The sequence below is a fragment of the Pteropus medius genome, unplaced genomic scaffold (assembly GCF_902729225.1).
Source record: "Pteropus medius unplaced genomic scaffold, Ma_sr-lr_union100, whole genome shotgun sequence".
In the NCBI taxonomy this organism is placed as follows: Eukaryota; Metazoa; Chordata; class Mammalia; order Chiroptera; family Pteropodidae; genus Pteropus; species Pteropus medius.
In genome coordinates this window covers 19,549,761-19,692,559 of record NW_024344378.1, presented here as the reverse complement: position 1 = coordinate 19,692,559, position 142,799 = coordinate 19,549,761, and the positions used below count along the sequence as shown (strand labels likewise).

At 45.6% G+C, this 142,799-nt stretch overlaps 4 protein-coding genes, 1 long non-coding RNA gene and 2 pseudogenes across 17 annotated transcripts in view; 5 read left to right on the top strand and 2 right to left on the bottom strand.

The window, feature by feature from the left end:
* Positions 1–681, top strand: part of BTRC (beta-transducin repeat containing E3 ubiquitin protein ligase) — a 147,840-nt gene extending 147,159 nt beyond the window's left edge. For all 5 annotated transcript variants that reach the window (XM_039871439.1, XM_039871436.1, XM_039871435.1 and 2 more), the window contains one exon: positions 344–681. The gene's annotated coding sequence lies outside the window, so the exon portion shown is untranslated. The remainder of the gene's footprint in view (positions 1–343) is intronic.
* A 24,526-nt stretch (positions 682–25,207) lies between these two features.
* Positions 25,208–33,458, bottom strand: POLL (DNA polymerase lambda). Of its 6 annotated transcripts, none has more exons than XM_039871429.1 (9): positions 33,335–33,458; positions 32,342–32,486; positions 31,324–31,618; positions 30,970–31,132; positions 30,290–30,607; positions 29,358–29,531; positions 28,662–28,790; positions 26,530–26,698; positions 25,208–26,098 (listed from the first exon to the last, which is right to left on the bottom strand). In XM_039871429.1, exons 2-9 carry the CDS (start codon positions 32,454–32,456, stop codon positions 25,734–25,736), a joined length of 1,728 nt encoding a protein of 575 aa, XP_039727363.1. In that variant the 5' UTR covers positions 32,457–32,486; positions 33,335–33,458; the 3' UTR covers positions 25,208–25,733. The 6 variants fall into 6 exon arrangements, with proteins under 6 accessions (XP_039727363.1, XP_039727358.1, XP_039727359.1 ...); XM_039871424.1 differs by having other exon boundaries at positions 32,342–32,506; positions 33,335–33,457; XM_039871425.1 differs by lacking the exon at positions 33,335–33,458 and adding an exon at positions 32,576–33,324.
* Positions 33,424–53,504, top strand: DPCD (deleted in primary ciliary dyskinesia homolog (mouse)). Of its 2 annotated transcripts, XM_039871433.1 has the most exons (6): positions 33,424–33,543; positions 37,326–37,406; positions 45,809–45,933; positions 46,290–46,423; positions 52,664–52,766; positions 53,186–53,504. In XM_039871433.1, exons 1-6 carry the CDS (start codon positions 33,480–33,482, stop codon positions 53,288–53,290), a joined length of 612 nt encoding a protein of 203 aa, XP_039727367.1. In that variant the 5' UTR covers positions 33,424–33,479; the 3' UTR covers positions 53,291–53,504. The 2 variants fall into 2 exon arrangements, with proteins under 2 accessions (XP_039727367.1, XP_039727368.1); XM_039871434.1 differs by lacking the exon at positions 37,326–37,406 and having other exon boundaries at positions 33,432–33,543.
* Positions 53,505–54,434: 930 nt separating this feature from the next.
* FBXW4 (F-box and WD repeat domain containing 4) lies at positions 54,435–130,816 on the bottom strand. 3 transcript variants are annotated; one of them, XM_039871430.1, is made up of 9 exons: positions 129,876–130,802; positions 116,866–116,961; positions 114,333–114,518; positions 113,748–113,880; positions 108,683–108,777; positions 66,213–66,278; positions 56,058–56,198; positions 55,400–55,541; positions 54,435–55,200 (listed from the first exon to the last, which is right to left on the bottom strand). In XM_039871430.1, exons 1-9 carry the CDS (start codon positions 130,565–130,567, stop codon positions 55,081–55,083), a joined length of 1,671 nt encoding a protein of 556 aa, XP_039727364.1. In that variant the 5' UTR covers positions 130,568–130,802; the 3' UTR covers positions 54,435–55,080. The 3 variants fall into 3 exon arrangements, with proteins under 3 accessions (XP_039727364.1, XP_039727365.1, XP_039727366.1); XM_039871432.1 differs by lacking the exon at positions 129,876–130,802 and adding an exon at positions 121,082–121,643 and having other exon boundaries at positions 54,436–55,200; XM_039871431.1 differs by lacking the exons at positions 108,683–108,777; positions 113,748–113,880 and having other exon boundaries at positions 129,876–130,816.
* Positions 57,589–65,727, top strand: LOC120609175 (uncharacterized). Its single transcript, XR_005654690.1, has 2 exons — positions 57,589–60,186; positions 63,452–65,727. It is a non-coding gene; the product is annotated as an uncharacterized LOC120609175 (long non-coding RNA).
* LOC120610047 (uncharacterized) lies at positions 110,720–110,837 on the top strand (annotated as a pseudogene).
* A 6,864-nt stretch (positions 130,817–137,680) lies between the features above and the next one.
* Positions 137,681–137,799, top strand: LOC120610050 (uncharacterized; annotated as a pseudogene).
* Positions 137,800–142,799: the final 5,000 nt, after the last annotated feature.

The following is a 142,799-nucleotide window of genomic DNA, read 5'->3' as shown; positions in this document are numbered from 1 at the left end:
CCACTCAGGGCCAGAACCTCAGAGCTCTTCTAGCCTGCTATACCTTTATAGGGAGCAGGTGAAAGCTTGATGCTACACTCATCATAATCACTCTTAATCTCAAGACATCGGAGTCACTCTGTGAGCACTGTGGTTCTAGCATGTCAGTGAGCCCTGTGAAGTCCCCAAACAGGCCATGTAGCCTTTGACCAAAACTCTTGCTTGGCATAGGCAGAGAGCAGGCATTAATAAGCACCTCTGAGCCGTTCTCCCAGTTGACAGCTAAGTTAATATTTTTTCCTCATAGAGCAAGTGAGAAGTACAGGGAAAGGGACTAATGACTATTTGCTCTGTTTTCACACAGGACTCATTAAAGTTGCGGTATTTAATGTATCTGCCAATACCAGGATGAGCAACAACAGTAACAATCAAAATACTACCCACTTTCCCCGGACTAGCCGAGGAGCAGGGCTTTGAGACTCCTGCTGGGACACAGTTGGTCTGCAGTCGACCCAGGAGGGTCTGCTCAGTACAGCTGACTGCTTCCGTGCTGCTATCAGAAGATGTCTTTTATCTTTCGTGAATGATTGGAACTTTTAAACCTCACCTCACTTCCCCTCCTCTTTCCCCTCTGCACCTGTTTTTTCCTCATTTGGTTCCAGACAAAGATGACTTATAAATATATTTAGTGTTTTGCCAGAATCTCTCTTGCTTTGCCGTTAAGCAGAAGAACTAGTTTCCCTATATAGCCTGCTGGGAGAGACCCACTGCTAGGGGACAGGGGGAAACCACCTCAAGCCAGACAGCAGCCAGTGTCTCCCTCTGAACTACAGGAATGCCCAGCGCCTGGCAAGATCAAGCAGCCCCACTATGCTTAGGAGGAGACAGCTGTCTGTGTAGCCTTTGGGGTAAGAAAGAGAGACAGTAAGAATGCGCACACTGGAAGATCTGGGCCTCTTTCCTTTCATCTCTTTCTCTGTGTCTCCCTCTTTCCCCCTCCCCTCACTCCCCTTCAACCTGTTTCTGTGCTCCACCTGAGAAAGAGTATGAAGAAAGTGGCCTTGGTTAGCATGAGGCAAATCAGCCAGAAAATGCAACTCTTGGAAGAATTAAATGCTGTTCAGTCAAAATTTCAAATGCAGGCTTTTGCTGCAAGAGATCCTACGTGACAGCAGTGGGTTCTCAGACATGGGACTCTCATTGTATTTGAAAGTCTTCTCTTATTCTTCAGCACCCTGCACTCTCACCCCCAATTTCCAAAAAGAAAAAACGGGAGAGAGCAGAAATTTCCCGGGCTTTATCAATGGCCACATCTTTTCTGGACTCAGCAGTCTCCTCAATTCCATGTAGAGTGTGGAAAGGAGTTGCTGATTGCATTTCCTCTCATTAACAATTAGATGTGTAATAAAAAGCATTGTACTTCATCTTAAATCACTGGTAAGGCTCAGCCTACAGAAAGGTTCGAAATGGCCAGAGCTAGTCGCTCGATGCGTTCTTCACAATGGTTCACATCTCTGATTTCCTCATCAGGGCCTGTGAGCACCCAGGCACCTGTATCTTTGCCAAGACCACGATCAGAGTAGCTTAAGAGGTGGTCATGAATGAGAGTTGATTTATTTTTCATTTAGGCCAGTAAATAACATTTTTTCAAAAATCAAGCTAATCATCTCAACCTTGACCTGCAGAGCCTTCCTTCTGCTTTTTCCAAAGTTGATATTTACAAAGGGCAAAGCTGCCAGAGAGAGCAGATCAGGGTGAAGTTTGGCACACAGGGTTTATTACGGGGGCAGAAACTGCCTTCTCTTTCCTATTCTCCCTCCTCCCGGTCTTATTTTACTCTCCACTCTCCCCAACCAATAAAATTTCTCTGGCAGTTGGTGAACAACATAAACAAATGGACCTCAGCAAGGGCCTGGCTGACCCAGCCACTTGAAAGGCAGCTAGCTGTATGGGCTCTCAGTATAGGGCACAGGTGCTTCCCCAACCTGGGAGCATAGGGAATACTATCAGCCTGAGCCCAACTTGTTTGCTAGGGTGGGAGTGGACCTCCACCATCCATTTCCGGTGTCATTAAAGGCCCAAGGCCACAGTACAGTCTCAAGTTTCCCTTGGAAGCAGAGCTGTCAGGCCCATTGTTTCCATTCCTAATCAAAGCAGTTGAGTAAAAGAAAGCCCCTTTTTAACCAGCTGCTGTAGAAACATCAGAATGGGAGCCTGTTGCAGGTGACCTCAAAGCCAGGCCACCTTTAGTTCAGCAGCCAAGGAGAGGGAGAGTAGGCCATCTTCACGCTTCCCTCTGATTTGTAAGGTTTCCTCTTCCCAAAATGTGCCCAGACTGGATGTTGTTATTACATATTAGGAGGTAGTTTATGCATATGCATTTTTCCTTTCCTGCTTTATGAGTGCTTTTAAGCTTTTAGTTCCAGGTTACAGTCAGAAAATAATTTCCAGTGTAATGGTATGTCATTGCCTAGGAAGTATTTTCTGAGTATAATTCTCTTCCTAACTAGCCAAATGCTACAGAGAAATATTTTCTATCTAGTCACTATCAGGGTTCCTTGTCTATTGTGTTGACTATTAATGGCTTTTTGATTGGTTAAGGATTTTGTCAGGTGAGGCAGAGGGCTGTCATCCCTGAAAAACACACAGGTCAGGCATTAAAGAGGCATGGGTTTTAAGCTGTTTTAAAATATTGCCCAATAGCCATAACTTTACCAGCCTTTCTGTTATATGCTGCTGTTCAAAAGTGGGAGCGGTTGAATATTCATCGGTGCCCGGGGTTTTGCTCTCCCATCTAGGTTCAGTTGAAAGCAGATTATTTAGAATACTAAATAGACCGTTCTGAAGCCTTTCCAATACATCATAAATGAGATCGAGGTGGCCCTCCGTGCAGTCTGGAGCCATTAGCTCCATCGAGGATATTCCCCAAGTTGTCCTCTGCTGCCGATGAAAATGAGAATGAAGTTAAGTGGTCTGAAAAACTTGAGTCAGTCACATCTCTCAGCTCTGGGGGTCATTTACCAGTTCATTGTAGAAGAAATAATCAGGTAAGTAGAAGTTCATTTCCAAAGAAGGTAAACCCCACTTACCATCTCTGCATGATTTCAGTAGGAATTGATTTTCACTAATCCCCAACTGGGCTAGAATAAATGTAAAGTTTGACCTTTTTAAAAAGAGAAACAAAGAAAGCGCATTTAAAGGAATAGTAGAAAAGGAGCTGAAGGTGTCTCTGGGCCCTGAAATGAAATGGCTCCATTGTAAATTACTGTCTTCGCACTAAAATTCCGATGTGGGCCTAAAAGAAATGTTCCTTCAGGATGGGAGGCAGCCCCTTCAAAGGTGGGTGAGGAGCGTGTGCATGCACTGCACCTGGGAGCTCCGGGGGCACACGTGAGCTCTCCATTCACACTGGGGCCGCTGGGACAAAACCAGCATGTCTTGCTGCAAGTGTGTATTTCCACTGCTCTGAACATCCTTTTACTTTCTCATGAGCAGCTTGATAGTAGACATGAATTGTGAATGGCAGGCTTTTTACACTTGTCCCTTGGCAAAATTCTTTCTGGTGACTCTTCACCAGAAACTTCGGAGATGGGGACTGTTTGGAACTCTACTGACAAATAATAAAGTCTGGCCCTCATAACTTGTTTCTGAACTGGAAAAGACCCTGAGACCCCTAAATCATTCTGTTTTCTGCTTGAGTAAGAAAAATCCTTTTTTATTTATTTTTCTTTTGTAAAATCAAAATCTGAAGGGAAGAAAATCCTTCGCCGTTTCTTGGTGCCCACTGGTCTAAACAGCTGGAGTTAGTCTCCTTGCTTAGCACTTGATTATGTGTGGAAATAAAGGGCTCGGGGTGAAGGGAGTGGGAATGTTGGAAATAAGTGGGGCAGTTTTTTTCTTTACAGAATTAGACTAGATACCTTGGTATTGTTGACCGTGGTGTCCTCTGTTTACCTTAGATGGTAATACCTTCCTGCCTGAAGTGGGAACTGTCCAACCCAGAATAGTGCGCGCCTGGGGGCTAGGCTGCAGGCTTGATTTTGGCGAATCCTACTTCCAAGTGGGAAAAGGGAGGCTTAGGTAACCCCCACCTGTGACCATCATGCTCTTTGGTGATCAAGTTTACCATATGACTTTAATCCACATTTCTGATCTCCTTCCCCATTTAGATGAGTTCAACAGACTTTCCAAGAACTAAAGAACATGAAAAGACGCCCCGCTTCTCTTTGCTTGCCTTCCTCTCTTTCATGCTAGAATAACTCACTTCTAACATGGGCACCCACAGCCTGCAGGCTGAGTTTCTCTTTCTGGGCTCTATCCACCCATCTCAGAGTCCCTTAGGTTCTCCTCAGTCTGACCATAATCAGTGCCAGAAATTATGGAAAGACAGCCATCCCTTAGGAGAATGAGGCTGAGTTTTGCTTCTTGTTATTTTCACCTGTAGTTCATTTGTGACTTCATAATTCTTAGAACTAAGGAGAGAAACCAAAAGAGCATGATTATGGCTGCTCGATTTCAGGTGGAACTTAATGCATTGACATTCTGAAACCTCATCTGTTGGAAGCTGAGTATGATCGAAAATTTCCTAGAGGCAGATGACATCTAAACTATGTGCTCTTCAGTCCACCCACCTGGCTCTCTCAGCTGCTTATTGACTGCGTATGTGTTGAAGGATGACTGTAGTAAGTAGCATTACAAAGGGTCACCTCCCCTCTATTTCTTTCCCTTCCTGGACACGGAAGGACAGACCAATGAGGAGGATTAGACCCCTGGTACCAAGGAAACGTAGACCTTCCCAAATTAGCTATCACTTCAGCCTAACCCAGACTGCTCTGAGAGATATTCACTGGACTCCAAATAGGGGGCAGGCCTGGCAACAAATGTGAGCTGCCTTGAGAGCTTTCTGTTGGTTCAGCCCTTTGTTCTCTAGACTTCAGTATTGACTGCTTTGACTTTTGTGATTATGTTTTGGTGATGTGTAGTCAATGTACCAATATGTTCACAACCTAGGATCATGGTAATATAGTGTGTTCTGGTTTTTTTAACTGTTCAGAAAAAAGTAACTTAAATTACAAATATAAGATTAAAGTGAATTTTCTAAGTGTCTTGTCTCTTTGCCCCAACATCAAAAGGACAGTGAGTTTTTTGGTATACAAATTGAGTGCACAGATACCTTTTAAGATAACCTGATATGAGAAAACATTGTGAGAAGTCAGGGCCAAATGATGTGAATACATATGGAGCCCCTGGCATACAGTTAATTTTCCATGTGGAACCAAATTGAATCCAAAGCGATGTCTGATTTGAGAACTAGTCAACATAGCCTCAGCCTACCACAACCCCACTTGAGCCCAGAACTTAAATTCTCTTCTGCCTCCTAAAAGCATGAGAAGACTTAGGTTCTTCCCCTGCATCCTATTTGGTCACTTTCTAGACAGGTGAGCTCACATTTGGGAGCAATTTCCAGAGAGACTCCAACAAGCTATAAAAATAGAGAACATTGACCATCTGGGGGAAACCTACCCCCTTTCCCTCTTTAAACCAATCCTAGGGAGATGGGTACAGGTTGCAGGCAGGGCAGGCCTCCCTGCTCATCGCCCTCTTCTCTCCTCCTAGAGTCACAAGAAGAACCTTTGCCAAAATTAACCCACCCTTGTTTTATATCTGTAGGCCCCGTTTGCCTCCCTGGCTGTATCGGCTTGTGGTCTCAGTGTTTGTCATACCTAGACTGACACTGTGGTCGTGAGAGCATTCTCAAACTGTAAGGAGGCGGGGCCCCACTGCAGAACTATCCCTCCTGGAGGAGCTGGAGGCATAACCGAGCATCAGGTGCACCCAGTGTTTTGCAGATGGGGAACCTGAGCAAGAAAAGGGGTTCCTCACACTTCCACACTAGAGTCTTCTCTCTAACAAGGACAGGGAGAGAGGAGTCAGCAGAGACCACTCAGGACCCCTGGCATCTAATCAGTTGTCACCAGCTGGGCTCCTGAGCCCAGCACTGAGCAGAGGCTGGGCTGTGGGGTTTCTGGTCTCACCTTCAAACTCAATGTCAGATGGTTTCCCCAAGAAGACCGGGGTGTAGGCACACACACCCTTGGAAGACTTAGCTCTGAAGTCACTTTCCCAAAGCCAGTCTGGGCCTGGAATCTCTTTCCCCTTGAAACCTATAGCTGCGCCACCATCAGCCACAACTAAGGGGAGGAGACCTCTCCTTTCTGATTGGCTCTTGCCAATTAAGAGCATTTTATTAGGCTGCTAATTAAAGGCACTTCGTTAGCAGCAGGAGAGGCCGGGTGGGTGCCTGGCGAGATGGAGCTGAAGCCAGGAGAAATCGTTTTCTTCCCCCCATGGAAGCAGAGCTTCTCAGGGAACCCTCTCAGCCCCCTAGCCTCTCCTGCTGAGCCTACCACACCCCTTGCTTTCAATTAGCAGCTCTGAGGGGAGCGAGGTCATTACCAAGCTCAGGTGGAGCGCCCTCCCCGCTCCAGGCCACATAAGCCCTCAGGGGCTGTCCAGTCCCCACGCACCTTGTTTGGAGTCTGGGCTACTCAAGGGGTTGTGTTTGTTCTCCCCAGTGAGGAATGGCCTATGGATCCCATCACTGAAGCGACTGCTAGTAGTCACCTAGTGAACAGGATGACCAGTCAGTCACATGGTGTGAACCTCCAAGCCCCCTTCCTCACCAGAGGCTCATGATGTTATTAGAAAATGTGACCTCCCTACTGATCCCTTTGCAAGAGCTGAGCCCTCAGTAGACCCTGCAGACCCTGAGTGGGTCCAGGAGGGGGAGGGGTTGATGGTTTTACAGTCCCAGCCTCGGCAGACTCTTGAGACTCCTGTTGGATCTCAAGCTCATCACATATTTGAGCATGCCCTCTGCATGGTCTAAATGAGCACCAAGCAAGTCTCCCTTCCTCCAGCAAAAGAGGAGAGCCTGGCCATGACTTAGCGAGAGCGGGCTGGCATACAGGGTCATAGATAATCCCTCTCCAGAACCCTCCCTGTCCCATCTCGCTGCCCTCCTCACCCCCTCACTTAACTGCAGAATTAACACCAGCCCAGGCTGGGAGGGCAGATTTATGGCTGGGCCTACCTCTCTCCATTTAACCTGAGGCCGGCCCGGGCTCCAGACACTAAATTAGATTTTTGACAATTAGAGAGACTAATGGGCACATAGCCATCCCCAGAGCCAGATATCCAGCAAGGCCGTCCTTTAATATCCACCGCTGGCCAGCCAGCCCCTCCCAACCCCTTCCTCCCTCCCCGGGCGGGCATTTCTCTCCCATAGCCTGAGTCTCTCTGCCTGGCTCTGCAAGTACTTCTGAGGCTTCTTGGTTTCCCTCCCCCTTGATTACTTACCCTCTTTCCCACCCCTTGCCCAAGGCTAGCTTGGCTCTCGGGCTCTGCCCTTCCTTGCCTTCCTTTCTTGTCCTTCAGCCTCCTTGGCTTGCGGTCACTTCTTTCTCCATCACCACCTTCCCCAGGACCCATCCTTCTGTAACTTTTCTATCTGCCCTTAGCAGACTGCAAGCCCCTTGAGGGCAGGGAGTTGTGCCCTATCCCATCCTACATGCTCAGTAACCAATGGGTGCAAAATAAATGTCCTGAGCCCACCTCCCTCTGAGCTGCGGGATCTCTAAGGCCCGCCCACCCTGCCCTCCTGGCCCCGAGGTCCAGCCCTAGCTCTGGCCCGGCTCTGCTTCCAGGATGGGCTGGGTTTCCTTCCCTGCAGCCCCTCAGCTCTGGCCTGTCTTGGGCTGGGCTGGTAATGAGATTGCAGTAAGTGGCATTGGGGGTTGGCGGGGAGCTGCTCACATTCACTCAGGCAGACTCATAGCTCTGTCAGGCTGATTGGTCCTGAGTGGAGGCACAAACGGCCCCCCATGGACATGCTGAGATTGGTTATAAAATTACAAGCATTTGTTCTGCTGTCAGTGGCCTTCCCTCCCTTCCCTCTGCCTGCCTGTGCTCCCCACCACCCCCCACCCAGCCCTCTCTCCCTTGGGGTCAGCCCACACACCCTGAAGGACCCTGACCAGGGGCCACTATGGCCGATGAGACCAAGAGGCTAAGGCCACAAGCTCCCCATCCCAGCAGGCCTTCATGCGTTGGCCCTGGGATGGTCATATCTCAGTCTGGCCTCAGGGTGACCTGACCCTGTGCCCGGGGCTTCCTATCCCCTGAGGATAAGTGGGAGTGGTGGCCCAGGGCAAATAGGCCTTGGAATCCAGAGGACCAGACCGCAATTAGAGGAAGCTATCCCAACCCAGGCCTCCCTGGAGCAACCAGTGCCCACAATTTTAAGGGGGTCCAAGGCAGGGATAGGGGGATGGAGGGGGATAGGGGGACTAGGGGCCTTCCATACTGAAAGAGGGAGCAACAGCAGCCAGGGCAGTAGGAGAAGCCCACCTCTAGTCCCTTAATATGGCCAGTCCCCTGTACTGTACCCTAACCCTAGGTAAGGACAAAACAGCCCTCAGGAGAGCGCCCCTCACCTAGTCCCTGAAGCCTGGACCAAACCTAAAAGCCAATATGGCCCACCAACCCCTTGCTATGGCTACCCTCTGTCTGAGTCCCCTCAGCCCGGCCCCTGCACTCACCCTCTAGGGCCAAGGGTCAATGGCCATAGTCCTTCTGGCCTTTGGAGGGGCCCAATTACCCCCAAGCAGGGGTGCCTTGAAAAACTTTTGCTATCACAGAGATACCCATTCCTTCCTGGCCCTGCCCCGCTGCCTGACAGACAGACCAGCCAAGGCCCTCTTACTCTGGCCTCTTGGCCTCCTTCCCTCCCTCATTTCTCCAACAAGCCCCAGCCCCTGGCCCTTGCCTGGACCCTCAGCTCCAGCCTCAGTCCCCACCTGTCTGCCACCATCCTATTGGGAGGCACCAGGACACCCTGTAACCAGCTTGATGGGGGCACATGCTGAGGGGAGGGTTCTCCAGCTTGGAGTGGGGAGCTTTAGGGGACAGAGTCTCCTGGCTGCTGATTACAAGGTGCCTTCCTGCCATCCATCATTCTTTCTCAACCCAGAATGTATTTACTGTAATTACATCTTTAATTAGGGTGGTGACGGCTCATTGTTCACCAACAATGATGAATCAGATCCTCCTGCTTACCATTCTCCCTCTGTCCAGCACCCTCCAGGTCAGCTCTCCCCCAACTCTGGGCTCTGGGGTTGGGAAGGACACGCAAGAACCTAGTCTCTTCCCACTGAATGCTGGGCACTGAGGCCTGGAGCAGCCATGAGCTCTACCTCACGGGTGATTATGTCTTTTCAGACCCCTGGTTGGACCCTGATACCCACACCCAAGACTCCATGCAAAAAGGCCATAGGTCTCCTAGTGGCCACCAGATGTCTCCTTGGTCCAAGCTGGCCAGGTTTGGGGTGTAGGGGATACTCATGTTGCCCCATTCACACACGCCACCATCACTATCCCCAGGCTGAGCCCTGGGCCACGCATTCCTCATCTGAGGAGCTGACACACTCAGAAAAACCACACAACTCTAAGCTGTGGGGTGCATGGGTGGGTAGCCCTATCTCCGAGCTCCCTTATGCATTAATCGGGGTCTCTGACCAAGGCCTCCATTCCTATGCACTTCTGCCCACCCAGGCTACAGGCCCAGGCCCAAGTCTGCACATGGTAGGTGTTCAATGACTCAGTGAATGGACAGTCCGTCGGAGAGGGGAGATCTGCTGCAGGACAGCAGGGCACAGAGCTCCTCATTGGGGGCCATGGGCTGGTTGAAGCCCATGCTGAGGAGAGGGGCCAGAATGGGCAGTAAAGGCCCAGGACCCGTGAGGAGGCCCTGTGGGGTAACAATCCTAATCTGGGTTAAAATTCTGGCACCTGTTTGATGTATGACATTGGGTGAGTTCCGTAACCTAAGTCTCAGTTTCCTCATCTATAAAATGGAGATGAACGTGCCCTCCCTACCTGCAGATGGCTGCAGATTCACCGAGACACCACACGGAATGTGAAGAGGCCAGGCTAAGGTGGTAGCAGCTGCAGGCTGAGCCGCTATGGGGAATCATCTCTCTACTGTGCCTGGCTAACGGCACCAGGAGCTGAGAGGTAGCCTCTTGGTTTGAAGAAGGCCTTGCTCACTCCAGGCACCACCGAGCACAATGGTAGGGTTGGCAGGGCTTTGACAGGGCTGGTGTAAGGTCAGGTGCACAATAGCTGCATAGGACAAGCTTGCTGATAGGAATTGGCTGACCTCCTTTCAGAGTTGCAGGGACTCTTCCTCAGTGTGGTCAGGATCTAGTCAGAGGAGGGCCCCGGTGAGGGAAGCCACCATGCCCTGGCCTGACAAAGAGGGAAGGACTGAGAGGGAGAGCCTGGAAGCCCAGCAGGGGAGCTTAGCCTGTCCCTTATCTTTAAGGAGGCCGGGCTTCAGAAAACGTGGAAGAGGGTAGGGGAGACAAATGGGATGTATCCTCTGCCCTTTTTACCTTCCAGCTCTAAAATTCCATGACTCCCCTCCCTCCGTAGGGCCCTGCCATCTCCCATAGGGCCTCTCCACTCCCGGAGGCGGCCCCCTCTGCATTCCCTCTTCCCCAGTGACCCTCTCCGCCCTGCAGGGAAGCCCTCCCCAGGGTGACTCCAAGGCCCAGGCTAGAAGGATGAGCTGTACCTAGCGGTAAGTATGCGCAACATTACGTATGTATATTGGAGAGTAAATAACCCCAAAAAGCGCCTTGTAAATAGACTCCGAGTTTATCCTTTATTAATGAGGCACCGAGTGCCCCGCTGTTTTAGAGCAGCGAGACTTTCATAATATCAAAACCTAAATTACACTTGCGTCTCTCATCCCAGGGACGAGCATCTTTCGGCTCTGTTTCAGAGTGAGTAAGCAGGGATCCCTCCTTGCCTGCCTGGGACTTGTTGGCACCTTTCTTTTGGCTGGAGGGAGAGTAGGACGATGTACGTGCATGTGTACATGCACACCTATGTCCCAGCACATACCCGAGTCCCCAAGGAGCTCAGAGTCTAAGGCCTCAGGGTCCAGTGGGTGAGGGCCCCCTGGGATGCCAGCCTTCGTTCCATGCGAGGCGTTTACAGGATCAAGGGCTCATCCAGGCTCTGGGGTATGGAGGTGCGGGATGGGGTAGTGGACACTTAAAAGCTCCGTGACCAAGTTACTCCTCGTCTCTCAGCTTCAGTTTTCTCATGTGTAAAAGGGGGATAAACATCTTCCTCATAACATGATCATGAGGACAGTTAGTGGGTCAGAAGTGGGAACTGGTGCTGAATAAGTACTTGCTAAATGTGAGCCGTGATGGTGACAATGTAGATGACAACTAGCTCCCCTCTTTGGAATGGGACACCAGTGCCTTCTCTTCAATTCCTAGAACGGACTGCTCGTGGGCCACAGAGCTCCAGCCCCATCCTGACACTGAGGTCCTGCGTCAAGAGGGGGATACCAGGGCCTGTCTCATCCCCACCACAATCCAGATCTGACCTTCTAGTGCCCCTCTCGCCCCTGTTCAGCTGGGGCAAGGAGCCTGGACCCTCTTGGCCCCCTTGATTCCCCAGGTCCAAGACCCCTCTTGGGTCCCTTGGGGATTGTACCCACCCTACCCTAGGCCTGGGCCAAGCCAGGCTAGGTGGGCAGGTGGGCATGCGGGTGCCGTGTGGGCAGGATTTACAGCCCGGTCAGCCAGGCTCCTGGTGCTCCAGTGGGCGTCATGTCGAATCTGTCCCATTATATGGACAGTTGAGTTTAATAGTCATTGTGTGCTCACTTGGAGCCCAGCAAACCACGGGGCGACACCCCCTCCACTGGAGCCGCCCGCTCCCCAGCCACATGGCCCATTCGTACAGTAAATTAAAAATATGAATCACTTCTCCCCACTGCCTCCCCAAACGCTCATCTTGTCAGCCTCTATGTTGCCTTCATTTGTATTACCTTAATTTAATGTTAATTATGGTCTTCATTTACAAGGAACAAGCAAGCCCTGCTCTGCCAGGGGACCTTCCCCCCACCACTCCCCCTCAGCCCAGGAGGGAGAGGCTGGGGGAGAAGGGGAATTCGGGGGGCTAAAAAGGAGTGAAGAAGAGAGTTAAAGGGAGGGCAGGAGGTGAGATCAGTTGCTGGTGGCCACTTAGGGAGGGACTAGGACGACCCCCCCCACACACACCCCATCTTCAATCATTTATTCATTGAACAGTTGTTTATTGAGCACCTAATATGTGTCAGACAACCAGGGACCAGAGAGATGGGGGGAGAGGTCTCCTTCCCTACTAAGAGCTAAAGGAGTCCCCTCTGCCATCCTGAAGAGAATGCCCTGGAGAGAGCACCAGGAGAACATATCAACCGTGCCCCAACCGGGCTGGTACCTGACCCAGCCCAGAGGGCACAGGACATGGGCAAGAGATCTTCTCTCCCTTCCAAGCTCCCCTCTTCCCTACTGATGCCATCCCTACCCCAAACTGCCTTGCACCCTCTCCCGGCAGGAAGTGCTTTCTTGAGTCTTTCCTGATCCCTCTTGCTACAGATCAGCCTAAACTCAGAGCCTGAGTGCGGCCAGGAGTGGAAGGGTGACTCCTAGGCTACGCTGTCTCTGGAGGGTTGTGAGGAGGGCTTTGTGGGAACCACCACCCATCATCTCACCATCCACCACCCCATAACTCCATCATCCAGCCTGCCAACTTGCCTGAAGTCCTTATGTCTGAGAGGCCTGGGAAACCTGAGTGTGAGCTTTTGGCTACCCCTGTGCTGCCACACTCTGCCTGCCAATGGGACACAGTCACACATGAGCTCCTGTAGGGCCTGTGGGCAGCTCGAATGTTGGCGGCTGATGTCACACGTGTGCACATTGAGAGCTGGCAGAGGGCCACCTGCACTCAGGCTTCCCTTAGCATGAACACGAGCCCCTCCTCCCAGCACACATGTCTCCTCAACTGGGGAAGAGAATCTCCAGCTGGGAATATCTGCTTGACAGATGAGGCTGTTCTGAGTATGTTTCTGTATGTGTGTCTGTCTCCAGGGAGCCTCGATCCACACACAGGGAAATGTGTCCCCCCAGGTTCCATGTACCTGTGTATATGTGCATGAACGTATGTCTAGCAGGCCCATGTGCATGTGTGCGCGCCTGTGCTCATGCACGCGACGCCCCCGCCCCCCACCTCTGCCTGTCAGCTGCGCTGATGACATTGGTGCAGAGGAAAGTGATGACAAATGCCCGTTATCAGCGAACGAGGCCGATGACAAATGGGCGGGCGCCCGAGCAGCCCCATTACGCTGTAATAACAGAAGATGGATGGCCTGGCGCCTACCCCTGCGCTGGTAACGGGAGCCGATCAGGCTCTGCCCACCCGAGAGGGAGCCGAGCTTCCCGCCTGGCCAACCAAGGCGGGGCTGAGATGCCCAGGCCTGAGAGCTGAGAGCCCAAGCAGCCACCCACGGTGAAGAAACAAAGCAGCACACTCAGCAGGAGCAGGGGGCGCACTGGGCATCCGCTTGCCTGCAGCCAGGACACACAGCTGTGCACACACATGGCCTGTACACGTACCAGCCGCCTGTGTCCTTGCACAGTGCACCTGCAGCTCCTGTGCAGGCGCAACCCCCACCTCACAGAACCACAAACACATGCTTTTGTGCCATGCATGGGCATACATCTGCCACCAGATCTGGGCACACACCCACCAACAGAAATCCGTGTACACAGAGTCATGCACACCCCTGCACCTGCGATTCGCACGCGTGCCTCCTTATGTCTGGGCATATGCATGGATAATACATAGACACACAGCAGAAATGCTTGTGTGTGGACACAAGCCCTTACAGCTGTGTGCACACAATTCAGGGCCTCCAGACACCCACACACAGAAGATTCCCACAGCTGCATCGACAAATATTAACTGAGCCCCTACCACACACAAGTCAACTAGGTACCGTGGAGTTACAATGATGAATATGACACCATCCCTGTTGTCTAGAATTTTAAGTCTACTAGAGGAACCAGACAAATGGCTGTGAGTGAAGGCAAAAGATGATTTGTGCTTTGACTCAAGTACAGAATTTGCAATGTGAGATTTCCAACTGGAAAATCAGAAGTCTTCCTAGAGGAGGTGGCTAAAGGAAGAGTACAATTTTAAAAAGAATTAAATTCTTGGGGGAAATATGGTATGGAAATGGAAAAGTGTAGGGAGTGTTCTGGGCCAAGCTGTCTAAGAAGCCAGGAGTCCAGGAAAATGGCATTGTGTGAGCATGGTGGGAATGAGGCTTCTCAGACAGACTGGGGCATGATACTGGAGCCAGGAAGAGGCTGGAGACTATGAAACCAGTGAGGAGGCAGGTCCACACGAGAGAGCACGAAGCCTGAGCTAGCACTAGACATAGAAAAGGACAGGACCAGGAGATCAATGAGTGGGAGAGTAAGCCCATGGGAGGTGCCAAGCAGGGCTGACATCATAGGCATGTGACCTGTGCAGTCCCACGGGGCCCTGCATTTAGAAGGGCCCTGTGCTGAGTTTAATGCCGTCTTGGAATTTTTTATAAATTTATAATAATGAGACCGTATTTTCATTTGGTACTGGGCCCCCAAAAATTACGTAGCCAGCTCTGGAGCCAGGGATCTCTCAGGTTTCCAGGTTGATCTAGTAAGACAGTAGAAAGAACAGGTACTGGGGGGGAGTTTGGTTGGGGCCAGGTGTGTGTGGGAGTCTGGATGTGGAGTGAGGAGTCGAGGTGACGAGTGAGAATTCAGTGTCTCCATCCACAGAGTGGGAACTAGGGACTGACATATGCTTCTGCCACGCTTGTTTCTACTCCACAGTGAATCCACATGCCACAGGTTGCATCGTAGAACATACGTGATTTATATACTCCCCTTGCTGGAATACAAACTCCCCAGTGTTGCTCCTATATCCTCAGGGCATGGCACATGCTTGCCACCCAATACCTGTTTCTTGAAGGAATAAGTGATAAATGAATGAATGAGCACACAGGAGTCCACGTATGTACACACTGGGCATCCAGTTCCCCACCACGAGGGGTACATGCAGGCCTGACTATGTTCTTCAGACCCATTGCCACTGCCAGGTACTGCCTCCAGGGTTGTTCTGCCGTCCAGTGTCCACTTTGGAGTCCGAACGCCCTTGCCTCAGTGACTCTCTCACTGAGGGTCTTCTTTGCAGACCAAGCCAGGCAGGAGTTAAGGATGAGCTGGCAGAGGGAGGAGACCAGGATCCTGAGACGATGGGACAGGAGAGGCTATGATTTGGAGCCAGAGGATCTGAACTCAAGTCTCAGCTCCTCCCTCTGCGGACTGCTCCTCTCTGAGCTTCAACTTCTTTATCCACAAAATGGGAGTAAAAGGTAGAAATGCATTTACATGGGCACCTTGATTCTAACAGAGATGATTAGAGAGATATTTCATCAAGTCAGGTATTGAGAGAGCTGCTTGCTTCTCCTCAACTCTGGGTTCCCTAGGCAGATGACAATAGACTAGGGACCCATAGGACAACCCTGGTGACCTCAAACAGAAGAAGGGGAGCTGGCAGACCTGGAATAAAGAGGCTTTGGTCCACTCTCAATAGAGCCAGATGATCTAGTACTTGAGACTCAGGCCCCTGCCTCCCACAACCCACCTGCCAGTAGGGACACAGGGCAGATACGATGTGCCCCATGACTAAAGTAAACACTCTGACTGCAGATAGTTTGGGTCAGGGGGTGGCAGAGGACACCTCCAGAGACGTGGGCGGGCGGAAGGAGGCTGGCAAAGCGTGATGGAGGGGAATAGAGGACACCGTAATATCCTCCTGTTCTTCTCCCGGAGTGCCCTGCCTTCTGCCTGAGAGAGACTCCACCTGCTAACTTTGGTTTCTCAGCATGTGACTTTCTTCTGCTCCTGTCTACAGAATGGGGTGGAGGAGCATTCCCAGGAGCGCCCACCTGTCTCCCTCACCTTCACCTGACTCATTTTGGATCTCTCCAGTATGTTCTGGTCCTTGTCTCCTCCCCCACTATTTCGGCTGTGTTAACCATCACCTCCCAGACCCGCCAAAAGCCCCAGCAAGGGGACTGCAGTGAGAGGCATTGGGACTAAAGAGAATATGCTGGGAGGAAAGGGACAGCCGGCTAATGGGACTCCTCCCTCTTCCCTCTCCAGTTCACTTTTTCTGTAGCGTTATTGACCCGTCATTAGTTATCTGTCCAAGGTCGCTGGGCCTGGCCCTGCCATAAATCATGGCGGCTGGATGGTTCCCAGGATACAGCTGAGAGCTGGGTCCCCAGCACAGCCCAGAGGAGGGCCAATGGCCCCTCTTCGTGCCCACCCACTCCAACCTCCCCAGCTTCCTCCTCCACTCTCCCCTGCTATTTGCTTCTCCATGCCGCCTCTCCCTCCGTCACTCACTCTTTTCTCCTCTCCCCAACTTTTTCTATCCACCCCCACAAACTCTGCGTACAAGGTTAGTGAGGGAAAGGGGTGTGGGGGCCCTGCGTAGGTACTAGTTCCCTGTCATTGGGTCATTTCACCCCACTTGGCCTCCCAGTTTAGAACTTAAAAGAACAAGGACAGAACTCACCCGGGGGAAACTGAGGCACAGACCTGCGGCAAGTCTGGTAAAGGGGTCCCACTCGATTCAGCGTCAACAACACCAGTCCAGGCTCCGCAGACCCTGCTCCCCTGCCGGGTGATGGGAGAGAATACTCACCCACGGAGGGGCGCGCTGGGCCACGTAGTCACCGGCCGCCTCCTTCAGAGGAGCAAGCTCAGTCAGGACCCTTCCAGCCCCACTCCCCACACCCCCCTGCTTGGAGAGAAGTCTTCAGGGAAGTTCCTCGCCGGCACCTTCCACCTCCTCTACACCCCGCCCATTCCCGGCCCTCGCAAGCTGCCGAGCCTCTTCTCCGGTCCTCGCGCGCCCTCTGCTGGTGTCTCTCGGGAAGCGCACCCGTCGTCCTTAATACCCGCCCCATCCTCTAGCGCGACACACCCCAAGTCTATGCTTGCTTAGGGAGGCCCATAAACCTTGGTTCTCAGAAGCTCTGAGGTGGGGGCTGCAGTCTTTGGCTCCTGAGGTGGGAAGCTGGGGCTGCCCAGAGCTCCAGGGCTGTTCTCTGGCAGGGAGAGGAAGGTCTTGGCCTCTGAGTCCGCCCTCCTGGGGCCAGATCCTGAGGGTCCTGGGTTTTCTCCCTATAATGCACCTTGGGAGGAAGAGCGGGTGATTCCTCTCCAATGAAGTGTCTGGTGTCTGGCGTTGCAGGTAGGTAGGGTGGCCTGACCGGAGGCCCTTGTCAAACTGGTCCTAAAATGCTCCCATACAGTGGTGAGTTCAAGGTCATAGTAATGAGAGATGATTCCTTGGGGGAAGCCTGGGGCTGGGGGGAGAGAATGTCTCAGGTCAGGCTAGGACTAATCATGTGGGAACAAGCCAGGCATGGTGGGGGAGGCATGTACAGGGACATGTGTGAGAGAATGAAGGGAAAATCAGCTTCGTGCAGGAACACACATGTGGGAGTCATGGGGGGCATGTAAGGAGATATATGTGAGCTATAGAGCCAAGACCCCTGCCTTCAGTAGGGCTAGAGCTTAGGAATCTGTGCCCTGCTCCCCCGCCACCACTAATTCCCTAACAGAGGTAGGAGCTCAGGGGGTCCCATCACCGGGCAAGTGGGCATTTGCTGATTCAAAAACCATGGGCTTTCAGAGCCATGGACTGCTTCCTTCAACATCAGCCTTAGGAGCCCACCACAGACTGAAAAGCTCGGGGCTCCTTGCTTTAGGTACACGGGAGGAGGGAGAGAGGTTGGGAGAGAAAACCCAGTTAGATGTGGGTTGGAGTCATTCCCACAGGGGATCCAGGGAAACCAACTGGGCTTCCTGGGTTACAGAGATCTAAGTTGAAATTCAGCTCTGTTCCTCTTGTGCTGTGATTTCACATAAGTGAATGAACCTCTCTGAACCTCATTTTTCTCACTTGCAAAATGGAGATAATACAACTACCCATAGGGCTATCACATGATAGGGGCTGTTACAACTCCCCATTGGGAAGGTTATATGATTTAAACCACGTGCAGGACTGGGTTAAGGCTCAGGAGTCAATCAATAAACGCTGCTGATACCTTGCTGAAATAAACCAAAAATCTGGCGCAGCTAACCCGGGTCTCCTCACTGGAGACTCCTTCTGTAACTTGCAAAACATCAAATTTTGGGGAGGTTGGTCTCCTCCAACTTCCAAAGAAGTTAGTGCCTTCCAATGGGAATCAAAACATGTTTTGGCAGTACCCATCCGGTCCCCGTAAATAATTTTTTTCCCCAAAAACTCTGGTTTGGGACAGGGAGAGGAACTCTGGTTTGAAAGGGTACCAAATTATTAGCTGGCCTAGAGTGCCCACATCCTAGAAGGCTCTCCCCAACCCAATTCCATAAAAATTCCTCCCATAAAGGACCCCTTCCTGTGAGAGGTAAACTCACTGTTCCTCATGACCAAGGGTTCCAGACTCCACCTGGCAGGAGTCACAAATGTAAACGCTTACAAGGATCTCAGGGAAAACTACGGAGTGGTGAGGACTTTGGCAAGTGGGGAGCAGCTCCAGGCAATTGTGGCCATGTGGGAATACGGAGGGAGGGAAGTAGCATTGGGATAGAGCCCCAGACCTCTCCTAACTTCATCTCCCCCCATCATAGAAGCCTCCTAAAACACCTTTCCCCTAATTCCTGTGTATTTTTATTGCTGCATAACAAATTGTCGCAAATTTAACCACTTAAAACAGACCTATGTACTATATCACAGTTCTGTAGGCCAGAAGTCCAGGCCGTCTCAACTGGATTCTCTGCTTAAGGTCCCACAGGCTGAAATCAAGGTGTTGGCTGGACTGAGCTGGGGAAGATCAGCTTCCATGTTCATTCTCACTGTTGGCAGAATACAACTCCTTGTGGTTGTAGGACTCAGGTCCCCATTTGCTGGCTGTCAGCTGCGGGCTATTCTCAGTTCCTTGAGGACTCTCCCCGGTCCTTGCACACAGCCCCCTCCATCAGCAAAGCTAGCAAAAAGGGTAGAATCTTCCTCGTGTTTCCAATCTCATTGACTACCCCTTCCGCTAGTAGCAAAAAAAAAAAAAATTCTGCTTTTAAATGGCTCATCTGATTAGACTAGTCTCACCCAGAAAATTCCCCTTTTGCCATGTGAGGTAACAACCAGAGGAATAGTGCCTCATCATAACCGAAGATTCTACCCATACTCAAAAGGAAAGGTGTTCTACAAGGGCAAGGGTCACTGGGGGTCTTTCTTAGAAACCTGCCCTCTACACCTAGCCTCCAAGATGGGGAGGAAGTATTCCTCATTCCTAGTCTCAGCCCCCCTGACTTCTGTGAGGCCTTGGGCCAATCACCTCAGTTTCCTCATTTGTAAAATAGGACAAGGGGCTGGATGAAATCTAAATCTCTTCCAAGTCTTACATAATGATTGTGGTGCAAAAATACAGAGAATTTTGATCCTTTGGACTGCGGAGGCCCCACTCCCCAGACAAGAGCATGACTGCATTACCCTCCCAGCAACATCTTCCTGCGGGCCTTCAACATTGCCTTACCAGGGAAGAGCTAGTTGTAGCTGAGACATTCAAACAGCATAGCCAAGGTACCCTGGATAAGGGGCCCAGCCACTCAGCTGGGCTGGACTATGGGGAAGCAGAGAGGCTGCTTCTGTTGGTCAGAGCCTATGGGCACTTGTGAGGCCCCACAGATAAGGATGGGTCGCCCCAGAGTCTGCACAGGACAAGTCCACAGCTAGTTGAGGGAGTGGGGCAAAGACCAAGTCAGGCAGGTAACCAATCCCCTCTCCTCTTACCACTCAAGTCGAGCTGGCCTTCAAAAGCTGTCTCCCAGATCCATTCTGTCTGCCCCCAGTCTTGGCCTCTGGGTCACCAAAAGGGCTCTTTCAGGCTCTTCCTGCCCCTCATTCAGCCCTCCCTGGGTGGGAGTAGTTGATTCCATCTTCCTGGACCCTCTGGGCTGACACAGGGAGGGGTGGGGGGCCTCAAGAGCCTCTCACTTGGGAGCCCCCACTTCCACCCCGCAGGGTAACAGCCACCTCTTCTCCCAGGCTTCTCCCAGCCCCCCCCAGGTTCCACTTTCTGTTCCGCCTGCAAGCTCCCCTTCAGCGTGCCCAGTCCCAGGCCCTCATCACGGCCTGGCAGAGGGGCTGGAAAAAGACCCTCCCCAACTCCGTCCAAGCACAGGAGCTGGGTAAGAGGCGGGAAAATGAATATTAATTTATCATGATTAGGCAAATCCGGCAGGGAGAGCCGATTCTGGAGGAGGCTAAAAAGATGAATTTCAGCAATAAAATTAAATAAGGACGGACGGGCAGCCCCTCCTCCCTCCTGCTTTGCTGATCTCTCTCTTTCTTACAATTTATGAGGCCAATTATGAAGATGAGGTTGGAAGTTCCTGGAACTTCACTAAATGCAAACGGCGGTCCCTGCTGTTCCCATCAAATTAATTAACCGCGTGCTATTGATGGCCGCTCAAGGCTGACGCAGGCAGCCCGCCCTGCGGCCGCCTCCATGGACACAAGGACCCAGAGTCCAGAGCCCAGCCAGGGCTCCACCACCTTCTGCAGGCCCTGCCCAGCATCACGGAGGACTCCAGGGACCCTCCTTTCAGCCCCCAGACCCTGCCCGAACCCTTGACAACACAGAGGAATGCACACAGATATCTAGGTAGATGGGTACACTGATACATACATAGCCAGTTGCCCACACACGTGCCCAGATACAAAATCACGAATGTGCAGCAGACACACATAGGGCCTGGGAATGCACATTAGGCACACAGGCCAATGAGAAGACAACCACAGTGACAGCCCAGCTGAGGGAACCGGAGCTCACTGGGTGAGGGTACTGGGGCTGAGGCTTCTCTCTCTGGGAGGAATTCTATGTCTGGGGCCCTGGGCCTGCTCCATCAGGGCTAGGCCCGAGTCCAGAGGAGTGAAGGGCCAGGTAGGGGTTCCACTGCTACTCAAGCAGCAAGCACTGTTCCCCTTGCCTGGTGCCTGTACAGTGAGTGGTCCCTCGGTATCCAAGGGTGTTTGGTTCCAGGATACTAAAATCCAAAGATGCTCGTCTCACATAAAATGGTGTAATATTTGCACATAACCTATACACATCCTCCTTATACTTTAAATCAGGGGTCCCCAACCCCGGGGCCACAGCCTCGTACTGGTCAGCGGCCTGTAAGGAAATGGGCCGCACAGCAGGCAGTGAATGGCGGATGAACGAGTGAAGCTTCATCTTTATTTGCAGCCGCTCCCCATCACTGCCTCAGCTCCACCTCAGATCATCAGGCATTAGATTGTAATTGGGGCGCCATTCCCTGGTGCCAAAAAGGTTGGGGACCCCTGCTTTAAATCTTCTCTAGATTCCCTTATAATACCTAATACAATGAAATGCTTCGTAAATAGTTGTTATACTGAATTGTTTAGGGAATAACGACAAGAGAAAAAGTCTGTACATGTTGAGTAGAGATGCAACCATCATAGGACTAACTACCTAGTACATGTCAGCAACAATGTAACTTTTTTCCCAAATATGTTCCATCCGCAGTTGGTTGAATCTGCAGATGTGAAACCTGCAGATATGGAGGACCCACTGTACTGTCCCCCATGGCATCCTCAGAGCCCTCCCCACAGTCCCACCATCCTGGGTCCTCTACCTTCAGAGCCTTCCTTGGGAATGTTCCCTCTAGGTCTTTTCTGGGGCTCAGCTTCTGTACTGACCTCCAGTGTGGGGGACCAAGGCTTGTAGAGCCCCAGGTTCAGATTATGGGGATGAGGCCTGGCCCAGTCTCAGGTTAGTTTTGGGGCCTCAGCCCTGAGGGTCCCCCTGTTTCAGTGCTCAGAAGCAGGATTGCCCGGGAGCTCAGGGGTTCTGGAAAATGAGACAGCTGGTGCCCTGACTGAGGGGCAGAGTAGACATAGGGCTAAAGGTATTGGGTCTAAGCCCATCCTGGGCCTGGGACAGCTCCTGGGTGTCTGCAGAGTCTGTGTAGCAGCAGATACCCCAACAGCTGTAGCTTCTATGTGGGGCTGATCTCTGAGATGGTGGGGAGAGCTTGGAAAGGGGCTCTCCTGTTGAGGGAGTGAAGAGTGGGAGTAAGGCCAATGTCTTCTCAAGTTGTAGTCCCTAGTCCTGGGAAGAGGTATCCCATTCCATTTAAAGAGAAAGGAATTCCATAACTCTCTTGGAAAAGCAGGACAAGGGGCTTGGGTTTTCTATTAGCCTTTGGATCCTGGAGGGTGGGACACAGTTGAGCTTGCTGACCTTGCCATGCCCACTCTAGGCTTGGGAGGCCCCTGTCCCTGTCCCTACACTTGCTCCCGCATGAGCAGCCAGAACCCAGGAGTAAGCTTTGGCCTTATTTCCCTTTCTGTGCAAGCCTTGGGCCAAGGTCAGTGTTATCACCCCAGGCTCTGGGAAAAGATGAGGCTCCCAGTTTGGCAGTGTTGGGGCAGAGTGGCCCAGAGAAAACTATCTTGGGCACAAAGTGAGAGGGAAAGTGACATTAAGGGAGGCTCGGACTGAGCATACGGCAGCCACTCGGAGAGGTCCAGGGCTCAGGGCTTTGCCTACCACCTGACACACCCCTACTCTAGACATATGAGCCTCCCTCCCCTTCTCTACACCCCACTGCACTTTGGGGGACCTCTTCCACTTCACAGCAGGGCCTGCTCACTTTGTACAGGAGAGTCCAAGACACACCTGGTCTACTGGTTCTCTATTGTTACGATAACAAATTGCCACCCACTTAGTGACTTAAAACAACACTAAGTTATTCTCGCCTAGTTCTGTTGTTCTGAAGCCTGACACTGGTTTCTGTGGAATAAAATCGAGATGTTGGCAGGTCTGTGTTCTGTTATGAAGGCTCTAGAGAAGGATGTTTCTTGCCTCTTCCAGCTTCTAGAGGCTGCCTACATTCCTTGGCTGGTGGCCCCTCTCTCTGTCATCAAAGCCAGAAATGCCGCATCGCTCCGACTTTTCTTCCCTCATCACGACTCTCTGGTTGTCGCTGGGAAAAGGTCTCTGCTTTTTAGGACTCATGATTAGATTGGAACCAATGGATAATCAGGATAATCTCATCTCAAAATCAACCTTAATCACATCTGCAATGTCCCTTTCACCAAGTAACATACATATTCATAGATTCCAGGAATTAGGATGTGGACATCTTTGGGGGACCATTATTCTGTCTACCACACATGGTCTGGCCAGGGACAACTCTGGCTCAGGGATAGAGTGACAATGGCTGGGCTAGGGACAGAAAACAGGTTTTTGGTGACCCTCTCCCCCTCCTCAGGACCAGGTGGTGATTGGGTGATGGTTTTGGGGTGCTCACTTGCTGAAAAGGATGCCAGTTGCCACCAAGGCTCTGAAATTGTCTCCCTTTCCAGCAGGATGGGGCACTGGGCTGAAAACCTAGCTCTGAAGTGGCTAGGGAACCCCCAAGCACCTTTTGCTTAGTTTGGGAGTCAGAGAGTAACTCCTCTTCCAAACTTGGCAGCCTTTCTCAAGACACAGGAATCCCTCCATCAGTTCTTTCCCTGGGCTCCTGTGTCAGATTGAGCAGCCAAGAGGATACTACCCGCCGGATGGGTCTCTCTGAAGGGTGTGGGACTCTCCTTTCGTATCCCATGATTTCCTGTTGCCCTTGCCAGGTGAGCCCCAGAGTTTGCATGGTCTGAAGGCAGTGTCTGGAATTCTGAGTCTTCTGGGGAAAGGAGGGTGGCAGGAATGGGTGCCCTTGGTTTCAGACACAGAAGTCAGCACTATCACTTCCCATGGTTCTGGAAACTTCTTGAATGTAAGAAAGGGTTAAGTGGTCAAGTTATCCCGAGGCCCACTGGTTCCCTCTTCTCTTAGCACTGGAGGCCCAGTTCCTCTGGGCCTGGAGAGGTTGCTGAAGTGGGAAGCAAAAGGGAAAGAGAAACAACGGCCACATCTGGACCCCAACACCCTAGGCTTTTCGCTTCTGCCAACTCTGACCCTCGCTGGGGACACTGGCGAGCACTGGGGCCCAGCCCAGAGTAGAACTAGCAGAACTAGGGAGAGGATAAAAGCAGCCCTAACACCTGGGGGACCCAGGGATTTCCCAGCTCCTCTGGTCCACTCCAGGCTATGGTCAGCCACACCTCCCTGGGAGTAGGAACTCTGAGGGAGAGGCCCACCCCTCACACAGGCTTCTGAGCTTTTGATGGGGCCATCTCTGGTTGATAAGAGTTATGAACGGGGCCCCCAGACTCCATGGGTTTTCGGTTCCTTTCCCGAATGACCCACACTGACAAGTCCCCATGGCTTGGCTTTCAGGGTTCTGAATTAGCGGGGGGGCCTAACCTAAGGCTGCTGAGATTCCCCTGACTGAAACCAGGCCAACAAAGGCCAGCTCGGGGATTCTGCAAGTCACTGACAAAGGAAGGACTCAGCAGCACTCCCCCAACGCCCTGCCGACCTGCCTCAGAGCCAGCGTACTCTGCCTCCTGAGCTCACCTCCTGCTCTGCCTCAAAATCCCCCATATCACGGGGCCCCTTGAGGCTCCCTGCTGCTCCTCCAGCACAGCTGCCTCGTCCTGCCTCTGTGCCATTATTCTTCATACTTGGGGATGCCCAAAGCTTCTTCCATATCCCTCCACTCTCCTCCTCAAATTCTCCATCTTGCATTATTCACCCTCTGAAAACCATCGTCATGGCACTAGCTGGACTTCTCCTATCTGTTCTATCAAACTAAGGCTCTCAGTTTGACTTTCAGTCATCTACCAGCCCAGCCTTCTCCTTACTCCTGGCATACAGCAGCCCATCTAAAGCAGGTTCCTTAGTTATCTCCAGAGCCTGCTTACCTCTCTCAAAAAGGCTATTTCCCTGCCAGCCTGCCCCTCCCGTCCTCCAGGCAGCCTTCCCTGACTACCTCGGTCCTGTTAGGGGCACACAGTTCACCATTTAGTTGTTCCTAATGAGTCTTGCCACCTTTTTTCATGTCCCCAGATAGCCTATTCTAGGATGGAGCCCACAGGAGATGCTGGTGGGTAGACGGGCGCTCCTAAATGACTCCATGAATTTTCCCTTTTAATAGCCACCTGTCTCCTTCTGAGTTCAGGAACTGACTCAGGCTTGGCCTGTTTGGAGAGCAGTTAACTTGCCTTTCTGGGCTCCCATTCAGCTCCCATCTCCATCCCTCCCCGGGTGGAACAAGGTGGGGGCTGAAGCAGCTCACAGACACCAGGCAGGTTGAATGTCAAATGCACTTTATTGGGCCCCTGAGGCTTCAAATGCTGTTCTCACCAAGCCTGGGGCACCCCCTCCCAACACCTCCAGCTGCACAGGAAGCGGGGTGGGTGAGGGAGTACATGGAACAGCTCGTTGTCCTACTCCAAAGGGTCTTGGGTGATGCTGGGCCACAGCTGCTTGCCTCTCCCGCTGTAGCTCCAATCCCACCTCCAGCAGCTAGACCTTCCTCAGGGTAGGGAAGTGGGGTTGCCTGGGCTTTCAGCACAGAAAGCTTGCTTCAAACCAGCCACCTGTTCCTGCTTAAAATAGGGCAAGGGGCCATGTACAAAACTCTACCAGGGCAGCAGCCTGCTCTTGTCAGTGGAGGGTTAGGAAGACCCTGGGAGCCCGGCTGGTCCTTTCCGTCAGGCCCAGGGAGCCGGTGGTTGAAATAGTGAGAGTCAGTCAGCTGAAGCTAGAGGGGAGCACTGGATGGCTAGGTGGGGAAGCTGGTCCAGTTGGGTGCCCCCTCTGCCCCAGCCATGGGTCACCAGTCCCTTTCAGCTGGTTCTCGGTAGGGGAGGCCTAAGAGCCTGAAGACATCCTTCTCAGTGGGGGTGGGAAGCACTCGGCCAGACCCCACCCTGAGGCCTCGGGTGTCTCGTACCACAGCTGTGCTGAGGGCGTGCTCCGACAAGCTCATGCCCTTGGTCTTGGCCAGAGCCCGCATGGAGCGGTTGAAGTGGGCAGAGCCAGTGAAGTAGAGCAGGGCACAGGCAAACTCGCTGTAGGGCACAACGATGATGTCCAGTCTTCGGTGCCGCCGCCCTGGCCCCGGGAGCTGGCATACACCCAAGTACTTCTGCTGCTGGCCATTCTCCTCCTGGCTCACCAGGTCATCCGTCAGGAACCCTGGCTCAACATGGAAAGGCTGCTGGGAGGGCCAAGAGCCAGGCCCTGGGCCATCCTGACCTCCCAGGTCTCTCCTGATCATCTCAGGTCCTCTAATCCCAGCCACCCATTTACTTGCTGGGTGCCCTTGCCCTCTCTGGGCTTGTCTCCTGACCTATAAAATGTGCAGAGAAATTCCTCCCATCCCCCAGTATCACAGAAAGATCAGATGAGACACTCAACCCACAGGTGGTACTGAGCACCTCTGTGTGGTGTGGGGGCTGTTTCATCTCTTCCCTGAAATGGCTCTGGACACAAGGTGGGATTCTCACAAGCAACCTTCCCTGCTTCCTGCCTAGAGATTACAACTTTGAGGCTTTCCCTCCAGGGGGCCGCCCAGCCCTGCCCTGCCCCCTGCCAACCTGCTCACCCGGAGATGAAGCTTACTATACCTCGCTGCCGAAGGCTGTCAAGGAGGCGACTAAAGATGCCCTGGTGAGACCGGCCATCCGGGTGAGTGAGCAGCACGTCTACATCACCACAGGTTGCCCTCCCCCGTCGGTAGGAACCACATGCTACACACAGCAGCCCAGGGTTGAAGGCCTGAGCTGATTCCCGGACCTGAGAAAGAACAGTGAGGGGGTGAGGGGCTGTGGGCCTCAAGCCCTGCAAGGAGTTCCTCTCCCGTGGAGGCACAAGAGCCTTCCATGACTCAGGAGCCCACACTTCTAGCTTATGCCCCAAGCCAATCCTTGGATGCGAGATAAAAGCCTGAAGGAACGAGACCCAGGGAACAGGCCAGAGATGACCCTGGGGAGCAGCAGTTCTCTAGCTTCACTAGGACAGAAGAAAACACTCAGACCACAGGAGGCAGCCTAAGGAGAGATAAGAAGATGGCACTCTGATTCTGAGGGAAAGCACTACCGTTCCCTCTAGAGCACTTCCAGAACAGAGAGAAACACCTTCTCTTGGCCCCTTCACCAACCTATGTGCTATTCTGTGAAACTCCACTTACAAAAAAAGGCCAAGTGGCCAGAAGCCCTCAGCCAGGTCTTCACAGCCCCAGGTATCTATGGTTGTGGAGCTAAAGGCAGAGCATGTAAGTTGGGGCTTGAGGCATCAACAGGTGGCCAGCAGAGTGCCCGGACAAGCCTAGGGGAAAATGGGGCCCAGAAATATAACTACAGCTGCAACAAGGAAAGGAAAGGAAAGAAAGCAAAGAGGAAGGCGATTCTGAGCCGACATCCTTGGGGAGGGAGCTGTGACAGAGGGCACTGACAGCTGAAGGGCCATCCCTCACTGAGGGGGATAAGCCCATTAGCCTCCACTCCAGAGACACTGAGCCCTTTCATATGCAGATGACATCCACGCCTCCACCCTAGGACATTGAGATTTCTGGGGCCCCAGATACTTTCAGCCAAGACACCTCAATTCTCCAGACAGGCTCTCAGGCTCGTCCCTTCATTCCTTCTTGAGCCTCCCAAGAGGATAGGAGGAGGCCTACGATGAGTAATCCCATCAACAACTACTAAGGCTGGAGCCCTTCAATAATGGGAGTGGGTCAGATGGGCAGGGGGGCTGGAGGCTCACTGGGGCATTCTCCTTGCCTAGACACCATGGCTGACTGACACTGTCATCACTAGCACCAAGGCCTGCTGACAGGTGAGCAACGGGGCATGTTCAGACATGCTGCACCAGCCTCAGGGTCCCGTGGCATGGAATCCTACCCTATCAGAAGTCCTACCCTATCAGAATCCTAGACCAAAGCAAACCCTGCTGTGAGCAAACCCTGCCCACAGCAACCAGCTCCTAATCCTAATGCCAACTGAACAAGTGATACACTTAACCATGGATGTACCCTAGTCTCTCTCTAATCTAGGTTTTATATGAACTTGATTCCTAACCCAACTCTAAATCAAACCCTAATCTTGGCCTTATTTCTAGGACAACCACAATCCTTAACTAAAAGCATCTAACACTAAGAAAACCTTACTTCTAATTCAGGCCTAACCTTAACTTGCCTCTTGATCTAGCTTTCCTCTAACCACAAACCTAATCCTTTGGCGCTGTGCTTCTTCACCAACCCTAACTCAAATTCTAAACCAGCTTCAGGTGGGCTTCAGAAGGCCAATATATCTGGAAAGAGATATAAAACTTTGTAAATTTATACAATTTTTGGAGAGAAAGAGTCCATAGTTTTTACCAGGTTATCAAAGAAGTTTGTGAATCAATAAACATTAAGAACCTCTGCCCTGATCCATCCTAACCCAGCCAGTTCAAACCCCAATATTTTCAAGTAGTTCTGACTATAATCTATCTAAAATCTAGCCCTATCATGAACCCAGTCCTAACACCAGTCTAGCATCTAAGCCAGTGCTTACTCTGCCTGACCACTGAGAACCCTAATCCAGGGAGTCGGTGTTGCAGCCCTTCCCTACCAAAGCCACCATCCCTCCTCTGGGCACACAGCTTCCTCTGCCTGATTGATGCCCCAGTTGAGGGATCAGGAGTTCTTGGCTTTGAGCCAGGCGCTGACCTTATGGCAGTGCCTGGCTCTCCTCACTACTCTGGGACACCTGCTTACTGTCTGCTCAATCTCTGTAGCCTCCTCCCTGGGCATGCGTTCCAGAAAGTCATCATAATGCTTCAAGCCGATGGCCTGCTGGGCAGTCAGGGAGGCCTGGTTACGGATGTCTTCTAAGCTCCGGAAACCCTGGAGAAAGATGTCAGGTGGGGGAACTATGAGAACCCAGGATCAATGAAGAGGCAGTGAATGAACACACACATAAGACTTATATCACCCCAGAATCCAAGTAAGACCTGAGGCAGGACCAACTCCAGGAGCAGTTGGGTCTGTAATCAGTGAGAACTGGGAAAAGCAGAGGGCATAGAAGACATGCCCCAATCTAGGTCAGCCACGACCTTAAAATACTGGTTCACGATTCCATCAGTCTGGAGGTGATTTTGAGCATGGCCAGGTTTAGGAACCACTACTCTTAATACTCAGCCCTGAGGCCTAGTCTCTTCAGAAAGAGACCCCCCTTGCTGCTCTGAGGGTAGAGAAACATGCTCCTTGTCTCTGTCTACACCAAGACTATTGCCTCAAGTATACCAAGCAACAGGGCAGGATAGGAGAGGAGTCTACATGAGCCCAGGACTCATTGAAAAATGGTCTCCCTATAGTCTGGGTTCATTCCCATAAAATACAGGGTAAGAGAACTATGTGTCGGGAGCTCTGAGACACAGCAAGACTGAAGTGGGGGCTGGGACAAGGTATGACCTGATGGTACCACATCTGAGCAGTCTTGGTTCCAGCTCCCCAAATGTTGGAGAAGAGCTCCAACACAGGCACGCTATCGCTGATATGGTCCAGCTTCCGCAGATGTCCACTCTCCAGGATCTCTACAATCTTCTCAGCCATCCGCTTCCCAATCCCAGGGATACTGCAGGCTTCCTAGAGGTGGGGGAGGTAGAGGAAGGAAAGAAGAGGGAGAAGATGGGAGAGGTAGAGCCAGCAAGTGGGGAAGCTGACTCCTTTAGTAGATGTCTGAGTAAAAGCCAGCCTGGCTGCTTAGCAACTGATGGCTATGTAAAGCTTGGGCACAACTGAAGATGAGAAGTTTGGATGGAATGGGTTGGTTAACTTGTCTTTGGGTTCCCAGAGAGATGGAGATCAGCACAGAAGGTAGAGAAAAGGCAATAATGATGATACTATTCACCAACATCATCACAATAGTGAACGCTAACAGTTACTGAGGACTCACTATGTATCATGTCCTGCACTACAGGGATCACCTCATTTAGTCCTCACATAACACTGAATTTGTTACTATTCTTAGTCTCTTTTTACTGATGAAGAAACTGACACAGAAGTTTTAAGTAACTTGCCTAAAGTCATACAATTAGTGAACGATGGAAACCAGAATTCAAACTTTGGATTGTTGGCCTCCAGAGTCCAGTAAACATTTTTTAAAAACTTTTTGTTATGGAAAAAATTCCAAAATAGAACAGTGTAACAAACCCCCAAGTACCCATCACCCAGCTTCTAGAATTATCAAGATTTTGCCAATCTGCTTTAATCAAGCTCTCCATGTTTTACTTTTGTGCAAGTCTCAGACATCATAAAATCTTACCCACTCCACCTGATCCCCATTTGTGACTGGTGCCTCCACCAATCTCTAGCCAGTATACCCTGCCCTGGCCTCCAAGTACCTGGTAGGAGGTGACAGGCTTGTGGAAGCTCTTGAGGGCATTGATGGCTTTAGCATAGCCCAGGGCCCTCCACTTGTCTCCCTGAACACTGTAGGCTTTGGCCAGCACTTCCAGCTTCTCTGTGATGTGGGGGTTATGGTTGGTCGCCTTCTGGGTTGAAGGTTGTGCACAGACCCACTTTTCCAAGCCCTCAGGGGCTGGGCTAGGCTCACCATCTCCCTCAAGGGGTGTGGGGTAGCAGCCACTGATCAGGGCTTCCAGATCAGCGGCGCTAACCTGGGTCTCTTCCCCATCACTGGTTTCATCGTCAGAGCTGGGCTAGAGGTAGGGAAGGAGAAGAGACAATAAATACATGCCCCCCACGAATACTCCTCAAAGGTGGGGATTGAGTCTCCTAAACCCAAGAATGAGGCTGAGTCTTCCACATCAGACTTGGGTCTCCTTAAATGTGGGGCTGTGTTCCATTTCACTTTCCTGGTCCCAGCCCTAGGATGCCCAGTGGCATGTGGTAGATATAGCCTGGGCAATGCAGGAGTAATAAGTGCTGGGAAGAGCTAAATGGCTTCACAATAAAGAGAGCCCTCGTCTCTCGGGGGCCCTGGATTTTCTGAACAACCACCAGGTTCTTCCTGCTTCTGTGTTCTAGTTCCCAGGGAAAGGGAGCTATGGTGGCTCCTGACCTGGGCTTGGGTGCTTGAGGCTTCTTCTGCCCTCTGGGGAGGAGATACAGGTCTGGTGGGAGGAGGGGGAGGAGAAAGAGCTGTCTTGAGCAGACCCTCATGGGTTCCAGGAGGAGGAAAAGAGTCTTGGTCTGCCTTACTGAGCTGTGGTTGGTCCAGGTACCTGCAGGGATGGTGATGGGAGGTTAAGATACCAAAAGTCTCACCCTTTCTCTGCTCCCAATCCTTCCCTACTCTGAAATCTTGGTTTTCTCATGTGTTCAATTAAGACAACAGAGTTATTTTTAATAACCCAAGGAAAGAACTTGAGATGCTGCTAGAAAACATTTGGGGAAAAGACTAGAACCAGCCCACCTGTTGGGGATGAAGATGCTGAATCCTGCCGTGTCCACCAGCCTTCTCTCCTGCAGGCACAAGCTCAGCCAGGCTGACTTTACCAGCTGGGCACCTGGAGGCAGCTGGGGCAGTCTAAGGAGGCGGAGGGCTCGCTCACAGTCCATGCTTTCATCCACCACAATATGAGTGACCCCAGAGGCCTGGGCAGGGCATATCTGGCCACCATACTGGACAATCTGCTTCTCAAAGAGTTCTGCTCGGGCTCGCCCAATGCCAGTGGGCACAACGTGGGCCCTCAAGGAGCTCAGCCACTCTGTAGAGGGGACATCCAGATGCCTACGGTCATAACTTTCAGATATGATCTGATAAATCCTTTACCCCAAAACAATAATTTTCCTTCCATCCAGCCTGTCTTCTGGGAATTCCACCATCGCATACGGTTAATTTCTTCATGGGCCATCTCTTGATGTAAGGGGCAAAGATTTTGATATGTCCTGTTCCTTCATGTAAACTAGAACAGTGTCTAGCACATTACAGGCATCCTATAAATTACTGTTTGATCATTTATTCTTTCAACAAATATTAACCTACCATGTACAAGGCACACACATGTTGCCATTATAGGCCTCACAGTGTAATAGATTCTCCCCTCTCACTCGATGTAAGTTTCTGCCATCTATTTGTCTATTTGGCTGCAAAAAGGCTTATATAACTCTGGGGATCTGATAAGGATATCTGATCCTCTTCCACTCCCAACTTCAGGCAACCTCCTGGAGAGCAAAGGATTTTGTTGGTCATTTCAGCAGGAATCAGGGAATATTTTCTGATTGATGGAGATCTGAGTACGGTAGAAGATAACACAGCAAGCAGCCTGTCAAAGACTGGGGACCAAGCCTAGTGCAAGACAGGTACAAACCAACCTACAGGCCCTGGGCAGGCAATGTCAGCTCTAAACTAATATCTGATTCTGGCCATGAACAATGTAGGAAGTCTGAAGGTTCAAGCATATGAGGGTTCTGAGATTGGGTCCACTTACCTCCTGTTCCTTCTCCGTCTTCCCTCTTAGGAATCTTTGCAAGTGCTTTTGATGATGGATTGGCCTGAATTTTCTTTCGCTTGGGAAATGCCTTCAAGATGCCCCTGGGGTCCATTGAGGTATGGCTAGATCCTGGCCTTTCTGTCTGAGGGTTGATCAGGGTAGCTGTCATGTGGAAACCTTTAACTGAGGTTTCCCAACCCCTCTGCTTACGGAGGTGGGGTCTCCACTTACCAGGCCTTGGGGGCAGTAGCCCAGTTTCCCAAGATCTCCCAAAACCCAACTGAACTTTAGTGGTTTAGCCTAGCTCTACACTCATCAGCCTTTCAAAGTCAAAGTATTGGGCAAAATGAGGGGTAGAACGGGACTACTAGGGGTACTTTTGAGGGGTACGAAACGATATCATTCCTTCGAAGGATTTCTCTAAAGATTTGGTGCAGTGTCTGCCCTCCTGCATCCCAAAGGGCTTTATCAAAAGGGTATGCCAGGCTAGGCAATGTAGCTACATCTTTAGGAAGGACTTAGGTTCCCAAGAAGGGTGGAGACTGGGGGTGAATCTGCACATAAACTCCACGTAATCTTTCTCTACCCTCATCACAGACCCGCAGAGGAAAATCTGGGGGGTGAAGGAAGTTCGGGAGGCAGGGAGAACGCCCTGCACCTGCCCTGGTCGCAGGCCTCTCGTGGGGTTGTTCAGCCCTGCAGCTGTGGGGAGATGGGGCACTGCTGCAGCAGGTGTGGGGCGCCTTCCGGGACTGGGGGAGTCTCGGCCTCGCAGCTGGGGGTGGAGAACACTACAGCAGGTGTGAGGCACCCGCCTGCATACGCAGCTGGCGCGTGCTCAGGACTCCCAGCTGAGAGCCAGGGGAAGGCTGGCGTGTCCAGACCCTGCCCAGAGGAACACTTCCCCACTCCCCGAATCCCGAGTAAGGTCAACTTCAGGCCCAGCTGGCCAACCGGTCGGTGGGAAAGAGTAAACTCCTATTTACTTACCACGGCAGCCAATGAGGGCGGATGAAAGGCGTGAGTAGGAAAGGGGCGGGCAAATGACCAGAACAGTTTCCGGGTCAGCAGGAAGTGACCCTGGACAAGACGGTAGCCATGGCAGCGGCCGGGCGCGCGGCTAGGCGGAGGGAAGATGGCGGTGACAGGCTGGTTGGAGAGTCTGCGGGCGGCCGAGAAGACCGCGCTGCTGCAGGACGGTAACTCAAGGCCCCCCGCGAGCTCCCTCGTCCTTTTCCCCGGGGTCCGGCCCTCCGCGCTAGCGCGTCCGAGAAGGGCCTCAGAACTTGGGACGGCAGAGCTGGAGGGGTTGCGCCGCCACCCAAGTCAGGTCCTGCATTTGCAGATGAGGAAACTGAGGCACAGAGAGATAACAAGACTGGAACACGCGTCTCTGGACACCCCCTAGTTTCCTGTATACCACCTTGCTCCGCACGGAGTTTTGTTGCTAATAAATAATACGTAATTCCTTTCACATTCGTAATGTCATTTGCTCCTCACAGCTGTCCCGAGAAGCTGTTAATTTTCCAATTCATTTTACAGAAGAGGAAACCGAAATCCAAAAGTTTTAGACTAGCCAGTCTTCCCCCAACCAGTCAGTGGTACAGCTGCACCTTGACTTGGGAATCCCATGAGCCTCACTCTGGGAGTTCTCTTGCTGGAGGCAGCCTGATGTCATGGAGAAGCGGGAGACCTGGGCTCTACTTACGATTCTGCCATTAATTCACCCGGGGCTCTCCTGTCGGCCCATTTACTTGTTTGGACTTCACTTTCCTCATCTGTAAAATGAGCTGAATGGTCTACCTGTTATCCCTGAGGTCCTTTCCAGCTGTAATATTGTTTGGAAGTGAACCTCTAAATGTTCCCTGAGTCTTTAGGGGAGACGGAGCGAAGCCGGGCTGTACCTGGAAGAGATGGGCACGGGTGTGGAGCCGACTTTCTCTCACCCTGGGATTGGCCGGTGTAGGTCCCCCTGTGGTTCAAGGTCACTTCTTGGACCCACCTGGCAGCCAGAATGAATTAGGTCTGAATTCCTGTAGCTTTTAGGATAAGTTAGGGACTCACATCCGCAGGCAGAGGCCAATCAGGGAAGCATGGAAATTAAAATCAGCTGCTCATTCGCTCATTCATTCACGCAGCATTTAGGCAGGGTTTTACTATGTGCCAAGCTGTGTACTAGAGCAGATAGAAAAAGAAATGTCTCGGGAGTTCACAGAGTGGTCATGTAAATAAATAAGAGTGTGTGTTAAATAGAGGTTGGAATCTTTTATAAAATACTATGAGAGCACAAAGGTGGAAATAATCATCTCTTTGAAGGAAGACCTGACAGAAAAGGTGATGTTTCTGGGTCCTAAAGAATTAATAAGTGTCTGCTAGGTGCAGAAGAAAGGATGGCTATTCCAGGAAGAATGACTCGTGTAAAGGCATGGAAGTGTGGCAGTGTATGGCTGATTACTAAGGAAATACAAAACATTTTGTGAGGCTGACACATTCACCCAGTCAGTCATAAGAACCCCTTACACTGTGTCAAGTATTAGGTGCTAGGATACAAGGGTGAATAAAAAGGTCTCTTTTTTCAAGGAACAATGAGGAGAAATGCTGGGAAATGAAGAGAGACTGCAGATACATTTGAGTATGTTGTGATAGGTCTCCTGTATCAAGCTAAGTATTTTGAATATTACTTCATAGGACAGTGGTTTTTGTTTTTATTGTTAAAAAATACAGAACATAGAATTTACCATTTTAACCATGTTAAGTGTACGGTTAAGTACACTGTGGCATTAAGTACATTCACATGGTTGTGCAACCACTTGCTTATCCATCTCCAGAAATTTTTTATCTTCTTTACCTGAAACTCTATAGTCATTAAACACTAACTCTCCATTCCCCCTAACCCCAGCCCCTGGCAGTCACCATTCTACATTCTGTCTTTATGAATTTGATTACTGTAGGAACATCATACAGTCTCAAAAAGAAAAGTCATACTATATTTGTCCTTTTGTGACTGGCTTATTTAGCATAATGTCTTCAGAGTTTATCCATATTGTCATATGTGTCGAAACTTCTTTTCTTTTTAAGCTGAATAATATTCCATTGTATAATGTCTATCTGTTGATGGACATTTGGGTTGCTTCCACTTTTTTAGCTATTATGAATAATACTGCATGAACATGGGTGTACAAATATCTATTCAAGTCCCTGCTTTTACTTTCTTTGGTCAGAAGACAGTGTTTAAAAAAATATTTCATCAGCCAAGATTTTTAAAGTTTTTTTTTGTTAGCATCATAAAATAGTGTTGTTAGTTTATTTTTCCAAGCAAAAAAAGAAAAAAAGACAAACCAATGTTAAATAGATAGATACACCTTGTCAAATCTCTCCTGTAGACTTACCCTCCTGATGTGCGTGGGAGTGGGTGGGCAGGTGATGTTACCTCCTTCTCACTAAGAATCACTGCTATTGGTAATGAGAACCCAATACACTATATTTTTTTCAAAAAATGACTTATGTTCATTGTGGAAACGTGAAAAATAAATAAATACCCATAATCCTACCATCCAGAGATAATTATAACTTACATTTTCATGCATAAACTTCTATATTTTTCATGCATATATACTCACAAATATATATATATTTTCTTTTAATAAAATTTCATAATAATATACTTTAAAAACTTATATCCACATATATAACATGTGTATAAGAATAAAGTATAGATGAATATATAATCTTTGAGTAAGGGAGGATATTCTAAGCACAACTTCTGGGTAGTAACCACAAAGGAAACAACAGTCGACTATATAAAAATTAAACACTTGTTTGGGAAAACTCACTTTAAACAAAGTTAACAGGCAATTGAAACTATTTACAACATATATGATGCATGGTTAACATATACAAAGCTCAATTAGATTAGTAAGAAAGGCTAAGGCCTAAACAGGTAATTCACTAGAAAGTAAAATAAGCTAAGGCCTAAACAGGTAATTCACTAGAAAGTAAAATAGGCTAAGGCCTAAACAGGTAATTCACTAGAAACATGATCAATAAACCCTTGGAACAGTGTCAACCTTACAAATATTTAAAGCCATACAAATTATCCTAGTATGGTTATTAGAGCATGGGCTTCAGCCTCAAGTCAGTTTAAGCCTGGGGCTGTCATTTCCTAGCTTTACGACCTTGGACAAGTACATGATTTTTAAGCTTCAATTTTCCTCATTTATAAAATACAAGTAATGGGGGCTCATAGGATTATTGTGAGAATTAAATGCAATAAAACATGTAAAGTGCCTGGCCAATAGTAAGCACTGCATCCTGCCTGGACTCAAGACTAGACTCCAGGGGGAAAAGAGGGTCAGGCCAGACATACCCTCAGCCACTCACAGGCAACACCTTGTACCCTACTCCTGACAGGAAAACCCCTTCCAGCTCTTCGAGCCATCCAAAGGATTAAGAATAGTATCACTTAGGGGCCTGCTGAGGGGCATGCAAATTTGAGAGTGAGTTTCCCCAGAACATATATAAGGAATGACTCAAGGGAATTGTGTCCTAGGGGAGTAAATTGTACAGAAAAAAATGACTTAGTAGATCAGATACATTTCCAAGTTTGGGCTAGTGGCACCTTAGCTGGCTAAGACCTTGAGGCTCTTGTTCATTAAATTTATGTTGGGCCTACCTGCTGGGCATTAGTGCTCTGTTATTTGAGCTAGATTCTAAAGGGCGAGGAAGAGCCCAACAGATGAAGAGAAGTATGGAGTTATTGCTGGTAGAAGAAACAGCAGAGCAAAGACACGTTCAGAGAAAGCTTCGGATAGTGAGTCCCACAACATGTCTTAAAGTAATGGTGGGCAAGTAGTTGGGAGACTCTGGGAGGGTTTCTCAATACACTCAAGACTATTGGTATTTTCCATGTAGACCCCTTGATCTGCAGGGTTGCAAAGCAAGAGGAGGCTTGCGGGTAAGGCACTCTCTGCTTTGTGCATAGGGAGAAGAAAGGTGCATTATTTGTTTCCAGATGGGAAGGAAATGGCTGAAGAATATGATGAGAAGACGAGTGAACTACTTGGTAAGTGACAGGGACTCCCAGGAGGCCCTTAGGAACACTTGGGGGCAACACTCCTAGCCTGAGGCTTGACGGAGGAGCCTACCACCAAATGTGAGAGCTAGAGAAGACTGAGGCCCTTGAGGCAAGATTGTTCTTGAGAATAATCTGAGGTCAGGGCTGAACACCAGAGGTGGAGTAGGAGTCCATTTGACTAGTAAACCCCACTCCACCCCCAGCCAATTGAGAGAGTGGGTAATTCTTCTAAGATGGGAATGGGGGTATAGAGAAACTTTACAAAGAAGGTGGAATTGAAAGTGAGCCTTGTAGTGGTAAGGGCAGTTTTCACTGCAGTTTTTTTGCTTGTTTTTTGTTTTGTTTTTCGAAGCCACATTAGGAACAAGTAAACATCAGAGGCAGCAGATTCTGACCTTGACTGAGAGGCAGCACTATGAAATATAACCCTCATCTTGGAGAATGTCTGAATTAAAGAGAGTAGGGGGTAGAAATGGTGATTTTGCAGCATTGTCATTTGCATTCCTGCAGGTTTTTTCTTTTAAGAATAGGCCCTAGCTTGGATTTCTGGGAATTCTTTGATTTGTCCATTTTCTGTTCCCAGGTCTGCACATCAGCATTAACTGACTTCCCAGAACTAGGTGGCTCATTCTCTGACCCAGGGCTTGAGGCTGTCAGCAATGGGAGTTGATCTCTTTATTAAGTTCTACCTAAAATGCTAAGACCAATGATGGAATCATGGACTGGGTTATTTTCTTGCCATTATTCTTAACTTTAATTTGTTCTTGGGTCTGATCGACAGGTAGTATTGGTGAGGGAATTTCTTTTTCCGTTTTTCTGACAGCTCATAAATGTCTGGAACCGACAACACGGATTACACTGGTTTGCATTCTCTTAGTCTCCAGTCTTAAAATTTGTGTCCTGCGCATGTTCAGTCACAGAGTGAAGTGTTGATCCCTCCTTATTATGAGCTGCTTGGGCTCCAGTCCCAATTGGTTTAGTCTGGTGCTATTAAAAATCTTGATGTGTTTAGCATATGACACTGATTTGGTGGAAACCAATACAGTAGTAATATCCTCACAATGCACTGTAATTTATAGCGCTCCCAGGGGGTGACAGCCTTGGAATGCCTAACAGGGGCAAGCTTATGAAAGCAGAGGTCACGTGGGCTAACCACCACCATCACCAGGCTAGAGACTAGCTGCAGCTCCTCTCCCCCAGCCCCCGGCATCACCTCTCTTTTCCACACAGAGCAAATCAAACAGCTATAGCTGTCGCAACTATAAACACAAACAAAGCCCAGGACTCTTAGCTGTGCTTGGACATGAAATTAAAATGAAAAAGTCCAAGTTCCTTCATTTGTAGCATCCCACATTAACCTGTTACTTCTCTTGGCAGGTGGGGAATAGTTCATAGGAGAACATTGTTTGGCTAAAGTTGACCTAATAATTATATTTATACTGTAACTTTAATTGGGCACTATCTTAAGTGCTTTATCTGAATTATCTCATTTAATCATACTCATCATGATCCTATAAGGTAGGTACTATTGTTCCCATTTTACAGTTAAAGCAAAGAAACAAACAAACAACCCTGGAAGCTCCAAGAAGTTAAGTACCTTATTCAGAACCACATAGCTGGTTAGTTTCTGAGCTAGGATTGAAACCTAAGTCTGTCTGATTAAGAACCTGTGCTTTCATCCACAACAACATGTTGTTGAGAGTTGAGAATGTTTATTCCTGCTTTCTTTTCTTCTCACTAAATTTTGCTCTTCCCAGTATGACCTGAGTTAGGGGCTGGTGGGAGCAGGCCAGGGATGGGCAGAGAGGAACACCCCACTTGAACTACCAGGCCCTTTGAACAGATGACTCTTTTCTTACCCATTTTAACCACCACACCCCACTCCCACGAGCTGCCCTTGCAAAATAGTGTTCATTATGAACTTTTCTTGTTTTCTTTTAATGTCTTATTTTTCAATTACAGTTGACAATATTGTATTAATTTGTATACAATTTGTATACAATCAAGTATACAACATAGTGATTAGATATTTATAAAACTTAAGAATAAATCTAGTAAATAAGAATAAATCACCCCAATAAATCTAGTACCCATCTGACACCATACATAGTTATTACAATATTATTGACAGTATTCCCTATGCTGTACTTTACATCCCCATGACTGTTTGCAACTACCAATTTGTACTTCTTAATCCCTTCCCCTTTTTCACCCATCCCCCCAATGCCCCTCCCACCTGGGAACCATCAAAATGTTCTCTGTATCTATGAGTTCATTTCTGTTTTGTTTGTTCATTTGTTTTGTTTTTTAGATTCCACATGCAAGTAAAATCATGTGGTATTTGTCTTTCTCTGTCTGACTTATTTCACTCAGCATAATACCCTCTAGGTCCATCCATGTTATTGCAGATGGCAAAATTTTATTCTTTTCTATGGCTGAGTAATATTCCATTGTATTGTGTACCATATCATCTTTATCTAATTGCCTATTGGTGGATGCTAAGGTTGCTTCCGTATCGTGGCTATTGTAAAAAATGCTGCAATAAACATATGGATGTATGTCTTTTTGAATTAGTGTTTTCGGCTTTTTCAGATAAATACCCAGAAGTGAGATTACTGAGTCCTTCTTTGTCTCTTGTTATAGCCTTTGTTTTAAAGTCTATTATGTCTGGTATAAGTATTGCTACCCCAGCTTTTTGTTATTGTTGTTTCCATTTTTATGAAATATCTTTTTCCACCCCTTTGCTTTCATTCTGTGTGTGTCTTTTGATCTGAAATGAGTCTCTTGAAGGTGGCATGTGTAGGGGCCTTGTTTTCTTATCCATTTAGCCAAACTGTGTCTTTTGATTTGAGCATTTAATTCCTTTACATTTAAAGTAATTGTTGATAGATATGTACTTATTGCCATTTTATTCATTTTTTTTATCCTTTTTTTCTTCTCAAGTAAGTCCCTTTAACATTTCTTGTAATACCGGTTTGGCAGTGATGAACTCCTTTCGCTTTTTCTTGTCTGGGAAGCTCTTTCTTTATCTGTCCTTCAATTCTAAATGACCATTTTGCTGGGTAAAAGAATCTTGGTCATAGGTCTTTGCTTTTCATGGCTTTGAATGTTTTGTGCCAGTCTCTTCTGGCCTGCAAAGTTTTTGTTGAAAAATCAGCTGACAGTCTTATGAGAGTTCCCTTGTAGGTAACTAACTGCTTTTCTCTTGTTGCTTTTAAGATTCTCTCTTTGTCTTTAACCTTTGGCATTTGAATTATGTGGTATTTTGGTATGGGCTTCTTTGGGTTCATCTGCTTTGGGACTCTGTGCTTTCCTGGCTTGTATGTCTATTTCCTTTACCAGGTTAGGGAGGTTTTCTGTCATCATTTCTTCAAATAGGTTTTTAATTCCCTGCTGTCTCTCTTCTCCTTCTGGTACCCCTATGATGTGAATGTTGGTACTCTTGATGTTGTCTCAGAGGCCCCTTAAACTAACCTCATCATTTAGGGTTCTTTTTTCTTGCTGCTGTTCAGAGTGGGTGTTTTCTGCTACCTTATCTTCTAATCGCTGATTCGATCCTCTGCTTCATCTAATCTACTGTCGATTCCCTCTAATGTATCCTTCATTTCAGTTATTGTATTCTTCATGTATGACTGGTTCTTTTTTATGGTTTCTATTTCCACTTTTATGCTTTTTATCTCTTTGTTGGTGTGTTGGTTCTGGGGCCTCTTGGGAGAGGCTCTGGTGCAGGCCAGAGTCATCTACTGCCTCTGCCCTGTCCATGGGCACTTGGTATGAGCTACAAAGTGATCTACAGATGTCTTCCACTTGTGCTGGGCTTAGAGGTGCCTGGGAGAGGCTAAGCTATGAACTGAGGCAGGCTGCCACTAGTGCCAGGCCTGGGGCTGCTTAGCAAGCAGTACGGGGCATGCCAAGGTCAAGTGCTGCTTATTTGAGGTTTGTGAACCTTTGAGAGATTTTAGGAAAGTCCATAGTATGAGCTAAGACAGGCCATTTGCATGGAAAAGACACTAGAAGTGGCTTGGTTGGGCACACAAATTGGATGGGACAGGATCTCAGGGAATCACCAAAGTAGGGCAAACCATGTTAGCCAGGTTGATGGAGACTCAGATATAGGGGCTATCTGCATCTACATTCTGGGTCAGGGGAGGCCTGAACAAAGGAACAATGCTCTCTTCTAGCACTTCTATCAGGGAGAAAGCTGCGCCTCCAGCCCTCTTCCTGAAGCCAGACAGTTGATAGTTCAGTTCCTCCCTATATGTCTCTGGCGCCTTTTGAGCTGCTGGAGCTCAGACTAGTGACTTCATCAGTGAGTAAGTCCATGCATGACCCCTTTTAGAGGAGCACCTGGGACTCCAGCAGCCCTTCATCTAACTCAACCACAAATTTCACTGGTTTTCACAGCCAGAAGTTATGAGGATTTCTCTTCCTGGCAGTAGAACCCAGGGCTGAAAGGCCTGGTGTGCGGCCGGGACCCTTCGCTCCTAGGGAAGACCTCCGCAGCCAATTATCCTTTCTGATTTATTCATCTCACATGGGTGTGGAGCCAGCCCATTTTGTGTCTTAGCCCCTCCTACCAGTCTCAGTGTGGCTTTTTCTGTATATCCTTAATTATAGGACTTCTGTTTAGCTAGACATCAAGATGGTTGTTCCGTAGGTTAGTTGTAATTTTGATGTGGTCCTGGAAGAAGGTGAGCACAGACAGCATTTACCTACTCCACCATCTTGACCAGAACTGTCTCATTATTAACTTTTAAATATAAATAATTCAGGGCCTGAACTGATTTCTATTTGTTCATTCTATGAAGTAAAATATAGACAGGGTTTTAGTTGCTGTAAATGGGAGTAGCTTCCATTTTTCTAGCTAATTATATAAATTTGACAATTGGCCAAACTGATTTTCTCTTAGAAAAACCCAGAAAGTAATTTACAGAGGAAGAATTGCCAATAGTGCATCTAAGACAGAGTTCTTCCAGGCAGTTTTAATAAACAGTAGTGTCATATTTTTTTCTTCCCTCTCAGTGCTATTCATTCCCACCCCCCACAATGAATGCTGTATGTATTCATAGAGGAAAAAACTGAAGGGCCCCATAACAATGATCGGAACATCAAACCAGCCCCAGAAGAACACAGCATGTCCAGGGTGCAGAGGCTGAAGGGCAGGCCATCCCCTAGCGATTACATTCGGATTACTGGCTTAATCTGCTTTGGTATTTGACCGCCAGCCTAACCACCCCAGGCTGCATTTGGAGGATATTGAGCACTTTCATCCCCAAGCACTTCACCGGCTTTATAAATGACCCACTCGATTCCCTTCAGCCTCCTCAGGGATGGGACGTGGCAGCTGTTTAATAGCCACATAGCAATGTTGCAGTGTTTTAGGGCAGAAAAGAAGAATCCTGCATCCAATTTAAGCTGCAGGGAGTATTTAGGGAAGGAGAATGTAATTATCCACATTGGAAGTGGGCCAGGGCTTGGAGCTTTGGGGAAAGAGGCCTTTAGGACCTCCACTTTCCAGCCCACCTGAAAGATGGGGCCTCCTTTCAGCAGTCTGGAACATCAGCCTGCTTTCTGTTGACTTAGGAAAAAGCCCCCAGGCACTGCCTCCTTCATATAGTCCCCATCAGACCCTTTCCAGGGTCATCAAAAGTCTCCTTTCCAAGGACTGACCCTGGCTCAGCTGGGAAGATATCACAGCATCCCAGGGAGGTGCCTTGCACACACCAGTTTGGGTTTAACACACAATCAAATCAGAGTGACAGCAGGTGGAAACACTCTTGTTGCCGCAGGAGCTGTCCTTGAGTTCAAGAACAAAGACAGGACAAGAAAGACAAGACAAAGTGTGGATTTGCACGTGTGCATTCATGCCCATGTCCATGGGTAAAAAAACAACAAGGACTTCACCAAAATAATTTATTGGATCTCATAAGAGAATGAATAGGGAGACTTTCTTCTGGTTCTAACAAAGAATTTAATCCCAAGGTGTTAAAAAGGGGGGAAAAAAAGGTGAAACAGCCAAGAGTGCCAAGTTCCTGTGACCTGAGTGGCTTTTTAAGGTCAGTGTAAAGAAATGAGTAGCTGACTTCCCTCCTCCTAAGTGTACTCCTTAGGAAGGCTTCTCTGCAAAACCCAACATTCCTTGGAATAAAAGAGTTGACAGGGAATTCTGGAGTCGAATTGCCTTTCCTGGCCACACTGGTATGGTGCTTTAGGACGTATGATCTAACAAGGCCCATGATTACAGGAGTGCATCACTTCTCCAGCCACAGATAGTTAGGTACTCCTCGTAAATTACATTTTCAGATAATTAAAGCCTTTCCTCTAAAGGCTAAAATATTTTTAAAAGGAGTAGAGCTACTTAAGAAAAAAAAAAAAAGGAAACCTTTCTAAATATCATATATGTTTATTGAACATTTATAGAATATAATTTAGTCTTTTATTGATGATTCAAATTCTGGACTTGGAGTTAGGAGACCTGAATTTTAGCTGTGGCTTTTTCAAGTTAGTTTATCTCTCAGAGCCCTGGTAATTCTTCATACTCTGCCCCCTTGGAGAATAGTGGCCGAGGAAGAACTATTTCCTATTAAAAAACACAGGCATTGGACTAGATGTTTTCTAAGATAACCTCCACCTTTAAGATCTGTGATAATTGTGTTACATTATATAGTGATCCTCTCAGGGTCTAAGAGTGCTTGTTTGCCCTCACACTAAATGGTCCCATGCACTTTGTAGTGCTGACACTGCCCTCCCACGTAGGCTCTCCCCTCATGCTGTTGCCAGTATACCTGGGAAAACAATTTCCTGCCTTATTCTGCATGTAGCCTTTTATAAATAGTCTATGTGAGAATCTAGGCGTGATCTTTCCTACAATATAGAGTGAGGTGCATAGGTTTTGTCACCATAAGCCACTGCTTGGAGGCATTTGTCACTTCTGAGTTTGTGACTGTGACAGAGGCCCCCAGAAGTCTGGCTTCCAGTTAAGTGAGGAGCTGTATTACATGAATGGATTTGGATATACTCCCAGTCACAGTCCATTCACTTAAGAGAGTAGAAGTATTTGTGAAAAAAAAAGTTGCCTATAAAGCATATTTCCAAGTTTTACTCTTCCATATTAATTTCCATTATAAACTTGGAAATGTGTTTCTAGGGAGAATTTTTGGCCCTAAGACGTAATAAAATCACACTGCAGAGTGCAACAGACCTTGTAAAGGCACATGTTCAAGGGAAAATTCTAATTTTATAGCACACTTTTGTGCTCAGCTTGCGTACCTAACCTAGAGCAGCGAGGGTGTTTGGGTTTGGCACAGCTGCTCAAAAGGTCTCAAAGAAACCCACCCGCTCTCCTGATTTGGAGAATCAGACTGCAGCTCTCTCATCTCCAAGCCCAGAAAAAGGAGCTGACAGGAACAGCTGCGGCAGAATCCCTGGCCCTTTTTGAGTTGTTTAGCTCCTTACAACAGCTTCAGGAAGGCTACTGCCTTTAGCCTGGGCTGCCCCGGCTGGATGACACCCCAATGCAGCAGAAAGGGAAAGGAACAGAGGGTTACAGCTTTGGAGGACCCCCCTCCCCGCACAGTGATGGGCTGCCCTAATACAGTAGTCTCAATGACATGGCCAAGTGGGGTTCCCGAAAACCCCTGAAGGGTTTTTCAGATAATGTCCATTGAAGTAGTTCTTTCCACTTATAATTTTCATAACATGTGCCTTACTTGAAAAAATGTTTTATGCAAACATTGGATTGTAAAAGAAGGTAAAATATAGTTGTTTGCATTATAAAAGGATGATTCCACTTAACAAAAAATTCACATTAGATCATCTATAAATAATGCATTTAAAATATGATGTATACCTAAAATTTTGTTTAAATACAACTTTGGGGCTGTTGTTTTAAGCCAGGTTTACCTGAAATGAGTGAATTTCTACATTTGGACTTTCTGAATGATGAGACAAATCTGCCTATCAACTTTGACCCTCTTAATTCATTTTTCTTTTGTAAATTCATTTTTAGAAGGAAAAAAATGCATGCCAAATCACACTTTTTGGGATCCACATTTTCCTAATTACCAGTAGCAATCTGTTTCCTAACCCTCACATCTTCCCCTTACTCGAAGCCACACCTGGGAGTTTCTTAACTCCACTTGGCTCTTTGCAGAGTTCCAGTTCCTTTTGTCTGGACACTGATAGTATGGCCTTTATAGGTTGTCTAATATCGAAATGCTCTACTGAGATTTCAGAGGATGTGAGGTCCCTGCTTGATGGACAAACCCATTGTAAAGACTGTAGCTCCCACTTTTATCCTGTTCACTTACCTCATGTGATGTCCATGATTCAGCAGAAAAGAGCAAAACCCTTTTCATTCCCATAATCCCATTGCTTCTTTCTTTCTCCAGTGAGAAAGTGGCGTGTAAAAAGTGCCCTGGGAGCCTTGGGCCAGTGGCAGATTGAGGTGGGAGAGCCAGCATCCCATGGAGCAGGGAACCTGGGGCCTGAACTCATCAAGGAAAGCAATGCCAATGTATGTCTGTCTGTCAGATGCCTTGGGGTGGGGTGGGGGGCTGAGTGGGAGGGGGCTGCTTGCCCTTGAAGACAGGGACCATGTTTTGTTCACCTCCTCATCTCTAGTGTGCCCAGCTGGACACAGTGCTCTAGAAATGCTTGCCTGAATGAATACCCCCAAAGGTTTTTGGTTTGGTCATCCCAGGGCAAGGGCTCCAGGTCTGGAATGTCACAGCAATAACAGCATCAGTGGGAGCTGAGGAGAAGAGCTGAGGGTCTCTTATTGTGCCCTCGGGCAGAGCTTTGCTGAGGGGGGAGCCATCCCTTCCTACTCCTCCCCAAGAACAGTCCTGGAGTTGGATTTGCCTTCTGCAGCCCATCTTCATGCGAAAGGACACCAAGATGAGTTTCCAGTGGCGGATTCGAAACCTCCCCTACCCTAAAGACGTCTATACTGTCTGTGTGGACCAGAAGGAGCGCTGCGTAGTCATCAGAACAAGCAACAAAAAGTAAGCGGAGTGGTGGGCAGTAGCCTGCCTGTGTATGAGCAGGGTGGGAGTGGGGTTTGACCTGGGGTTAGAGCTCAGACTGCTCTCTACTGCTGGTGGAGGTGGGCAGGGAAGCGTCTTCCAGCTCTGAGGGAGGGCGAGAGAAGGGCTGCAGGAAAACCCCAGTAGGCGCTGAAAGCCGAAGGGCTTCCTTCCTGTGAGACCAGCTAGAATAATGTTAATGTAATCAGATCCATTAGGGCGGGGAAATTTTAACGAGTGTCTGATCCAGTACCTGGCACATAATAGGGCTCAAAAAATATTTGTTGAATGAATGAGGGGATGAAGGAATCACCTTGCCATTAACTTGTGATCTTAGGTGGTTCTGTAAGGTTATTGTGACCTTGACCTCTGGTTGGATCCAGTCCATGGTGAACTTGGCCTGGTGATATCACTATTCGAGCTGGCAGGGAGCCAGGGCCTAGAAGGCACACCTGTCTGAGGTGGCAGTTATAGGACTTTCAAATGCTGGCCTGGGAGCAACAAACTTGATCCCTCCCTGGACTTAGAGACAGTGAGCAGGTGATTTAGCAGCCTCTTGCATTATGTTTCAGAAAGGGTACTTAGTTTCCCTTTGCTCCTCATCTTGTGATCTGCTGAAGAGAGGCAAAATGTGAGGTTGAGGGGACAGAAGGTGACAAAGGTAGAGACTTGATCCTGGCAGGGCTCCTTCTGGGCTGACCATCTTGGAAATGTATTAATCCCATTTGGGTTTCCAGAGTTCTGACTGATGACGGGAGAAGGAAGAGCCCTGTAATGAATCGATCTTGCCATGGACCAGCGGGATTGCAGTGTAGGATCTTTGACATAGATTTGGGGTATTGAAAAGGGAGGTTTTGAGTTACTGGTCCACAAGCTGTGAAGCCTCCCAACGTGTCTCATGGGGTGCTAAGCTTAGTCCAGAGGTGCCCCTGCTGGTTTACATGCAAAAAGGAGGACCCAGCCCTTTGTCCATCTTCTCAGGCTGTGTGGTGCCAGGCTCCCCTTACATCTCCCTCAGGTCCACAAGGAAGCAGTGTGGCTCCCAGGATCCCCCAGCGCAGCCCTGGGTCCTGTCCACCTCTTATGACCCCCACCCCCACCATTTTGGCAGGGTTAATGGGACAGAGAAGGGGAGGAGATGAATGAATTAATTTCAAGATTATTGCTGTACATGCAGCCAGTAGTCCCTGCAGTGGGCCTTGTCTATAAATATAAAGTCATAACAATAAGGGTTTGCGTTTATAAAGCACTTTGAAGCTCTCAGACAAAAGGCACTTTATTCCTGTTATTGTTCTCATCATTAACAGGAGTCACTGCCTAAAGTGGAATTTAGCAATTTCAGACAACGGAGAAATTGCCTTTAGGAAAACAAACTCCATGCTTCAGCAAGCATTCCCTGGCGTACGAGGCCTTGGGTCCAAACTGGTAACAAAAGTGCTTCTGATAGCACTTGGATCTGCAGCCCAGCAGTTTGTGGAGCTGGCTGCTGCCTCCCTTTTGTCCCCCAGAGGTCACTGTCGAATACAGATATCAGGCAGAAATGTGATTACCGAGGAGTGAGAAAAGAGAGGCTAGCTAGCTCACCAAAAAATTCATCTGTGGGCAGGTCCTCTGGGTCCTATCTCTGCACGTATCCAGCCATAGGTGGCGCTGTTGGCCAGGAGCTCCATGGCTAGAGGCCCACTTCAGCACCCAAGGCAGAGGGGAGACATTTTTGAACTGATGGGTGAGGCCAGGAGGGATGGGAATAGTGCTCTGAGAGGGCTGGAGGGAGAGGAGTTTATCAGTGCCCTCTTTGGAGCCGACACTGAGCCTCTGGTCCAGTGGCCCAGCGTGGCTCAGCCCAGCCTTCCTTAGGTCCTTCTGCTGGGAGATAGGCGAGAGGGACCACTAAACCCTCAATCCTGAGCCTAGTGGCATTTTCAACTTCTACCTGGAGTAGTAATGTGTACTATACCTTTACTACCACTAATTAGACAATACTTAATGGCTATTCCTTTGAGCAGTATTTAACTTTCTCAAGATACTTTAAAAATCTGTTTTCTGATTATCACGCCATTCAAAGGTGGGCAGGGTACATATTTTTATTGTGTTATAGTGTTAATGATTACGTAAAGTCAGCATGATGAGCTGACTTGCTGAAGGGAAAGTTAGTGAATAGTCTGGACGCCCAGGCATCTGCAGTTCCCACCGCACTGTGGCGTTGTTCTCTGATTTGACGTCTTCCTTCACCAGGAGGTTCTCTGCCTGCCCCGGTTCTAATATTCTGGAATGTGGTTACTAATAAAAGCCAGAGTTCCTTTGTCTATACCTGCCTTGTTCCTGAAGAACAGGTTGGCCACTTTTCTTGAAGGAATCGATTTCAGTGTATCACGTCCTTGGCTTTAGGTATTAGTGAGGGCTGAATCAGGGAAGGAAGAAAGTGCTTTTCCAGGATCCCAGTGTGGCACCATCTGTTCCAGTTAAGAGCATTTATGCAGAAAGAGGTTCTTAGCCTCAGCCTCGATGCTGGCAGCTGTAAGTGGAATGAGCCAGGGTGCTGGTGTGGGAAGATGTCGGCTTAAATCTGGCCTCTGCCGTGTATTAGTTGTAGTATTTGGGGCAAGGTTTCCTCATCTATCACCGGAGAATACTCATACCTACCTCACAGATCGGGGAATTTGATGAAATCACATATATATAAATGCCTAGCACCATGGCCTGCCTGAAGCAGGTCCTCAGCAATTCTTTGGAAATTGGAACCTGAAGAGAGCTGGGCTGCTGTGACATCTGTGATACCAACACTGTGGGAGATGTTAATAGGCATCGCTAGAAAAAAGGATTCCGTGTTCAAATAAGTTTAGAAAACTCTGAATTAAACAAGTTTCTCTTCGATAGGACTTCTGAGAGCCTTTAGTGTGTAAATATGCTTCGTGACTCTCTAGGAGGGGCTGCTGTAGGCAGGGATGACCAGTTTACCCAGAGCCTTGATGTTTAAGAAAGAAGATTTGCCTACTGATTTTCTAAGGGCTGGACCAGCTGGAGGCTTCTTTGGCCCACTCTGGCTCGCCCTGTGTGCAGTAGTGTAGGGCACCCCCAGAGGAGTATAGGGCGTGGCCCACGTGTCTGTCCACAGTGGCCCAGCTTCTACTTTCAGCCTGTCCTCCAGAGTCTCTCTCTGAAGACCTGGCCTCTGTGCCCTTTCTCACTTCACTGCAAGGGAGAATGGGTTGGGAAAGAGCTGGGAATTGGGAACGGGATACAGTGGGAAGAGAGTAATGGGGTGTGGTAGGTCATTTCTGAAATAGCCAAAATGAGGGAGCTGTCCTTTTGGTACACGTTGCTGGGGCAGGGATCCTCCTGAGAGCCTTTGCTTCCACATATGTCTTTTGAACACTTCTGAGAGTCAGAAAGGAAGATCACCATGTGTTAGAGAGCATACCCTAGGGACCTGCAGGGTGGGCCCATCCCCCATATCTGCCCCATCCTTGGACAGATTCAGGGAACCTAGACCAGGTGGTCTTTGAGGTGAGAACATGGAAAGATGGATGAGTCAGGAGATTTGGGGAGTTATCACTTGTAATAAGGGCATCTCCATTTATCAGTTTTGTGACTTTGGCAACATACCTACCTTTTCAGTTTCTTCTTCTGTAAAAGAGGCTAATAGAAGTAGCCAACCTGAGAGGGTCTTCTGAGGATTCAGCATGTATAGAACAGTGTCTGGCACAGAATAAGCATTAATAAATGTCACCTCTCATGTGTGGCTGAGACCGATAACAGTGAAGGGAGGTGGAAATGGTGGCGTGCTGGGCATCTGCAAAAAGCCTGGGAATACCCACTGTAAGAGTTTACCTTTTAGCAGAAACACAATGCAGTCAGTCTTCTCATGCAGGGATATGGCCTTATTTCTTCCTTCTTGAATCTCCAGTTCATAGTTCAAGGCCTAGGACATAGCTGATACCTAGGAAATGTTTGCTGCCTACCTAGGGTTGCCTGAGGTTGAGCATCCTGACTTCTCCAGAAGCACAGTAGGAGCCTCTCTAGTCTAGATACTGGTAAGAAAGTCAAGTGCAGTTCCTCTCAGGGCAAACCCCCAAGTGAGGGAATGGGAGTGAGAAGAAGCTGGGCTGCTCCCTGAGCAGAGATGCCCCATACTCCCTGCCACTGCCCCATCAGGAGCCTCTGAGGAAAAGTAATTAACCTCGACCAACAAATTAAATCCATTAGAATAGAATCAAAACACAGTTGAGCCTCCAGATCCATTGCCTCCATTGGATAGGTGGTGGGAGTAGGATAGGAAAAGGGAGCAAACCAAACATCTCAAGTTCCCTTTGATCTTGTTGTCACCATTGAGTCCAGGCCCAAGGATTCTTTTTCCAGTCCCACTGCCCCAGCCTGGGGAATGTCTCTTGACATTGCCTCTCCTAGGGTACACAGGTGTGTTCCTGAACCCCTGGCACACTAGCCAGGCATGCAGAAAGGATGTCCCCATGCTCTGAATAGGAAGGCCTTTATACAGGCTCATGGGTTTGGGCTGCGCGTGGCTGGGCTGCTTCTCTCCCAGTTCTGCTTCTTGTGTATATTTGCAGGGAAGATGTTAACACTTCCTAACAAGCCTTTGTGTTCATCTAATCTCTGCTGTTTAACCTTTGACTCTCCCCTATTATCAGTGTCTGCCACCTTTGCTAGCCAGACCAAGGGCCCCAGGAAGAAACCTCAGCCTGGGCTAGCTAGGAAAAGGATGAGACCGGCATTCCACCCCATTCGGAGGCAGATGGATCGCCTTTCCCTGGGGCAGAGCTTTGGAAAATAAAGCAAACCTGTGGTGCCATTAGGATCCCCCAGCCCCCTCTCCTTTTGAACTGTCAGCCTTTAAGTAAACATTCTTTCCCTGCCATGGTCCCAGCACTGTGGTGGGGAGCGCAGAACCTGGGAAGAGAGGGGCCCTGAGAGCCTCTGCTAAACTGAGGGATTTGGGCAGAGAGAGCAGGGCAGAAGTGCTGCATTGATGTCAACTGTGAGTCCCCAGGGCATCAGGGTTTTTGAAGTGGACTCAGGGTAGCTGTCACCACAAGGACCAGGCTCCTCTGAAGTATTAAAAGCCCCATCCTCTCCAGGCCCCTCACTTGAGTTTGTTTGTACCTGCCTGCAGCGTTTCCCTTCCCAGCCCACACATCCTCGGCAGCAACAGTGATGGACAGCGATGCTGTGCCTGGGTGATGGGTCTGGCTGCCATGGGCCAGAGCCTAGGCTATACTTCCACCAAGGAAAATGTCAAACAGGCCTATTCCTAGAGATGAGTAGGCCATTCTTTGTGCTTTGGTGTGATAAACACCAAACCAGGAGCAAGGAACTTTAATCCTGACTCCACTGACAACTGGCTGTGAAACCAGGCAAGACATTTCACCTCTCTGAGCCAGTTTCTTTTGTTAAAGGAGGTCAAATTTCCTACAGAACAAAGCCCAGTTACACACGTTATGGGCTGGGTGCTGCTGTCTGGAGTTTTTTGTTTGTTTGTTTGTTTTTTACTAAAAGGGATCATTAATCTCTGGACTGGCTCCTGCAGATGATAGGGACTGTGTGTGGTATGTGAAAATGGAAGAGTTGGGTCTCAGGGCCAGTGAAGTAGTCCAGAGCCTCAGAGATCCAGCTTTCATGATGAGTCACCTGGTTTGTCCTCTCAGGAAGCATTCTCCTTGTGGATGTACTTCCCACTCTGGCCTACAAGTAGAGTCAGCTAACAAAGCTTTGAGCGACTCTAGTGGAGGAAAAGGTAACTGAGGCCTTCAGTGGAAGTCCCATGTAAATGGTAATGGCCAGTTCCCAGCTTCAGAGGACAGCCCTAGATGTCCTTTCCTGTCCCTTGTTAGCACACAAACTCCATTATTTTCTTGCGGTGCAGAGGAGGCCCAGCTTGCTTGAGCTATCTTTGTATTCCAGGAGGTTCTTTCTACATCTTTGGTAGTCCTGAGCCTGAGGTATGAGTCACTCCAACCCCTGGTCTAATCAAGGAATCAGGACTGGTCCTGCTCTTTTACTGCTAGACTAGCCATAAGGCCTTTTGTTTCTTTTATTCCCAGGGCCACTAAACTCCAAAATACTGCTGTTCTAACTGGCTTCCCTTCTTCCTCTCTGGCTGTGTGGAAGGTGTGGGAGAACTATGTAGAAGCTTGGTGGCAGAGGGCCTGATGTTGGGGTTACTGTACTGGGTGTGCCCATGGCCTCTTTGTGTCCCCACAGGTACTACAAGAAGTTCTCCATTCCTGACCTGGACAGATACCAGCTACCTCTGGATGATTCTTTGCTGAGCTTTGCTCATGCCAACTGCACCCTGATCATTTCCGTAAGATTCATCTAGACTTCTTAGCCACTGCCTCAGGGAGAGGCTCCTTCTTTCCTTGCCCATAGGAGTCCCCAGTGCCAGCCCTAACACCTGGGATGTTCTGTTATAAAATACATCTCTACTGAGGATTATAGGGAGGGGGTGGAAATCCCAGGACTGGGATTCTGTCCAAGGCCCGCTCCTACTTGTGTCATGGTGACCTGAGCAAATCCTCATTTGACCTCTGTAGGTCTCACTTCCTCATCTTTGAATAAAGGACTGGGGAAGAGGGGCGGGTGGGTGGGCGGTGGGTGTGTGTGTGGTGTGGGTGTGGTGTGGTGTGGGTGGTGTGTGGTGTGGTGGTGGTGGTGTGTGGTGGTGTGGTGTGGTATGGTGTGGTGTGTATATGACTTATGTCCTCTTCCTGACTCCATCTACAGTACCAGAAGCCAAAGGAGGTCCTGGTGGCTGAGTCAGAACTGCAGAAAGAGCTGAAGAAGGTAAAGACAGCCCATAGCAGTGATGGAGACTGCAAGACCCAGTAGTGGACCCTGAGCTTGTATCTCTGGCATGGAGAGTGGGTGAGGCTCCTCCTGTCAGCGTGCGAGACTTCGAGGCCTGGGCCTTTCTGGCACAGGGGCATTCTCTTCTCTTTCAAGAGCTCCCAGGCTCTGTAAGAACTGGCCCTCAGGCTACTCCTAGCTTCCCTGCATCATGGTCTTATCTCCTGAGTAAAGTCATTCCGAGTGACTGCGCGTAGACTGCCCTCTTGTCCACTTCTGTATGCTTCTGTCCCCAGGGAAGGTGCTGGTGGCAACATTTCATTCTCTATCCTAGGGACCCTCTACATAAAACCTTCCGTGTAAAGTGGTCCCCAACCATTCAGACACCAGGGACCGGGTGGTCGTATGAGAATCTAATGCCTGATTTGAGATGGAGCTGAGGCGGTGATGCTAGCACTGGGGAGCAGCTGCAAATACAGATGAAGCTTCACTCACTCACCCGCCACTCACCTCCTGTTCTGTGGCCCAGTTCCTAACAAGCCATGGACTGGTACCAATCTGGGGCCCAGGGGTTGGGGACCCCTAGTATAAAGGGAGGCATGGGCCTTAAATGGCAAAGAGGGTAGGGGAACCCTGACCCTAGGAGGACACAGCCAGGGTCTTCCCCAACTGTTTTCATAAACTCAGAAGACGACTAGGCTGGAAGGGGCCTTGTGCTACCTTAGCTTGCAGAAGTAGCCCAAAGGAAACCCCTAAAATAAGGGTGGGCAAGGGAGAAGTTTCTATTTAAAAATGCGGAAACCTTAGAAACAGAGCCCAGGATGTGAGGACACTGTGGGTGAAAAGCCAGAATAAGGGTGGTCGCCTTGTGAAGAGTGTGTGCATGTTGGGGTAGGGTGAATAAGGACCACTGCAGATGGACAGCAGCTTAGCTCTCGACAGCCCAGAGCACTTCCGTGGGCCCCTCTCTATCCCCGACAGGTGACACCCACCTCACCACCAGGGAGGACAAAGGGATGGGTGGCCAATGAGAGGTTTTCTTAAAGAAAAGAAACCTTTGTTCTTTGGGACACTGAACCAAGAGGCTGGTCTTAACCCTTTACCCAGAATGCACATCTTCAAATTTGAATCTGTTGTCCCCTCTCCCTGGGACCTCCCAGGACTCCCCAGACAGTGAGAAACCAAATCTGTGAACAATTAAGCTTTATTTTTACAAAAATGAACATCGTAGCATGTCTCAACAGCTGGTCTGAGGCTGGGCTGGCTCAGAACTCACTGAAAACTGCTGGGTTCCCTTTGTCCTTTCTTGTTTTCAAAGCAAGACCAGACCAGGAATGAGTCCCCAGTCCCAAAAGCTTGGTCAAGGGTGGGATCTGACTGAGGAGGTGGGGACCAGTGCCAGCAGGGGTACTGGCAGCCTCGCCCCTCCTTCCAGGGAAAGAGCAGAAAGGGACCACTGGGAAAGCTGGAGCACCGCACCACACTCTCAGCTGTCCCGGCTCTGTAAGAAGGGGCGTGGTGCACAGGGCTGGCCTCTCCAGGCCACATCCTTGCTCTGGCCAACAAGGAAGCAAGGTCCGGCAGGTTTAGCTGCATTCTCCCAAAGCAACAGGTCCCTTCTCTCCAAACTAGTTCATGGGAGGGACTGTACCTCTGGGTACTCCCAGACCCTCAGGAGTCAGCAGCCTTTAGCTTAAGGGCCCGAGCACTGTGGTCACAGGTCTGGGAGCACAGGCACAGGGGTGGGGAGGAGGTATCACTGTACCCTCCAGACAGGAGAGGTCCCTGAGTAGCTGGTTTCCCTGGCCCACAGGCTGGGGTGGCCCTGACTGTCATGGGTTTTGAAAGTCCAGGACATGGAGGTTATAAGACAGCGCAGCATAGAGATGCTTGGTGGTGAAGCGCAGGCAGTACACAGGACTGCTGAGGGGCGTCGATGTCAGCGGGAAGGCCTGCAAGGGAGGACAAAATGGCGAGGGTGGCCTGAGTAGGAGATGGGGGAGCCCGAACCCAGGATTCCCGGGCCCAGTGCAATGGGCCAGGTGCCACTGTAGGCTTCCTCCCACCCTCTCCAGGCACACCCACTCCCAGGTGCGGCCTATAAAAATGAGTCCTGGCTTCCTGGAGGTGAGAGGTGGGTGGGACACCTACGTGTAGGCAGGCCCTTTGGCGCCGGTCCCACAGTCGTACAACTCCGTAGTAGGAGGAACCAGTGGCCAGCAAATGGTTCCCATCTGTCTGCAAGCAGTACAGGGTGCTGTCGTGGGGCTCCTCCCACTCCATGACACACTTCCTGTCCAGGAAGAGGAGACACGGGTAGCTTCATGACTGCCCTCCACCTCTACCCCTGCTTCCCCATTCTGGCTGAGAGAGAGAGGTGAATCACCAAATTCTTTAAAAACCAGCCTTACTGAGGGAAAGCCTCAGTAAAGGTCTCTTTCTTGCTAAGCCCCAGACCCAAGGGCAGGTTATGCCTTCATTTGTGTTTCACATGGCTAACTACATGTCAAAGAACTTATAAGGCTTCAGAGAGGTAGAAAGGCCTAAAGAAAGGCTGGGACAGAATGCTGAGGGATGGCACCCCGACAGATCCCGAGGCTTTTATCAGGGCCTGGTGGCTACGGTCTCTCAGGCCCCGGGGCCAAGGCTGCTCAAGGTGAAGAGTCTAAGCTTGATCTGACCTTGCCAGCCACTCCTTGCCAGCTCCTGACATGGAGTCTCTGTGCCCTCTCCCATGGGCCCTGAGGACTGGAGTGAAGGCTAAGGCCAGCACAAGGCTCCTATCACCTGTCCTGCCCCACACACGCACCTGACACTGGCACGGAGGTCCCAGTAGCGAACGTAGGTGTCGTAGCCACAGGACAGAAGTGTGGAAGGGGACTCATACATGACGTCCAGCACCCCAGCCCCTGCGGGGAAGTCACTGCCTAGGTGCGTCGTCAGCTGCCCACTGGGGAGAGAGGAGGGGCAGAGAATGAGCAGCTTGGCCTACAAAGATCTTTTGAACCTCCAAATGGCATCTCCTGAGGAAATGCAGCTCTCCTTCCTAAGCTAAATTAGACTCCCTTAGAAAACAGGGGTGCTGAGGGAGGAGATGCTCTGGACTCCCACCCCTCGCACCTCAGTTCCAGTCCCTGCCCCTACTGCCAGCTAAAGGCCTCAATCAGCTGCCAGCAGCCCCTCCATCACACCTGCACACTGGCCACCCGCCACCCAGCCTCTTCTCTGGACGATGAATGAGCCTTGCTGAAGGGGTCGCCTCTCAGCCTCACCCCCACATGGTTATTTTATACCCTTCTTGATCCTGCAGGTCATGTGCAGTTCTGAGCTGCCTGAGTCCAATGCCTTAATTCCCGCCTGTAATCTGGGGCTCAAACCTCATTGGGGATAAAGACCACACAAAGGGAGAAGGAGAGTCCTAGGAGATGTTAAAACAAGTAAACACCTTTGTGTCTGGGGAGAGAAATCGCTGAGAAAGCAGCTTAGCAGGCTGGTCCCTGGTGTTCCCGGCCCGGCTGGCCCCCGGCCCGCAGCAAGCACGCCTCTGTGATCACAGCCCCCAGCCTGCTGGGCTCCAGCTTGCTCCCCCATCCTCGCCCCTCCCGGTGGCCAAGAGCAGATTACTGAGAAGAACAATTTCTTTGTGACTGTGTAATTCCCTCCGTGACCGCGGTAGTGGGCAGACCCCTCGCCCCGATGCCAGACCCCTGGCAACCATGTAGGGGGGCCTCCTGGCCCTAGCAACAACCCCTCAACATCAAGTGCACCCGCTAATCCCTGTGGCTAGGGGACGGGTAGAACAGTGAGTATACCAAATGACTGAGATGAATGAAGAAGAAGAGAGGCACCCTTCAGGCCCCATTCCTCAGCTTCACCAAGAGATGCTGGGCTCTCCTCCATGGCGTCACAGGAGAAACAAGGCCCTGGACACTTCACAGGGACACACAGGTAAGAGGCTCAGGCATGGAGTGGGGAGGACTTTGTGGTCACATCAGCCCAGCTTTGGCCCAAGCAGTATTCATCAAAGGGCTTGAGGCCACCGAGGCTGCCAGTCATGTGTGTGAATGTGGCCCTCAGCTCCAGTCCTTCCACTGCACACAGACTCCACCCCATACCTCCCTTCTTCCCCATGGAGTCGCTGTCTTCCCTGAAGGCTGAAAGAGTAAAGGAGGAGGCTGTGGGTTCCTTTCTGCCCACTTTGAGCCCTGGACGGTGAAGCAACCCCCAGCAAGTAGCACCATTGCTGACCTAAGTCAGCACTTCTGCCCCCAGCCTCCTCCCCAGGGCAGTGCCTTTCTTCCTATCAGGGTAGATCACGATAAGCCTCTGTGTACGTGTGTGGGGGGGAATCCTGAGGAATCAGGCAAAAAGTTTTCTCCCCAGATCAGGTTCTCCCAGAGATCACTGACCTGCCTTCCCAGCGGGCCCCTGGCCATGACTCAACACCCTCCTCCCTGGAGCAGGCCAGAGCCCCAAGAGGGGTTGGTCTCGTTCTCACGGGTACACATGCACATTTGTGCACACTGGGTAGGGGCTGTTTTGCTCCACAGTTCTCCCTCTCCTAGATTTGGGGGCCCTGCCCCCTCCATTAGTGAGGCCTTCAGGAATGACTGAGGAGCTCTCTCCTTTAATCTACAGAAGTAATTTCATGTTTGTCTGTTTGAAACAGAAGATGAAAGGCAGTGGGGTTGGGGGCGTGAAGCCCAGCATGGCTCTACCTGCCCACCCCTGGTCCCAGGGCTCAGAAGGAAGGAAGGCTGGTCATCCCTGGCTGGGCAGGGTCAGCAGCGTAGGGGCCACACCCAGGCCAAGTTGCCAATCTGGACCCCTGCCCCAGTGTCCCAGCCACCACTGGAAAGTGTCATGCCACAGTGTCTGCAATAAGAAACACAGAACACTACCCTCTGAGGGAGACCCAAGGGCCAGAGTGAGCACCAACCCCTGAGGACCAGGACAAGTCCAGAAAGACCCTCATCTGCCAGCCCAGCCTGGCCAGGGTCTGAGAAGTTTCTTTCTGCAGCACTGTTCTCTGATTCTCTGAAACAGCCACACACACTTTAAATAGGCCAATAAAAAGATACAATTTCTCTTGCCTCTGGGCCAGGGACCCTTGAGACTCTGTTGTGCAGTGCCCGTGAGGTTAAGTTCAGAGCATAAACTGACACACCAGGCTCTGGGAAATGGCCCGTCTCTTCAAATAGCAGCCCAGCAGTGCCATAGGAGTCCTGCTGGGGCTTTGATTTGGGAAAACAAACAGAAATGGCATCGTAGGCCCTTCGTGGCCCCCACCCCAGGCCCAATTTAACTAGAAAACTCTAGCTCAACTGCTCTGGTGGAGAGAGAAAGATCTGTGGACAATAGCCCCAACCTTTGGGGGGAAGGGGGACAAAACAAGCTGTCTGTCTCTTCAGCCCCTCCTCCAGCTCCTTTTCTTAATGCAAGTGTGTTCTTGTAAAAACGATTAGATTGCAATTTGTATAACATGGTGACCCCCAAATTCAGACATTTCACCCCTTTTCTCTGGAAAGAATGTTAAGAATGCTTCTGGGCCTATCACCGTGGGGGGCAGGACGGGGTGCAGAGCCTTGGCTGTCCCACAACTTGTGTGGGAACAGGGCTGCTGCTCAGAGCCCCAGGCCAAGACAGGAGCAAGGGCTGGATCTGTCACTATAGAAGGCCAGACAAAAAGTCCATTCCCTTCCAACTCTTGTGCACAAAGCCTGGGCCTCCAGGAGCCGCTGAGGGCTGGGGGGCCTCCAGTACCCAGCCTCCCCAGAGCATGACTCCAGCAATTCTCTCTCGACCCAGGGAAAGATAAAGACAGATGGGGCCGCCCCTGTGAGCCTGATGAATGAGATCAGACGGACGATAGCCTGAAGGAGGCGTGTTCCCATAGCTTGGCTATGTGCAGCCTCAGCCCAGGGAATCAGCCCTTGAAGAGGGAAACAGGTCTCCCTGGACCAACTCACACTGCTGCCCAGGAAATTCCACTGACGCTGGAGGAAAGTGGGAGGATAGAGAGGAACTTCCTAAAGGTCAGAGGGATAAGGAAATTTAAATAAGACATTGATCCCCTGTCACCATCTTTATGGGGACAGCTAATGGGCGGTAGGTGCTGGCCCTGAAGACCCAGATGTCTGATCTGGGAGAGGCCCTGAGTGCCAAGCTAAAGTCTGGCAGGGCGGGACTGCAGTCCCTGGTAGGCACACCCCTCCTCCCCCAGCCTGGGCCTTGCAGAGCCAGGAAGCTTAGTGCCCTGCTCCTCTCCCTCCCTTCCTCTCGCCCTTGGGTCCTTTCATCCCAACGTCTGGACACCTCACCCTGCCTGGCCTGCCTGAGCTCCCACCACAAGCCACAGCCCGTAGAAAGTCCTCCAGTGCTAAAGTGTCTTGAAGTACCCCTGGCTCCCACATCTAAGAATGCCTGTAACCCCCACACCATTTCACAGCCACTGTTAACATACTGGGTTCCTGACGATGTTCTCTGGAGATCATATGGGTGGGTGCTTATTCCTGTATGTGTATGGGTGTGAGGACACCCCATCTGGCATGCGCTACCTCGAAATGTAACAATGACTTTTGGGGGATGGACAGGATGGGAGGGTGACAAACAGTTCACTTTCCTACATCTGTTCTGCTCCCAGGAGACAGAAGCCTGAAGGTGTAAGCTGGGCCCAACATGTTGCTAAGAAAATGGGAGGTTTTTCTTCCCTCCCTTCCTTCCTCCTTTCCTCCCCACCTCCTTCCCTCTCTTCCTTTCTTTGATCAACAACCATTTACTGAGCACCTTCTCTACACAAGGCATTGTGCTTAAAAGAAGCTCCGGAGAGATGTGAAATGTGACTGAAGGAGACACTGCCCCAGTCCTCAAGGAGTTTTCAATCCAGTGAGGGGAAGAAGTCTGTCATGTATTCAATTAACAATGCAAAGTGTGACCTGGTGAGTACCATAAGAGAGCTGAAAGGAAGTTTTATAATGGCACAGATATGAGACCAATTTTGGCTGTGGGTATTGAGCAACTCTTCAATGACTGATAGCATTGTGACAGGCAATGACAGAGGAGTGGGGATGGCCCTGATGAAGAACCAGCAACAGGAGAAGATCAGAATGGGGTCACCTAGTGGCAATCTGGTTTGGCCAGAGGCATGGATATGTGAGAGGAACAAGCTGGCATGATCTGGCTTCCAGTTCATGGTGGACACATTGCTCAGCGGGTATGAACTCGACGAATGGCAGAGGGCCACAAGACTTTTAAGCAGGGAGTGCTTTTCCTAGTCCAGCCCTCTAGTGGGGAAACCAAAAGAAGAAAGGAAACAGATAGGTCCCAAATGTAACCACAAAGTGGTGGAGACAAGGAGAAGCCCATGGAAGCTTCACCTGCCCTGGTCCCAAGAAGGGCCCTTCGCCAGCACACAGCCCTTCACATGCATGTGTGTACACGTGCACGACCCCAGCACCCACCCACGCACACGTGTTCAGACACAATGGCTCAAAGGCCAGGCAGCCGGGCAGCCCACTTTGTACTGCTAACAAGGGGACCGTAATTACAGGAAGGGGCAGCCGGGCAGATAAAAGGATACAAAATTTCAACATCTGTTGCCATAAAGGGATAAGGAGAAGTGAAACGCAAAGTATCAGTTTGGTGTCAGCAGGCAGAGAGCCAATTTCAAAGAGTTCAGGGGGACAGAGGGGACAAGAAAGAAAAAGGAAAGAGGTGGGGAGAAAGAAAGAAAGAGAAAGAAATTACAGGGTTCCTTAAAGAGGTAAAGAAAAAAGAAAATGAAAAAAGCTGTCAGTAATACTTTCAAAGAAGGCAGGTACTTTAAAGAGGGGCAATTCCCGTAATCAGCCTGACTGAGGGCCAGGCCCCCTACCCGGGAGGAGGCGGAGGGCCTGGGGCGGAAACAAAGCCACACCTGGGAGGGATGGGCACTAATGGTGCCCTCAGAGCAGACCATTCTGCACTCAGGACACTAATTCCTCCTGCAGACGGTTAGAAAGGCTGAAGCCTGGCACCCCTTGCCATTCCGAATGCCAGTAGATGCCCTGATATTCAGCTCCTGTGCTCAATCCACAGACCCAAGATAAGTTCCCCAGGGAGAGGGGTGTGTGTGATGTCAGGCCAGTCAAACCTCCTCCTCCTAGGCCTTCCTGCAGATGGGAGGCAGGCCCCACACAGACAACACCTTCCCTGTAGCCTAGCCCAGGGCCCTGCCCAAATGCAGACAGAATACACAATATGGGCCTTGATTCTTCCAGACCCCAGGTTCAGGAATTAGGATGGCTTTGGCACAATACCTTGGGGCCTAATGGGACCCCAGTGCCTAGCTAAGCATACTCTATGCTATTTGTCAAGATGGACCCCTTAGGAGCTGGGACTGGGTCTGAAGACTATCCACCCTCAGAAGCAGAAACATGCTGACACCTGCAAATTGGGTAGAGGACTCCAACTTTCTATCTCTCTGGTTTAAACAAGTTAGAAATCCCATCCTTGGGCCCAACCCGTGGTCCCCAGCTCCAGGAGAGAAAATGGTAGAAAGGATGAAGGGAGAAGGGGACAGCCCATTCTCTGACATATAAGCAATGGCTCTCTGCCATAGCTACCCTAGGACGTGTGTGCTTCAGCCAGGACCTCCCCTTCTCCAGTCCATAGGAAGAGTCTCCAGTGGACTTGATGGAATGAAGGGCTGAAGAAGCCAGGGTGACCTTGAAAGGAGTTCCCAGGCATTGAGAAGCTGCTGCCTGAGGATGGCTACTGAGAGGCACAGATGCACAAGGGAGCACTGGTGCCCACTAGGGCACCTATACCTTCAAGCTGTGTCCTAGCCCCCGCCATCTTCCTGAGGGCAGCCCCTGGGGGAGTGATGCTCAGAGCAAAACTGCCCCTCCAGTACTGCCTCCCCCCAGTCATTGTACACACATAAAAGAGAAAATCCCAGTGCTCCTCAAGTTTCAGTGGTGACAGGTTAAAAGCGAAAGAATCCCTCTAGCATCGCACACCGCCCCGCCACTGAGTCCTGCCAGTGATGTCGCTCCACCTTCCAGATTGGCCTGTCAGTCAGGCTTTGGCCTTATTGAAAGATCAAACTCTGTCCTGCCTGTTCATTACCTTAATCCTATTTTCTACATGGCTTTATTATCTGCTCAGGCTTCTCTGGGAAAGACAGCTACAGACAGTCGTCCTGTCCATCCATTTCCTCCCACCAAAAGCGGATGTCTCCACCAGCATATCTTTCCCTCGATCCCCACACCTCTTGGTCCTCCAAGCTCCCCTGGGGACAGGAGAGATGTTTAAACAAGGCCCGACTCCTCTCAGTGGTAAGAAGGGGAGTATAGGGGCTAGAGAGAAGGCAATGCCAAGTGACATCAAGGCAGCCCTGCCACAGGCTGGCCAGAGAATATAATGGTTGTTTCTTGTCTGGCTTTAGTGAAAATTGAAGCCATAGCTGTCTTGTGCCCATTCTCACTTGGGTTCTTTCTGGGTTCTGTAAAAACCCAGTGTTTGGAATTAGTGAGGTCTAGAGATTTTATAAGAGAATGCCATTCAAGGGGTTAGTGCCTTAGAAGTCCATCCTGATCATAAATCTGTGCCCGGGCATACCCCCCACTAAGGCAACCACAGCCAAAAGAGGCCACTCGAAGATTACTCAACTCTCGAGATAAAGCTGGGCCACAGTGGTGTGCCCACCCCATCCCCTAGCTTGTCCGCCATCCCGAGCCCTGGCCAGCCATGATGCCAAGGATAAGATCTAGCTACGTAACTACACAAAACTGACTTTCAGCAGAAATGCCCATTTTGTGACCTACATACAGCCTTACTGTTACAGCCTGCTCTGTGATATGAGGGTCAGCAGGTTCAATTCCCCCTCCACTTGTCACAGGCCACAAATATTTGCAGGATTAAAAGGCTGAGCCTCCACAAACTCCAAGGTACCAATGTGGAAGACAGATGTAGATGGAGAGGAAGAGAGGGAAGGAGACAGCTTATAGTGGTTGACTGTCCCCATGGTGACAGGCATTGTGTGGGTACTTTTTCAAAAAAAATTTTTTTTCTACTAGTTCTATTGGTAGGGATAATTAAATTCCATTTACAAATGTAGAAACTGAGGCCAAGAGAGGCCCATAGATCACAGAATTAATATGCAGCAGAGTCAATTCTGGAACCCAGGTCTGTCTGACTACACAGCCTGTGCTCCCTCTGCAGCTCCTCACAGCCTCATGACACACCAGAGGAAGAGTTCCTTCTGCCCCATCCCCATTCAGAAGCAAGAAGTTGCCAGAAACAGGAGTTTGGTAGGGCGAGCCATGGAAATAACTTTCACAGACTGCAAGACCTCCAACATCTCAGGGCCTACAGAACAAAGGAACCCTTGGAAGTTTTAGCTATGCTGACAACAGTGTGATGCGATCAACTGAAGTAACTAAAGTAGATCTCCAATAAGAGAGGTAATAGCACCTGCTACTCATCAGCCCACACCTGCTATGTTCACTATTCAGTTATGAATAATCCATTTCAACAGAGAACAAACCAGATAAATTAGAGAAACTTTCAGATGAGAACGGTCCTGAAACCAGTGTGAGAAAAAAACTGTAGGTCACCCATCCAGCTATTCCTTTCTTTCTTGCTGACCAAACCCTGATTCTGTGCCTACCTCTTCCATCCCCCACTGCCCAGAAGGTGAATCTTGACTGGTCATTCCATTTCCTGTGTCAGCGTTTGATTTAGGGTGAGTACTGGCATATACTTTTGGCTCATTAAATATGAGAAGTCTGCTTGGGGGCTCCTAGGAAGGGCTTCCTCATTTTAAAAGGAGGCCCCAGCAGGGACACGCCCTCCTCCTTTCTTCTTCCCTTTGGATATTGCCTTATGAATTGCCTTATGATTTTGTAAACAAGCCTGTGGGCAAGGGCAACAGCCCATCTTGACTGGGGTGGCAAAGCAGGAAGCTGAGGAGAAAATGGGCCTTCACAGTCTCACTGAGCTATTAAATCCATCGAGCCAGCCAACCATCCAACTTCTGGACTCCTTGTTATTTAAGACATTAATAATCCCTTTATTGTTTGAGCTACTTTGAATTAGGCCTTCATTACTTACAGCCATATGCACCCTAACTGATCTACTCTGTTTATGAGCAACAATTAAAGGGCCTCAGACTTTTGGCCTGAAAATGATAAGACCCTGAAGGAACAGGACCAAAGCTTTCTGAAATTGAAAGGCCTGTCTTCAGAAGAGAGGTTCAACTTGCTTCTTGTCAGGATCACAGTTCCAGGAAGACCAATCCTTGATGAAGGGTAGGCATTCTAACCCGTAGAGCTATTCAGAGATATAATGTGGTGTTTGGTGAAGTCATGAGGTTCCTATCCCTGCAGCTGAATGACGAAGAGAATGTTGTAGAAAAAAACACATTTAATTAAGACATCTCATGTAGTACAAAAAAATCTTTTGGAAAGACTGACGATACAATGGGTTTTTCATAAGAAGATATATGGCTAATACTTTCCCTGGGACATGGAGAGAAAAGGAGAAGACAAGCTAGAGCAGCTGAAGCAGGAGGCAGGTGAGGTGAGCACATCCTCACCACTGCTGTAAACTACAGCATTGAAAACCAGAATGTAGGTGCCTAGAGCAAGGTAAAGAGTTCTCAGACTTGAAGCAAACAAACAAACAAACAAAAAGTGACAATACCAAATGCCAATAGGATGTGGAGAAACTAGATCTTTCATACATTGGAGTCGGAATATAAAGTGGTAAAGATACTCAAAATAGTTTGACAGATAAGAAAACTAAACCAAATGACCTGGCAATTGTACTCCTGGGCATTAATCCCACAGAAACGAAAACATATGTCCACACAAAAGCCTATACACACAAGTGTTCACTTTATTTGCAATAGTCAAAAAATTGAAAACAACCCAGATGTCCTTAAGTGGGTGAATTCTGTTCAACAGGAACTTTGGTATATCCATTCCAGGCAATGTACTACCGAGCAATAAGAAGAAAAGTGCTATTGATACGTGTTAACAACGTCTATGGGTCTCAAGAGAATTATGCTGTTAAAGGTGCAAAAAGTAAATCTCAAAAGGTTACATATTATATTATTTCATTTATATAATACTTTAAAAATGACAAAATTATAGAGATGGAGAACACGTAAGTGGTTGCCAAGGATTAGGGAAAGGACGAGAGAATAGGTGTGACTCTACAGGGTACATGAGGGACCTCTGTGCTGATGGAACAAACAGTCTGTATCTTGATTGTGGTAGTGGTTACTTGAATCTACACACAGGATAAAATTGCAAGGAAACACACACACACACACACACACACGTGCAATCTGAATAAAAGTCTATGGTCTGTACCAATGTTAATTTCCTGGTTTTGATATAATGTTATGTAAGATGTTACACAGGTACCTTGCTGTCCTATTTTTATAATTTCCTATGAATCTGTAATTATTTCAAAATAAAAAGTTAAAAACACACACACACAATAGAATGGCAGAAAATTAGATGGGAATGTGTCAAGCTTGCCAAGGCAGAGAATTGCGAATAAAACCTGGATCTATTTTAACTTTTCCGTATAATCCTTTTTATGCATCTGTAGGCCACTTCTAAAATGTCTTTATTTTACAAAAATCATCTTTAGATGAAATTCTATGTAGCCACATAGTTAAGCACTCCTCAGAAAAAAAGTATCATAAATCCAAACTTATTATAAATTTAATATGAAATTATTTACCTATTATAAATTACTTCAACAGTCTCCTCAAGCTAACCGATTTCTTGTGAGGTGACACAGCAGAGGCTGTCAGTGGGTTGCGGGGCAGGAGTCTGCCCCAGCCTTCTCCTGCAGCACTGGGCAGCCCACTGAAGCAGGCCCAGGCTCAGCCAGCTCTCTCTACTGCCTCCCCGGCAACTCCACCCCACCCTCACAGCAAGCCATGGTGGGTCCAGGAATCTCTTACCTGTTGAGGTCCCAGATTCTTAGGGGTGAGAAGTGCCCACAGCAAGCTGTCCCTGTCACAAAAGAGCTGCCAAACAAAAGGAGAGCAGAGTCAGGTCTGGCTTGTCAGAACTTGTAGTGGAAATCGCTACACAATTAGAGGTGCCATATTCATTTTCCAGGGGCTTCTGGGTTTAAGCCAGGATGAGAGAAGCAGCCACGAGAGCCATCAGAGAAGTTGTAGGAAGACCACTAGAAGCATGGTGAGGGCTGTAACCTCCCAGTGCTGCCTGGCCACAGGAGCCACAGGTTCAATGATAGCTGAGCTTGCCACTCCAACCCAGCTGGTGTGGTCTCTGACCATGACAAAAACAGGTCCCTAGATGAGCAACTCTGAGGCCAAGGGAGAGTAAGCCTGTTAGGCTTCAGCTATATGAAGTTCACAAAGCCATGGCACAGAAACAGTCTCCTGGGAATAGGCTGTTAGGTGCTGGAGGGTAATGCCCTGGTCAGAATTGAGGGTGGCTGGGAGGCATTCCTGAAGGTTTTAAGAGCTCAAGGAATCTGGTAATATGGTACAAACACAGGGCGGATGTAAAGGCACCAAAAATAAGAGAGTAAAAAAAAAAACTATGAAAAGTGAGTAAATGAAAAAGTGCTAGTGGGAGAGTATGGGAGGGAATGGGAGGGAATGGGAGGGAATGTGAGGGACCAGGGAGCCAGGGCTGCTGTGGAGTGTGATGGGAGTCAGGGAGTGTTTAGAGCAGAGGTCCCCAACCTTTTTGGCACCAGGGACCAGTGCCCTATGAGAATCTAATGCCTGATGGTCTGACATGGAGCTAAGGCAGTGATGCCAGCACTGGGAGCAGCTGCAAATACAGATGAAGCTTTGCTCACTCACCCACCATTCATCTCCTGTTGTGCAGCCCAGTTCCTAACAGGCCACGGACCAGTACAGGTCTGGGACCCGAGGGTTGGGGACCCCTGGTTTAGAGGACAACAACAGACACTGCCAAGAGGCAGGTGAGAAGAAACAATGTGACCACATTTCCCAGAGTGTCTCTTAAACCCCTAAATGTTCAACATATACAATCTACAGGGTTTCATTTTAAGTGCAAGCACAAGCCCAGTGAGTAGGACCTATGCAATGAGCCAGGGTGGCTGTAGTGCTAGGACTAGAACTTGAACCTATGCGCCAGGCCATTCCTTTGTTAGAGGATTTGGCAGGGGTGGGGAGAGGAAGCCAGCAGGAACCCAGGGCTTGAAAACCTAAACCAAGAGCATGATTGTTGAAAGCAGTTATGTCACTCAGGAGCCCTGGGGCAGGGAATGGCCATGTCTCTACTTGTCAGGCAAAGGGGGAGGGGTACTGGACATATTAATGACACTTTAGCAATGTGGGGCAGCAGCCCATCCGCCCTGGCCCTGCCTAGCACCTGTGGCTCTCTGATCCCAAGCATGTCAATGGGGAGATGGATTTCCGCAGAGAGGGCTCGGAAGAAGCCAGTGGCTTTGGCTGGGGGTGAGTTGGCCTGCCAATTACCGATGGGGGAGATGTTAGGGCAGGCATTGCCCAAGCCACTGATTAACAATCAAAATTGCAGGACAGGTGTCTGCTTTTCAGCCCCAGACTGACAAAATGGCCACGTGAGCCACCCTGGGGCTTCCATGCCTCAAGCCAAGACTTCCTCTGTGGACATACTCCATCATCCCAGCTGCCTCTCAACCCATAGGAGTGCCAGCAGCCACTAAACTAGTGTGGTGTGCCAAAACAGCCACTCTGTCATGCCCCAAGTGACTCCCAGCCTGGGAAGCGGCTGCTGGACAATAAAGCCCCAAACTACAAAGCCAGGAGGTATTGTCCTCACCTCCCTCCCCCTGACATTTTTTTCTTGAGGGTAATCCATTAATAATTGGTAAAGCCAATTACCTTGGGTTGGAAACATAATAGCCACTTGGAAATCATTCGAGCGGGCAATTGGGCTCTCTAGACTTTTGAGGAGTAGGGGCCAGGTGAGGGGCGCCAGCACAGACATTTCTTAGGGAGGCCTGTAGCAGGCCTCTGGCCACAGGCCTAAATTAGCGTCAAGGTAAGTCAATAGAAAGAGAGGTGGGAGGAACCTGGAACCTGAATCCTTGCCACTCTCACAGCTCTGACCTCCCAGCAGGCTGGGGTAGAGATGGGAACACCTTCCCCTGGGACTCCTGTCCTTCTCTATTGCTGCCTGGCCGCCCACCCTGGCCCTGTCCATCCGCCACCAGGAGTGCCTCTCATCTTCATACCCCACAAAAACCTTTCTTAATTGCTTGGACATGACACTCACAAACATTTCTTTTTACAAGCTGTACTTTCCCCTTGTTTTACCATGTGAAGCAGGAAGAAAAAGAGGAAAAGTAGAGAGTCTTCCTGGCACTTATGAGGACTTAAGAGTTTAATGAAATTTAATACAGTAAAAAACCATGTAAGCAACAGTCGAGCAGATTTGGAGCCAGGTCCCACTGGGAACACACACCTGGACTCACACCAGAACCATGGAGACTGCCCAGGAACAGGGACAGCAAACCTGTAATGAACAGACAGAGGTAGAAGCTGCTCCCCAGGTGGTTTGACCATCATTCCTCTGAGTCATCCCAGCTGCCTCTCAACCCATAGGAGTGCCAGCAGCCACTAAACTACCACACTTTGATCTCACCTTCACTGGACAAATGGTATTTGGAGGTTATCTTCCCACCTTCTCTTTGAGATCATGGAGCCATTTGGTGGCTCTTGTGTACTCCAATGCCCAGCACAGTGCTTGGCCCAGAAGAGGCACTCAGGACAAAACTGTGGACTTGAACTGAAAGGGCTTTCCGAAGCTCACAGACAACAAGGCTGAGAAGCATACGGGCTGTGAAGGGGGTCCCTCTGCTTCTTAAAAGAATAATTTCCAAATCAGCAGACTCAGACCTGCCTGAATGAAACATGACACAGTCACACATCATTGGGGCAGTGAAGTCCCTCATAAGCACCAAAACCAGAAAATAGATGAGAAGTAGCAACAGTCCTTAAATATTAATGTCAAAACACATGTATGCGCACACACACACACACGCGCTCTCACACAAGTGCACACAGTCTCTCAGTTTAAGGGTCTAAAAGTCATTCTGACTCAATAAACTCTACTCTTTTAGACAAGAAAGTGCTTACCAGCAGCCAGCCTTCTACTATTTCTCATCCTATGCCCAGATCTCCAGCGTACCTTACTGGCCTCCTGGCAATGACAGAGATCACCATAAGCCCAAGCAGTAGACGTAGGAACCCTCATATCAGAGGTAGACACCAAGAGAACTAGGGGTTCTCGTACTCATTTTGAGGAATAGAAAACAATAAGATACAGAAAAGAGAAGAGGAAGGTAAAAAGGGAAATAAACTGGGTGTGGGCAGGATGAAAAGAAGGTAGATTCTTGCTGCCTCTGCCTATTTTAGGCCCTCTTAATTACACAAGTAATTTATTGAGCACTTACTATGTGCAAGGTTCTGAGAAAGTATTTCAAAAGCATTATCCCATCTAATCCTCATAACCCCATGCAATAGGTACCACTTTCCCTATTTCGCTGACAAGGAAACCGAGGCACAGAGCAGTAATATACCTTGTTCTGGCTCACACAGGGAGCAACTAGAAGGACTGGAAATTTGAACCCAGTCAGTCCTGATTCCAGAACCAAGTGATTTTACACCCCTGGCCCTGTAAGTTCTCTCCTCAGCACCTGATATAATGCCTGGCGTAAACTGAAAATTCAAATGCTTGTTGAATGAAGGAATGGACAAATGAACAAATGACTCTACCTGGAAGAAGAAAGGAGAGCCAGAGTGGCTCTGAGTAGGGGCAGCAGAAGAGGCGTACTTAGCAGCTGGGCCCCGTGGCTGGCCCAGAGCCGCCCAGCTGGCCCAGGCCCCAGCCGCCTCTGAGCCGGGGCTGACACACTTTGGCAAGGGAGGCCACCAGAGCTGTCACATCATTCACCAACATGCCCATCAAGTGTATTCAGTTCTCTTCAACCCGCATTGGCATTTTAATTACTGTTGGGTAAACTAATTTGTACAAATGAAGGCTGGGCTGCCTAATAGAATATGCAAGCTCTCTGACCTCTGACAGGCACTGACACGAGATACAAAGGCCGCCGAGGAAGGCTTTTTATCTGAGCCTTATTACTCTCTATTACTCCAATTAGTCAGGCTCCAGTGCTCCTAATTGGAGGAAAAATTGCAATTAAATCAATTTTTGATGGGCTGCAAGTGGGCTCCCAAACTGCCCTGCTTGTGAAACACTGATATTATAGCAGCAAAGGTCACAGGCCTCATCAGCACCTGGGGGCCCCCCAATATCCCTTGCCCCCCCAAAAAAATGCTTCAAGGAAATCCTTGCCCCTCTATCGGCTTAGCCAGCAAGGGTGGGAAGAAGGGAGTCATTAGAACATGTCAGGTCTCATTGCTGCTGCTGCCATCTGCTAACCTGTGCCACTGACATCATTACAGCAGCTAAGTCCCAAAGCATGAATGCAGTGCGAAGGTCACACAAACTCACTCAGCCAGGGAAAGCCAGGAGCAGTAGTGCAGTGACAGCACTGTGAGGGAGGGACCAGTGGAGTGGGAACAGGAGGTCACCAGAAGTCAGGAAGAGGAGAGACAGAGGCTTGGCAGGTGAAAGTGTGAGGCGGCCAGTTCCCAAGATTCCAGAGCACCCTGGTCCACCCAAAAGAAAAGGAAATAGATGTGCTTGGAAAGGAAAAAAAACAGAGAGGCAAAGAAATCATGTTCTTTCTAGCAAACATCTCACTTTGTAGCTGGGGAAACATACACCTGAATGCTGCACACACATCAGAAGGTGAGAGTCACATTGGTGACAAGGGTAAGAATAGACTTATAGGGCCTGCCATCCATAGTAATGCCTGCCTATAAAGGCTGGGCAGGAAGCAGGTGCCCAGAACTAAAGCTGCACGATCAGGGAAGGGAAGATAAACACAATTTGGTTCATCAAACTAAAGCATAATAAGATATATATATATATATATATATATATATATATATATATATATATATATATATTTTTTTTTTTTTCTTTTTTACAGGAAGAAGCCAAGAATATACAATGAGGAAAGAATACTCTCTTTGATAAATGGTGACGGGAAAACTTGAAAGCCACATGCAAATGAATGAAATTACACTATTATCTTACACCATACACAAAAATTAACTCACAATGGATTAAAGACTCGAATGTAAGACCTAAAACAATAAAACTCCTAGAAGAAAACAAAGGCGGTAAGCTTGTTGACATCAGTTATGAGCAATGACTTTTTTGGATCTGACTCCAAAAGCAAGGGCAAGAAAATAAAAAATTAACAAGTGAAACTACATCAAACTAAAAAGCTTCTGTGCAGCTAAGGAAATCATCAACAAAATAAAAAGGCAACCCACTAAATGGGAAAAATAATGGGCAGAGGACCTGAATAGACATTTTTCAAAAGAAGACATACAGATAGCCAATAGGCACATGAAAAAGATGCTCAACATAACAAATCATCTGAAAAATGAAAATCAAAACCACAGTGAGGGTTCCGGTCAAGATAGCAGAGTAGGTAAACATTGTGTTGGCCTCCTCTCACAATCACATCAAAATTACAACTAATCTACAGAACCACCATCATTGAGAATCACCTGAAGTCTAGCTGTACAGGAGTCATATAACTAAGGACATACAGAAAAGCCACATCGAGACTGGTAGGAGGGGCTAAGACACAAAATGGAATGGCCCAACACCCACATATGATGGTTGAGAATCAGGGGAGATATCTCGGCTGTGAACGTCCCCTTAGAGGAGCGAGGAATCCCAGCCCCACACCAGGCACCCCAGCCCAGGGCCCAGTGCCAGAAAGAGAAGTCCCCATAACTTTTGGCTGTGAAAATCAGTGGAGTTTATGGCTGAGTGAGATAGAGGGCTGCTGGAGTCCCAGGTGCTCTTCTGAAAGGGGCCATGCATGGACTTACTTGCTGACGGACTGACTTGTTCTGAGCTCTAGCACTGGGGCAGCAGCTCAAAAGGCACCAGGGACATATGGGGAGGACCTGAATTGTCTGGCTGCAGGGTGAGGGCTGGAGGGGCAGCTTCTCCCAGAGAGAAGTGCTGGCAGAGGGCACTGTTCTTTTGTTGAAGCCTCCTCTAACACAGCTTGCAAATGCAAGCAGCTGCCATATCTGAATCTTCATCTACATAGCTAACACCATTCACCTCACCCTGGTGATTCCCTGTGACCCCCATCCCACCCAACCTTCAGGCCTACCAAAGCTACTTCCATTGACTTTTCCATGAAAATGTCCTGTCTTGGCTCAGGTTGCAGACCTTCCTAAAATCTCTCAAAGGTTCACAAACCTCAAACAAGCAGCACTTGACCTTGGCATGCCCCGTACTGCTTGCGAAGCAGCCCCAAGACTGGCACTAGTGGCAGCCTGCCTCAGTTCATAGCTTAGCCTCTCCTAGGTACCTCCAAGCCCAGCACAAGTGGAAGACATCTGTAGATCACTTCGTAGTTCATACCAAGTGCCCATGGACAGGGCAGAGGCAGTAGATGACTCTGGCCTGCACCAGAGCCTCTCCCAAGAGGCCCCAGAACCAACACACCAACAAAGAGATAAAAAGCATAAAAGTGGAAATAGAAACCATAAAAAAGAACCAGTCAGAAATGAAGAATACAATAACTGAAATGAAGAATACATTAGAGGGAATCAACAGTAGATTAGATGAAGCAGAAGATCGAATCAGTGATTAGAAGATAAGGTAGCAGAAAACACCCACTCTGAACAGCAGCAAGAAAAAAGAACCCAAAAAGATGAGGTTAGTTTAAGCGGCCTCTGGGACAACATCAAGAGTACCAACATTCACATCATAGGGGTACCAGAAGGAGAAGAGAGACAACAGGAAATTTGAAACCTATTTGAAGAAATGATGACAGAAAACCTCCCTAACCTGGTGAAGGAAATAGACATACAAGCCCGGGAAGCACAGTCCCAAACCAGACGAACCCAAAGAGGCCCATAAAGAGGCCCATACCAAGACACCACATAATTCAAATGCCAAAGGTTAAAGACAAAGAGAGAATCTTAAAAGCAGCAAGAGAAAAGCAGTTAGTTACCTACAAGGGAGCTCCCATAAGACCGTCAGCGGATTCTGCAACAGAAACTTTGCAGGCCAGAAAGGACTGGCACGAAATATTCAAAGCCATGAAAAGCAAGGACCTACGACTGAGATTCCTCTACCCAGCAAAGTGGTCATTTGGAATTGAAGGACAGATAAAGAAAGAGCTTCCCAGAGAAGAAAGAGCTAGAGTTCAAGAAATGTTAAAGGGACAAGAAGAAGAAGAAAGAAAGGAGGAGAAGGAGGAGGAGGAGGAGGAGGAGGAGGGGAAAAGGATAAAAAATATGAATAATAAAATGGCAATAAGTACATATCTATCAACAATTACTTTAAATGTAAAGGAATTAAATGCTCAAATCGAAAGACATAGGTTGGCTGAACAGATAAGAAAACACGGCCCCTACACACGCCACATACAAGAGACTAACCAGATCAAAAGATACACAGAGAATCAAAATAAAAGGATGGAAAAAGATATTTCATGAAAACGGAAACAAACAAATAAAGCTGGGGTAGCAATACTTATTATACCAGACAAAACAGACATTAATACAAAGGCTATAACATGTGACAAAGAAGGCCTAGTAATCCCATTTCTGAGTATATATCCAAATAAACTCAAAACACTACTTCTTAGGGACGTGTGTATCTGCTATATGTTCATTGCAGCATTATTTACAATAGCCAAGATATGGTGGCAACCTGGGTGTCCATCAATGGATGAATGGATAAAGAGATGGTACATATATGTAACGAATATTACTTAGCCATAAAAAAGAATGAAATCTTGCCATCTGCAACAACATCGATGGACCTAGAGGGTATCGTACTGAGTGGAGTAAGTCAGACAGAGAACAGCAATGTCATATGTGGAATCTAGAGACCAAGATAAACAAACAACAGAAACAAGCTCATAAATACAGAGAGAATTTTGATGGTTGCTGGATTGGGGGAATGGGGAGATGGGTGAAAGGGTGAGGGGGATTAAGAGGTACATATTGGTAGTAAAAAATAGTCATGGGGATGTAGAATATAGCATGGGGAATATAGTCAGTAGTATTGTAATAACTATGCAGGATGTCAAATGGGTACTGGATTTGTCAGGGTGATCATTTCATAAGCTATATAAATATCTAATCACTGTGTTGTGTACATGAAACTAATATACTGTATGTCAACTATAATAGAAAAAATGAAAATATAAAAATTTCTTTAAAAACCACAATGAGATATCATCTCACACCTGTTAGAATGGCTATCTAATATCAAGAAGACAGTAAATAACAGGTGATGGCAAAGATGTAGAGAAAAGGGAAAGCTCATACATAGCTGGTGGGAATGTAAATTGGTGCAGCCACTACGGAAAACAATATGGAAGTTCCTGAAAAAAATTTAAAATAGAAGTACCATATGATCCAGCAATTCTACTACTGGGTATTTATCTGAAGAAAACTAAAACACTAAGTCGAAGCGATATATACACTCCCATGTTCACTGTAGCATTATTCAAAATAGCCAAGATACAGAAACAACCTAAATGTCCATAATGAATGGATAAAGAAGATGTGATTCATATATACGATGAAATATTACTCAGCCATAAAAAAAGAATGGAATCTTGCCATTTGCAACAACATAGATAGGCTTTGAGGGCATTATATTAAGTGAAAATAGTCAGAGAAAGACACTGTGTGATTTCACTGATATGTGGAATCTAAAAACAAACAAACAAACAATCGAATCAAAACAAAACCAAACAAAAAACTAAGCTCATAAATACAGACAGAGAACAGACTGGTGGTTACCAGAGGGGAAGGGGATTGAGGGTGAAGGGTATCAAAATGTACAAACTTCCAGTTATAAAATAAATAAGTCATGGGGATGTAATGTACAGCATGGTGACTATAGTAAATAATACCATACTGTATATTTGAAAGTCACTAAGAGAGTACATCTTAAAAGTTCTCATCAGAAGAAAGTTTTGTAACTATGTATGGTGATGGATGGTAACTAGACTTCTTGTGGTGATCATTTCATAATGTACACAGATATCAAATCATTATGTTGTACATCTGAAACTGATGTATTATATGTCAATTATACATCAATAAAACATAGCCTGTATACAAAAAAAAGAAAGATGGAAAGAAACATGCTAAAATGCTAAAAGGGATTGTGTTTGGGCAATGGAGTGATTAGCAATTCCTTCTCTTCAGTTTTCTTTATTTTCCAAATCTTCTTTAATGAGCTACTTTTTAAAGGGAAAAACATACTATTTACATCTTGTAAGAGAAAAGAGAACAAAACCAGACATTCTTGTCTACTGACTCATGGCCAAGAGCAAGTAGACCCGATAATGAACTATCTGCTGGAGCAGGCGTCAGCAAAGGTGGCCCTGGAACACCTTGCTGAAGTTTTGGGACTGATCAGTAGCCCAAGGTAGGACAGGAAGCCCCAGACAAGAAGAAAAGGACTCCACTGGTCTCTTTCTCCTAATTAGGCACTGGCCAGTAGGGAGCAAGACTGACTCCTGATCCCCACAGCTGGCAGAGGCCTGGTATACCTCTCCCAGTCTCTCTCCCAGGCTCGCTCACTCTCGCGCTCTCTCTCGCTCTCGCTCTCACTCTCTCTCTCACACACACACACCACACATACACCCACACGCAAACACACATACCAAGCCTCTCTTAGCCTAAGTGCATCAGGACAGGATGATGCAAGTAGCCACCTAGAAAGTCAGACATTGGATAGAGTATCCAGAGGCTGGGGCTCCCAAAGCTCATCCTCCCACTGCAGCTCTAACCAACGAGAGTCAATAAAGTAGGGTTTCTGCCGTCCCATAGAGGAGTGCAGTCCTACAGCTGAAAAATGCCTCTAGGGAAACAAAATAGCTATTTTCCACTTTACCCAATGGTAAAAGGTCAGCCTGGCCAAGTCCCTGGCCCAGTCTAGACAAGTGGAGGCTTAAGGTAGAGGCTGCTCTTCCTAAATGTACCCACTCCACTCAAGAAATAGAAACTTGAGCAATGGAAGAACAGAATTAACAGAGAAAAAATTCAGTACATCAAAAACAAAAACTCACAGTACAACAGAATAACATGTTCATTCAATCTATTGAATTTAACAAGAAATGTGCTGGGGCTGCCAGGAGGAGTTTCTACACTTGATTTTCCATCTACATGGCTTCTAAACACAAGAACAGTTTCATCTACTCCCAAGAGAAAGAAATGGCAATATGTTCCAGTGCTAAAGGAAAAACTGACTGGGTCAGACTTCCTGAAAAACGATGATACAATATTCACAAAACCATGTACCAAACAAGAGGCAAGGAAAAAGAAGAAATAAATATGGTCGTTATTTGCAGACAATTGTCTACCTAGAAAACCCAAAAGACCCAACTAAAACACTATTACAGCAAATACCAGGGTGGAATGAGGTGGTTGGCATGCTGTATACAACAGTGGAAAGGCGTGCAGGCTCAGGGCTCTTGGCTCTGCTATCTAGTGACTGTGTGATCTTGGATGAGTTATTTAACCTCTCAAAAGCCAAGCTTTTTAAACTGTAAAGTAGAAATAATAAAAGGACCAAGGCATAGGCTTGTTGTAAAAATTATGAGATAGGATGCTTAGAGCAGTGTATGGAACATAGCAAATACCCACAGATGTTAGCTATGATTATACACCAGCAATCACTAATCAAAATATAATTAGAAATCTATTCACAAAAAAGAATTAAGAAACTGTAAAATAGCCAAGAATAATCCTAACAAAAAATAAAACAAAACAAACAAAAAACCAAGACAGCACTATATGAAAAAAACTATAAAGCCTTACACTAAAGGACATAGAATCGTTGAATAAGTAGAGAGATATCATGTTCCTGGATGGCAAGTCTCAAGATTATAAAACTGTCAATTCTCCCCGAATTAATCTATAAATTCAGTACAGTCCCATCCAAACAAGAGTTACTTAATCAATTGATTCTAAAATTTCTCTGGAAGAGGACATGCGCAAGAATAACCAAAACCGTTTTTAAAAAACAATGAGAAAGTTGTCTACGAGTTATCAAACGCACTATAAAGTTGTAGGATGATGTTCGTGCTAGAACAAATAGATCAATGGATCAGAATAAAGAATCCAAGGGAACACCCATATATTTGTAGGGAATTAGGAGATCCTAAATGTGGCCTTTAAAGACAGTAGATAAAGAATGAACTAGTCAATAAATGATATAGAGACCATTAGACACATTTGGTTGGGAAAAAAATAAAATTAGAGCCCTACCTCACACCAGACATCAATTCCAGATGGATTAAGGACATAAAGTTTTTTAAAACTACACACAAAAAAACATTAAAGTGTTAGGAGAAAATATAGTAAAATAGTTTTATAATCTTGGAGTATAAAAGACATTCTTAAGACAAAACAAAACTTTGAAGCCATAAAGGTAAACATGACAGAACTAATCCCCAAATAACAAAAATTTCTACACAACAGAAGACACTGTAAGCAACAGGCTGAAAGGAATTACCAAATATACATAACATCAAGAACATATAAAGACAGCTTATAAATCACAGAGGGAAAAAGTAAGTAAATAAGCAAAAAATTTCAATAAGTAATTTTTAGAAAAAATATACATAGCCAAAATATATATGTAGTAATGTTAAATCTCTAATTACTGTACTAAGTACTTTATATAAATTAACTCACGTAACCCTCAAATCGCTCCTACGTATTTGATATTTTTCTAGGTACAATAATAGTACTGTACATACATTTTAAAAGCATCACTATCTTTTAGAATATACACTTAGATGTTTATTTATATGCCTGACATTTGCTACAAAATAATATTGGAAGGGAAAGCATATGGGTAGTACTGATGAAGCAAAATTGGCCGAGAGTTGATAATTATTCTACTTTAGTATACTTTGAAATTTTCCATGCTAAAAAATTTTTTTAAGTCACTAAGGGGTATATAGTACCAATATCACCCCCCTTTTACAGAGGAGGAAATTGAGGACTAGAAAGTAACTCACCAAGGTCACAAAGCTAGTAGGTAGGAGGACTCGTTACGTGACCTGAGCCAGCTGGGCTCCAGAGTCCAGCTCTTAGTCACAACTCTGTACTCACTCCCCAAATGAGATACTTTTTACCCTTTGGAGAGGCAAAATATAAACTAAAAAACTGATATTACTCAGAACTGATAAGTGTAAGAAGAAATAAGTACTTGTATATACTATTTGTAGGCATATAATCTGAAACAGTACAACTGGAGGGCAATTTGGCAGCATCTAAAAACTTTTAAATGTACTTATCCCTCAATCTAGCAAATGTTTTCTAAGTATCTTTCCTAGAAAAATATCTGACTATATGTACAGATTGGCAAGTACACAGATGTGTCCTGAGGCATCGTTTATAATAGCAAACCACTGGAAACAACCTAAGTGTCCATCAATAGCAGGATAGCTAAGTACACTATGGTATATCCACCTTACTCTGAGCTAGAACGCAGCAGTTAAAAGAATGTGGTAGAGCTATGTGTTCTGATATCAAAAGACCTCTGAACCACATGGGAAGAATTCAAGCTGCAGAACAAAGGCACAATGTGAGCCTAAAACAAAGCAAAACCCTATATTTGTGTGTAAATATACACACATACATACTCATAAAATTATATGCTGTCTGATATTTGCTTCAAACTAAAAGATCTGTAGTGACACATACCAGACTTCTTACAAAAAGAATGATGGTGGAAGAGCCACAGGAAACTGAAGTGGATTTTTACTTTATATTCTCTGTATTTTAAACTGAACTTTTTATAATTGGAATGTATTTCTATATTACTTAGATAAAAAATGAAAAAAAAAAGAAAATAAGAAATTAAAAGAAGGACGGTAATAACAATATTCATTTTGAAGCTGCCTGAAAGGTTGCATCTTGGTGGCACACTGAATTCTGAAAATCTGAATTCAGATTGTAAATATCGCATAAACCACAAAGTCACCTGGCTCCATCCTGAAACTGGCTGACACCCTCTGACAGAAACTCTTCACCAAGAGGGCTTCCAAGTGGTTAGGACTGAGAAACGGTTACTAGAATTCTACAATTTCACTCCTGCTCTTATAGTACTTTCTCCCTAAATTTCTGCTTCATAACCACTCTCTCTGTAAAGAGGTAAACAACAAGCTTCTTTAAACAGGTGAGCTTCTGAACTCCGCTGGGAGCTCAAGAGAGGCCAAGGCCATGGTTTACCCCACAACAGTGCCCTGTACCTACTGGGTACTCAAATGACTGTGCTGCTATGGCTAGCTCAGCCTGAAGCACAAAGTATATTCCCAATTTCAAAACAAATCTTTTTTTCCTTTCAGGTGGTCAATTCTGGCATTATGGTAATGGTTAGGCCCAAGGCCTGGGCTACCAGGATGTTAATGGGTAACCCACATGGTCTGGTGATTACTGGGGAGACTGAGGCCAGATGAGCTTTGGTGTTTTTTCAGGTTTACTGAAGAACATAAGGGGTTAACATGTGAATAAAGGCATGAGATAGGAAGATGATGAGAACAATTAAGATCAACCGTGGTTCTACAAAGAGGAAAGCAGAGCTCAACTGGAGATCCACACAGATAAGCAAGACACCAACTCAGCAAGTTCATTTTAAAATTTGATTCTTTCTAAACATAATCACATTAACAAACCACAGGGAGACCTTGAGACTCAAACTTGATCCAGATTTGGGCAGGAACAACAGAGAATAGAGATAAAGATAGGTCAAAGAGAAACCCGTATGACCTATGATCCTGAGGCCTTACATCCCTGACCCACTGTTACATTTAGGCCAGCAATAGGGTCCCTAAGATTGGTCTGGCTCTTATTTTTATTCTCAATTTTTATTCTCAATATTCCATAAGCACCAATGTGGGGCAGTCATTTTCATGTGACAAGCATCAAAGTACCTAGAAAGACCTAGAAAGAGATTCTCTCTGAAGAATCAAAGGGCAGGACAGCCCATGACTGCATGGCCTTTCTCATCCACTGGCCACCCCCCAACTCTGGCCAGGCTTAAAGTAAGAGAGATCCTGATGGACCCATCAATGAAAAAGAGTCCCATGGTAATATCCATTGAGTTGAAAAAACAGAGGCAGAAGGTGTGAGTGTCTACCTACAGATTCACCACCACCATCTGCATCCCTGGACCACTTCTCTTCCATCAAGACAGAGGAAAAGGGAGGTGAAGTTCTACACTCAAGTTGGTCTGATTGCTGTGGCATTTTCCACTATTACCCTGAAGGCTACTGAAGCGGGTGGGGGACGTTGAGGACAGGGAAGGGGGTGTTATATGGAGGTTGGTAGGCCACTGGGGCCTGTTATGCATCATAAATTATAAACAGCAGGGCTACAGATGTAGGATCCATAACAAGTAAAAAAGAAAGGACTGTGTGTCTATGTACACAGTAGGTAAAACCTATTCCTCAAGAAAGAAGGGCTCCATTGTAGAAAAAGGCTAGCAGCAAACCTTGGTGCACAAATCCAACCAATAACTCTTGTGCTGACTCCTTCACTGCGATAGGAGACAACAAGATCCCCAGAATCTTCATGTTAGCCACACAGACTGAGGCTCACATTACAGCGGGAAGTGAGAAAAAAAAAAAGCATAAGGATGGAGATAGTATAAAAGTGAGGTACTAAGGTCCTTTTCTGCAAGACTTCCATTACCAGGCTTTTCAGGAAGGCAAAGTTCTGAGGAACTTCCTTATTTTCAGATTAGCTAGCAGCATCAGGAATTTTGACCTTGAACTTTGTTCCTTCCCAAGATTTCCTGCCCTCCTGACAATGGCACTAAGGAGAAAAGAGGAGGAAGTCTTTGTCTTCTATCCTGTTCTGCAAGGTAAACTGTACTCCTGGTCTAATTCAAGCCACCTGCAAGTCATTTTCCTCTGGGAAAGGCCCACCCAGGTCAGGCTTGTGCCATCCCAGGACTTGGCTCCAGTCTCTCTCTGCCTCACTATGAGGGTGCTAGGCCACTGCTTATTTTTCCAACCCCACATGTCTGAATCCAAGGTCTTTCCCTGGTGCATGCCATGTTAGTAAAGTGATAGGTTTTTCAAAGAACATCATTAACAGTTTATAAAGGACGAATCTCTGATCAGCAGACCAGTGATGAAGTAAGGAAGAGGAGGTTAAAGGCTGTAGTGAAAGTTAACCCCAGAATCTGACTTTGAGAGTTGGTGGCCAGCATTCTGAGCTTGGTCATCATCCACATACTAGTGTCATCCACATAAACACTTTGGGACTGGATGTGATAGAGTAATTTGGCCTTTCTGAAAATAGTAGACACCTATTGTTCTGTCTGCCCCACACTCTCCCTCCATACTTGTGATTCCTGAGAGACTCCCCTGTTTCTTACATATTCATCCTTCTCTGGCAACAGTTAACTGATCGAGTAAGCTGACCCAAGCTGGGCCAATGAGTCTCCGCCCTGGGATTTTGGGAAGACAGTCACTCTCCATGACTTATACTTATGCTATGAACTACCAAACTCAGGAGCTCTTGGCAGCCTCTGGAATAAGCTGGTCAACTGGGAAAAAGAAAGAAGCTGAGATCTAGGAAGAAAAAAAGATGACTACCCCAGATAGATGAAGCCCTGTCTGCACTGTGGCCTCTGGATCCAGCTACTCCTGAGCCCAGTTGTATTTGTACTCTTCCTTTAGCTTGGCTGCTCAGCTTTGCCTTGGATTTCATGAGCCAAACTTTCCCAGTTTTATTTAAGTTAATGTAAATTTGGTTTCTGTCATTTAAAACCAATTTGTCTTGACCACTATAGAGCCTCTGTTCAGCAGCTGCTGGGCTCCTCATCCACCTGAATGTCCTCACTGACAGATGAGCAAAGGACTTTGCCAAGCGACTATTGAACACCTTGAGGCCTGGCTAAGAACAGACACCTCAACCATGAAATCAGTATCTGCTGGGTCTTCTAGAAGAACAGATAAAATAGGGCAGTACCAGCTGGCCTGGAAGTTCCAGAGTGATAAAGTGGTCTCTTAAACCTAGGACCAAGGAGAGTGCCCGGAAAAAAAAAAACTACTCTCTCATTCCCAGTAGTGGGTGGGAGATACTGTGGACAACAGCAGATAACAAGGATATTGCATTATTTACAATAGCCAAGATATGGAAGCAACCTAAGTGTCTACCAATATTAGATAAAGATAATGTGGTACATATATATACAATGGAATATCACTAAGCCATAAGAAAGAATGAAATTTTACCATTTGTGACAACATGGGAAGATATTATGCTAACTGAAATAATTCAGTCAGAGAAAGACAAATACCATATGAGTTCACTTATATGTGGAATCTAAAAAACAAAAAACAAAATAAATGAACAAAGAAACAAACTCATAGATACAGAGAACAAACTGGTGGTCGACAGATGGGAGCAGGGTTGGAGAGATAAATGAAAAGGGTGAAAGGGATTAAGAAGTACCAATTACCAGTTAGAAAAATAGTCATGGGGATGTAAAGTACAACATAGGGAAGATAGCCAATAATATTGTAATAACTACGTATGGTGTCAGATGGGTACTAGACTTATCAGGGTGATCACACCGTAAGTTATATAAATGTCTAATCACGACGTTGTATACCTGAAACTAATATAATGTGCATGTCTACTGTAACTGAAAAATAAATATTTTTTTAAAACAGGAGAAAATCAAGGAAGTTTCTTAGGAAGAAAGTCCTGATCTTCAGAGACTTAGTCTCTTGGATCCCTTTTTAAAAATTAATGAGAATGAAAGTTCTGCTGGAAACCACAAAGCTCACTCTGATAAGATAGAGTTTAGTCCATTCTCAGACTCTTCTATTTTCAACAACTACAATTTAAATGCCAGGCATCTAAGAAATGGATAATTTAAAGATACTTTCCAGATATTTATTTGACTTGAACTAAAGACACACAAAATAATTAAAATAGTGATGAAAACATAAGAGTTAATTTTACCATTTTCTTTGTGTATCTTTGAAATTTTTCAGAATTAAAAGTTTAAAAATACACACAAAATAAGAATTTTGTAACCCCAAGCAACTCCTTTGTTGCACCTTCTTTTATCCCTTTCCTACCCTGACCCCGTACTAATGACTCAAAAACCAAGGGAAAAATAAATCTGACCATATGAGCAAACTTGAATATTCCACTGCTGAATCCTTGAGTGATTCGGTGACACACCAAAAAAAATGCAGGAGGAACCAAACAGAAAACTCACACATAGCATGTAAAAATTTTGTTTTTCTTAAAAAACAAATATAAAACAAAAAGCTCCACACATACCTAAAGCGTCCCAAAAAACCCTCTTACTCCCTTTTTTTAATAAACCTGGCCCAAGGTCAGAAAGACATTTGAAGTCATAAATCAAAAACTGGTGTGAGGAAACCAAGGCCCATACATAGAAAACCACATTCTGGAGCATAAAATAATAAATGATATCATATGTCATATAAAAACTCTATAAATATCCCACTATATATTACATAGACACTTATGTGTATGTGTCTATATATACACATAAAAAAACTGAAGCAAAACATGACAAGACTTTGAGCTTTGGGTTCCCCTGAAGCCCCATCTCCTTAGAGGTAGCCACCGTGTGGAGCCTGCCATAGTGAGCAGCCCATTCCTGCTCCTCTCCAAGCTATTCCATACTCACCCCAAGACCCCCAAATTCTAACCAGCCCTTGCTCTCCATAAAACCTCACCTCCATGCTCCAGCTCAGGACTTTGTCAACAGCCCTCACCTCCCCACTGCCAGCCTGTAGACACCAAATTCTACCTCCTAAGGCCTCTTGGTAGGCAAATAACTTGGCATATTTGTTTTCTGGGAAAAGCCAACCCCTAGATGTTTAATTTCACCTCTTTGGAACATTGGAATAAAAGCCAAACACATCATGAGCCACAGCGAAGCACTGGGGCCAGGATAATACCTGACTCAATGCCATGCCCACCATCAGCGCCACCAGACCCGCCCCTAAGGTACCAAGATTTGGGGCAGGGTGGGGTGTGGTACCTACGTTACCTGTGATCTGTGGTATGCATGTGTATACGCACCTGTATTTACCAAATTATAGACTTTTGATGTGTAAATCTACCTCCCTCCTTGCTACCCTCTCCAGATAAGACAAAATAAAATCAACTTATCTTTCCAACTTGTGCTTCTCCTCAGTAATGGGAGGAGGGGGTGCCAACTGGAAATTCCCACCACAAGCCATATCAGCCAGGAAAGTATGTACCAGCCCAGGCCACTGATTTCTTTCCCACAGAGTCTCCACACCTCACCCCCACCCAAGCAAGGTGAGGAAGAACACTATGGAAATTAACATGTCCAAGTATCACTCCCCCCGCTCCTCCCCACCATCCCTGACCATTCCTAGCCCAGGGCCAGTAGGTGGCTTCTGGTCATTCAGCTCTCAGTTGCTGACTACCTGAGGCAGAAAGCTATGCTATGGCTCAACTCCCAGGTGCTGGTATTTGGCTCTTGGGAAGAGAGACAACATGGGCCCAGTCACAGCCTTGGGAAAAGGTACATGCCCAGCTGGGCGGCCTTGACCTTGCCATCTTTTGCTGAGAAGACACACATAAGCCGGCACACACACATACACACGCACACATGCGGGCACTCTAACACATAGCTTGTGTTTGCTCCTTTTGGTAAGGGGGCACCCGATATGCCACACACATACTCACACAGATCACCCGCTGCTTGGGGAACAGAGGAGAGCAGGTCCGTGGGCACATGCACATCCTATACATACATACCCCACAACCTGTGTAAGCACAGCAGCCCCCAGGAGTGTCTCTCTCCAACCTTCCTGGGCAGTTGTGATTTTTAGTCAGCCCAGGTGTTAAGCCCCTGCCATTTTCTCCCCCTTTGGCCTGTCTCTGTCCCTCCCTCTGCCCTCCCACAGTAAGTGCTTTCAGGCCACACAATGAGTAGGAGGAGGAGAAACACTTCTATTGAGGAAGGCGTTTTGTTGTTTCATCCCCAAGGGGGGGTTGAGGTAAGGAAGGAGGGGGGACCCACAAAATTTCTAATAAGCAGTTTCTCTCCTCAAAGCTAAAATGATTTTCTTTAATTGCTTGGTGGGAACAGTTTATTGTGGGGGTCCCTGCCCTCCCCCCCCAGCCTAATTGACTTACTGAAGTTTAACAGGGGCTTTCACCTGGAGAGACTGCAATTATTCCCCCCATCCCACATTCGTACCTGGGCTCTCCCCACAGGGGGTCTTTGTTCCCCCTAAATACAGCAGTGACACAAATGTCCTCAGCAGCAGGGGAACACATGCAGGGAAGTGGTAATTTTCAGCCCAACGCAATTAGCTGAGGGCTTTTCAGCCTTCCCAGTGAATGGTGGGGAAACTCTGGCATGTGGGAACGGTGAGCTGGGGCTGCTCTGTGCAAGTCAAACAAAAGAGGCCTCTGAATTGGGTCCCGTGGTGAGCCAGACCAGGGCTGGTGGGGGCAGCTAGGACTGGGGCCTAGATGAGGGACCTACATCGTCACCCACCAAATCTGTGTCTTCCAATCAAGGCCAGTGGCCCCAAATAGCTTTCTGGGGGCATGGAAGATGGTTGACTTGCACCTAGCACCACAGCTCTGCATTTATTAAGCGAAGAATAGAGAAAGGGTGATGGGATTGAGCTGGGGCAGGATGAGGGGGGGCCAGAGGGCCACAGTTCTGCCTGTGTCTGTCTGGCTCTCCCCAGAGGACCTGGGGCTGGAGCTCACATTACACTTTAGACCATCACATACACCCCTGAGTCAGGAAGCTTTAGGGAAAGAGACTCTCCTGGGAGTGCAGAGACAGGGAGACCCAGGGCTCTGACACTTATGTCTACTGTTGCCACCGGCCACAGCAGGCCCTACTGCCCAGCTAAGTAGAGGAAAGAGAGTCCTCTGCTTAGGGGTGGCTTTGAGGCCAGGGAGGCACAGGGTGAAAGCAACACGTGGCTTACTGGGGTCAGCACCGAGGTGTCCAAAGGCCAGAATGTGGGCTCCAACAGTGGAAATAATGTGGTTACTGCCAATCTCTCAGAACTGGCTCTAGGAAAGCCCTGACCCCAGACCTGGGAGAGAGAGAAGCATTTCAGAAAGAATGAAAACCAGAAACAGAGGGCTGGCTGACAAACAGTTGTGCCTAGGTGAGAGAGAGAATGAGGAGTTGAGATCACTGACAGGTAAGAACAGAGGCCAGGGCAGGAGGCAAGGCAGGCAGTGCTGGGTCCAGTGGAAAGGGCCCAGAGCTGGGATTTGGCAGGCCAGCATTCAGTGCTAGATAAGCTGCTCACAAGCCATTTGACCTTAGGCAAGCCTGTAACCTCCTGGGGCCTCACATTTCTTATCTGTAAAATGGGAAACAGTTATACTAGAACAATATTTTCTAACTTCTTAAAACTTTTGTGAGCTATCATCTCTAATAGATTTATAAAACAAGAACCAGGGTAGCTGCTCCAGTTGAGCAGAGGTGGGGCATAGGGAGTTAATCCCGCCCATGCAGCCTCCAACCCTCCTGCCTCTGATGCAGACCTTCGGAGCTCTGCCTGGAAAGCTCAGAACCAGATACTCTCCAGAACAACTACAGTACTAACATTCCACTACTAACACATCGACCTGGCAGAACCCGGGGCCGACGGAAAGGAAGAAAGCTCAGCTTCCCATAGCACAGGCCACTCTCAACAGCCCTGCCTCCTGGCTGCCCTCCAGATACACCAACGGAAGCGGGAACACATCCCCATTTGTCACCCAAATCCTCACCACACACGGCATCTCTGAGAGTTCAGGTGAATTATTACATTCAGGGGCAACTATGGCGGGGGGTCAGCTGGAGCAGTTTGGCACATGGCTTGTAGGTGGTATTCTTTTTGCCTGTTTATCCAACGTTGAGATCTAGCCAAAAAGGGACTGCAAAATGATGTGCTACCCCCACCCCACTCCTCCACTGGCCTGGTCTGGTCGCCAGGAACTACTGTTTCTGCCTGCACCCCCACCTCAAGCCTTGCCAGAAGAGGCTCAAAGTGATTCTCTAGAGAGGGGTCTACGAAGTAAAGGGTGGCTAGTCCGAAAACTCACAGTTCAGAGAGTTGAAACCAGACCCTCTTCACACCCCACCACTCCTAGAATAGCCTCTTCTTTCTGGGAGCAGCCCAGACCAACAACACGCAGGGGACAAGCAGGCCTGTTGCTCAGAACAACTGGCTCAGCTCCAGTCAGATCTGGCCTGGATTCTGTCTTCCCAGTTTCTGCCGCCCCTGTGTCAGCCTTGCGTCTCCTCTGCACAGCCACCCTCTTCCCCTCAGAAGGAAGCTCCTGCTCTGGGACTGACTCTCTCTCTCAAAGAACAAGGCCTTGTCTTGGCAATTCCTGAGCTGGAGATAGGCAGAGATGTGGGTCTCATTCTTTCAATAAGTACCTCAGGGCTACCCAAACCAGGCCAGTACTAGGTGCTGAGATATTCAGGAAAAACAAAACTTGCATAGGCCTGTCCTTAGGCAGCCTAAGGTGCAGCCAGAGGGTCAAGTCTTCAATTCATATTTTTTTTAAAATGGAAGCAATTCAGGACAATCGACAGTTCTAATCCCAAATGAGAACGAGACCACCGTGGGCCAAGAAAGCAGACAGTGTAGCACAGTAGTTAAAAAGCACGAGCTCTGGGGTCAGAGGCCAGTCTCATACTCTGGGAGTATCAATTACCAGATGTGACTTGGGCATGTTAATTAACCTCTCTGAGGCCTCAATTTCCTTAGTTGAAAATGGAGGGTGTCAGTTCCTATCTGGGAGGATTAAATGAGATAGAAAGTGTTCAGCCTAGTCCTTGGCATTTAACTGGCACTCCACAAGTGTCAGGCATCCTCACCCTCATCATCATCATCATCATCATCATCATCATCATTGACTAGGCGATAGAGAGATACTAGGGACTCCTGATCAAGAAATGGCCTAGTAAAAGAAACCTACATCATTCACCTCTGGAAGCACCAAGAACTGGGTAAGAAGAGAAACCTTGGGTTCCCCGTCCCTATTCTGCTGACCACTTCAGAAAGTTACTGTCTGTGCTGATGACAGAAAGGACAAATTTAACCTGGCCACGGCCACAGGAGACCCTGAACCAACCAGGGGCCTTAACAGGGCAGACTGGAATTTGTGCTCCCTCAAACTGACCACAGCCCCCTTTAGCCCTCTCTCACCCCTAACTTTCTACCATCAGCCTGCTGGCTGGAATGCAGGGGCCCCTGTGCCAGAAGGCCCAGGCTACACAGGAGGCTAGGAGGCACAGGTGGTTCTCAGAGGAGATCCCTGGGCTCCAGAAAGCATTTCCCCGACAGGCGCAACAAAGCTGAGACTTGTTGTTGGTCAAGATGCCTTTGCTTGTTTGGGCTGCAGCCCAGACAGTGAGGCGGCTGGAGCAGACCAGAGAAAGCAGAGCTGGGAAGGAGGGGTCAGTGGCAAACCCTTTTGGCACCAGCTTCCTCCTTCTCTGGGTTTCTCACTTTGTTCAGCACAGTGACCCAAAGGAGGCTTGGGAAGCACTTTTCACTACCCAGCAAATAAAGCCACCAGGAGAAGGAGAAAGATGAAAGGTTTGGGGGGTTTTAATTTGGTTGGGGGTATTTAGGTGGTTTGAAAAAATAATAAAAGGAAGTTGTTTCTTCAACCCAATTAATTTGAAACCCAAAATTCGGATCATAACCAGCCAACAGTGATCCCACAGCACCTAATACCTATTATGCCTCTGCTGAGACTTGAAAACCCAGTGGAGCCAGAGTTGGTCCCAAGAGGCCTGGTGGGAATTTTTCTACTTCTTGGTGGGGGTGGTTACGGATGGGGCACAAGCATGGCTTCAGTCAGCCTGACCACAAAACTCTGGGGTCTCAAGCTCCCCAGGTCCACGTAGACCCATGCAGTCCTGCTAGTCATGGGTATGCATGGCTTTCTAAATGAAGGCTTAAATTCGGGGGCTGCAAGAGCCCATTTCTTCCCAAGAATCATGTCATCCTGGCCCCGGACCCAGCCAAGGCCTCCTACAGTGGACAGAAGAGAATCTTATCTGTTTCCTTTATTATTTCCAGGAAAGGAGCCTCCACCCACAAGTCGTTCTGCCTCTGGTGGGTCCCTTCCACTGGGCCCTAGAGGCCAGACCTTCTGTGGCCCTACCACCTTAGAGGAGATGAGGAGAGGAACTCTTCTCACTTAGTCTTTGACCTAGGAAAGGTTTTCACATAGGCGTTTAAGGCCATACTGCACCTGGAAATCCCTTCCCTAAGCAGTTGCCTGCCATCCTGACCAATTCCTCAAGTTTTGCTCAACCACTCACACCACACTCTAATGCTTGCTTTGGAACAGATTTGTTCTGGTGGCATGTTTTTGTCATGCATTTTTGAAATTACAAACTATAAAAGCTATGGGTTTTTTCTTTGGAAAAACATTAGGATACCAAGAAGGTCATTTGATTGGAAGTTTCTTTTCTTTCCCACTAAGCCACCTGGGATGGGATACAAACCTTTCAGAGGAAAGAAAAGAAATGAGACAAATTTGCAAACACACTTGACAGTGGTGTGGGTTCCTGATTTACTGGCTGGGTGACCCGCCTCGCACTGGGCTTTCAATGCTAACACAGTACCTGTGCCAAGTACTGAACACGGTTAGCTGCTGCCTTGAGGTATGCTCAAGTCAAAGATTTCTAGAGAAAACCAACTTCCCACTCCCCCTCCCAATCGTCTTCTCCCTCTGTAGAAAAGCCAAGGAGTTTATACCCTGATGAGAAACCTGCTTGGCACCCTCAGGTCAGCCACCATCTCACAGGCCTGAGCCTTCTGGCAACTCAACAGCAGCCACCCTCATCTATACTCAGGGTCTGCTTCTCCTATACGGCCACAACCAGCCACAGATGTACAAAACTTCCAGAAAACAATGTTTCTTTGCACTCCACCACCAATAGAAGGAAAATTCACACAGAAGGAGAGTCTCACTGGGTAAGATCTAAAGAATAAAAAAAAGCACTTCAAGAAACACAGTGATTGCCAGTAACTCGGTAACTAGGTTCCTAGCTCCTCCTTCATGCTCCAGGAAAAAGGAAACGAGGGGACCCAGTGGCTTTAAGAATCTACATACATGCACATTCACTTATGTCACTGTATCTTCTTGAGGTGACTGTCCCAGGAGAAGCAGTGACATAAACATAAAGTAATGAAGGTGAAAGGCAGGATCCCATGTGGATCATCTCAGGAGAGTTGGTTCTTGCTTTGGGGGAGGGCACCGAGAGACCAAGGAACCTGCTTGCCACACTGACACACACTTACAATGCACACGCTCTGAGACAGGTGACAGATACACACAGAGTCACGAAGAAAAGGACACAAGATCTGTGCCTGGAAAAAAAAACAGCACTGGCTATCTATTGCTCAGTTAATTTTCATGAGGTGCTAACTGCTTCCTCTGATCATCTCTTCTCTTTTTCTTGGGGAAGAAGAAAGTACACAGAGGGATACTTTTCCCTCTTTGTGGGGAGGAATGGGGAAAAAATGAGGAAGGAGGAAGATGAAATAAGCTTCCTCCTACAGGTGCTCAGTGTGTTTATAAATTCAAGGTTCATCCAATCACTGGGGAGTTCCCAGGCTGAAGAATAGAATTAGGCCTCCATTAGGAATTAGGTCTACCAACCATAGGAAGATATCCTGTGTATTTAAAGTCCCAGGACCCTCAGGTAGGTTGAGGTAAGCAGGAAACTGTGATAAAAGCAAAGGACGGTTTGGGTGAGAGAAAGCAAAAACTCTAGGCCTTTGATGAAGTCACAACGAGAGCTGATTCTAAATGAGATTTTGTACCCCAGCTCTTGGGACCCCAGCCGTGGGAGAAACTCTCCCATGATAAATCAGTACCTTTTCTCAGCTCCCCTGAGAACAATGAACACTAGATAGTCTGACTGACTAGACAGACTCTAGACAAGGTGCTTCTCTGAGCTATGGATCAGAGTTTTTCTGGGGACTGACTGGACTTCAAACATGAGCCATAGGATGGCAACAACAGGAAAAGGAGTCAATACGTTAAAGCCAACCTCACTTGACTGACTCAGATAATATACCATGGACAGGACCAGGCCGCCCCTGCCTGGACAGAAGTTAGTATGCATCCAGCCAGGCCCAGTTAAAGGTCAGTCTACCACAGCCCTTCCCTGACCCCGAAGGTGAAAGTCCTGTGCATGCTGAGAAACAACAGTTGTCAGACCACTGCTCTGTATCTGAATCTCACTATTTTGTAGTTTTAATACAAAATTTAAAATGGTCAAACATCAGGTTTCCCAGGAAGGCAGGGTTTCTGATCAACACTTTTCTTGTCTGTCCAAATTCCTCAGTCTTAGTTCCAGAAGTGAGGTCCCCAACCCCACTAGGGCTTTTTCACCTCTTTTTTACTGTCAAGGAATGGGGGAACACCTCTAAGCACTCTCCCATTGGCCCATCTCTCCCTCCTTCTCCCTTGCTTCGAACTCTCCCTTAAATCCCTGGGTGCCCTGCAAAGTTACCATGGGCAACTCCTCTTCCTCCAGCTAAATATTATTCTGCTTTTAAAAGGGAAAAAACAGCCCAGGGAATCCCCAAAGAAGCCTGCTGCACTCTTCCCCTTGTAATGAAGCTTAATAATGAAATGCCCTGCACTCCAATTAGTAAGAAATGCTCATTTTCTCTAGCTGAACACCCCCTATAGATATATCTAATTTGTTTCCATACTTCCATCTCTTTCCTCCACTGAGTTTGCATTTAAAGGTTATGATCTGTTGGTGCCCTCCCAGTCCTGGCAGGACAGCCCAGGGGAGTGGTAGAGTTTTCTATAATCTTGGAGCCCCAGTGTGACCATCCCTGACACCCTTCCCTCCATTATCACATCCATACACATAAGCTCTGTCTCTTTTAGGCTTTTTATGAGCTGCCCACAGAATAGAAAAGAAGGGAAGGGAGAAACACCATTTGGAAAATTTAAGAGAAAAGAACAGTATAGGAAAAGGGGAGGGGGTGGGTATTGCTGAGAATGCCTGTTTCTCAATGAGAGAAATCTTCTCTGCCACAGAGTGGCCCAGGGCAGGAGCTGCTCCTAACTGGTAGGCCCCTTTGGGACTCAGACCCCTCAAAGGCCTTGGAGCTCCAGCTTCTTTCTCCTTGTCAGGCCTGGCAGTATGACTGGTACCAATTCCTGAGACAGTCTGAAGGATGCCAAGAGCAGCACAGAGGAGCCACTGTGCTCGGGAACCTTGGCGGAATGCCTCTGCAGGGCCACCTCATCTCAGTGGCCAGCCCACATCTCTTTCTTCTGATCCTATGGAAAGTGAGGAATATAGTCCCTTTCTAAAAACATGATCCCTCAAATGAAGGCCCCACCCCCAGCACTACAACAGATGCCAGGACCATGGCCTGGCCATGGGTAGGGGATGGGCAGGTGGTCACCACCAGCTCCTTAACTCTTCCTAGAAGCAGAGCAGGCTGATGCTCCCAGTCTCCCCCTACTCAGGTCATGCATATGCATCTTCTCTCTCAGCAAGACTAGGGGCCCAGAATGGGGAAAGACCCTTTCCCCCAGCTCCTAGCACAAGGCTACACTGCAATGAGGTGGATAGCAAAGGTGGATAGTAAAGGCAATGAGGTGGATAGTAAAGTAATCCTGTTAGACATTCCTAGTGGGTATATCTGTGACAAGGCCCCAGTTCTCCTCAATGGGGAAAATTCTGTCCCTAGTTTTAGGGGCTCTTCCCTCAACTGCCGGAGATGAGCATTTGAGATTTGCTGATGCTCTCCCAGACGCTTTGCCTCTTTCTGTCTAATCCTGTCCTCTCCCGGCCCTTATCAATTTCTGGGTAGTCATCTGCAGCAGACTTATGCTCCTCCAGCACCCCTACTATCTGTCCCCACCACTCCCAAACCACTGCAGACAGGGTTCTGCCCTGGCTCCCCGAGTCTCACAATCTGAGCTCCTGCCACACTCAGTCACAAGGGGCAGGTAGAACTCACTTCAAGCTGGCAGCCTTGTGTGGTAAAACTAAACTGCCCTCCTCGAGGGGTAAGGTGTGGGCCAAGTAAGCATGTGCCTGAGCATCCCAAGGTGTTCTTGCTTTCTGGGCACCCCGCGCAGTCTGTGACAGACGCATAGATAGGGGAATCCTCTGCCAGCCAGAGTTGGCATCTCATCCTACCTCTCAAATCTGCCACTAGCCTCCAGGACTGAAGACCCTCCAAGAAGAAGAGGCCCTGCAAGACAAAGACCTGAGGCCCCCCAGCCTGGCCTCCCAGCCCAACACAGGCCCGCATTAAAATCAACACTCCGTGAACACACAAAACTGACAGGGCAGAGGGGGAGCACACATTGGATACAAAGATCAGGCTCTCAGGAGACGCGGCCTGTTGGTCTCCCATGTTAGCTCCAAGTGACTAAGCGCAGGGTGGGAAATAACGCCATCGTGGTGGCCAAAGCTCCCGCCTGGGCTCCAGGTTCGGCAGCCTTTTCACAGGGAAGATGCCTCTGCCTGGAAAAAAATGCAAGCATTGTGTGGGGACCATTAATGCATGCGCCTCTGCACATTCCTTCGAGAAGCAGGGGCACACTTGTTCCTAAGCCCCCGGCCTGTGCCCCAGTGATTGTGCAGGCCTGGAACACACTGCACATGCCACCTGGTCTTTCCCCCCAGGCCCCCAGCTCTGTGAGCGGTGGGAAGGGGCCCGTCAAACACCCTGCCTTCATTGTGCCCCAGAAAGAGGGGACTAATTACTCGCCTACTCTCTGGAGCGCCCAGGGAGAAAACAGAGGCCAGTGGGGTGGAGAGGGTGGGAAATGGGGGTGGAGAGGTTGAAGAAGGGAGAGAGAAAGCCACAGGATACATTTCAAAGTTTCTCTAGCAATTTGGGGGTGGGGGAAAGAAAGCCTGGTCTTGATGTGAAATCATACAGAGGTCAGGACTGGGTCTTCCACCCTTGTGAGAAAGTGGTGAATCGGGGACGGTTTATCAAACGATCATTTTTTTCTTTTGAAACTGGGAGGCAGCAGCTTGGACAATTCTGCAGATGTGCTTGATGAGTTAGGGACAAAAATGGCCCTTCTCTGCCCCCCTCCTCCCCTCCTTCTATAAGGGCTCCCATCGGGGGTTGCTTCTCCCTCCACTGCCTCCTGGACCCTCCCCTCCCTTCTTCAGTGGTCAGCTGAGACCCCCACCCACTGCTTGCTTTTGTACTCTTGGCCTTTGGACATACTGACAGGGGCCTTTATGAGACCCCAATCAAGACCCCCATGTCACAGGTACCTAGTAGAGACACCAGACCTTTTCAAACAAGGGACAACAAGAAAAATCGGCTGGCCCATTGTCTCTCCTCTGTGCTAAGTGAGATGAAAGGGGCCCGCGGCCCCCTCCCCACAGCCCGCCTGCCAATCACCTCTAGTTATTAAGGTCACAATGTGTAAATTCTTTTGACCTGCACCTAATCAAAGATTCACCGGCTCTTTCAAATCCGAATGGGGAGGAGGGGAGAGATTCCCTCCCATAAACCCAGTAAACTCTCCCTCAATAAAATTTCTCTCTCCGATTCCTTCCCTGCTTCCCATCTCCACCCCCTCGCTTCTCCTCACTCCGCCCTCCTCACCACTAGCCTCAAACACAAATGACAAGCCTCATGGAATTACTATCCAAAAAACCCAAGGAGGATTTGAAAGTTTCTATTTAATTATCTTTAAAGAAAAAGTTTTCAGACAGGCACAGTTGCCCAAGCAAGCCCAGAACCTGGGCAGCCCCTGTGGTTCTAATGCCGAACCTCTCCAAATGCTAAATGGTTGGCTGGCTTTTTTCTCTCTCCTAAATCAGCCTCACTTATTTTGCCCTGACTACCATTATACACGAAGAAAACAACTAGAATTAATGATACTCCCTCACTTTGTCACTTAGCACCTCTAGCTCAGTTGCTGACCCTCCACAACCCAGCTTGCACTTAGTGGTTTTGTAAGCTGAGGGGAAAAAATTACCAAGCCCAAAGTAGGCAACCCTCAAGGAAAAAAAATAGCTATAGAGTAGAACAATAAAGAACTGAACCAGAGGAAAGAACATGAGAGAAAGAAAAACCTGGAATTTATTATAGTTTGAAAAGGACAAAATAAATGAGGAGGATAAAATGCTTGCAAATCTCTATGCATCACTATCCAGGCTGTGTACTTTTACTTTCTCTCTCTAATTATCATTTAGAATAGGGAAGAGGCCTAATAAACAAGGTAGCGATAAGTGAATTACATAAGTTGCCCACAGTCTACTTCTACTGGATGCTCTACTCTCTCGACTCCTACCTTTCCTCTTGCCTCTCTGATGGTGCTTTTGCCTTTTGGTTTCTCCTTGCCCAGCTGTCTTCATTTCTCTCTGAGCTTTCCTTAGGAACCAATCTCTCATGTTATTTCGACCACTGTCTCCACACTGATGCCTTCTGCATCTCGACCTCATGTCTGAGCTCCAGGCCACCATTCCTGGCTATCTCTGGCCATGACTACCTGACTGTCCCATCGTCGCCTCAAACTAACATGACTAAAATGGAACTCAGGGTCCCTTTTAGTCATCAGGCTCATAGAGGAACTCATACAGGTCTCTTCCCTCTCACCTGCATGCAGTCATGACTGCCTACAGACTATTTCCTCTGCTTCTCCTAAAGCCAGGTTGTCTTCCCGCTGTCCTTAGGAGTCCAGTCTCCTACTGCTAACAAAGTGTACTCCTGGATAAGTATACAAACAACCTCAGTCTCTACCCTTCCAAAGTATCTTATATACTGGGCCATCACACTAATCATTTAACAGCTTAAATCTGGCCAAAAATCTTCCATGGTTCCCTATTATCCTCAAGTTAAAGTCAAATTCTGTTCTTCAAAGCCCTCCAAAACCAGGCCCCAAACCTCTCCTTCAGCCTCGTTGTACACCACTTCTTTACACAAACCCTCCACCCCAGCCAGCCAAACTTGTCTGCTCTGAACCTCAAACTTACATTGAGCTTCCCCATTCTTTAACATGTATGTCTTTGCTCATACTAGTTCCCTTGCCTCATATTCCCTTATGCCATTTAAGAAGAGCCATCCTTTAAGTCCCACTTCAAATTCCGTGTCACCCAAGAAGTTCCCCTGATTTAACAAAAAGGCTACCACTTTCCTCCGATTTCCTGTCAATAACCCTGACAGTTGATGGTTCCTCATACTGCTTGTATACTGGAATAAATCTGAGGACGTGCATTGTTTCCCCACTGGGACTACAAGCCCCTGGATAGTAAAAACTATCTTTCGTGCCACATACTCCCCATGTGACCTTGCACGCTGCAGCATTCTTGATACATCTGTAAGGCAGGCACTCAGAAATAATGCATTGCACATAGAAAAACATTTCTGAGTCTACACTGCCTTTTTAAACAAATTCCAGTATTTTAACTTATTTCTTTCCCCACAAAAAGTCCTAAGCATGAAACCAAGTTTAATGTCGCAAAAGTAAATGTAAGGAAGTATCTAAAGTGAATTGTGGTTGCACAGCTCTATAAATCTAATAAAAATTATGGAATTGTAGATTTAAATTGTACACTTAAAATGGGTGAATTTTATGGTATGTAAATTATGCTTCAATAGAACTGTTTAAAATAAAAAAGTAAATATGGGTCCATGCATCTTTAATTCAAATAACTGTAAAAATAAGGAAGAATTCTCTATATAGTTGCCCAATACTAAAATAGACAATTAATGTAATTTATGCTCTTTCTAATTATAAAAATAGGCTCATTATAAAAAAATTTAAGTATAAAAAATTATAAAGAAAGTAAATGTCAATAGAAATCTACCACATAAGAAATAACTCTGAAGAGATAATCAAATAACTATCATACTGTTTTGTGGCTTCATTAAACAACATATTATGGCATCTTCGAGGTCAACAAATATATACTTATATCATCCTTTTAATACTATGTAGTATTCTATTGGGTGAATATACCATAAAATATTTAACCAGACCCCTATTAATGAATATATATGTGTTCTTAATCTGTCTTTATACATATATCTTACATATTGTTTGGTTATTGCCTTAGAATAAATTTCTATAAATGGAATTTATGTGTCAAAAGGTTTTTACATTTTTATTTTGTTACTTATTACCAAACTAATGCAATTTTAAAACCCAAACTTTTCCTCACCTTATTCTTGGAGACAGTCCACCCTTACCAGCCAGCAAAGAAGGATTTTCCTGGCCACAGACCTCTAACAAGTGAAGAAGCCTTTGAACAATCTATATTTTTTGTATTAATTTTTGTTTTTATTCTCAACCACAGCTCACTCTGGATACTAGTGAGATTCAAACTGGTCAGGAAAGTAGAGTACTTCAAGCCCATTAACCCACACATCCTTCTCTTTGCCAAATGTTACCAATCTCACCCTCATGTCCAGCTGACCCTTCTCTTGGGTCATTTACCATAGGACCTCACTCTAATCACTTACTTTGTCTCCTCCCATTCAGGCCCAGGAGGAAGAGAGGCCCAAGCTTGGCCAGGACAGCTAATGCTACAGCTACAACAGGCAAAAAATAACTAGAGAAACAGAAACATCCTGTAAGAGTAGAGTCCTCAGGAGAAAGAGAAATAGTGGGTCACGTGCTTTGAGCTGGACCCTCTCTGCAGCCCTGTAAGGCCACAGTGCAGTGAGTTCAGAGTGCAGAGCATGTGCTAAGTGATGGCTGATTAAATCTGGACAGCATTCTATAGGGAGACTGTGTTCCCGAGCCTCCAGAGTTTTGACCAGGCACCACAGGACTGACCCAGGGCAAGCCTCGAGCTAATCTCTCTTTCAAAATTTCCCAATCAATGAAGAAGGGAAGGACGGACACTCATGGTGGCCACAGGCAGAAAGGGGTTCCTTTCCTTTTACCCACATATCTCAGCCTTTCCTTCCCTATTTGTTTAGCCAGTGCAACAGAGCCACACACAAAGGAGGAGAAGCGGCCCCCACAGCTGCACAGTGGCCTCTACCACTGGGGCATATTTATACTTGAAAAGCTCTTCCTCCACATGGCTTCTTGCCTCTCTTTGTGTCTCCCTGTCTAGCTCAGCTCCTAGAAAGAAGCCAATCTAAAGCTTCTGACCACTTGCTATGCCAACATAATGGAAGTGGTGGCCATCCTCTACCTATCCCCACCTCCAGCATCACCCAAGCACCCAGAACCAAAGCAGACATAAGTGTCTCCAGCCTGGAAGCAGAAAGCCACACCTCTCTATATCAGGAAAATGAAGCACGGGAAATCAGAATGGAAAAAGGCCTCACAGCCCCACATTCTGCATCAGCAAGCCTACCTGCAGAGAAAGTATAGGATGAAGAGCCTTTAACGCCTTCTCAAAGCAGGCTTGAGATGCAAGCTCTTCAGCCGGCACAGGGAGGCTCCAGCCTCCAGGTCCGGTGTGCATTTTCTAAAGTGTACCGACTTTAGATGGGGCTACTGTTTCCAGCCTGCTGTGAAAATCAAAATACTATACCATGACCACACGGCCATTGTTCTAGAAGCTGGATTATGGCTTTGCTATAGAAAGGAGCAGAGGAGGAGACAGCAGGGCAAGCTGAGAAGGGCCAGAGACAAGTCTGAACACAAAAACATGGAAGCGGAGGGCAGAGCACAGCAAAATATGATTTATAATTATTTTAATCTCCTTAAAGTTTCTCTCTCATTACTTGAAATTCTCATTTGCAAATTAAGACCCTACCCTGCTGAAGAATCTGGATGTGATCACATTCCAAATGGCACTCCACTTGCCCCTCCTATACTTTTTTGTTTCTCATTCATGTTTTAAATTTGCATTGCAAACTATGAAAAAGAAAAGCTTCTCCAAAAAAGCAATTTCCTGGGCCAGCAGCTCTTGGACTAATATTCCCTTTGCAATTACCATGGCTTCTATATGCATATACTCCTCTCACTCCTCCCTCCACTCCTCCCTCCCTTGCCAACACCTTCAGCCTGAGCCAAGCCTGCCTGACAGGGCGCTACAGACCATGTCACAAACTAACCCCTGTTAAAATGCCCTGGCCAGAGAGAAGAGCAAGAAGAACCAGCTGGAAAAAGGGGCAAGGATCTTGGGTGGTCAGCTTAATAGGGCACCTCAGAGGCACAGGGGTTTCATCTATAGCACACAGGCACAAAACTCTTACAAAAGATAGGTAATAAAGCTCCTGCCCCCCAAAGCTCACAATCTGAAACTTCAAAAGAGTCTTGTTCAAGAAACTGCTAGAGACGCACAAGGGTTAGCAGATGTCCAATCCACAATGTCAGAGATCTTTTAGTACTGATCTGAAGGAAGAGTCAAACACATTTGTTGGCTTGCTGAGGCATAGATGCATCCTTAATGGTCATTATACATAGAAACTCTTGTCAGCACAGCAGAATTCAGAATCGATCAGATCTTATGATTCATAGCATCTTTATAGCCAGTTTTCCATATCAGTGGTATCAACATATTCTATTGTTGGTGGTATACATGGATGTCTATTCTCTTTCTTAATGGTGTGAGAAAAATGTTCCAGTTCTTGGGTTCTAACCTCCTAACCCCCATCCCAAATGGAACTACTATAATAAACTTACTGAAACTCACTGACACAGAGAAACTGTGATGGGCAGCTGAATTCTTGTTCTTGGGTCTTAAGCCCATGACCAAGTAGAACCACAAGTGATTGCCCTGAACTTGGAGAAGAAAAGACTGCCACCTGGAGATCCTAGGGACTAGGACTCTGATAGAGGAAAAGGGGGAAGCACAGTTTCAAAAATTTGGTTTGAAATGAAAAGAAAAACAAGGAACTGAAAACGACTCCAAACTAAAATATTGAAATTTGCCCCAAATGGCCTGACAGCCACTTAACTGCAGGAAGACGGGGTGATCCTTCCACCTCTTACATGATCCCCCCCACCCCCCCCCCACCCCAATACATAAATACACATTAATGCTACTGATCCATCCATGCCCCACCACTGCCTTTTCCACTCAGGCCCACTCCAACCCCTAGTCTACTTATAAGAGGAGGCTCCACTGGCTCAAGAAACTAAAAACACAGGTATTTCATGAAGATCTTTCTTCTGACTGATCTGAGTGTTACAGTTAACAGGTGGGGAAATCTTCTTAAATATATGAGTGTTATCATGACGGGGCCACTGGAACAGATTGGTGCCATAAGTCAGACAGGACTAGAAGTTTCCGCCCCACCATCAGGATCCCCCTTTAGCCTTGACAGATCAAACTCAAGCCGAAGCAAGCTACAGGGATCAGTTAAGTCTCTGAGCCAAAGGTCTTCACAGTGAAGGACCAAAGCTGCCCTGGCTGGGCCTCTGCCGGCCCGTGTCCCAGATTAATCACCACCAGGCAGGGCCTGGAAACCAGGCTGCAATCTGAGCCCAGCAACACCTGCACAAGGGTCACCAGGCTCCTCCCGCACTCCACTTGGGCAGCACCCCCGGGTATGAGAGTGTCCACCTGTTGACTAGGTTACCTGGAACACTACAGCAATACACTCAGCCATCTTCAATCCTATAGATAAGTCACAACAGTTTGAGTGGATTAGTGAAGGAAGGATGAAAGACTTGGTGACCCAAGTAGTGAAATCAAGGCTCAAAGTGAAAGAAAATTCTCAGCCTCTGAACAGAAAGAGAAGAAAGTCCCCAATACCCCTCTTGTTACTGTCTAGAGAGGAAAGCCAACTCAAGACCAGCAGTGAGTTAACTAAGCCTTCAGAGATTATGAACTAATGAGATGCTTTGTGTTTGGTACACATTCTCGTCACCTACAGATCAACAGGATGCTGACAAGAAGAGAGACCGGAGCAGGGATGTCTTTTCAAAACACCCCCAAATGGTGCCAAATACGCTAGTGTGTAAGGAAGCTTACAAACAAATTCACTCTGTGAGTGTAGGAGAGCTTCTTCTAAATGCCAAGACCTTAGAGAACGGTTTCCTCAAATGATCACCTAAATCAGTGAGCTATTTCAAACACAGTACGCTGGTGACTAAGTATGATGTGTATGCACATATCCATCTACACTAGAATGCATTTTTTAGGACCAAAGGAACCTACTATATTATAAATTTTCTCAGATGGTAATCTCTTTTACATTTTTGCTTCTGTAAGTGGAGTAGAATAGGAGGAAGTATTCTTGAGACTCATAAAAAAATCAAAAGGAGGAAGATAAGCATGAAGATCTGTATCTTAGAACCATCTGTCCCAGGCCCTAACCTGTGATATAAGGAGAAACCGCTCATGGACGCACCCTTTCCCACATGCCCCATGGCCCCAGGGAAGAAAAGGTGGGGGTCAGAGTCAGATTGAAGTGTGTGTCCCTTGAAAGAGCAGAGTAAAGCGCAGGTGAGATAATATGAGAAAGAGCTCCTGCACAGCACCTTCGTTTGAGGAGGAACACCCACATCCTAACTGTTACACCTTATACCTCCAGAGCTCCATCTCCAGGAATTCCCTTTGAACTCCAGCTGCAACCCAGAGTTAGGATAGAGCAGTGGCTACAATTACACACTTGCTTGGAAGGGGAGAAGGGGGGTAAGGGGGGCTGCATGTGACAGGCCATGAAAGGTCCCTGCCTATAAAACAGACTGGAAAACAAACCCTTAATTTAAATGTTAATGAAAGTGCTGTGGAGACATCAGAGGCTTCCCGGCTACTCAGAGAACAGCTACACAAGCCACAGAATTTATGGCTCCCCTTCACCCTCCTGCCTCCCTCTCTGCCTCATCACCCACTGAAGTTTAAAGAGTAAAAAAAAAAACCCAACTAATTTTACATTAACTCCATGCTTCCACCTTGGGATGTGATTGCTAAATTATCTGTTGGCAGAACAGTGATCAAAGGTGGAAAAACACAGGCACATTGCACACACAACCCAGAAAAGTCAGCCACAGCTGTGGCAGGAAAATTACCTTCTCTCTTCCTGATGCGGGAAGAGTAGAAGAAATATCGGTGCAAGCGGGGAATGGAGCCAGGAAGTGCAGGCAGCAGGAAGAAGAGGAAGACTGATCCCTCCAATGTGCTCTGTTCCCCCATCTGAGAATATAGCACACCAATTACCTATTTGACTGGTCTGTCTCTCTATCAGACTATGCTGTCTAGTTCACTGTTGTTTCCCCTGGGTCTAGTACATATTAATGCTTAAGTACCTGGAGAGAGAAAGAGATTACGATAGGAAAGCAAGAGGGAGGGAGACAGAGATGAAGAAAGAAAGAACTGAAACACTGAGACTGTAGGAAGGAAATATATCCCTGTTAGCAGGGGAAGGGTCTCGATGCATGGACTCTATCCACAATCTCTGGCCTTCTGCAGCAGCCTCTCTTTCTATTTGTGGTGTTTTATTTAAGTCACCTCTTGACAACTGAGCCAACCTTGCCTGCCAGGGAAGAAGTTGCTCCCACAAACGAGTTCTTGGGCTAGCCAGGCCTGGTTAGGTTGCTGGTCTCAGGCCAGCAGCTCAGCACATGAGGCTCCCTGTACCTATCCTGCCCTGAGCATTGGCACAAATCCAGGGTCTTGAGAAAGTGAAACCCACCCCTGTGGCATTTCGTCCTTGCTACTGATGGATACACCCGCCGGAGAGGCTTGGCTTAGAACACGCAATGAACTCTAGGGTGGTAAACACTGCCATGAGATTCAGCAGGATGAGACTGATTTAATTGTATCCCCACACTGATCCTTTTCCACTTTTTGGTCATTCCAGACTGGACCAAGGGGCCAGCATTATCCAGAATTTCTGTCAATGCCTCCCCTTATAGCCATGCCAGCTCCTCCATGGTGCCTTTGTGCCTCTGACTCTCTCATTCAGCATCACATGCAGAGGTTTCCTCCTGTTTACTCTGCAGCCTGGCAAAGGAGGACGCTCCTTGCCTAGGGAAGTCTTTCTCCAGATGGACCCTTGAGGAAGCTTCCCTCTGCCTCAACCCTGGGAAGGGAAAACAGAGAGCTCTTCATGTTGGCCATGGGCCAAGCCATCAGGAGGATCTCCACAATGTGAAGCATGACAAAGTCATCCATCAGAGTCTTTCTTCAGGTTATAAAGGTTAGGGATCTTCTTCAAGACCCAGCTCTCTATCGCCAATTAGAAAAAGCAAAACTCAGAGGCACAACCTTTACTTCTGATTCATCTTCTCCTAAAAGCACTGAGTGAGTTACAAAATCCAGGTCCAAAGGACTGCTGAACCACTGGGAACCAAAAGAATCCACATTGAAAGTTGGCTGCCTCTTTTTGCAATCTTTCAAACCTCTCTGTCAGAGAAAACTCCAGATGCAATTACCTTTCACTAAAGAAAGGTGTATTTCAACAGGCTAGTGAATATGCATCTACCCCACACACAACACACAGTAAACCCTGTAGCCACTGGAACAAACACTCTGCTCTCCCCAGAAACCCACCCCCTTACCAAACAGTACACAGTGACTGCTTTCCTTCCAGACTCTCCCTCACCTCTGGGAGAAATGAAGCAAGAAGGGGCAGCTGCTCCATCAAAACCCCCCAGAGGCTGCAACTCACTTTACAAATTTGAATCGGTACATTTCATGCAGACTTGGACTGATCCCCCCAAAAACAAACAGGCCACCACAGTGAGCAAAGTAACACAAAATTATATTGTATATTTAATAATGCAGCTAAGTCAAGTTTCTACACCTATACCACTCATATATTTCCCTAATGACAGAAACAAGAAAAAAAGGGATTAAAACCCAAGTGTTCTGGGAAACCTTCCTGACCACACTCACTCACATGATAGCAAGCGTTGTTCAGAGATGGCGAAAGGATTCTGCTGAGCACCTCCTATTTCTTGGAGGGTAATAAATATGGTGTCTGCAAGGAAAGAGGAGTCGGGTGCTCCTCTCTCTTCCCCTCCTAGGCAAACAGAGCAAGTGGGCCTACAGATTCATTTCACCACCAGGACCCCCACAGCTGGCTTGGAAGGGGCCCTGCAAACTGATGATCTATGAGTATTTGCACTCTTGAAATGGGGTGAGCACTCACAGCTACCTGAGTGAGTCTAAGCCTCCATTATACACTGCCTTCCTCCACCCCTCTCTATCTCAACTCCGCCCTCCAGGAAGAGAGAATGTCCCCCAATTCCCACAGAGCCTTTCAAGAGCCACAGCCACTGTCCAAGATGCTAGTGGTAAAGTCATGGCAATGACCCGGGCCTGCCTTACGGCCCTTCCTCAGCCCACAGGATGTGGCAACAAGCTAGAGATCCAAGCACCAACTGATGCCTCTTCTGCCCCATCCCACATGTGCCCTGAATAGAGCTTCCCTGAGGCTCAATTTCTCCCTCTGCCAGGAATGGCATCCCCCCTACCCCCTCTACTAGAGCCAGCCTAGTTTCAGATACTTAGTATCGTCTGACAACCATTATAGTTATGGTACATCTTGTCCCCCTGAATAGGATCTTCAGGACAACTGCTTCATAGCAAGTGTTCAGTCAGTATACAAGGAGTGAAGAGGAAAGGGAGTAAGAAAAAAAAAGATGGAAAGTAGGAGGGAATGAAATTAAGTCTTTAACGGTTCTGCATTTCCTCACTCCTGAGTATTTATTAACTTTATTCAGCTGCAAATAATTTTATATGACAATAAAATATATTGCACATTTTTTAAGAGTCTGTTCTTCCATGTTACTCATAGAAAAATGCTCAGAATCCAATGTGACCTCAGGAGGTTGTATCTCTGAGACCAGCTGAATGTATTTCAGCCCAACAATCATACCCACACCTATGTCCTGACACCCAAGGCATGGCTCCAGCATCTGACTTCTACCTCAAAGCATCCTTCTTTCACTCATTAACAACTCTAGGCTGGGCCTCCACTGAAGGAGGAGAGTTTCATCTGTAAGTCATGAATCTTAAAAATAGAGCTACTGGTGTCAGGGCAAGACGATGGGTAAGAGGTAGAAGAAAAGGTCCTTGCCTGCCTCCCTCCTGTGAAGACTACTGGTTTTCCCTCCATGTTTTTTGAGTGCCCAAACATAGCTCTAAGCACATAACCGGTATTAAATATCATCCTCTATGACCATTTACAAATCAAGAATTCAAGATCATGGAAGGAAGGCAAGGCGACATTTGGACATAGAAAAGAATATCTGCATTCTCCCGGTCATGAGCACCTCAAAATAAGCCTAAGGCTTGAGGTTTCATATTTCATACTCTAAGTGTCTAAGTATATACATAAGAAAATAAAGCAGAAAAGCCCCAGCATCAAAGATAAATATGATGAATAGCTCTGACAAATTAATTAAAATAGAAGAAAGAGATTAATTGAGGAAAGAGATGTGCCAGGTCTCCTAATGGTCCAGGTTCCTTCTCACTGAATGAGGGAGCAATAAGGGAATGAGAAATTGTCAGGTAAACCAGGAGTACCTGGCCTAAAGGACAGCTGCTGCCCATCTCCCCTCATGTTCTTCTTGAGGGGTTCAGGGTTTCATCATATTGGTGACACTGACGACCATACTCAATAGGGAAGGTGGCAGAGAGGGGAACAGAAAGCAGACATTGAGTACAGGAATACTACAGGAGTAAAAAGAGGAAAGAGAGATTCCTGCTGAACCTGCACCTCAAGAAGACTACAAAAGGGCAGTGTAACTCCTTGAGGGCCAGGAGAGTGGGAGCCCAGGTGGACAGATGAGAGCAGGCAAAGCCACTAAACAAATACTATACCAGAGAGGAGAGATTCCAGTTGACATATTATAGCCCTTCCAGCTTTGCAGAGGATTTTCTTATTCATTATTTCAGGTCATCTTCACAATAATCTAGAAAGGTCTATAAAGGAAATAGTATTTATATTTAATAGATGAGGAAACTGAGGCACAAAGAAGGGAATGACTTACTTGAGGCCACTCTCCTGGTTGCTGTCAAAGCAGAACTCCAATCTCCCAGAACAGACCCCAAAGCCGGGAGGCAGTGTCTCCCAGATTGGGATAAATGAATGAAAGGTTCATTGAAAGGTTATTGAATGGTTCAAATTCAGACACACAGAAAGAAGAAATGGATCTAATAATAAGAAGAAAAGATCCCTGTCCCAGTTTATATTTGGGTAAGAGAAAAAAGGGCAGAGATAATACCAGAATATACCCTGGTAATCTAGTATAAAGGTAGAATCTCAAATGTAAACTGTTTTTAAAAAGACTCCAAGATACCATCTGTGGAGTTAGGGAAAAGGTCATCTCAAATACTGTGGGTGAGCAATTGGACAGCCAGCCAACAGTGAGTGAAAGAAGTGCTCTAATTTTTCAAATTGTCAGGTTTATATAATGGCACTGAACTGAGTGATTCCTACAACTATTGTCCTTGTTTTCATTTATAATCAGTGAAAGATCACCCCGGGGCAAGAAAATACACCAAGAGGACAAGAAGACTCTAAAGGAGAATGTGAAGAAAACATAAGAATTGGGTTTTCACCAAGGATAAAGCACATCAAGGATGCAGCAGAGGGTCAGGCATGGAGCTAATGACTAATAAATACTTGCTGCATGTAGCAGTAGCAGTCTTAGAGTAGTACTAGTAATAGAAAGCTAGGTCCTTCCTCAAAACCAGTCTCCAAGTTGTGGCCAAAAAACCCAAACTCAGTTAATTGTGATCTAAACTGCTTCTTTAATGATGAGGGTGGATTCTGTCCTCAAACTTTTATTGATGCCATCTTCGACAGTTTCCATGCTCTTCTCTGTTAACACTCCAGAGGAAGTGTCTGGAGCAGAGCACTATGAGGTGGGGGTGCTGGGAGAGCCTGTCCGTGTTCTTTGGCAGGAATCCATGGACCATCTCTGGCCCTGAAGAACTTCCCTCTACTACCAACCCCTCCCCAGCTCATCCCAGTCTCCTTAAGCCAGTAGAAGTCCACAGGTAAATACCAAGACAAAGTCACCAGCCCACCTGTCACCTACCGCAAGCTGTCCCACCTTCCTTCAATCGCTATACATATCCAGCCCACAGACCCTCCCCCAAGCCTGGCTAACTGGCTTAAAAATGGCAGCATTAGGAAGAAACTGAGGAGGGGACAAAGCTCGATGGCTCCATTTTCCACCCTCCACTCCCACATACTTAGGCCTCTCTTACTCCCTGCTGGTCCTTCCTTCCCTCTTTCCTAGGATAGCTAGAATGATTTGTTCTGAACAGAGACAGGTTTATAGGTTAGCCGACACCCTCGCTCTGTGGAATTTTAATTAACTTCTCCCATCGTCAATATGCTAAGGAACGGGGTCTCCATTCTCTGGGGTCAGCAATGTGTTTCAGGTCCTGCTATATCAGCCGTCAAATTGAAGAATTAATGACGTGGCTAATCGGCTCTAATTCTTTAAAAGAAAAAAAATTGAAAGGGAGTTGTGGAAGTGGGCAGGAGGGATGCGAGCTCCATGGGGTGAGGCGAAGGAGGGAAGGGGGCTGAGCAAAGGGGGGAATCGACTCTCATAAAACAAGTGACTGACTCATATCCAGTGTTGGAGGGTGGCAGCCCAACAGCTTTCCCATTGATCATCTGGGTGGGGAGTGAGGGGAGAAGGAAGTGGAGAAAACCCTAGGTAAATACTGTGACAGAGCAGGTGCAGGAGAGGGCGTCTATGGTACCCTGCTGGTCCAAGAGAAGCTCTGACTTGGTCCAAGAGAACTTAGAAAGTAGAAATCAGGATGCGAAGCTCACTTGCTCATAGACTAGCAAAGCTAGAGAAATACCAATTGGACCAAAGGGTAGGGTAAAGTCACCATCAAAAATTTGGCACTTCTGCTACAATGGTCAATGAATCTACTCCACATACATATCTTTGGATGATGGCCCAATGAGACATAGGTCCCAAGCCTCTCCTGATGACTCAACTCTGTAAAGGATACTCCAGAAGACATTTTTCAAGGGGAACAAATCACTGATGTGAGTTGTGAGAGCAGGTTGGCTGGTGCTGTCACCTCCCAGGGGTGTTGAGAGAACCCAAAAAGGCATCTGCTCCAAAAGGGATACTCTTGTAACAGACGGACTCAGTTACATTCTAACATAGTATCTTTTCCTTCACATTTCTTGGGCTAGATGCTCAGGAAATTAGCCCCTAGAAGGTTACCTTGACCCCACACATATATGAAGTGAGCTTCAGACCTCAAGTCTCTGGAGGATTTCCAAAATCTCCAGGAGAATAGCTCAAAACAACCTAGACTATATGGTGTAAGATTTTCTAACCCACCTGACCTTGCAAAATAAAATCATTATTAGATGGGACAAAACCATATCCAAAAATGTCTCCCTTACCTGAGTAATGGGCTGATAGCAATGGACCAGACTCGGTCTTCAGTATGGATGGTGTGTAAGCACTGCCCGAGCCGGCCTGAGGCCAAAGGCCATACCTGGAAACAGGAGAGGAGATGCTCTCGTTGGCATTGCCTGGGATGGGGATGGAAGGGAGGAAAGATGCACCAGGTGGGGTGACTGTTCTTAGGAGGGTGGGGAAATGAACAATTCTTTCTGTTCCATATACACAGAGCTCAGGGTAGCTAGCCTACCACCCAAATAGACCCTGGCTCCCAGTCCTAACCACCCTCATTTACTTTCACCTGATAGCCCTCACTTACCAGCCATCTTTATATCAGGGAATCAGAAGTTCCACATTCCTCAGCTGAGACTTGACTGAGAAGAGTGAGAAGATGGGGCTTGGCTCTCTTAGCAATCTCCCCATGTTTGTGGATTTTCCTTTCTCTTATCTCTCACCAAGATTTTACTTTGGGGATGTAAGGGGAGGGAGGCAGAGCAAGTATGGGAAGACAGAGATAGAATTAGAGTAGAATTTAAAAGAGGAGTAAAATGAAAGATGCTGGGTAAGGAAAGAATGGAAGAAGTGGAGAAACTTCAAAGTAGAAAGGTGGTGTGTTGTTGTTTGTTTGTTGATAATGCCCAGGGTCCAATGCTATTCATGTCAGCAGGGAATTTAGCACCTAGTGTCACCAAAAGTAGCAGAAAAGCTTAACTCTTTTAAGCTTCCATATCTCCTACAGGTTAAAAATATTGTTTGGAGCACATTATCTGGTCCCTATCAGTCAGGAATGTACATTAGCAGCCACTCTGGGCTTAACTCTAATCAACACTCACAGAGCCCTCTCAGCAGTCAATGCATTTAGAAATCTCCCATTAAGCATGAGGCCCCCCTACCTCACCCTACCCCAGATGACACACACAGGAAAATAAGCCTCTAACCAAACAGAAAGGAAACCTCACATATACAGGGCTGTCCCCAGACAGCAGCCAAGGAAAGATCCTGAGGCAGCCAGATGGATCAATGACCTCTCAAGGTCCCTGCAGTGCTATAAGGGGAACACACAAGTCAATCAGGACCTTAGATGGAAGAACTTGCAGGAAACATTCCTTGAGTTTAAGGGGTAGGTAATGGAGTGGGGGTGGTCCTGCCTTCTAGGGTCACATGATATCTCTTCCCTATAAAAGGAGAAAGTGTTATAGATTTTGCATGCATGATGGGGGGAGGAGGGTGTAAGTTACTTTTCTCAGCAGAGACCAGAAAATAAATTTTACAAAAAGATCCTGAATAAAGAGGGGCAGAAAACAAAGGTAAATATCACGACTCCCCTGGAATGCCGTGATTCCAGCTTACTCTTCTGGATCTGTAGTCGGGACCCTTTGGTAGTAACTACATGTACTTCTAATGTCCTCTTTCAGATGTCCCCAGATGGGGAGAGAGGTCTACCTTTTCCCCTATGCAAACTCTCTAGGATGCAGGCTCTTACACGGGTGGTGGGAAGACCAAAGACTCTGATTATAAAATCCATGGGGACAGCCGTAGGCCTAAATTCACTAGTGCCCAGGAAACGGGCTGGTGGATTCCTAGATTGTGCAAACCAGAGAACACGACTGAGACTTGATTGAGAAGAGTGAGTAGATGGTGCGTGGCTCTTCTGGTACCCGGGAGTGGCTTGGGAAGCATGCTGCCAATTCTGAGTATCATCTTGGGAAAGTAGCCCTCCTGACCTGTCCCAGCAGGACACCAACCACCGGAAACATGAGTATCAAAAAAAAAAAAAAAAAAAAACCATCCCTGGAGAAGACACAACTCAGTGGGAGTGGACATTTACATGGTCTTTTAAAAAACAGTTGGTGATGAGGATAAGGAGCATAGCATAGAGAATGCAATTAGCATTAATGTGTTGGCTAGGTAGAGAGCAGAGAAGAGAAAGAGCAATTAGGGTGATCGTTTTATAAACTATATAAATGTCTAACCAATGTACTATATATTTGAAACTAATAAAATAATTTTTTTAAAAAATACAGTTTGTGATATATATCAAGGCCATGCCACCCTGAACAAGCCTGATCCCGCCTGATCTCGGAAGCTAAGCAGGGTCGGACCTGGTTAGTACTTGGATGGGAGACCACCTAGGAAGATCAGGTGCTGTAGGTGTAAAAAATAAAAAAAGAAAAAATAAGAGATTGTAAACTGACAAGGTCCTTGCAATCTGTGAGGTTAACCAAGGGTTGCCTCGCAAAAAAAAAAAAAAAGAAAAAAGGAAAAAAAAAACCACATTAAAATAACCAAAGCCTTTGACTTGGTAATTCTATTGCTGAGGCTCTATCCTAAGAAAATTATCCTAGAATGAAGAAAAACCTAAATGATAAAAATATTCCCAGCAGCCTGCAGTAGCAGTAAGAGCACGCGTGGGCTTTGGAATCTGACAAATCTGGGTTGAACCCTAGTTGTTACTTATTATCTCTGATCTTACAGATGTTTCAAAACTTCTTAGCCTCGGTTTCCTCATGCGTAAAATGGGAAATAATATCTATTTTGGGGAGTTTTGAGCAGTATGGAAAAGTGAAGATATGTATAAAGTACTCTGCATAGTAGCATAGAACTTGGTAGGTATTAGGCATCAATAATGGTGGTTCTTAAGTATATAGGAAAAAAACTAGGAACAAACACCCACCAAATTATGGTAAGTCCATTGCGAAGCCCTTAAAAATGACACTCACAAATAATATGTAAGAAAGATGGAAACTCTTGTAAAATAAAGTAGATAGAGTTGGGTATACTGGGTATCTAAAATATGTTATGAGCATAATTATGTGAGAAAAAATCACCCTAAAGGATAAAATGAGAAAATGAATAAATGTGAAGTGCTTAGCACAGTGCTTAATTTCATTCTAAATCATTACAAAACAAACAAAATCTATGCATTGAAAAATAACTAAAAGAAGGAGGAAAAAAACCAAGTTCACATGTTCCCTCTTTATAAAGTCTCCCGATCCAAGCCAGATGTGATCCCTCCACCCGCCGAACTTTCTGGCCCTTTCCCTTTACACTTTAGTCTTTGCCCACTTCCGATCACCTTGATAGCCAGTGCACACATGTCTTAGCTCCCCTTAAGGAGAGAGACTATATGTGCCTCCTCTTTGAAGAGTACTGGTGCCTTGTATAGATGCATCAGAATGAATGAAAGAATAGAGAAAAAGAATGAAATGAAGGGATAATCAGTAGCAGCCCAGGCCCACCAAGAACATGAGCTACCATCCTATCACACCTCAGGATGGTAAAACCCAGAGAGACGACCCAAACTAAACCACAGTAAGTTTGAAACTAGGGTTGGGGGAAGGGAAGGAAGAGGGCTTTCTAAACAATCCCTTACCCAGAAGTCTTACAAAGAAAATGTTTTAGTTCCCTTCACCCCAATAAAACAAATATCTTTCCAGAACACAGTAGGGAGAATTCTGTCACTGACCTAAAAAACCCTCAAAAGGAATAGAATATACTGCAGTGACAATTTTAGAATTAAATAGTACCTATTTCAATGCTTTTTTAAAGAACTAAGTCACTAAATAGGGCTGAGTCAGTACTAAAAACATGAAAATAATCCAATATTCCAGATAAAATTGCTATCATTCTTCAACTGTATGCAGTCCATACCCCTGAATTGTTACCTATGGTCATACTGTTCAAGGTATCAGAGCACAGAGAATAGGATAGAAGAAAGAGATATCACTAAAAAAGAAGTGCCAGGGGAAGCTTGAGGCCACGACAAGATGCCATAATGAGATGGGACTATCTAGGTCACAAATGCCAAAAGGTTTCTACGCAAATTGACCCTTGAGCAATAACAGCCAGTCTCTTTGCAAGGAATGGCACAAAGACAATGACCAATCAGAAATATGAAGTAAGTATGGGGAATGGGAAGCTGGAGACAGGAAATTCAGTTTCTATGTTGGTTCAAAAGATTTTCTAGATTTCTCAGGCTCCCTGTGCTGGCACGTACATCTCTGACAGAATACAAAGAGTAAGGAAGAAAACAGCAAAAGGAGGAGAAACTTCCATAAGTAAAAAGGAAAATATTTATCTCTTCTTTTTATATAAAATTAGCAACACTTTCCATGAAGGAGTAGTCATCAGAGAGTACACGGAGTCAGAAAAGTTAGTGAGTGAAGACTGCGACTTCCCTCTCCTGAGTCCTCTCCAATAGTGTCTTAGAGACTTGTTTGCTGATAGAAGCATTTTGCTCCTGTTAGCACCACAAAGTCACCAGATGCTGGGAAACAGACAAGCAAGATACTATTGGGCCTCCTGCACCATCAACTGAATTGTCGGCAAATTTCCCACAGCAGCCCCAAAGTACCAGGCGTGTGTGGACCCTGCCTAGGGCTGCTGGACATAGGGATGAAGAAAGTTCTTTTCTCTCATAGGTGAGAGCCTATTTGACACAGACATGGATAAGCTGAGTCCATAAAGCAGGGGTCACACCACTTATCAGCCTCATTCTGTTAGGTCTTGGCAGATGTCTGACTATAGACCAGGCAATTTGGCAATGACGCAACAAATAACACCCTTCTCTTGTCATCTTTCTACTGTTTATTGACCACATCACTCTCCAGAGCAGCAATAAAAACACATTTTAATTATCAGCCTGATTGCTTATAAACAAGGTAGTGAAAAATTAACCTCCCTAAACAGAGATCAAGCAAAATGAAGGAGATTTTAAAATAAAATAGTGGGGTTAGAACTCAACCCACAAACTTGAGGAAACTCAGCTCAGGGAGGAAAAGCTGGCCAGGCCCTCTGTTTTTGAGTTCATGCCACATTTCAAGTGAGTGGCAAGCTTCCCAGCCACTGTCCACTCCTTTCCCAGGCCAGCTGGCAGGGACACAACCTGGCATGGCAAGCTGCATGCCAGAGGCACATAAGTGAGTCCTTTATTATATCGTTTCCCCCCTGCCCCCACCCAATGTTCTCAGCCAATCCAGAAACTCAAGGCCCTATCCACCCTCTCCCACCTCACTCCCTATAGACAGAGGGGAATAACAGTATGTAAGGGGGTGACCACCTCACCTTGGCCGTCCTGTCCCTGGAGCCACTCACAATGATGCCCCCTTTGCAGTCCACACAGTTCACCTCCTGTTCATGAGCCGAGTACTTGACAGTGAAGGTGCTATGAATCTTATGAACACCAATCTTCCCATCCCTAGGAGAGAAACAAGAAGCCCACCCCCAATAGCCAAATATTCTCTCTGTAGGAAGAGAATAAGTCTACAGAAACAGCCCAAGTCTCCAATGACATTCAAAATTGCTAAGCTTTGGGCAATTCAATCCAATCAGGTTCTGAGCTTCTAGATACCTCCACTTCTTCAGTACACTTGGGGCTGAACAGAGCTGGCAGACAAAACAAATTTCCCCCTTGAGAGTATCAAGACCTGCTTCACTTTTCATTAAAGGCTCTTCCTGTTTTCCTTCTCCAGCTAACTTTATTAAGTGCCTTTGGTAAATCTCTCTGCTTTAAATGGAAAAAAACCACTACTCCTTCTTCTAGTCTCCCTCCTCATCTCTTTAGAGTTGAGACAGAAAAGTCAGAGGCAGGCAGAAGGTCCCTGAAGAATCCTAAGGAAGAGAGTAGATGGAGAAACCTGCAGCACTTACCCTCCTGCACTGACAATATGCGAGTTGGCCAGCACAAAGTGGCAAACGTCTTCATCATGCCCAGCAAAGACTCCCAGGGGTCGACGGTTCAAGCTGGCACCATCTGGGCGGAACTGATAGGCCAGGATGAAATTAGCCTGGGATATGTACAGAGAATCACCCTCTAGCTGCATCCAGGGCATCTGACTGCAGAGATGGAAAACAAAATTTAAAGATCATCAAGATACAGCACTAAAACTCAACTCCAATCTTTGGAGAGGCTGACCAATCCCCAACTTAGCAAGGATAATCAGCAAAGCTAAGTCTATACCTCACTCCCCTCCTTCAAAATTACCTAACCTTAGGCTTCTCTCCGAAAACTAGAGTGATTGAGCTTAGTGGTGACCTAATCTTCTGTGGACTATATAAAAGAGAGTCATAATTAAAATACCAATTGAATATCACTTTTAATTGGAGAATGTTTAAGACTTGAGTTCCTGGTTAGGCAGAACTTAGAAAATGCAATGATTGAGAGATGGGGAGAGGCAAAAAGAAATCTTCCATCCTAGTAAAGTCATTTTCTTTCATTCTGTTTCCTTACTGATTTGAAGTATAAGCACTAAGTTTCAAGGTTCCAAGGCTCCCATATATGCCTCTTTCCCAACAGATTATTTAGAGTATGAGAGAAAAAAGAGAAGCCCCATCCTCTTTTCCTACTAGAGCAAAGGGGCCATTTACAAGTGAAAGGAATAAAGCCATTTAGTAAAGGATGCTAATGTACTGATTAAATACCAAGATCCTCACCGGGAATTTCTACATTTCTGTATTAGAGGGTAAGCATGGCAATGGAAAAACATCCCCAGGGCAGTCTACTACTGTTCAGGGGCCACAGAGAAATAGTCAGCTCCATAGGCAACTGATTTTAAAAAATCCATAAATAGTTAAAGATTCCTTCTACAATCTAGCAGGAGGAAGAAAGGTTAGAAGCCAGAGACCAGTCTTATGGCACGGAGTGAGCCTTAAGAAAAAAGAAGACTGCCAGACACCAGGTTCTCTGTGGAGAGTGAGCCTGTTTCCCAAAGTAGACATCCCAGCAGCCTGTCCGACTCTACATAGGAGTCCTGGAGCTACCAGGTCCCAAGCAAAGCATAGGGACAGCTGATTCATCCCCATTTACAGAGACACCATCTCTCACTGCCAAGCCTGTCTGAGCAAACTGGGCTGTGTTTCTTCCCCAGACTCCTTAATACAAGCGTCATGGGAATGTGGAAAAGTTCTGCAAATTGACTTGACGGGCCATTAAATGCAGCTTGGACTTTGTAGTAACTGAGTTTCTGCTCATGAGGTTTTTACAAGTGTGTGCATATATTATATGGAACATGTGTAGCATGTGTATAGAAGCTTGCATTCTTACTCATTACACTCATACCCCTTCAACATCCCCTTGCATGAGTTTGTGGCACTCTCAAGTGGACAGCAAGCAGAGGGGTTTGGAATGCATGTGTTTAGAGTCATCTGGTAAACCGCCATTGCCTAAGACAAGAAACCAGGTTCATGCCAGGTGAACAGTGGAGAATCCTGGGGCAGCCTAGTAACCGTTTTGTATATTTATTTGCCAAACTGCTTGAAACCAGCTGAAAATGACACCAAGGACAAAACCTTGATAGAGAAATAAACTTTACTTTCCGGTATTAAAAGGCAAAAGTGAGAAGCAGAGGAAAAAGCCCTTTGCCATAAAGATCCATGTTTCTCTACTGTAGTTTCTTTACCATCATCACTACTACATAATACATAGCAACCAATGTCAGTAAAACCAGCAGAAACTGGTTTTACAGAAAGAGAGAAAGTGTCAACAGATGAAGAAGGCTGCCTATATCTACCAGCATAGGTACAGGTCAACCTGGAATGAGGAATCATGGTATTCCCTATCTATTCCAACCAATCAACAAAGAGTACTTTTTAGGTTGGGAAACAAATAATACCTATGAAATAATTTAGCACCAATGAAGCATAAAATTAATGGCATTAGCAATGCTGAAGCCATTATCTAAATTACCTAGCACTTTTTCTAAGCTCTGCCTCCTGTAACAGATATACCTAAACTTTTAGATTCTATTTTGCCTTTTAATAAAGTAGAGGAAAGGGATACAGGAAGCCATGAGTAAAGGTGTAACTCCCTAAAGTAGAGGATTTACAGAAAAATCATTGTAAAACAAGATAAGTTAAAATATTGGCTTAACTTATTTCTTTGATGAGGCACATTAATGAAGGTATCTCTCGGTGGTAGGATTACAGGTTGAGTTTTATTTTCTTCTTTAAACTTTTCTATATTTTTTGAATTTCTACAATAAATATTTATTTTTATAATCTCGAAAATACAAATTCATCATAATATATATTTTGTAATCCTTTTTTATTTTATTTTTATTTTTGAGGCGAGGTAACCCTTGGTTGACCTCACAGATTGCAAGGACCCTGTCATCTTATAATCCCTTATTTTTTATTTTTTACGCCTACAGCACCTGGGCCCCTAAAAAGTCAAGTGGCTACTTACCTGCATCTCCACTTTAGCAGAATCCCTTCTCGGCAGCGCCCCAATCTCCAGTTCTGAGACACCTTCACTCGTTCTTTCACTGATACATTGGCCATCCTGTGTCCAGACAGAACAGACAATCCAGTCACTTCAACTCACTGCCAACCAGAGAAAACTCCATGGGTTTACAAGTCTGGGCTCAGGAACATCCAGAATATATCTGAATATTAAGTGAAGGGATTAGGAGACAAGAAAGAAATAACACTGCTCTCTCCTTACTAGGATAACCAAGAAATCCAAGAACTGCCTGTTCTTTAAAGCAGGGGTCCCCAAACCCCAGAGCCATGGACCAGTGCCCATCTGTGGCCTGTTAGGAACCGGGCCGCACAGCAGGAGGTAAGCTGCGGGCGAGTCAGAGAAGCTTCGTCTGTATTTGCGGCCACTTCCCAGGGCTAGCATGACTGCCTAAGCTCCACCTCAGATCATCAGGCTTTAGATTCTCATAGGAGCACTGATCCCTGGTGACAAAAAGGTTGGGAACTGCTGCTTTAAAGTGTCTATAGTAACGCCAAAGCGATCTAATGGAGAAAGGATGACAAAGAGTGCTGGAACCACAGGGAAAAAAAATGAACCCTGACCCCTACCTCACACCATACAAAAAAATTAAGTTGAAATAGATTGCAAACCTAAACATAAAGTCTGTTGATAAAACTGGAATCAATAGAACAAAACAAGAAATGATTTAGATTACTATCTCATATCACAGTATAATTCCCCAAAAATGAAAGAGTAAACTTAAAAGTTGTTTAACCAGATGATTTTAAAGTATTTAAATTTTAAATACTGCATAGGAGAAAAAAGATTTAAATGAAAGCAACAGAGTGGAGAAAATTAACAATTAATACCATAGGTACAAGTTTTAACACTTAAAAGTTTTAGGGTACTGCTAAAAATTTATCAGGATTACTATCCTGTCTCCAATACCCTGTCATCCATATCCAACAGCAGATAAGAACAATCACACAATGTTCACATGATAAAACACTGGAGAAACATACCCCAACAATAACAGTTTATAGACATGCACATTGAAACAATTATTAAAGTACCACCTCACATTTATTAAGGTGAAAAACCAGACACTACCTTTGGTTTGATAGAAAGGTTTGGGTTTGGTTATATATTGCTAGTAGCGCACTGGTACAACCTTTCAGAAAGGACTTCTGTTGAGAAAAATTGTTAAATGATAGTTTCTGACCCAGCATTCCCACTTTGGGCACTGTATCACAAAGAAATAATTCAAAAGGAAAATGTATTTTAAAAAAAATATAGTTGCCGCTATATATCAGAGCTAAAATCTGGAAATAGCCCAAATATCTGTCCGTGGGGGAGAATGGTATAATGCAATGTAATATATTGCTACTAGAAATGACAAATGTGAGGAATGCAAAATAGTTATTTTGGAAATGACTATAGCAAGGAATGGTAATTTTAAAAGTCAAATTCATAAAGGTAAAGGTGAGGAGACATTACATAAAATTTTGTCCCCATAAATAACAGGTCAGAAAAGGTAAATAGAACTGGTACTTTAGGAAGTGAGCAATGTTTCTTATTATATCACATAATCATTGAGAGGTCTTTCGATATACCTTTAACTAAAGAGTAGATTAAATGAAGCTATAGAAAAAGTACAGAATGTAGACTTAGGAAACTGGGATCCAAATCCAGTTATCTAACTTCTCTAATTGTCAGTTTCTTCATCTATAAAATGAGGATAGTATTTCACACACTTTTAAAGATGGCAACTAAAACAAAGTACAGCACAAGTTACAAATCACTACAAAAAGGCTAACTATTTTCACATAAATATAAAGATATGTAATGTAATATTCATTATTGGTGTCATCTCTAAAGCTAATCTAAAAATCATGTTTTTCTTCTAACTAATTTAACTATTAGAAATTGTTCTTCTAATGTCAAACTTAGCACTCTTTGAAGCTGAATAATTAGGATTTGAGTGTATACTCGTTAAAGATAAAATATATTACTGAATTTGTCCATTGGATGAATATGGTCTTTGGTTTCACATTGTTAGCGAGCAACCTATACTAGCTAGATAGAGAACTGAGGACCGTAAAAGATAGTCAACAGGATGGGCCAAAAAAACTGAACTCTTAATGAAAAGGATTAGACTCTGTCAAATCTTATCTGCAAATCTCATTCAGATATAAAAGAAGAGATTGTAGTTAACCGCTCCTCTTGAGTTAGGTCTAAGTTCACAGGTAGAAGTGAAACAAAATATTGAATATTCTGGATCATAACAGGAAGGAAACAAGGGGGAAAGAATCAACATGTTTCCTGAATTGGGATAAGGACAATACTTCTCTCATATTCCTGGTCACTTAACTGCCATTTGGTGACACTTTATTAAGGGTCAAAGCACTGCCCTGAGGGTCTGATCACAGCAGCAAGAAATTTTCAAAGTTGAACTTTAGAAGCCGCTACCAAACAGCAGGTGCAGGCGTCTTCTCCCACAATGAACACCATAATCAAATACTGGCCCTAGCCTTCAAATCAAATTTCAACTTTTTAAAACCATTCCAATTGGCTTTCACTTGAGAAATAGTACCACTTCATTAAAAGCAACTTAAAAACTCAGCTTTTTCATCCCTTTTGTTTGTTCAATTATCTCTGATGGTTTCCTAGCTGGTGGCTAAATCATATCTATATCCTTATTGGCTCCAGTAACCAAATAATCAAAAGGAATAAAATAATCCCCTTTCTCTGAAAACAGGTATCCCTCCTTCCCTGTGGGGACCTGTCACAGTCCAGTCAAAAGGGGTCACTAGATCAAGGCAGCAGAAGTGCCAGAGAAGACAGGAGCAAGTGCCCCTGGGAATTCAATAAGGATGCTTGTTCCCATCCTTAAAATGCTCTCTGGTTGGTTGTTTCTCCAACAGTTACTGGTATAAAGTGAGGGTGTTCCCTCCAAAAATGACTGGTGCCCTGTAAATAAACCTTTTACATGACTGTTAATGCATAGAGGAATCTCTAACTCGGCCTGTGGGCCTGGTGGAACTTCCATTTTCCCAGCCCTCCTTCTTTTGCCTCAGGCTCATTTTTCCACTTGGGCCCCCTCCCTCTCAGCTTTCCGGCACTTAGTCACCATTATAGTTTGACTGCATTCCTGGGCACATGACCTATTTTAAACAAAAACAATACAACATGCACCCACCGTACGCTAACAGCCCCTTAAAATCTTGGCAATAAAGTGAGACCAGGGGAACAGAAATTAATCTAGGCAGTTATCTATAGTCCTCTTTCATTTCACCTCTCCTCACACCGAAAGCAAATAAATAAACCTAGTCTGAAGAAAAATGGCTAGGAGATAAAGAAATGCAATGTGTGAATGTATCAGAGAGGTTTAAACCTGTATGGGTCTCTAAGATCAGAAAACTCCTGGATCACAAATCAATTTCCCTCTCTGCCCCATCTTGAAGTTTGATTCCCCTCTATGCCACCAATGCTGCCTACTTGCATGACTGGCATGATTACCATAAGCATAACTTTCTGCTGACTTGGAAATTAAGAAAAAGAGGGTATCTATCCACAAGTATAGAACAAGGCCATCTCAAGGGGAACTAGGCTAGGGAGAGGGAACAGGATATGCAAAATGATGCTTGGAGGCTTGGAATTTTAACTTAACACTGTCTCTCGATTTCTTTGAACTTCTTGCTCTCCAGAAAGCAGATTTTCCTCCATACTGTCTATAACTATCATCCTTTCTACAAAAATTAAGAATTTGGCTTTAATGTACAAGTATTTAAACAGCCCAAGACAAGAAACTTCTAATTATTTATACTACGTGATAAGACTAAACCCTCCAATGGCCTCAGCAGCAATGGTCTACAATTAAGGTTAAAAAAAAAAATCAATGAAAAATCATTATATGGTGTTAAATTGCTTACCCTTCTGGCCAGGGAACAAGGACTAGCCCCAACATGAAGGGTAAAGTAAGACTGCAGGGAACATGGCAGCACGAGAACAAGACCATGCACAGGGAGAGCATGGAACAGACCCAGATCTCCCTTGAAAGGCCTCCAAATGTCAATTCACCCTACTCATTCAGTCTCACCTCCATGGCTCCACACTATGCAGCTAAACTCCAGCCAAGGCCATCTCTTCTACATTCATTCTTATACCTATACCCTCTCCTATATTGCCAGCACCAGCTTACCTCCGTCCTTGACAAATGCTTCTTTCTCTCTTCTGGCACTAGTCAAATTCACTCATTCTTCAAGATCCAGGTTAAGCCTCTATTTCCCTGAATCCTCCTAACATTCCTCTACTTCTCATGTGAACCCTTAGACTGAACCTATCATAAACCTAAGCTTGTTAGCTTTTCACAGACTACATGTCTCGTTAGTCTGACAGTCATAAATTCCACAGGATCAAGTCTTAAACCTCTTAGTACTTCTAAAAGTAGATCTCAACCAGCATGCTATGAATAGTGGTATACCAGGAACTCTGAATAAGTGTGCCATCAAATTTTAAACAATTTATGGAATTTATTTTTATTCAACTGAAGATTCACACTTTTGTGAAGCTCTATGCTAGACACACCACTGAAACACAATGTGGCTCATGACACAAATTGCTGTAATTAAGAGGAAGATTGCATGTTCAGAGAAATAGACATGGACCTTACACCTCAAAGCATATAAGAGAACAAGGTCAGGGTAGTAATAGTTCTACTCCAACAGTAATATGCCAGATAGTGAACAAGTAAATATACAGGTTTTTCAACTTTCTGAAACCTGCTTTAAAAAAAAAAAAAAAAGGCATTCACCTTTTAATCTTTGATGTACTATCAAAAATTTCTAACATCACACAAAGTATATCTTAGATGCAAAAACTGAGAACCATGGTCCTGGCATAATAGGTATTTTGATAACTACCGATTAAACAAGTTCTCAAAAGTATAGTTCTTCCTTTGGCAAGTCACACTTTCAACAGTATATATAGATTTTCAGGAGCCTGGACACACTACCTCTAAGCTCCAAAAGCCCTTCCTAAAAATGTATAATACACCACATCTTCAGGAATTCAACCAAGGCCTCCAAATTCCTATGTTAGAGAGGCTCCAGGAAGGAATCCGAGCAGATAAAGTATCTTAGTGTGGCACCCACATGTCAAAGCTGTCCAAAGCAGTTTCAGAAGCACTGGGCATAACTCTGATTCTTTATGTGAGCTTAGGATTTATGTCATGTTTATATTCACGTTCATTTCCTCCTGCTATGGTCAAGTTCTGTATTTGCAGGGCCCTTGACCAGTGTGCATGTTCTGCAAGATGTTAAGAAATTAAGCAGTGAAAAAAAGGATTTTATGACCAAAACATTTTTTGGACATTGCTGGATGAAACAAAATTAAACAGTTCTCTCTATCACAGGACATCTCAGTGCCTTTAATTTATCAATGGGCATTGTGAATCCCCAAGAGAAGGGATGTGGAACATAGCATTTCCCACACTTATCTGATCACAAAATCAGTTTTTTAAGAATCCCACAATACAACTTCAGAAAGGCTGATCTAGCACTTTCTGAGAATAACCAACAGAAAGAAAGATGCTAATATTTTTAGTGAATAGGCCATCCTCTAAGTGAGTCATGAATTGGGCAATAGCAGACTCAGAAGTGGACTTTGTTCTTACACCTTCAAAATGACTCTTCCTGGGCTTTCCATCTGAAATGTGAGGAATAATTTCACTACTCTGCTTCTCAGGGTTGTTTCTTACTGTTTTTAATCTTGCAACTGTGTTCCATATTAATCACCAAAACAGGTTCTCAGTCCAAGTGACCATGCTTCAAAATCCCTGGTACTCTTCCAGCCTGGATGAAGAGATGGAGAGAACATGAACCAGATGCCACCCAGAAAGTTTTCACATCACCAGTTCCTAGGCCATTATGATAAAGTCAAACTGCAGCCACGATAAGCGATGAATGAGAAGTTCTCCTTTAGTGACTCGCTCCCACAGGAAGGCCTCTCTTAAGCACACACACCACCCGTATCTGAATTTTGACTCAGTTTTTTGATATGGACTTTCTAAAGGAGAATCCAAAGAAACATAGGAGGTCACAGCTGGAGCTACAGGGAAGAAAAAAAAAAGTACTAGAAGAAGACTATTTCCCTTTCTCTACAAAGAAAGAACCCATCACAGAGCTTCAGCAGGGGAAATGTCGTTCCTTTCAGTAAAACAGCTTTCCAGGAAAAGTATCTCAACATATTTACTATAAAGCAATTTAATTTCCCTGTCCTATCATCTGCCACTCCATCCCCATCCCCCCTAAAAGCCCACAGATTGTGGATTTCCTCTCATTCTTGGCAGAGTTACCAGAAGAAATATAATACCCTCTTCGGACTGCTCCCAACAGCTGCTAGAACAAGAGAGGGCTGGAGGTAACCTTCCAAAACTGTCTCTAAAAATGACCATTCCCCCGCCAAATCATGCAGCCTGAGAATGAACGTAGGACTTCTCTTTCATGACTTAAAACAAGGGGAAACTCCAAAGGCAACAGTGTCTCCTAGTCCAAAATACTTGCCTCCAATCCATCTGTTCTCAACCTGACTCTAAACTGAAACTTCTGTACAGTAAGTCACCACTCTATTTCTTCCCTAACACGTATTTTTTAAAACAATCCTCTACTACTTCACAGGACTAGTATACTTTGTTTAATCCACCAATTTGCAAGGTAGATTCTTAATCAAACTTTTATTCAGCGTAATTTTCTTATCGCTGTCCACCTCCCCAACTCACAAATCTCCTTTCACATCAAGTCTTGAAAAACAAGTCTAGGAACAAATTCAGCAATGGATACACTACCCTACCTTTCCCCTTCCCCCTAAATCATCAAACTCTAAATGCACATCAGTTCTGTCTAGAAAAGCCCCATCACCAGGCAGGAGAGAGACTTTCAGTTAGCCTTCAAGCCTCTCAGCTGAGACCACCAACAAAGTTCACGAATGTCAACTGGGAACAGAGGCAATATCTCTCTCTGCCAAGGAGAAACTGGACAGAGCCTCCAGCATCATTCCCCAAAGGTGACAGCCAGGGTTGAGTGAAGACCGTGAAAACTGTACAGGAGCTGGGGGAGAAAACATAATGTACAGAATGATTTGGAATCAGGGGCAGGAGAAGGCGGAGGGATGAACTGGCTGACCCCAAATGTCTTTTCCATCTCTAACTCCTATGATTCCTTGACCTCCAATTTTGTGCTACGGACAAGGAATGGAAAGTCAACAGACGTGGTGATGTTTTGAAAGAGCCTGGCAGTCTGCTCTTGTCATTTAGTGGCCTTTGCATGTATTTTTTAAGGTGTCTCCAAGCCCTGTCTTCATTTCACAGTTGTCACCTTTCTCAGCAATTTGAGCTCATGTCAAATACCAAAAAGAAGGAGAAAAAGAAAGAATGTACTGGCAATTAATTGTGGGCTAAAGAGGGGCAGGCACGGGGGCCCATTGGGTGGCCCAGACTTCCAGGGAGGGCAATGTGGACAGTTTGGATATAATGAAGAACTGACTGACTCAAAGTTGAGACAAGGCAGCCAAACCTCCAAGAATATATCAATTCTTTCCCTAGACAGTCTCATACTCAGTTTTAGATACAGTTCAAGCATTTATTTTATTCAGGACTCATAAACAGATTCTTACAACTGGAGTTCCGTTTGAATCTTGTGCAAACCTCACCGAGACTGCTGAATAAAAAGGACTTTCCTCAAGAATAAACCAAATCTTTAGATTCTCAACCTCAATTGATACCTGACACACCTGAAATAAATTCTAGAGCTTAGCAAAAATCTGTTTCTATAGATCATGCCTGGGGTGGGGGGTTATGCCAATTTTCACTAAAAATTCAAAACTCAACTTTCTCCTCATTTTTTCAAACAGTTGATCTCATCTTTAATTTTCAAAATTTAATGGAGCCTAGCCTCAAGACGAGTGTAACTTAACTTCTCCCTGTTCCATGGTTATGAGTCAGGACCAGAAACTAATCCAATGCCAGAGTCCACCCAGAGTTAAGGATAAGTTGTCACACAAAGGTAATTCTTTACCATGTCAAACACTCAAAAATTGTTTTTTAAAAAATCTGTATGCTTCCTCAGTAACCTGTCAGTTTGATTTCAGCAGTTCAAGTACAATTTTTACCTCAGGTAAATGTGTTAGACGCAAAAATTGAAAGTATGGAATTCTGAAATATTTTCAGAGATCTCATTCCAAAGTGAATTGCTCATCTTGCAGATTGTGAGGACTTTGGGTTTCTCTGTGTTTCTGCCTTGAAAGCTAGGAAATTCATCCCCTACTATTCAAGTTTTATAAGACCAGAAAGGACATAAGTAGTTTCTATATTCTCACAGTCTTGGAGAAAAAGTCCTCTTCCATTTTTTCAGTTTGCATTTGGAGGTACTGACTGCCCTAGACTATTTCTTGCTTCCACAGGTGTACTGTTTCATTTATTTTAAGCCTGTAAACCGTACTCAACTTTTATTAACTCACAAAACCATTAAAAATGAAGCCTTTCCAAAATGGCTGAAGATAACATCCATATATGGAGAACTGGAGAACAACTAAGCCACTCTCCTCCCTAGGTAAGGCAGAAAGGTGAAGGAGAAAGCCGAAGCTACTTTAAGTTGCTAATTGTTTTCTGAAAATCACTGATTAGGCCTTAAATTTAACCAGTTAGTAATGCCTTCTCTGTTCAGAGTCAGGAAAGGAAACTTTATGCTTTCTAGGCCCCCAAAAAAATGCTCTTAGGCGCGATCATTTTAAAACAAACAAACACACTCTGCTTATCTGTGTCCATCTCACCACTCTGGACGTTAATCATCACTGAAATAGATACCCCAATCCCCCAGCCTCAAAGAGCTCCAAGCTTATAAGACCCTGTCTGAGGAATGAATGTACATGCCAGGGCAAACACCTCAGAGCCTTACACCCTAAACACCTATTGTTAGTTTTGGCAAATCTATCACAGGCAAATGCAAGAGAGCACCCAGGTATTGCTCGAAGGATATTTAAAATAAAATTCAAGTTTGAGAACATGTAGGACTTAATTTGGAAGGTAAAAAATTAAGTAAGCTTTTTTTACATAAGACTGGGAGACGTATTTTTTAAAAACAGATTTACATACATGAATATACTTTTTTCTTTTCATTCTGTGCACTTGTTAATTTTCAGTATCAGAATTTGCAGATAGCGCCTTTGCTCTTCCACCTGTCATATTGTCTAACTATCTGCATATTGTCTAACTATCGGTCATATTGTCTAACTATTAGCCTATGTTATAAACTGAGAGTTAAATTTCACTATTTTGTTCTCGAAGACTGAACTAGGCTTCATAAAACTTTCAAACAAAACCGATTTTAAACCAGATGACTGACTCAAACTGTCTTTGTGTCCACTTTAAAAAAAAAAAAAACCTCATGATACCTACCAGTGTTCACTGTTTGGGCAAGAGTCCTAAAGGGAAGCAAATTATTTGTTTGTGGTTTTAAAGTGACCAAAATGCCTTCAAGCAAAAGTATAAGACCATTAACAAATCACAAGGAACCAAAGCAGTTCATCTTACTCAACAAAGCTATGATCAGTTAGGAACAGCCAAACTGAATGGGACTTGCCCTGGGCCGGAAGGTCAGTAAACCTTAGCAGTTTGTGTTTCTGAGAATCAAGAGGCTCTTAGGCAGGCAGTGCAGACCCTAAGCCTACAGGTTCTGCTGTCATGTTTCCAAAAACAATCAGGACAGGTGAGAGAAACTAAGCAGTGTATGTGTTTTCTCCTACCTCTTGTCATTAGGCACCATATCCAAGTCAAACCATCTCCACTATTGTTATATACAGACTGACTAGAGGAGAAGCCAAACAATTAAAAAGTTTCATTTTACAATTTATTGAGTGCCTACTATGTGTTGAACACTGTGCTAGCACTTACACGTTACCACATTTAAGCCTCATTTTACTAGGTATGTTATTCTCATTCTTTACAGATGATAAAACTGGTGCAGTGAGGTTGTGTGGCTTTTGATAAAATGAAGTTTTGTGTCATACTTACAAAAACTTATCCCACTGTCCAGTCCACAGTTAATTAACCCAAAGCATGAACTACAACCCTGCCACTATCCAAGCTGCCATACTCACTGAACTTTGGGCCCTGGTGCCCTGATGCCCTAAGAGGACTAGGGTACATGCTGTCTCCCTCTACGGATGACAACCACCTCTCTTGGTGGCTTATCACGTCTCTGCAGCTGTCCAGAAAGAGACCACGCTGGTAAACACTCTCTCCACCTGCTCTAACACGCATAACTTCTCCCCTTAACTCAGAAAACATGAGTAGTGACTCTGCTCTTTATCAAGTGCTATGGTAAAACAACTTTGCTAAGGTTGGAGATACCTCATCCTAGAACACAGGCAAGAAATCAAAACACACATGGCTAATAAATAAAGTCATATCACTTTGGGTCTCTAAGCATTTTATACTATAAACTCATTTTTATTTCATTGTTATTTTTGCTTATAGAACACACACTCATTCTTGTTATTTCTCTTTTAGAGCACTCGAAAAGGAAAAAAAATAAACACTGATTCTTTCATTCGTTCATTTAATTTCTTTAAGAAGAGAAAGCCAAACTTGACCTTAGCTGGCTTGCGTTTGAGTAATTTTAGCCACTTTCTCTTATAGGTCAACTGATTTGTTCTCTGAAACAGAGTTTTTCTTATAATAAGTGAAGGTAACAAGACTATCTGCCCCCAAAATCCAAAAGAATCATTATCATAGATGATAAAATCACACCAGAAATTAATAAAAGTTAAACAAAATGGTCAGGTTCAACATTTACAAACAATTATTGTAATCTTGTACATCGTTAATAATACTCAGCTGGAAAAAATACTGAAAAAGATTACATTAATAATAAAAACATAAGGCATAACATATTTAGGAATACTTAAGAATAAGTATAACAACAGATATGGGGGAACTTTATAGTGAAAACCACAGAATCTTTGAAAAGGCACAGTATTCTTTTTTTTTGCTTAGAGGGTTGAGCAGAAGTACAGATATCACACACACACAAGGATATCTAACCCTAACCAATTATATAGACTATAAAAAGCAACAATATTTAAAATAGTATGGAAATGTAAAAATATATCAGTGGAACAAAATGGAGAGTTCAGCTATAAATGCTATATATATACATATATGTGCACATATATGTATATATGCACACATATGTAAACAATATTTGGCAAAGTAAGTTTTCTAAAACAAAAGGAAAGAACTATTTAACAAAAGGTATAGTGATAACTGGGTAGCTGTTTAGGAAAAGTTAAGTTGAATTCATGCCTTACATGAACAAACAAAAATGATACTGATGAAATTATTATTTTTAAAAATTAAATTATAAGAAAACCACCAGATATTCAAGGAGATTTATGGAGGTCTATGGAGAAACTAGAAATTTCTGATTGAGAAGGGAATAAATCACAAAAGACTTAGATTCTGATATATCTAAGTGTAAAACTTCTAGAGGCTAAAAAAGTAAAAAAAACTGAGGAAAATACTTGCATCAAAGATGACAAACTAGAGCAAATATTTATGACCCACAAGCATTCCAAATTTTAAGAAAAACATCAAGACCCCAATAATAAATGGGCAAAGACTAGGAACAGACAATCTCACAGGTGAAACAAACACATGGGAAAATATTTATCCTGGTCAATGGTAAAAGAAATGCAAATAACAAAACTTTTAGATATCATTATATGCTCACTAAAATAGCACAGATTTTTAAAATTCTCACATGAAATTGTCATTCATTGCTGGTGCCACTGTAACTTGGTACAATACCTTTATAAACCATAACCTTTTATCCAGTAATGCCAATCTTGAGAATTCGTCCTAATTCAAAAAGACATATGTATTATATGGTATGTGACTTATATCTCAATCCGTCACCAAAATGCATTAATTATTCATTTTATTATCTGTAATAGCAAAAGCTGGACTTAACATAAACGCTTAATATTAGAGGAATGTTTTTACCCTCGTTATGGTACAGCCCACAAACATTTATTATGTACCTTTCCTGTTAGGATCAGTGAGACAGCAACTAAGGAGGAAGAAGTGTGCAACTGAAAAGTAATTTTTAAAAAATGAACAGTTGTCTAGAAGTGGTGACATTATAGCTTTTTGTGTTCTAAAATGACTTTCTTTAATGTTGTTATACTGTATTAGAACTACCTTTTTTTTTTAACCCAAGCTGAATGGAGTTGGGTGCAATCTGAAAGATTTTACTCCCCCGATTCCATAATTTTTCCCCTTCTTTTTAACAGTTTTAAGTGGTCCAGTAAAGCTTTTCATGCACAGGTCTCAGATCCTACCAATAACTGGCCAAATTGCAATACACAATGCCTTTGTATATAGCCTAGTCCTAATTCAGGCCCCTGCCATTAAGCAGGCACCTTTTTTTGTGTGTCGTTCTACCTCTATACAGTCATAAGCTATAGTTGACACTTAGACCAAGGGCCTGAAGCCTTACAACCTTTAGAAGGGGGTGAAAAGGTCAATGTCCCCAAAACATTCTGATAGACCACACAGTGGACATGGGTCCTAGAGCTAGACCAGAGGAGGCCTTCAAAGCCACAGCCCAGCTGGGCTCATCTGGGGCTGAAAAATTCAGGGAGACAAGGTCTGCGAAAAGACACAATTAAATGCTGAAGGGAGTGCTTAAGGGATGGCTAATTGTGAAGAGCCGCCAACGGAGAGGGTGCAGACTGAGGGATGCTCTTGGGAGGCTTCCTGGAATGGGGGCCTCCGAGAGGAGAAGGGTACTAAGGGAGGGGTCTCGGCGGAGGCCGGGTTTGGGCCTCGGAATTCGGGGTGCGACACGGCCCGAGGCTGACCAGGCCGCGGCGCCCCGCCCTTTCCCGAGATGCGGGCAGGCCCGGGGCGGGGAGCGGGCGGGCTAGCGGGCGCTTACAGGTCGGTGCCGAGCCGCGTGAAGCCGGAGTTGAGCGAGGCCCGGGCTATCCGGCGCCAGAGCAGGTCGCAGCTGGTGAAGCGCCGCAGCCAGCGGCACACCTGAGCCAGGCGGCCAAGGGCCCGCATGTCCAGGTAGGAACAGATGAGCAGCAGCAGCTCCTCCGGCAGGCGCCAGAGCGCGGGCCCGGCAGCGCGGCGGTCGGCAGGCTCCGCAGCCGCCGCCGCCTCCTCGGCTTCCGCCGCCATGGCTGCCCCTGCCGCTGCGATGCGGCCCCAAGCCTGAAGCCCTCGTCCCTGTGCTCTCCCTGGCCTTGCGTTCTCCCGCCGCCCAGTCCTGACCCTCCATTCCTCCTTCCTATAGTCTCTTCCTTTGGCCTCCTTCCCCGCCTCTGCTCCCCCTTCATCTCCCCTTACGATCCTTCTAGCCCCTTCCTCCACGCTTCCGCCTCCCTCTTCTTCCTCCCGGGCCTCGGCTCCCAGCCCCGCTGCCTCCTTCGCCTTTCGCGGCTCCGGCTTCCCCTCCGCCCCGCTTCCTCTTCCGCCTTGCCCCGCTCCTGCTTTTCCCTTCCCCTTCCCCTTCCTTCGCTTCCCCCTCGCGACCCTCCCCTCCTGCAGTTTCCTCGCCTCCCCGCTATCGCCCTCGCCGGGTCCGTCGTTCCCGGGGGGCCCCAAGCGGCCCTGGCTACCCATGAGCGGCCGCGGGGCCGGCCCGACGCAGAGCCGAGCCCGAGATGCCGCCGCCGCCGCCGCCGCCGCCGCCTCGGGAGGAGGCTACACCATGTCGGACCGGGTCACATGGGGCGGCGCGGGCCGAGGCCTGGGCCCGCCCCTCACACCCGCGGCCACGGAGCAACTTCGGGGTGCGGGCCGGGAGAGCGGACCTCCCTCCCCAATCCCCTGGGCCGCCCGGAACGTTTGGTGCAAGCGCATGCATTCATTCGTCTAGCATGTGAGGCCCGCTAAGAGCCCGGCGGAAGGCCGCAAGGAGAGCTTCCGCTTTCAAGAAGCTGCTAGTTGGAGCCCCTGCCCTCAAGAAGCACCCACTTGGGTGGCCTTCCCTCCCTAGGAGCCCTCCCCTTCCTCTGGAGATGCCTCCTTTCCACAGGCCACATACCAGGGTCCCACGAACTGCAGCCCTAGAAGCTGACAGATTCCTTAGCCTAATTTCTCACACAGGGTGTGAACCACGGCCCTGGCAGTGAGCTGGTATTTTAGACATTTAGGGAGGTTTGCAGTCCTCTACATCCTGAATCCATAACTTCCCAGCCATGTATCAGTAAATGGCAAAGCTAGGGCTTCTTATTAGTCACCACTTAAATGCAAGTGAATTCACCAAGGTCACCCAGGAGCCTTTCCCCTTACCACCTATACCTTTCACAAAGGCGCCAATCTGAAGGGAGTGCTAAGAAAAACCTACTGAAGCCTAAAAATGCTGTCCAGCAGTCTCCTTTAGTCACACGTGGCTATTGGGCATTTGAAATGTGGCTAGTCTGAATTGAGGTGTGCCGTGTAAAATACACCAGATTTTGAAGACATACAAGAAAAAGAATGTAAACTATTCATTAATTTTATATTAATTACATGTTGAAGTGATAAGATTTTTGATACAGTGGACTAAATAAAATATATTGTAATGTAACTACAAGAAATTTTTAAGTTATACATGTGACTTGCATTTGTAGCCCGCATAATTTTTCTATTGGACAACACTAGGCTAGGCAGTAAGATTTGGAGCTGAGGAAGATGCCTATCCCTGTCTGTACACTCTACCCCAAATTCTGATAGGAAGGATTTGAGGGTTTTATTTTGTATTTACATCTTAAGATTACATCTTGCTACCATTTTCAGGTAGCAAGAATGAATAAATCACTCTGGAAATTATTCAACACTTAGCATAGCCAAGGAGAGACCTAGGGACGCAACTACATTGCATTATGGTGCTGCAGAAGCATCATGTAACAAGGTCAGACCGGAATCTGGCTTTGCCCTAGAATTACTTTTTGATCTTAGCAAAACAACAACAAAAAACCCACCTATCTTGGCCTTTTAGTGTTCTCAGTCTGTAGGGGAGATAATGCCCCTGCCTTACTTTCGAGGGATAAATGAGATGATCCCTGTAAAATGCTTTGAACTCTGTTAAGAAAATTCTCAATAATAGTTACAGGTCAAATCCTGTTACAAAAAAATACCCTTACAAAAAAAAAAAGCATTGTGTAGAAAAAAATTTCTAAACTCTAGCCAGTGGTTTAGTCGTTAAAAGCAATATTTGATACGACATTTCAGTACACCTAAAGAATTTAGACCATCTCTTTGAGATCATTGTAATTTACTTATACTATTAGAAGGCTATTGAGGTAGGAACTCTACAAAGTGAGGTAATGTCATCATCAACTCAACATTTATTGATTTTGCTACATTTGTGTACTGTTAGTCTAGAAGGAAGACAGAGATGAATACAGCATATGATTCCTACATTTTGTGTTCAGATTTGTGTTAGACACATTTGTAATTTCTTATACTATTTTTTAAACATTTGACTTTTTAACCATGTGTTTTTTAACAGAGTTAAAGCTCAGTAGTTAATCTACACTATACCATGTTTTTAGTGGAGGATTTAAAGGCACAGAAAAAAATGTAATTAACCCAATATAAATCAAATCAGTATTAAAATCCACAGTCACACAAGTGCAACTTACTCTTTACCCCATGTTGCCTTCATTGATGGAGAAATTAAGCCATCATTTAAAAACATCAAATCATCCTCTTTCACACCCAAACTAGAGATCAAGTGAACTGTTTAAGGTAAAATTTATGATTTAATGATTTCCCAAAAAGGCCAAAGTACTCACTATGCAGAAAGGCAAAGCCAACATGGAAAATTGGCATATATTCTATTATTTGGTGGTGGTATGTGTGCCTAAATTCCTGAGCATTTTTTTTTTTAAACCTGCAGTTTAGGCTCAGCTCAAAGAAGTAGCTAGAATTTTTCATCAATCCTTTATTCCCCTCAAAAAAAAAAAAAATTCCAGTCTGGGGTTTAAACTAAACGTGAAAAAAACTGTGTCACAAAAAAAGCACTTTTAAAATTCTTTTTGGGGACAGAGATTTTAAAAAATCAACTGTAGCTGAAAAGATGGGTTTGTAAGTAAAGAAAATGCATATCTTCATGGAGAACCTGAATAGCATTTTACTATCAAAATAAATATAGAAGGAAGATAGAGTAGAGTGGACTTCAGAACATCTTTAAGAAAAATCATCAACTCTCTTGAGGTTCAAATTCAGGAATCAATCATAATGAAATAATATAGGGGGATAAAATTTACCTTTGTTTTTCTAAACATTTTTCTTAAAATTTTTAATTTGCATATTAATAAGTAAACTAAAAACATTGGACTACTTTAAACTTAGAATGGCAAAAACATGTAGTTCATGATATAATAAAACTTAAGACTCAATATGAATTTCGTACTGGGTATTTAGAAACACTAATATTTATTTTTTAAGAAAATTTTTAAGTACAAAGTTCTTTGTGTATGTCTATGTAAGTGACATGCAGAGCAGTAATTATTGCTGTTATAGTAGTATATAATATATGTTTAGGATTATTAAAAAAAAAGCTAGATTTGTGTGTTCTGTCCATTCTTATAAACATAGGTGACAATCTCAGACAGCTGTTCCCATATCCAGTACTCCAGTGTCCACATCTCCATTGATTAAAGCCTCAGGGACCCAGCCTTTAACTTTAAAAGCAGGCAGGTTTAACAGATGAATTATTCTGAGATGAATGAGAAAGAAAGAGATTATTCTGTGACTGATAATTTTCAATGTCGTACATTGGCTCAGATGCTTACCATTAATCCTCTATGATAATAATAGCTTATATTTATTGAGCACTTACTATATATCAGGCACTATTGTAAGAGCTTTCCATGTATTTTCTCACTTATGGCTAACAACAACCACATGAGGAAGATGCTATTCACCTGTTTTTTGCAAAAGATGAAACTGAGGCCTATGGTCACATGGTTCCTAAGTGACAGAGCAGGTATCAAATTCAGTCTAACCCCAGAGCTTATACTCTGAACCATGCCTCTGCCATACACAACAGAAAATGGAATTAAAGCATTGAATTCAGGGTCTTCCAAGATCCCTTACAACTAATAAAGACACAACTAATAATACTATATTTTACCTCTGACTATCATGCAATTCTGGGTATCTAAATAAAAGCTGCTTCTAAGCAATTAACATCGCTCCTCTTCTTGTCTCGATTACTTTTTAGAAGTTAACTGGATAGACTATACAGCCTCTCAATGCTTTTCATAATGTTTTTGCAAAACTTTTAATGGAGTTGTAGAAACTAATATATCTTGTAAAAATATTTAACTGAAGTTTAGTAATTTCATTTTGCTTCAGCATCATTCTCTTCCAGTAAATTTAAGTAACAATGAAGGTACGGTATGTATTATATGAGCCTTTTTTGTAAATTTGTCTCTACCTGTGTATATGCAAAGGGAGATTTTATAGAATGATGTTAATAACGGTTATCTCTAGGTATTAGAATTTTTGGATTTTACTTTGTACTTTTTTGTTTTGCATAATTTTTTTTATAAGACACATGTATCACCTTTACAAAATCAGTAAAGTCTCTCAAAAAAAAAAAGATAGAGTTTTCATGTGTCTAAACACACCGTGCAACAAGAAACTTGAAGATTTGAAGCTAGATTATTGCCAGATTTTTTTAACTAGGCACCTCGATTTCTTCAAACTCTGTTCCATTTAAAGTGTAAAACATTTAGTGATAAAACAAAGAAACAGATTAGAGTATAAGAATGAAGAAATAAGAAGTCTAACATGAATTCTGTGTCTATAAGCATTTACGTGCCTCCTAATGGAAGAGTAGAATCCAAAGTGTTGTTTTCAGAAATTATCTATTAGGTTGGTAGTTTATATTCTAAAATCATGTTAGAAACATCACCAAGATCTGCTCTGTTTTTCTATGAATCCACTGTCTTTGTTATATTCAAAGATAAAATATTTCTATTTTATATGAAAAAATTTCAAGTATTGTTTAAAAATAGTTACTTTATACAGAAAAGACTAGAAGGAAATATGACAAAATGCTGGAAATGGATGTTCATGAGAGGTGGAATTATGGGTAGTTCTTTTTGCTGTTGCTTTACACTTTTCTGCATTTTCTAAGTTTTCTGCAATGAGAATGTATTACACAGATAATCAGTTTTTTAAAAAAGAAAACTAACCTAAGAGGTATTTATACCTAAACAAAACAATTAATCTAATTCATAATATTTTAAAAGTTTATTTTACAAATCTCCCATGCAGAAGTATTCCAAATAATTTATGTTATACTTCACCTTCAAGAAAGGAGAACAGAACTCCTCGCCCCGCCCCCCCACCACACACGCACACTCCTAAGAGGGCTGCATGTAGTGACTTCCTTCCAAAGAGTACAACCTGGAAAGAGGGGGAAAAAGAATAACTTTACAGTGGAGAAGGCTGACGAACACTATGTCAGCCGGGAGATCAAGTTCAACAGTTATAATGATAAGTCGTGTTGATAGTAGGTACCCTTCCTATAATGTTATGAAAATGGTACTTTACCTCTGTGGTCTTCTTCCCCAAAACTCATAATCCCAGTCTAATAATGAGAAAAACATCACACAAATCCCAGATGAGGGACATTCTACAAAATTATCTGATCGGTATTCCTCAAAAATGTCAAAATCAAAGAAAGTCTGAGAAATCGTCTGAGCCAAGAGGAACCAAAGGAGATATGACAATTTAATGTAATGTAATTTTCCTAAAACAGAAAAGAGAAAGAACATTAGGTAAAAACTAAGGAAATCTGATCGGTCCATTAATCGTTACAGATGAACAATACTAATGTAAGATGTTGGTAATAAGAATATGCGGGAACTCTATACTAGCTTCACAATTTTTCTGTAAATCTAAATCTAAAATAAAGTTATTTTTAAAGTCCATTTTAGCCTTTTGTGACTTTTATAGAAAATTTTCGCAAAAGTTGTGATGCACATGAAGGCAGTGTGTTTCTTGAATTCTGGATACTCATGATATTATGAAACCCTATCCTGTCTCCCAAATGCAAAAGAAAAAAAGTAAAAATAATGTCCCAAAAGTCATCTCCAACAAAAAACAATCCACTAAGATTTTTAGTTATCCAAGTTAACAGCTGTACTAGAAAAATTCTTTTTCCAAAGGGTCAGATACCATTCCAAGATACTATCTTAACTTTACAACTCTGAGGAAACAGACATTTCCAAGCACCAATTTTTATATAAATGTATATATGTGTACTTAAATATGCATACATAATGTAAATATACACATGTATATAAAATTTAAGGACCATATATCTATAATTGGATAGAAGAGCAAGTAAGAGAGTGGGCACAATAGAAATATAAAATGTAACTTTGTAGGGAAAAGAAAACATATTTCCAGATTTGCCAGTGAAGCAATGCTATCATTAGTTAGTCTGATATAGCCTTCTTCATGTTAGTAGGTGGTGGTCAAAGAGATTTTAAACAAAATGTAGAGCACACCATCAGCATTAGGATCTAAGATAAATCCCTGTATTGCTATATGGCATCAGAATTTGTGATTTTTCTGATCCTCATCAGTCAGAAGACTGAGTAATTTAGCAACAGATGATGGAAGATATCAAACTCAAAGATGAATGGAACCACGAAACCATGTGAAATTGTCATGATTACATGGGGATTTCTTTAAATAATCACATACATACATAAAAATAAGGTCACCACTGAGATAAACTATATATAAAATATGATTTTAAGAGTTCGTTTGTTTTTTTTTTTTTAAGAAAGGAATGATGAGTTCTGGAAAAGAATTCTTTTAAGTATCTTCAGTTCTGAAACAAAGTACCAGGTCAAATATAAAATTCTTATTTCTGATTCTTTAATTAATATTACCATTTAAGAATTCCTAACTTCAGGTAAAGTTTTTCATTTGAGACATTCATTACACTGAGTGAATCACAGGATATAATTTACTTTAGGTTTTGGGTCCTGTTAAAAACGTGAAAAACACAAAAGGTAACTTTTCCGGAGTATCATTCAATTACATTATTTCGAACAGATGGTGAGTTGTGTTCAGTTCTTAAATATAAACAAAAGTTTGAATGTGACTGGGATAAGGATAGGTCTTATTCGATTTTGGGGGTGGGATTTACTTTTATAAAAAAAAAGTGTACCTACATACACATAGTAGGTAAAGCTCAATTACAGCTTTTGGACCAAAATTTAACTGTTATTCTTTGAGAATCTGTGTCACTATTCTAAAAAAAGTATATATTTTGTATAATGTGTTTTATCTCCTTTCTTACAGCAACTGCTTCAAACACAAATGGAGAAATGAATGAGGAAAATCTCCTACATTTAAAATCCATCATGGAGAGAAAAGTAGGAAGAAGTCCAAGCCAGCCCTTAGAGATCTTCCCAAGTTCAATAGATTGATCTGGAAACAAGGAATGCTGCTTGAGCCCTTCCTTTAGCAGCACAAACTCTGGTCAGAGTTTCCAAACACATAGTGCTTAGAGAGACCACCTGCTCCTAACACAGGACAATGGCAATTGGGCCACCAACTCTTGCTTTAACACTAGCGATCCTTCACAACAAATGACAGGCTTTATGCTAGAAGAGTTTCCCAGTAAAAGAGTAAGCCAAAAGAAGCTAAACCTCACATCTGTGACGGAAGGTTATGAATTAGGAGCAAAATGGACAAATTAAAAAGCTGAAACTGGTCTATGGCCATGCCACCCTGAATGTACCCAATCCCGTCTGATCTTGAAAGCTAAGCAGGGCCGAGCCTGGTTAGTACTTGGATGGGAGACCACCAAGGAATACCAGATGCTGAAAAGTTAAAAAAAAAAAAAAAAAAAAACTAAAACTGAAGTCAGTCTGAGAGTAGAACCAAATAATAATTGCATAAATATCAGCCCTGGCAAGACAAAGAGTTCAAATCCTCACTTGGCAAGGGCATGGGCCCCCAAGTGCTATGAAGCCACCAAGAGGTAGAGAGGAAATTTGCCCAGGTGCTCACACATTCCTTAAACATGACCAATCTCAGCAGATGTGTGGCACAACCCAGGAGATTTAATCTATAATATCTCAAGATCTCCATCTCTTGGACCTCTCAGCAATTGGAGCGTAATCAGTGGTCAGGCCCTATAGCTTGCCCAGCTCTTCAAAATAGTTGAGGTCAACGAGAAATTCCAATTTCCCTAATTTGAATCTTTAGTCATATATGAGATAGCATGTTGAATTGGTATTCAATTAAAGGGGTATAAAGCAATACCTAATATTTTGCAGGTTAAGAGAATTAAAGTCAATATCAGCTATTAGAAAGAAATTCTCAATCAGTATCCTATGTTAACCCACATAGGGAAGTCAATAAACAACCGAATTTTAAATGTTTAAGCAGTTAGATCATAATACGATCTAGGTGAGATTGATGATAAAACTGAGAGGAAGTAACTGAAAGTCTTGGTATCACACAACTTTAATAATGCTGGTCTTTTGAAAACTAGAAACCCATATTGCTTTGGGTAATTTTTTTAAATTTTCAAATGTTTAGAAAATAAAATTTAATTTGTTCAAGAGCCTTCCATGTTGCAATTAAAATCACATATTCAGCAGTACCCAAGATAGAGTCATAGGAACAACCTGAAAAGGAACAAGCCACTGAAAGAAAAGTGTTTGGAACAAATGTGTTCCAAACTGTTTTAGTAAGTTATGGAACATACATAGAATGGAATAATAAGCAGCTGCGAAAAAGAACAAGGAAGATTATATGCATTGTTACAGAAGAATCTCTAATATACATTAAGTGAAGAAAGAAAACTGCAGAACAGTGTGTATAACATATTGCCATTGGTGGTGGGGGACGGAGGGGCTACCTGTGTGTGCTTTGACTTTTGTATGCCAAGTATCTCTAGAGAAATTAACAAAAACCCAGTACCAGTATTTGCTTCTGGGGGAGGTAGATAAGAGACAAGTTTTTTTTCACTGTAGTGTACTGTTTTATACCTTTTGAATGTTTAACTATTAACTATTTGTGTTTATTACAATTATTTGTATGTATTGCCTATCAAATAATAAGCATTGTCTCTAAAAAAGGAAGGCACTCTCTAAAAAGTAAAAGAGCATTTTGAGCATATTTTGGATAAATGGAGGAGGCCATCATGAAAGAAATCACCATTGCCTTGCAATAGAGAGCTATAGTGGAGAAAGGAGGGTGGAGGGATTTGCAATATGTTAACTGGGATGTCAGAAAGTAGATCAAAATTAATACCCAAATTGTGAAAATATGATAATTACTAACAGAAGGAAAAAGAATAAAGTCTGTCTAATTGTATTTAAGTAAACTGATATTTTAGGGAAAAGGACTAAACAGAGAAAATATTGGAACTCAAAAATTATAAAAAGGGAAAGAAAATCATTTGTGAAATAAAGCTTCAGAATGCTGTAATATCACAGTAAAATGTATAAATAAATTTTCAAATGAATTTCATCAGATCCAGATTTCTTATACAAACACACCCCTAAAACAGATAATTCAGGCACACACTGTAAGCAGCCTATACGACCATAAGACAATTCTGGACTTTTATGGCTATTTCTTTTTTAGGGGTCATTCTTTGCATTTTTACTGCTCTAATTTTACCTCTTCAAGTCACAGCAATGCAGATTGAGCTTTCTTTCTTTTTCAGTTTTGTTCCCAACCAAATCTTTTGTACATTTCTGGAATTTAAGCCACCTCAGTTACCGCTACTTATCTATAACACCATTGCTTTGAGGGATTAAAGCAGGTTTCTTGTAATACACTTAGATCAAGAGTTATCTGAGTTGAGAAGAATATCCTGTTTGAGTTGTGGATGGGGAGTCTTTTTTATTTTTTATTTTTTATTTATTTATTTTTTTAAATCTTGAGTTGTTTTGATTTCCCTTGAGAGCAGTAATCTTCAGCAAGTGATATTTTTAAAAAGCCCCAAACACACCACAAAACATTCCAAGTGATTTTAACTCCTGAATGAGGTTGGGCTACCTGAGTGATTCTCTTCTCTTCTTTGGCAGAAAGGATTAGAAACCTCCACAGAACTTGCTCTCTATTAAAGTGGAGTGCTGTGCATTCATTGGCAAGAGGTGAATTGTTTTCAGATTACATGCGAAAGAGTGTGTGTGTTTCTTTCCCACATCAAAGACTTGGATGGAAGCAGTTCTGAGTATTGCCAGGGATGCAAGAATTGGTGCTAAAGTGATTAACAAAATTGCTTTCCTGCAAAAGAAGCACAAAACATTACCTAGGGATTAGAGGAGGAGAGGGCAAGATTAAAGGTGATGTTGAATTTTGGGTGGAATATCTTATCCATCTTTTTCAAATCATGCTTCAAGGATTCTGCGGCCCCTCCTTAAGGAAACCTGAACAAATCAAAGTCTTGCTTTCTCAAGTTTTATACACAGGGGTTGCTGACAAGGTAAAATTAAAACTACTAACATAAGTAGCACTCCCTTGTGACCTCCATAGCTTCATCTCACACTACAAATACATGTTGAATGTATTTTATTCAGCACACACCAACGACTCCATTGATCAAAGATTCTTTCATTTGTAATTGGTTTGTCTATCCACCTGTTAGACTTAAATAATAGTGTCTTATAGAATTTCTGGAGTTGTTTGGTTTCAGTAAATTGTGACTTGATTAGTATAGCAATCCCTTTTTAAAAATATCTTTCACAGTCAAACCTTTGGTCTAGCCAAAATGTTTTTTTTTTTAAGCCATAAAACCTGTATTCTAAATAATGAAGGAAAGATGATACAGCAAACCTCACAATTTCTAGTTTAGGAAATTTTTTTTAGGGTACCTCTGAAATGCCCTATGACATGCTTTGTCACTTTGCATTTTTTCATCTCTTTCAAAAACTGAATTTAGGCCTCTCTTCTTCCAAGAAATCCTCCTGACTTTAGTCTCTCAATCAGAGACAGGCAGAAACATACAGGTACATACAACTGTTCTGGTATAAATAAACTTTTCTTCTTCCTTGGTTTTTCCTTCAAAGCATTAAGTCCAAAATAGGAATGAAACATATATCTGGATAGGTGGCAAAAATATATAAAGTTGAAGGTAATTATCAAAATAAATAAATTCAGAACTATATATACAGTATGATGCCATTTAAAATTTAACACACATATCATTCTTCAGAGACCATATATATGTATGTAAAGTACAAAAATTAGAACAAAATTATACGTCTCAAACTCATGGTAGTGGCTGCCTCTGAGAAGGAAGAAGGGAAATGAGATTGGGGTGAGTGCCGAAAGGGAATTTTAGCTACATCCATAATGTTTATTTCTTTTAAAAGAAAAAAAAAACAGCTAAGACAATTCACTTAGGCATAGTTAGGGGATAAGAAGTGTCCTTGAAATTCTTGTCTAAAAACACAACAGAGGTTTGAGATCTCACTTTTGTCTTCAAATTATTCTTTGACAAAACGTATAGATTTTTTTTGTCAGACATTAGTTATGTCTCACTTTTTAAAATAACAATAAAACCTGTTTCAAACTGATTAAATAATTCAGAATAGTTGTGATCTCCTCTCTACCCACAATATCTGTCCTCAGAAATTAATGTTCTGTGATGATGGAACTTTATCTTTGTGTGTGTTCTGTAAAGAATAAGACACACCATGAGTCCTCGGTAAAAAGAATAAATAGAGGAATAAGTAAATAAGCACTGTTTGCTTGCCGCCCCCACACGAAATAGTTTGTGGGCGTTTTTCATTTTGAAGTTGCTTCTCGAGGTTGCCTATGTGACTTCTTCGCTTTCAGGAACTTGTTGAGAACAATCATTTTTTTATCTGTCTTTCCTTGGGGTCCCGTAAGGTCACTGGACATAAGATAGCTGTGAAATTTGACATTGTTCCAATTTAAATGCTTTACTCCAGCAAGTGCAAGACTGTGGACGCTTCGGTGTGGGGATTGCCACGGCCAGGCCGTTTCTGAGACTCGCCAGCCCTCCAGGCTTCAAAGCCTGCCATCCTTGATCTCACTAAAGAATGTTTTTGAATTCTATGTCCATCTAGTGGTTGCCTGCAAAGATCTACTTGGCTTTTTCTTTCTTCCTTTTCTTTCACACTTGATCAGTGAGATTCTGTTTGTGATGGGGGTTTTGCCCCCCTTGGTCTTTAATTCTTTCACAGGTGGTTTCAAAGTGTCTATCCTTAGCCACTGCTTTCTATAAACAAGCAGGAATTCATGAACCACAGTTACTGATGGCTCTCCTCACGAGCAATTCTCCCCTCACTTTGAAAATAGACTGTTTTGTGGACAGTAAAGTACAGTTCTTTTTCACAGATGAGATTAGAGGCTTGAGAGGAGGCTGAAGGGGGGCAGTTTTTTCTTTTTCTTTCTTTTTTTTTTCTTAACTGGAGAGCCTTTGTGTTGTAACTCATTTTAGCAAATGCAAGAACTTTACTTATTTTACACTCAGTTGCACCTTTGGTTAAAGATGACGTGGCACTAAGTAGAGGGAATTTGCTGATTTCCTCATTAATTCCAACGTCTCCAGCATCCCTAGTGTAAAGTTAGGGGTTGAAGATCAGATGGTGATAGGAGCAATCATGGTTGTATATCCAAGGGATCAAATTATATCAATTCTACCTAAGAATTTTGATGGACCATAGGGTCGAGATACCTATCTTATCACCTTTCCCTTCTGTGGGCTGAAAATCTCTTCCCACGGCTCAGTTCCTTTGATTTGAGGTTTTAAGAGTATACACAATCTCTTATCTGTAGTAGCTGTTGGTCTTTTCGGTTTTCATACGGCTTATGAAAATTGCGGAGCTGATAGATCTATACT

Excerpts from the sequence above, each read along its gene's own strand:
- POLL (XM_039871423.1), bottom strand. The coding sequence starts at position 32,513 with ATGACAGCTACCCTGATCAACCCTCAGACAGAAAGGCCAGGATCTAGC. Across the intron at positions 30,608-30,969 it reads CCTCAAGCACCCAAGCCCAG|CCCAGCTCTGACGATGAAAC; the intron begins GTCAGGAGCCAC and ends CCCTACCTCTAG. Across the intron at positions 26,099-26,529 it reads TGACAGCCTTCGGCAGCGAG|GGTTCCTGACGGATGACCTG; the intron begins GTATAGTAAGCT and ends ATGTTGAGCCAG.
- FBXW4 (XM_039871430.1), bottom strand. The coding sequence starts at position 130,567 with ATGGGTAGCCAGGGCCGCTTGGGGCCCCCCGGGAACGACGGACCCGGC. Across the intron at positions 113,881-114,332 it reads CATATTGTCAGTGCAGGAGG|GGATGGGAAGATTGGTGTTC; the intron begins GTAAGTGCTGCA and ends TTTCTCTCCTAG. Across the intron at positions 55,542-56,057 it reads GACCTCCGTGCCAGTGTCAG|GAAGTGTGTCATGGAGTGGG; the intron begins GTGCGTGTGTGG and ends CTTCCTGGACAG.
- DPCD (XM_039871433.1), top strand. The coding sequence starts at position 33,480 with ATGGCGGTGACAGGCTGGTTGGAGAGTCTGCGGGCGGCCGAGAAGACC. Across the intron at positions 33,544-37,325 it reads GACCGCGCTGCTGCAGGACG|GGAGAAGAAAGGTGCATTAT; the intron begins GTAACTCAAGGC and ends CTTTGTGCATAG. Across the intron at positions 37,407-45,808 it reads GAAGACGAGTGAACTACTTG|TGAGAAAGTGGCGTGTAAAA; the intron begins GTAAGTGACAGG and ends TTCTTTCTCCAG.